Source organism: Anabrus simplex, chromosome 1 (genome assembly GCF_040414725.1).
Source record: "Anabrus simplex isolate iqAnaSimp1 chromosome 1, ASM4041472v1, whole genome shotgun sequence".
Lineage (NCBI taxonomy): Eukaryota > Metazoa > Arthropoda > Insecta > Orthoptera > Tettigoniidae > Anabrus > Anabrus simplex.
Window position 1 is genome coordinate 385,023,645 of NC_090265.1, and position 108,497 is coordinate 385,132,141.

General features: G+C 39.8%; 1 protein-coding gene across 3 annotated transcripts; it reads left to right on the top strand.

Annotated features, from left to right (window-relative positions):
• The first annotated feature begins 16,033 nt into the window (after positions 1 to 16,033).
• Positions 16,034 to 68,553, top strand: LOC136856819 (tyrosine-protein phosphatase non-receptor type 5). 3 transcript variants are annotated; one of them, XM_067134954.2, is made up of 8 exons: positions 16,034 to 16,432; positions 23,821 to 24,072; positions 38,722 to 38,921; positions 41,519 to 41,841; positions 42,632 to 42,887; positions 52,174 to 52,455; positions 56,034 to 56,383; positions 66,976 to 68,553. In XM_067134954.2, the coding sequence occupies exons 2-8, from the start codon at positions 23,976 to 23,978 to the stop codon at positions 67,067 to 67,069; spliced, it is 1,602 nt and encodes a 533-aa protein (XP_066991055.2). In that variant the 5' UTR covers positions 16,034 to 16,432; positions 23,821 to 23,975; the 3' UTR covers positions 67,070 to 68,553. The 3 variants fall into 3 exon arrangements, with proteins under 3 accessions (XP_066991055.2, XP_066991054.2, XP_066991056.2); XM_067134953.2 differs by lacking the exon at positions 16,034 to 16,432 and adding an exon at positions 17,006 to 17,135; XM_067134955.2 differs by lacking the exon at positions 16,034 to 16,432 and adding an exon at positions 17,973 to 18,138.
• Positions 68,554 to 108,497: the final 39,944 nt, after the last annotated feature.

The window sequence follows — 108,497 nt, forward strand, 5'->3', positions numbered from 1 at the left end:
ATATGTGAATTAACAACGCTCAAAGTAAAATAAAGAAAATAAAAGTATCCTTAAAAAATAAGTTGTTGCAACTTAACAATGGTGAAATTAACAGGATTCACTTTGCGAAGTGTGTTTCGTTTAGGATAACTGTTTAAATCGTACCGCTTAGGGTTTATTCACTGTTTGCTTTAATTTGTAAATACGATAAAAGTGTCATTCTTATATAAATTTATGTTTGAGCAATTAATGGTTTTGAATATAATATTTACAATCAACATAAACTAATTCACTGTAAATGTGCTACTTGTATAGAGAACCTTAGAGTACGATACGTGTAAGGTAAGTAAACGAGCTTGGGGCCGAATTCGTACATGTTGGAGAGGGGTTCGGAGAGACTCGGGGCCGACTTCGTTTCTTCCCCAGAAACTGCGTTTGCCTCTGGCGCCGAATTCGTTTTACCCCACTCCCGTACGTGTGGGCGAGATAACGGCTGCCATTCCCTATCAAAACAGACTATATTCCGCGTGTCTTTAGGCTCTGTTTCGTACTCGCAACAAAATTTATAAAAGGAGTTCTGTTCCAGGTAAACCTGAATGCCCGATAACTCGATGTAATAATCCGAGTAATGATGTTACTGCTCCACAGTACCTAAAATGGCAGGGGTAAATAACTTCCTAGACTTTGTTCCGAAACTGTAAAAGAAAAATTAAAAACGGAATTATGCACTTGAGAAACGACGAACATGGAAGATATTTTTCTAGTAATATTTAACCAAGTCTCAACTTGATAACACACATTTCTCAGAGTTGCCGTTATGTGACATGCGGCAAGGATAACCTCTTCCGTGAGAACGCCGCGCTGTTTACCATACACAGTACACACTTCCTGTGATAAAATATCTGGTGTGGTGCAATACGAAGAGTGAAGTCTTGTCGATATTCCAGCTGCTTTTCCCTTCTGTGCGGAAACCGAATGCATTTGTATAGTCCCGCTTACTGCTGTGTATTATAGGACCATGAAGTTTAGGCTACGTACAGATTTTTCCTACGGAGAAATCCGAATGATGTGAAGCCGCTCATAGGAAGTTAGGTACAAAAGTAATGTAACATAAATTCTCGATAGGCAATGTTTCCAATTTAATGTATTGTCAGTGTTATTCCAACAAAACGGAAATAATGAACGTAAGGCGAGTTCCTGTATTTGTTTATATGTACACGCATAGAATTTATTTGTATCTCGTATACACTGAATAATTTCTCATATGTAATACCAAAATATACATAAGAGATGTAAAAATAACATATCCGCGAACCCTAAGCTCACGAACACAGAACAGAGTCTTAGTTTCTCAGTTTGCGTTACTCACATCAAGCACAGCACCTGTCAGTAATACACGTTCCTGCAGTGATGCAGGTTTGTATGCATTTTTATATACCAGCCAGTCAAGCCATTGTTGATCCAAATTATTCAATCCTTCTTCTGCTTAGGTTTCCAAGATTCAAGTAAGTCAGGACTTCGAAAAATAGTTTGATTGGACTGATCCCGCATAATATATTTAATGAGGTATATATCTGGTGAGCAAGGAGAGCATACTATCCAGGTGATCTCGACATAACGAAAAAACAACCCAGATTTCTGGACGTCAGAAGTAAACTATCGTAAATGGCATTTCAGTAACTTTACAGGAGAGCAGATATCAGCTGCTACCTTTAATATTTTTTTTAATGTCCCCGTTTTGAGTTCTTAAACCTTGATATCTCTTTTCCCACCTCTCGTTAGAGACGGTCAAAGATATCCCCTACGAAGAGCTACTGCTAAACTTACACCAGAACAAAGAGGAATGTTAACTAACCTCTCTTTATAGCTATGACGTAACCAGACCAGCCCACCTACGATATCTGTCTGCTCCAGACAGGCTCCCACGACCCACGGGAGTTATGCCACGCTGACGCTGGAATGCACGCCGCAACACGTAACTCCTCTTGCGACGTAGCAGTCAAGAGTTTTGAACAATGCCTGGGCAGGAAGTTGAAGGATAAGTAGTTTAGTTGTTAGACTATTGAACGACTGAATTCAAAATAAGAAATATTCCTGAGAAGTGCCGTTCGTAGAATTTCGTCGGGGTAGAAGTGGCGGTGTAGGGAATTGTTATACTTTCAGCACTCTAAGATACGTGTGTTTGGAATGCTGAAATTATTATTATTAGTATTATTATTATTATTATTATTATTATTATTATTATTATTATTATTATTATTATTATTATTATTATTATTATTATTATTATTTCTGGTTGCAGGTGTTACTTTGAATGTGAAAAACTAACAACAAGATTCTATTAATACGCGTAATATGTGTTATACTGTATGTCGTTTAATGTTTCAATTTAAAAAAGGAAGGTTGAATGTTGAAGGAGGTAATTTAAATCACCACCACCGCCTCCCCCTGTGGGTGGGGGCGGTAGAATAACACCCACGGTATCCCCTGCCTGTTGTAAGAGGCGACTAAAAGGGGCCCCAGGGACTCTGAACTTTGGAGCGTGGGTTGGCGACCACGGGGTCCTCAGCTGAGTCCTGGCATTGCTTCCACTTACTTGTGCCAGGCTCCTCACTTTCATCTATCCTATCCGACCTCCCTTGGTCAACTCTTGTTCTTTTCCGACCCCGACGCTATTAGGTTTGCGAGGGCTAGGGAGTCTTTCATTTTCACGTCCTTCGCGGCCCTTGTCTTCCTTTGGCCGATATCTTCATTTTTCGAAGTGTCGGATCCCTTCCATTTTTCCTTCTGATTAGTGTTATATGGAGGATGGTTGCCTAGTTGTACTTCCTCTTAAAACAATAATCACCACCACCACCACCACCACAACCACCACCACCACTCCACTTGAGTATCCCACTGCTCCTAGAATAAAGATACTATTCTCGCAGTCTAGTAGCAGCAGTGGATAATCTAACCTGGGATATGGTTCATTTCACTTCCTTACCAAAAAAAAAAAATACACCGCGTTCAACCTAAAACAAACCAAATCAAACCAAACCCCATGGCGCACAGCTCCGAAGAGCCATGGCCTACCAAGCGACCGCTGCTCAGTCCGAAGGCCTGCAGATTACAAGGTGTCGTGTGGTCAGCACGACGAATCCTCTCGGCCGTTATTCTTGTTTTTTTAGACGAGGGTCGCTACCTCACCGTCGGATAGCTCCTCGATTGTAATCACGTAGGCTAAGTAGACCTGGAACCAGCCCTCAGATCCAGGTAAACATTCCTGACCTGGCCGAGAATCAAACCCGAGGCCTCCGAGTAAGAGGCAGGCACGCTACTCCCATACCTCAAGGCCGACCAACCATGTTCAACACGACCGTTAAAAAAATCATATGATACAGTAGTAAAATATGTACCCAAAGCTGTACATGGAATTCCAAACCTTGAGATGTGAAATTCACTGTTCAAATTTCTTTATTCACCATATGGTGTATATATAGCCTACATAGAAACAATTACAATGTATTACGTCCGACTCGTTGGCTGAATGGTCAGCGTACTGCCCTTCGGTTCAGAGGGTCCCGGGTTCATTCCAGGCCGGGTCGGGGATTTTAATCGCTTCTGATTAATGCTTCTGGCTTGGGGACTGGGGTTTGTGAACACTCTCCCCTTCATGTTCAGACAAGACACCACACTAACAACCACCACAGAAACACGCAATAGTGATTACATCCCTGCAGATAGGGTTAGCGTCAGGAAGGGCATTCGGCCGTAAAACAGGGCTAAATCCACACGTGCGACGCAGTTCTCACCCGCGACCGCACAGGTGTAGGAGAAGCGGCAGACAAAGAAGTATCTAAATTACATAAATATATAAACGATTCACTGTAGTTCCCCAGACACAGATCTTTCAGTTCATCACCGTAGGATCTCAGAGGGCAGTCTTGAGTGCACTGTTGGCTTCTCAGTGTCGCAGTCACAATATGGTAAATGTCTTCTTTTCCAGTCGTACACGAGATCTCATACCCCGTGATTTTTTCGTATTTGATTCAATAAGATCCATATCTCTCGAGGTCGGTGAAAGCTAGGGATCCCTTCCGCGATGGATGGCATTTGAAAACACTATGGGGCGATCTGCATGAATTAGATTTCTTAGTATTTTAAAGCATTCCTTCAACAGAGTGTTGGTTCTCCGTAGATTTAGTGGAGGAATATGGCTTAAAGTTAGAAGCCACTGAGCTGGAGCTTAGTGAGACACCAGTTGTCTCTCAAGTATCACTATTACGTGTTATGTGGTGGTTGGCAATTTGGTATGGTGTACGTAAAATGAAGAAGTTCGTAATAAGGTGAACAAAATTCTCCAGTCCCCGACTCAGAGTGATTAACAATCCCCAACCTGGCCGGGGATCGATCATGGTAACCTCTAAACACAATGTTGCTACGCTGATCATTCACCCGAGGAGCTGAAATGTCTTGCTAAGTAAAAAATGATCCATGAAGAAAATATTCAGAGTTATGATCCAAGGGAAGAACAGGATGGAATACAGCGAAACACTCTGTACATCCCGCATAATACTTGTTTTTTCAGGTCTCTGCACAACTCGTATATAAAGCCTTCAAAATTACCCTGTATTTTGCGCTCGAATACTGTCTGTTACGCTTAATTTGTGGATTCTTCTTCTCCTTCTTTATTTCTTTACTCTCCAGGGTCGGTCTCTCCCTCGGACTCAGCGAGGGATCCCACCTCTACCGCCTCAAGGCAGTGTCCTGGAGCTTCAGACTCTGGGTCGGGAATGAAACTGGGGAGGATGACCAGTACCTCGCCCAGGCGGCCTCACCTGCTATGCTGAACAGGGGCCTTGCGGGGGGATGGGAAATTGGAAGGACAGACAAGGAAGAGGGAAGGAAGCGGCCGTGGCCTTAAGTTAAGTACCATCCGGCATTTGCCTGGAGGAGAAGTGGGAAAGCACGGAAAAACACTTCCAGGATGGCTGAGGTGGGAATCTTTTTTTTTTTTTTTTGCTAGTTGCTTTACGTCGCACCGACACAGATGGGTCTTATGGCGACGATGGGACAGGGAAGGGCTAGGAGTGGGAAGGAAGCGGCCGTGGCCTTAATTAAGGTACAGCCCCAGCATTTGCCTGGTGTGAAAATGGGAAACCACGGAAAACCATTTTCAGGGCTGCCGACAGTGGGGTTCGAACCTACTATCTCCCGAATACTGGATACTGGCCGCACTTAAGCGACTGCAGCTATCGAGCTCGGTGAGGTGGGAATCGAACCCACCTCTACTCAGTTGACCTCCCGAGGCTGAGTGGACCCCGTTCCAGCCCTCGTACCACTTTTCAAATTTCGTGGCAGAGCCGAGAATCGAACCCGGGCCTCCGGGGAGTGACAGCTACACCACTACACCACAGAGGCGGACTTTCTTCAATTCATTTTCAACAATTCTTGCAAGAAAGGTTAAAATACTTGTTACTTGTTCTCGTTAGCGACATTAAACTGTAAAGTATTTACAAAATAATCTACAGGTCCCGTTACATCTATAATTTTGTAAAGAACAATTCCGCAACCGATGTTTCGTCACCACTTCTCTCTCACACTTATATTTCTCAGTTCTGGAAATTGTTGCTTCTCAATTTCATGTTGACTTCTGTTTTTTGAAGTCTCTGTGATTGAGAGGAGTGTTAAACGAAAAGCGTTTTATTTTGTCGATGTCAAGAAAGCATGATGAAAATACCGTTCTTAACCAGAAACAACATCTAAAGTATGTACTACACGAGGTACACCGGGGTCTTCAGAATCCACTTTGGTTTTTGTTTTGCTTCGTATAAAAGGACACCACAGGGCATTTAATAATAATAATAATAATAATAATAATAATAATAATAATAATAATAATAATAATAATAATAATAATAATAGCACTTGTATGTCAATGCGTGCCCGACTCGTTGGCTAAATGGTCATCGTACTGCCCTTCGGTTCAGAGGGTCCTGGGTTCGATTTCCGGCCGAATCGGAGATTTTAATCTCTTCTGACTAATTCTTCTGGCTCTGGGACTGGGTGTTTGTGTCTGTTCCAACACTTTCCTCTTCATATTCAGACAACACACCACACTATCAACCATCAGAGATTACATCCCTCAGGGTTGGCATCCGGCCGTAAAACAGGGCCGAATCTAATTGTGCGACGCAGTTCGCACCCGCGACCCCTCTGGTGTGGGAAAAGTGGCAGAGAAGAAGTAGAAGAAGAAGAAGTATGTCAATGCGTAGATACGCGAAAACTCTTTTTGTTTAAAATTCTAATAAAATGAAAGGCATCTTTCAAAACTGTATTAAATTGAAGCCGTATCTTTTTCATTGAAATTTGACTGGAGCCTGCTCAAAATTTACAGAAAAGTTCGTCATAAACATTTTTAACTGAGGCGACATTTCTTCAATATTTCTAAACCAATGTTGAACTGTTTAAGGGTACCTAAGTGTTTAAAGATGGGTATTCTTCACACTATTCTTCCTGTAATTGCTTTTCGAACAAAAGTAAAAGAACGAATACTGTCTTATATAGCAATAACCAACACAGTTGTGCCTTGCAAATAAGCTTTTAAATCACTCACATGGTTGGTAATGTCGGCTAAAAAACGCAAGGTCGGCAATCACAGCCGTAGCGACAGAGAGTAGTGAGGGGTCAGCCCTGGGGAGACACGGGGCAACGTCAACTTTGAGTTCGAACTACGCTACACAATCACTTTTTTCTAAAGAAAGACGTGCGTGATCCCGCCCATTGATAAAACTGTAGAGACGTGGCCTGCGCTTGACTTCCCTCTCCGGTATTATTGTAAACCATCAGTTCCTCAGACCACGGAGGGAGAAAACATGAACCCACTCCAGTAATAAATACAATAAACATCCGGCTCGCAGACCACACCTGCACGGTGGACCGGAACAGCCTGCTGCTTGATCGACCTCGCTACTCAAGTACAAAGATTCCTTTCTTAACGCAGATCTTCACAATTCAGGTGGCCTTCCGATAATGCGCAAACAATAAATCCTCGGTACACAAGGCTTATTTCCATTTACAGCTAAAATCAAATTCTACTATACTGTACATATTCCTACACAGATACGGTCAGTAAGCCGTCCATCAGTCTCTGATGTCACAAGGAGATAACTTGGTGATAGAAGGACTTCCTTGAAGTTTTTTTACCTGTTGTTTCACGTCGCACCGACACAGATAGGTCTTATGGCGACAATGGAATAGGAAAGGGATATCAGTGGGAAGGAAGCGGCCGTGGCCTTAATTAAAGTACATTTGCCTGGTGTGAAAATGGGAAACCACGGAAAACCATCTTCAGGCCTACCGAGAGTGGGGTTCGAACCCACTGTCTCCCTAATGCAAGCTCACAGCTACGCGCCCCTTTTCGTCGGTACCCTGTCATATGCTTTATCATAATCTACGAAACATAAACACAACTGTCTTCATCTCGTAACATTTTTTCAATTACCTGGCGCATACTGAAAATCTGATCCTGACGGCCCCTCTGTGGTCTGAAACCACACTGGTTTTCATCCAATTTCCTCTCAAGCACTGATCGCACCCTCCCTTTCAAGATGCCAGTGAATACTTTGCCTGGTATACTAATACTAATACCGAGCTCGATAGCTGCAGTGGGTTCGAGCCCCACTGTCGGCAGCCCTGAAGATGGTTTTCCGTGGTTTCCCATTTTCACGCCAGGCAAATGCCGAGGCTGTACCTTAATTAAGGCCACGGCCGCTTCCTTCCAATTCCTAGGCCTTTCCTATCCCATCGTCGCCATAAGACCTATCTGTGTCGGGGCGACGTAAAGAAAAAAAAAAACTAATACTAATCAGTTGAAAGCTGTTGCAATCCTTCTTGTTCCCTTGCTTATTGATAAGTGCAATTACTGCTTTTGTCCAATCTGAAGGTACCTTACTCCACGTTAATCTTACTACTCTATGAAGCCATTTCATCCCTACCTTCCCACTACACTTCACCATTTCAGGTTTAATTTCATCTATTCCTGCTGCTTTATGACAATGGAGTTTATTTGCATCCTTTCCCCTTCCTCCAGCGTAATTTCACCAACATCATTTTTCTCCTCCACATGTGCATGGTTGTTCGCGACACCACCAGGAAGATTTCTCTTTACGTTGAGAAGATTTTCAAAATATTCCCTCCACATGTCCGGTGATTCTCTGGGATCACCTGAGTTCACCTGAATTACCCAAAACACTGAATATTTCCCTTTTGCCTCTCTTCCTAAGATTCTTTATTACTGTCCAGAAAGGTTTCCCTGCTACTTGACCTAGACTTTCCAGGATATTACCAAAATCTTCCCACGACTTCTTTGTGGATTCAACAACTATTTGTTTCGTTCTGTTTCTTTCATCTACGTACAATTCCCTGCCTGCAACGGCCCTTGTTTGGAGCCAATTCTGGAAGATGTTCAATAAATTTCCTAATTTAATGAAATTGTTTATGACTTAGGCCTACTTACTTATCGTGTCCTATTAGTGCCGGGAGTGTCCGAGGACATGTTCGGCTCGCCTGGTGCAGGTATTTCTACCTGACGCCTATGGGTGGCCTGTGCTTCTGGATGTGAAATTATAATGAGATAGGGAGAGTGTGAAACCCGGTATCGGCACGTAGCCTACTCCTCTCGAATAACACCAAGGGGTCTGTTCAAAGCTTTACGTCGCCATCCGACGGACGAATCACCATCAACAGCGTCATATTCCCTCACTCCATTTGAACAATGCGAAGAGGTTTGGATTTGAATCCAGGCTTTTGGCACGCAATCTAGTGATTACAAATTGTATACCACCGACTTTTCTACCCTGCCAGCCTACATTCTTATGGTGAGGGTTGTTTTTTTTTTTTTTTTTTTTTTTTTTAGGCTAAGTGGTTCAGACGGTTGAGGTGCTGGTCTTCCAACTCCAACTTGGCAGGTTCGATCCTGGCTCAGTCCGGTTGATGTTTGAAGGTGCTCAAATACGTCAGCTTCGTATCGCTGGATTCATTGGCACGTAAAATAACTCCTGCGGGACTAAATTCCCGGCATATCGGCGTCGCCTTAAACCAGGAACATAGTTACTGGGACGTAAAGCTAGCAACATTATTATAATTACTTTTTCGTCCAACGGCACTCGAACCGGCTAACCACTAGTGATGGGACATTCGATTCATTTTACTGAATCGATTCATTTGATTCCGTTCACGTTACTGAATCGATACAGTGATCCGATTCACGGCTCATTGGTCACCGCTCCTACTGCATCAGTGTAGTATGTGCTGGTAAAACAGCAGCAACAGCATTCAGTGCTCGCAGTTGCCATCTGGTCTTCATACTATGAACTCCTTTCTTAGAAAAAATGCTAGTTACTCTAATACATCGAAGGTTTCCGGCAACGTAGGGTGGGAAAGGTTAGGATTAGGAAGGTAGCAGCCATGGCCTGAATTAAGGTACAGAGCCAGCATTTCCTGGTGTGAAAATGGGGAAACTACGGAAAAACCATCTTAACGGCTGCCGACGGTGGGATTCGAACCCACCATCCCCCGAATGCAAACGCATAGCCACGCGATATTAACCGCACGACAACTCGCTCAGTCTTTTTTTAAAAAGTATTTTTCTGTCAGCTGAGGATTTTTTTAAATCGTCATATTTTGTATAGGCTACTCGAGATGTACAGTAGCCCGCTGGTTTTCTGATTCAACATACTGTTATTGCGTCTGTCCACATATGATTGAAGTCTTGTGCAACGATGTGACATATGAACTGAGAGAATACTGAGCCGTTCTTCCCAATATAAAACAGGTACTTTTGAGTGGTCATGACTCATGAGCATGACTCATAGTCATAGGGTAGGCTAGAGTCGAGTTTAACTGTCAAATGTCAACTAAGTTATAATACTAAGATTCATTAAACTAATAAATAGTATAACCTAATAGCCTACCTACTTACTAGCTACTTCAGAATTATGTTGTGACTACCTTTTTAACACTGCAAATAAATCCATCTATTATTTAAACCTCCCTGTAAGAAGAGGACAGTGAATGCAAATGGGTATTATTTTCAAATGAGCTGAGCTCGAGAGTCCATTATAGCATACGATTCTTTCAGTCTAGCATGTCTCACTGTATGTTTCGCTGCAGCGGAAGCTCGGCTCTCCGCGTGTCCAGTGAGCCGATAAGGAGCCGTGTGTATCATGTGTCTCACTGAGCCGCGCTCGTTCACGATTCTTTCGATGTGCCGTAAAAATGAAATGGCGTATGGCTTTTAGTGCCGGGAGTGTCCGAGGACAAGTTCGGCTCGCCAGGTGCAAGTCTTTCGATTTGACTCCCGTAGGCGACCTGCGCGTCATGATGAGGATGAAATGATGATGAAGACGACACATACACCCAGCCCCCGTGCCAGAGAAATTAACCAATGGTGGTTAAAATTCCCGACCCTGCCGGGAATCGAACCCGGGACCCCTGGGACCAAAGGCCAGCACGCTAACCATTTAGCCATGGAGCCGGACTCGATGTGCCGTGATTCACTGTATGCCTCGCTGCAGCGGAAGCTCGGCTCTCCGCGTGTCCAGTGAGCCGAAGGAGCCGTGTGTATCATGTGTCTCACTGAGCCGCGCTCGTTCACGATTCTTTCGATGTGCCATGATACACTGTCTCGCTGCAGCGGAAGCTCGGCTCCCCGTCAACGTCCAGTGAGTGCGCCACTCAGCACTGTCCGCTGGGAGTAAGCTGAATCGTGTACCGTGAGCTCGCTTTTCCTGTGAATCGATTCACTCGGACACATGAATGAATCGATACACTGCTTCGAATCATGCATTCAGTAGCCAACACTACTAACCACGGCGTCAGACCTTTATTTTAGAAAAGACAGTAACTGATAAACAATCTGCCATTTGGTGACAGCCCTAAATGCAGATCAGTTGTGATTGATAGGTCGCATACGGCACGATGCTAATCCACTCGGTCGCTATTGGTACGATAATGGCCGGGTCGCATCTGGCACGGTCGCTTCTGGCACGTAACCTACCCGATCTTGTGAGACCGAGTAGCTGTCTAATACCGTACCAAACGGCTGAGGAGGCCATCTTGTAGACCGATTGGGAATTAGAAGTGAAGGGGGCGGGGGGGGGGGGGAGGGCGGCAAAAATGTATAGTCAACAAAAAGTACCCGGGGTTGTGGGATATAGGGGACGGGGAGGTTATATACATCACAACTGAAAAAAAGCCACAAAATGCTAAGTTCTTTTCTAAGCTCTCTCAGCGAATTTCAACAGGGAGGTAAAGGTTGACAGCTTATGGCTCAGACGGCAGCGCACCGGCCTCTCGCCGCTGGATTCCGTGGTTCAAATCCCGGTCACTCCATGTGTTATTTGTGCTGGACAAAGCGGAGGCGGGACAGGTTTTTCTCCGGGTATTCTCCGGTTTTGCCTGTCATCTTTCATTCCAGCAACACTGCCCAATATCATTTCATTTCATCTGTCAGTCATTAATAATTGCCCCAGAGGAGTGCGACATACTTCAGCAGCCGGCACAATTCCTATCCTCGCCGCTAGATGGGAGCTTCATTCATTCCATTCCTGACCCGGTCGAATGACTGGAAACAGGCTGTGGATTTTCATTTTCACTATACAATAAAACTTTCACCAAAGGTACAATAATTACACATGTATTACAATTAAATAAAAGTACGGCGTGATTATACAATGAAAATCATTTAGTATTTGACGACACACTAAGAAACTAACAGACACTAAAGAGACTGCCAGACTGACGAATGCGCGCGGTAAGCGGGTGAATCATACCTGTGTCCAAGACCTTGACAGAAAAATGTACTCCTGCTACCCTTCTTCATAGCCTATCTGTAAAGAGTTCTGGAAACTTCCCCTCGAAATGCTATAAAAGCTGGGCGCTTTAAGGCCGTATTGTCATCGTCATCGCTCCAGTTAGGTGAGTGCGGCGTGTTATTCGGAGGCAGGGGCCATAGGTCAGCGTTCGGAAAGCCCAGCTAAAGAACGTAATGGCAGAATTTACGTAAGCAAGTGATCTCTCCGGCAGATAACTCGAGGGGAAGGTTTCAAACTTCTTCTGTTCAAATCCCGGCTGGGAAACATGTAAATTAATGGAACAAATTGTGATTACCGTCTGTTGGTTCCAATTCAACTTGGTATGGCGTGACTAAAATGTTCTAAACCTCTAAATTCTTAACACATTTTGGCATTTAATATTTCTCGTTCAGTCACCTCTCTGTAGAATAGGATTAGCCTCTGCAACTTCGGGCCATAAGCCCACTTAGGGTTTTAAGATTTTTTCTAAAAGGAGTGCAAGTGTTTCGCCTCTTAGCCTTTTGTTCAGGGCCGATCAAATTAAACCCTTTCTTTTTTTTATTAAGGTCCTTTAGAATGGGCACTCATTGCCCCTGTTTAAATTGTAATTATTTATAGACCAATGTGTTAAGCAGAAGTGACTGTAAAGTTTATCAGGCAAAACTTTGTAAGAAACTTGTGCCTTTGAGAGGCTAGACTGTAGTAACGTTTATAGGTCAGACTCCTAGGCTATGTAAATTAGTGGAGCAAACATGCTCTTATAAATAGTGTACCTGTTCAGGACTATAATGCCCATTCCCTATATATTATTGTGTGGTTAATTCTCTCTAGTCTTGTACCTGATTTTTGAACTTCTAGTGCGCTGTTGTTATCAGAGCTGACAGGCTCATTGTTATCCTGTTATACAGTTAATTGTTCCAAATCTTCTATCTATCAAATTTTAAAATTAAAACACAAAAGAAGGAAAGAAATACAATTTTAAAATGTATTGCTTTAACTTATGATCTGGTCATTTCCTTGTTCGCCCATTCACCGCGGCACCTTCTTACACCTCTGCGTCCCACAATATTATTATTATTATTACTATTATTATTATTATTATTATTATTATTATTATTATTATTATTCCACAATCACCTAATTGCAACTATGTGGCCTCATTTAGCTCTACACATCTAATCTTTCACTGACTGCAAACAGTTCAACCATCGTTGTCTTGTTCTTCCTCTAAATTGCTTTTACCCTTTTACCCTCAATGGCCGAGTCCATTATTCTCCAAATAGATATCCTATCCTCCTCCGAAATGCGTACAGCTTCATCCATGATTAGCTTCATGACTAGAGCCCTTGAAGGGCCTTGGCCTACCAAGCGACCGCTCCTCAGTCCGAAGGCCTGCAGATTACGAGGTGTCGTGTGGTCAGCACTAGATGTACCGTCTCAACATTCTCTATTGCGAAATGTAGTTCTCTGAAGGAATTTCTAATCTCTTTCTAATCTTATTTCTTGATATAAAACCGTCCACCATCTTCTCCAGATTTAACGCCTTTGGCCCTTAGCCGTTATTCTTGGCTTTCTAGACCGGGTCCGCTATCTCACCGTCAGATAGCTCCTCAATTCTAATCAAGTAGGCTGAGTGGACCTCGAACCAGTCCTCAGTTCCAGGTAAAAATCCCTGACCTGCCCGGGAATCGAACGCGGGGCCTCCGGGTAAGAGGCAGTGGTTAAGTGTAAGAGAGGACCTCGAGCCCTAACTTCGCCCCCAATAAAGGCATTATCTATCTATCTATCTATCTATCTATCTATCTATCTACACCACGGGACCGGCATATAAATATACTTACTGTATCATCATCATCACCTGTTTACCCTCCAGGTTCGGCTTTTCCCTCGGACTCAGCGAGGGATCCCACCTCTACCGCCTCAAGGGCAGTGTCCTGGAGCTTCAGACTCTTGGTCGGGGGATACAACTGGGGAGAATGACCAGTATCTCGCCCAGGCGGCCTCACCTGCTATGCTGAACAGGGGCCTTGTGGAGGGATGGGAAGATTGGAAGGGATAGGCAAGGAAGAGGGAAGGAAGCGGCCGTGGCCTTAAGTTAGGTACCATCCCGGCATTCGCCTGGAGAAGTAGGAAATCACGGAAAACCACTTCCAGGATGGCTGAGGTGGGAATCGAACCCACCTCTACTCAGTTGACCTCCCGAGGCTGAGTGGACCCCGTTCCAGCCCTCGTACCACTTTTCAAATTTCGTGGCAGGGCCGGGAATCGAACCCGGGCCTCCGGGGGTGGCAGCTAATCACGCTAACCACGACACCACAGAGGCGGACTACTTACTGTATAATAAATAGATTTAACTTGATATTTACTTCACGTTAGATCAGCCTAAAGACTCCGCTTAACGCCGAAGTATAGGAATGGCTCAACTAACGAAACTATACTTCAGGGGGGAATGACTTACGGTACACATGGAGGGCGAAACATGTCTCCATTTTAACGATGTTTAACTAAAAATGTTAACATCCTGTAATGTATTGAATAGGTTGGAGTCCAATAAATTCTCTTATATTATTATTGGCTGTTATCCTGCTAAGGCGTTAAATCTGGAGAAGATGGTGGATGGTTTTATATCAAGAAATGAGATTAGAAAGCAGGCATTCCTTCAGAGAACTACATTTCGCAATAGAGACTGTTGAGACGGTACATCTAGTGGTAGAGGTTTTCATATTCTTCGTATCATGAAGTGAACAATATACAGTAATAGTACATTTATTCAGAAAATGCATTTATGAAGAAAGTTCTACTCTTTTTACGTATGATTATTTTTTATAGCTTCGTACATAAAACATTCCTCCAAAACATGTATTTATGAATCAAGTTCTATATTTCTGTTTACTTGTGAATATTATTGACAATTGCGTAGGCCTACATGAGACTCGTTCAAAAATGTATTTGAGAAACAAACTCTATTATTGGTCTGCTTTTTTTTCTGTTTGTTTGTGAATATTGTTATTATATAGGAATGTTTCCATTAATAGTTGTTCCTCATTCTCTATTCGTAACCTTGGCATTAGATTGGTTAGTTCTATACCTGACCGCCTTTGCCACCGGATGGCGACGATGGGACAGGAAGAATCTAGAAGTAGGAAGGAAGGGTTCGTGGCGTTAATTAAGGTACAGCTCCAGCATTTGCCTGGTGTGAAAATGGGAAACCACGGAAAACCATCTTCAGGGCTGCCGACAGTGGGGTTCGAACCCACTATATCCCGAATACTGGATACTGGCCGCAATTAAGCGACTGCAGGTATCGAGCTCGGTACCGGAAATTTACCTAATACTCAGGCTGAGTGACCTCTTCTCCAGAAGGCGAAGTTCTCTTTCAAAATGTTTCGACTTCCTTTCGACTGACAGGGCATCGATCCCACTTCATTCCGGGTGAACTGAGTACACCTTTATCGCCTCGGCTAGGCAACCCCCATAGATTAGAGCAACCAATCATACCAGAGAAATGTTGTCCCGTCCCAGCTTTGACCAGCACTTATTCAATATGTAGTCACTGATATTTAAAAACTGGATGAAGTGGTAAAAGTATAACATCGAATCGACTGAGCCACGAAGGGACGAAATAAATAAATAAATAAATAAATAAATAAATAAATAAATAAATAAATAATCTGAAATAATGGCAATTCAGAAAACACGAAGGATAAAAATATCTGAAATGATGACTAAAATCATTTCAATAGATCGAACTACTGAATATGTGATCACTGATCACCAAGGAAAGACACTGTTTTGTCATAATTGTCTCTAATACGTAACGTAGCCGTCAAATAAGATCAATTGTCCTCTCAAAAAATCGCACCCTCGTAGTATGAGGAACATTCCATGTTGAGAACAGCCTCCATACCCCGGGTGAGTCGACGTGGTAATGGCCGGATCCGTCGATTGTCAGAATTATTAGATTGTTAGAATTAGTTGCAAAACCCTCACTGTATGTATACTACGGAAGACTCTTTTAGGACTGTCTGGTATCGATTGTTGCCACCGGAAGTTAGGAGCTTGTTCATAATCTATCCCCTCCTGTAGTGTTCAACAACCCCTCCTATTTTCTCCCCTCTGTGAGTGTGCATTCATTCCTCGTTTGATAAATGTCGACCTATATAGGACGATCATTGATTTTTTACTCCAGCTGACTCTTCATTGGGCTTGGTGTGGCGCAAGATGTCAGAGCAAGCGGAACGTTTTCGTGTACAGAGCGAATTCACTGACGTTTCCAAGCGTGATGTAGGTTTCCGTGTCGTTGCTTCTCACAGCCTACATTTTCAGCATGGGGAGTAAGGAGTTCTTTCCGTTGCAATGTTCGTTGCGTATTTTCCCATTCACAAATCGTGTGAGTTCAAGAGGACGTTTCTCCTGGACGTGCTCCATTTTCAGATGTTGCCGTGCTAATTTGTACTGAGGTGTGTGTATTGTGTTGCGTGCGTTTTCTGTGCTTTGTGCGTAATAGGGATGCGTAGAACTCAGTCTCCGCCAGACGTGTGCTAGTTTACGCAACCCCTTTCATTCATACGCTTGGTGTTCACCATTCATCGATACGGTTTGCTGTAGTCGCAGAGGTAAGGCATCATCCATTTTGTTTTATCTGTGTGTTTTGTATTTGTAGGTTATAATTCAAAGGTGAAACTGAAAATGACAAAATGAGTTAACATTTTTCTTTGAGAGAATATATTATTATTATGGAATCTTGGATATTTTTCTGTAAGCATTGCAATTACCGTACCAAACAAAAACTGGCGTATAAGCTGAATACTATGCCTGTATGTTATCATTATTCAATACACAGTGTTTTAATACCTATTTGGATCAGGGATTTCATTTCTTTGAAAATCAGTACAATATACACGAAACTTATGTCCAGATGGGTACCCCGTATTGACGTTTCGTTCGAAAGTTTCAGGTGCAAGAGTGGAAGCAAAACGCACGCGTAACGTAGCAGTTTACTTATAAAATACAAAATGCCCTCATTGGTGTGTTATGTACTTCCTCCATAAATATCTGTCATTGCATTTATTTATATTTAATACGAAACTGGACTGGACTATAGACTATCAGACGGAAGTCTTTCGTCCCGCCTTTTTGAATGGAGCTCATTCTTATTGGTCGGCTCTACGCTCCAGCTGGTGTGCCACCGTTCATCCCAGGGTAGTCTGCTTCTGGATTGCAATATGGCTGCCAGTCGGGTGCGAGCCATGGGATCGAGCGTGTTGTGCTGGTGTTTAGTGAGGTTCGCGCTGCTTTTGGAAGTGTGTGCTCTGCCAGGTAAAGCAGTAAACTATAATTATATAGTGCAAACCGTTCTTAACGGGCAGTTCATCACTTTTATTACGAAAACACTGTTGTTTTTCGTCTCTGTGTTTGTTTACAACTCTGTTTACAAGACCCTGCGCTAAGTGGAACTTGAGAAGCCCGGGGGTTTTAGGCCTATATATTTTACCGGCTTTGTAAATGTTGACGTTTCCGTTTTATCTGCAGATTACCTTTTGATAAGTATTCTACAATTTACAGGTACAAGGAATCTCTCATTATTTAAAACGTTACCGTAAGGTGAACAAATATTTGCATTATGACCCAAATAATGAGTTACCGGTTCGTGAAATTAGAAATGACTATTATACTCCTTCAGCTGTAAAATCACATTTCATGTTCCGTCCCAAATTATCTCCATCCTTAGATCCAATAATGGAAGCGGTGGGGACTGCACGTTACTTCAAGACTGTTGTCTGTGGTTGATTATTTATTTGTTCGTAACATTTGAAAAGTTTGTAGGCCTACTGTGTATTTTTGTCATTCATATACTTAGGTTGCGACTGAAATTTGTTTAGCCATATCTTTTCGGTGTAAATACAGTGGCGAGATTGTATGTTTATTTTTAATATTGTATCTGATATACTCCTGCTCTCTTAAGTTGTAGAAGTAGGCCTGCTGATCAATTTAGATTATTGCTGCCAAATGCTCATGTTTATGAACTCAACTGTGGCGAGGATTTAATGTTCCATATCACCTTATTGATGTGGGAGTGATAAGATAAGACTACTGATTAAGGAAGGCTGAATTGTACTTTTAGTTCATTTGAAATTCCTATAACGAAAAGAAATTCTTGCGAGTTTATATAATTATACTTGTCTGTAGATCGGTATTTGAATTTCTTTCATTTCCACAGACTCTGAATTGAGTGACACCTTACAGTGCTCAACATTTATTTTCCGATTTCTTTAGTACTGCTTAATTTTTATCAATGTGATAGCTCTCTTGCCATTTGAAGGTAGGCTACTGTATGTTTGATAGATGTGTTAGCGTACGTGACAGATTATCAAAACTCCTGAATTATAAGTTAAAATTTGATTTTCATAATTTTCTCTATTTTTCTTTTAGTGGAATAGTGATTTCTTCGAATATACCATTAATAGCTAGGAAGTTCTTCTAAAATCATTATGGACGTACGTGTTTATGAGCACTTATCAGACGAGAATTTTTATGCGGATGCTTGTGTTTTGTATACTGTATTAAAATACATGCTCGAGCATCATTATCTCTATATACATTCGTTTTACGAACAGCGGCTCTTAAGTAGAAGTTTAAGGCTGTGCATAAGGCCTACCTCATTTTCTAATCTTGTGACCTCTGTGCCTTTAGTCTAAAATTCTAACGTTCCTACTGCATGAATTTGCATGCACATTCCAGAGAAATTTCAAGTAAATATGTTTATAATTAATTTTTTAAACCCTCTGCAAATTTAAGTATACATTAGATTATTATTATTATTCTTATTATTATTATTATTATTATTATTATTATTATTATGTACCATTTGTCAACAACAGGCTGTTTCTGAACTCCAAGAGCAATCTTTCATTAATGTGTAACTTGCTCGTATTCTGATGCCTGTGTATTTGTCATCCTCTAAAATCTTTTGTTTGGCGAAAGCCTACTTTGTACATCAAATAAGTAAGACTTTTGACTTAGTGGGGAGAAAAGTACAATAGGCCTATGTTCTTCCTTTTTTTTTCTGTTCCACACTTGATATAAATTACTTTTAATGGTGATCACTCCAAAAGAGTGGTTAATTATATTAATAATTGAAGAGGAACTAATATTCCTAGTATGGCATTATCTGATAGTTGAAAAAATAAAAATTCCTCATTTAGCTTGAAGACATTGTTACAGTGCATAAGCAAATTGTACATGTCTAGAGCATATTTTGGTTACAGTCAATCCATTTTTAGGAACAATCTCATACTGACATGTTCAAAACTGCTCTTTAATATTGTAATTTCAGTTCTATGTCTTCTTTTCCATTTCTTATATTTAAAAGCTCTTGGTATGGCCTTGTGGATGATATTGTGCTCTATATCCTCAACGGAGTAGGTTTCTCTCATAAGCTCGTATACTGTTCATGAGGGTGCTACAGCACGTCTGCTGTGCTAGAGAGGACCTGGACCAGACAGTACCAAGAACAAGGACATGTGACAACCTGACTGGCCCATACACGGTTTTCTTCATAAAATCTGTGTAAGCGCAAGATATCACAAACTCAATAAATACTGTATTTGTATATGCTGTGCAGGAAGGGCTGTGATGTGTAGGCCCCTATCACATAACAAAGTGCGAAAATAGATTAAACTTAAGAACTGAATATAGCAAGTAATAACTTCTGCACAAATGCTCACTCGAATGCACCTTTCCCAATTTTTATTATTAATAATAATCATAATAATAATACTGTAATTTGAAAAATAGTGCGTACAAGGAATTTCCTTACTGGTTCTGAGAGGTGAATGTCGATGATCATGCAGATTTCTAATAATTTAATTTAAGTTTGTGATAATTGAATGACCTGTCATTATCTTTTTACCAAGGCAGCCATAGTTCAAATCCCAGCCAATGCATTTGAATTTAAAAAAAGGAAAAGTAATGCCTGTGTGGTTCAGATTTCATGTAAAACTAGAATTCCCATGGCTTTGATTAAATGTCAACAGATAATGTAGACTGAATTTTTCCTCATCCCTCTTTCATGATTCCTTGTGAAATGATTTATCATTTATAATTTAGAAAATGTACAGGTGTTGTTAACTCACTTCTTTATTGCCACATAGTCATTTGCATAGTCAGTATGCCTAGTAAACGGGTGATATGTCAAATAAAAAATTAGATAGGCTACCCTTAAGATAGGCTATAAAAACGCTTAAGGTATGGCCTTGTGGACAGTAGATGGTGTTGCACTCTCATAAGCTCGTATACTATTCGTGAGGGTGCTACAGCACATCTGCTATGCACACTTGAGTGTACTTTTTCTCATATCATTATTATTATTATTAACAATAATTTACAAAATAGTGCCTATACAAAATTTATTTATTGGTTCTGAGAGGTGGATGATTATGTAGATTTTTAATCATTTAAGTGGATGTGATGATTGAATGAACTGTTATTACCCTGTCACCAAGGCAACCATGGTCTTCTACTGAGCAAGTGTCTGCATGGTTTGGGTCATGTTGCTATCAGCTTGCGTTCGGAAGATAGTGAGTTCGAACACCACTGTTGGCAACCCTGAAGATGGTTTTCCGTGTTTTCCCATTTTCACACCAGGCAAATGTTGGGGCTGTACCTTAAGATCGTAGACACTTTCTTCCCATTCCTAGCCCTTTCATATGTTAGTGTGCATGTTTCCAAGGAATATGTAAGAATGGGAATAGGAACAAGATATTACTGGTATAGGGTGATTTTTGTTCTTTTGAGGAACCATCTGTTCCATAGCAAGTTTTGCACAGTGTAGAAATTGGATCCTTTAGTTACTCTGTTCAGTACTTCTGGCTCCACCCTGACATTACTGGCCTTCATGCTACCTAGATATCTGAATTAGTTTACTACTTCAATCTGTCTGTCGTGCAGTTGTAGGTTGCATTGAGAATTCTCCCTGCTAATTTTCATTACCACAGTTTTTGTTGTCCTCGCTTTTATTCCATACTCTTTGAATTTCGTTTTCCACAAATTAAGTTTGCTTTGTACTCCCTCCTCTGGGTCGTCCCATATTGCTACATCATCTGCAAATACCAAATCCTCTAGTTCTCAATTTCCTACTCGCTTTAGGTCTTTCAGAATGGTATCCGTAATGGTTATGAATAGAAGAGGTGAGAAGGCACTTCCCTTGTTGTACCCCTTGATTGTGTTAGACCATTCAGAGTATCAATCTCCAATACAGATGGCGACGATGGGACAAGAAAGACCTATTGCAAGTTATGAATCTCATTCCGTATTGACGGTTATCACTTTACAAAAGAAAATATTTATAAAATCCTCCTATCAATACAAGTCAAGTCATCTGTTAGATGAAGCAAAGTCTATACATGTTTCAGCCTAATCTCAAGCCCATCTTCAGTCGTAAAACAATGATTACATAATATACAAACAAATTAAAAATCGTAATGATGTGAAGTGACAGTGATCATGATTAGCGAGTTAAAAACACATTGAGGTACAAAGTCCTCTCGTCTAATAGATCTTGCTGACTGTTAAATAAAAACACTATGCTGAGGAGTGTAGTGAGACCGTCAATACTATGAATAAAACGTGTATAACATTTGTAACTAAAAGTTGTCGTCTCGAATGGAGATGACCTTGTCGGTCTCAAGTCACATTGACTTATTCGTCTGTCATTCCACGCTATCTCTCCACTGACGGCTCAGAACTTACCACTTAAGATATAGCTGTTGATTCCCATAGGGAATTTCCAATTACCACTTAGGTGAGCAGCTTGTCTCCGTTCTCCCAAGTCTTCCCAGCCCAAACTTTGCAACGTTTTTGTAACGCTACTCTTTTGTCGGAAATCACCCAGAGCAAATCGTGCTGCTTTTCTTTGGATTTTATCCAGTTCTTGAACCCAGTAATCCTGGTGAGGGTCCCATACACTGGGATCATACTCTAGTTGGGGTCTTGCCAGAGACTTATATGCCCTCTCCTTTACATCCTTACTGAAACCCTTAAATACCCTCATAACCATGCGCAGAGATCTGTACCCTTTATTTACAAGCCCATTTATGTGATTACCCCAATGAAGATCTTTCCTTATATTAACACCTAGGGATGATCCCCAAAAGGAACTTTCACCCCATCAACACAGTAATTAAAACTGGGAAGGAAGTGAATGTGGCCTTAATTAAGGTGCAGTCACAGCATTTTCCTGATGTGAAAATGGGAAACGATGAAAAACCATCTTTACGGCTGCTGACAGGAGGGTTTGAACCCACTATCTCCCTGGACACCTTCTCTACTGTTGCCACCATTGAGTTCTTTTACTGCATTAATTCTGATTAGTGGGCTGTGGTTTAACTGTCAGTATTCAGGAGGCTGATTGCAGTGGTATGCTATTATCTTCCAGATGAGCGTGGAATAGGTGACAATGCTTTGAAACATTTATTGCAGATATCTTGTGAAGAGAACCTCAACGTTAAAGTTGTGGAAATAAGTTAATGTTGCATCATATACAGTAAATAGTAATAACAAAAAGGTTAATATTCTAAGTTCTTCTTAGTCTATAGCAATATAAAAGAGAGAAATTTTATAGAATTTCACAATTTTAATATTTAGGAGTGCTGTATTGGCTGTAACCACAGGTAAAACTGCTCATTTTTATTGAATATCTATCTATCTATTATCCCCAGATTGGTAGAGTATGTAAAAATGGTGTGTCTAGAATAAGCACGACACCACTAACCCCGCCGTCATTAGCGCTTGTCCAGCCGAAAGTGTGTTCACTAATAAGTTGTGAAGTAGATGTGACCTCAAATCAGACGTTCCCATCTGCCTGTCTTCACTGTTCATCCATTGGAACTCAACACTTGAATATGACGGTACTCTGCCAATGCATGTAAATTTCTGCACGTCTGCTTGATGTATGTCTACAAATAATGGACCTTCTCTTCACGTACATTTGATGTATATCTACTTCTGACCAGCATACTGTAGCTGCTATGTAGCTAGATGTAATAGTGAGAGATAATGACAGGTCAGTGTGGGAAGAGGAGACAAGGATATACATGAAAACAAAAGGATGGCATATTTGAGAACCACCAGACTGAGGCAGGCTCTAACCCGCTGACTTCGGCTCGGAGGGCCAGCCCCACAGGTTCTTAGCCCAATTAGAATTCTGAAGTCTTAGTTTCTACTCAAACAGGTTGCCAAGAGGGAGGTTTGATGATACAAGACATTTTACTGCAAGTTACTTTATCACTTGTCATCTGTTGTTCATTGCTCTATAGATAATTTTTTTAATTAAAATACCGTACTGGATTCATTTTGTTGTCTGTTTTAATTGGTTTAGGGTAAGGTGCCCTAAATATGATACAAAATCACAAGGGTTTATGTTATTCAGACGCCAAAAAGGAATATCTTTATTTAAAAATAGTTTTGATTTGTTAAGATAAGCTACTTAACAATTGGTTTGTATTTAATTAATCTCGGTAATAAATTTAGTCCAGAAAAAAATAAAAATGATGCATAATATTTTGGATTGAACATCCTGAAAATGGTTTATTCCTAAAAATCATATATATATAGGATTTCCATGTAAAGAATATAGATGGCAACTTGGAATTTTTAAAAGGAGACCAAGGATGCAAACAAAATATACATTTGTATAATAGGGCCTATACAGATTTTTTAACCTTTATGGTCAGGGCATTTGTGACAGTTAACATATATATTACAATCCTTATTTTCACCTCTTGTTTTTAAACATAAAATAATTTTATAAACCTTATTTTCTTGTGAAAAACTAGGCTGTATAATTTTTTGGTAAGGTTTGATTGTCTCATTTTTACGACCCATTACCCTACAAGAACTGTGAATAGCCTCCTAATGTTGTTTTTGTATTATCATTACTTAATATTTTGTATGTTTTAGAATCTAGTTCAATATAGGCCTATATGGTGTTTGCCTTTCTTTACAGGGTGTTTGGGGTCATCGTTTGTATTGTTTCACGAGTTAGCTGATGAGCCAGTCAAGAATGTAGTCAACGAACAAGATCAACCCACGTGGCAGGATGGGTCTAACCCATTATTGCTGCTAGGTGGCAGTACAAACAGCTTGCTGTACCAGCAGCTGATGTCTGCCGCGGGTATGAGACCACCTCCTCCCCCGCCACAAAATCAGCGCTACCAGTATCAGGTGGTGGAGGATGTTTCGAAGGGCAGTGTGGAAGGTGAGTGTTGTACAATTGATAGATATTTATATATTTGTGATGTTCTTCAGGAAACCACACCTTAAGTCAAAAAAAAATTGTTTATTTGATGGTATATAAATTTACAGTCATTTTCATGTAAACCAGAAGTCTCTAACTTAAAAGCTGATCATTTTATGTAACTTTGAAGTTCTAAGACAGAATTTATTGAATTGGAAAATGAGGGTATAGTAATCCGATAATATACTGTATTAAGGATTTAAGAAAATTTGACTGTTTCACTGGATAAAGGAATATCAGCTTTGCATATTAAAATACATTTCATAAATATTTACATATTTTATTCTCTGAAATTAAAATATGTATACATGTACAGAAGGGGAAAAAGAAATTTGTCTTGCGACTTCCACATACGCAGAAGTGTTGTCTTAAGACATACAAAGAAGATAAGAATACAATAATTATAATAATAGTAGTAATTTTAGTAATAATAATATCGGATATTTTAAAAGATCATTTCTAAACTACACACAGTCTGTATCCAATTTACATGACTAACCTATCTTGCCGTGAGTACAACAAATCCCTTGTTTCTGCTGTGCAGTACTCGTCAATGTCGTCAAACAGGTATTTCGTCCTTTCTGCAGTCATGCCTCTTACTTCCAAATTCTTAAGTAGGTTCTGAGGAAGGTTATCTGCCTCATAAATCTTCACAATTGCAGATAGACCATCCAATTTTTGTTGACCCGTAAAGAACCAGCCATATTCTTTTTCGCTGTAAAATTACTGAAAGATGTGTCGAGGATCTTTTTCCCAAGCATGTTGCCAGTTATACTTACTTTAGACAGTTAACCAGTCAGTTTCTTTTCCAATTTTTGACTCACGGGTGCTATCTTGAATGACAGGGACGATATCTGTCAGAGAAGACGTACGTGTCACGCGCTACTTCCTTTACTGAGACCAAAAGTTCCGTCACAAAAGAAATTGCATGACCCAGTGGCAGAAAAGAAATAGTTACTTATTCATTAAACCTGACAGAACTCTCAACATGATGTTATTTTTATTGTGTGTGATGCACTTGTCAGCATGAAATAAATCGCAACACTTTGACCAGGCTCCTGTGCAGGCCTTACCAGTTGTAAAATGTGCAGCCCAGTCTCTATAATTGTAACCCTAGAATATCTTGATACTGAGCGAGTTGGCCATGCTGTTCGGGGCGCGCAGCTTTGAACTTGTATCCGGGAGATAGTGGGTTCTAAACCTACTGTCGGCAGCCCTAAAGATTATTTTCTGTGGTTTCCCATTTTCACACCAGGCAAATGCTGGGGCTGTACCTTAATTAAGACCATGGCCGCTTCCTTCGCACGCCTAGCCCGTTTCTGCCCCATCGTCGCCATAAGACCTATCTGTGTCGGTGTGACGTAAAGCCAATTGTAAAATAAAAAGAATAAAAAAACAATATTTTAATGCACAAGCTGGTTATTTCATATTTTAGTACAAGAATACAGCGCAGGAACTTTGTTTAAGAAACCATAGCTTAAGTCACCAATGTTAAATTTCTATTGCGACTTAAGGTATGATTTTGTTGGACTGTACAGCCTGTTTTGAATGTTATTTTCAACACTTTTCTGTATGGTGACGTCACTGTCACTCATTTTGTCACATACTTCAAGGACCAGGCTAACAGATGGCGTTCAAGGCTAAAAATAAATATTTCTCGCCCTTCCTGCCTTTTTTCTTCATAGTGTAAAATTTTGTCATGCAAATTAAAATATGGTTTCCTGGAGAGCATCACATTTATAGATTTTTTAGTGGCATCGTACTACTGGCTAATGACGCTGAGGAACTCTCAGTAATCTCACATCAACATGGAGAAAAGTGAGGGAGACCATAAACCATTCAAAAACAAAAAAATAGAGTAATGAATGAGTCACAGCAACAACTGTACTTGTTGAAAACATTCTATTAGAACATGTCATCTTGTCAGCATGAAGGGGGATCTAAGACCAGAAACAAATTGCCTCATCAAGGTAGGATGGAAAGCATATGGGAAGTACTCAGACATGTTAAAATCAGATTCCCGTGGTTTTGAAAGGAATAGTTTTGATCAGCGTATCTTCCCTGTACCAAATTATGGGTGTGAGACCTGGACACTGAATGTACAGTATGTGTCAAATAAAAACTTAGAATAGCTCAAAGAGGCATTGAAAGATCTATGCTGGTTTTCTCAAGAAGATATAGAATGAGAGCAGGTGATATATGCTCAGTTATTTAGGTTACTGACATCATTCAAAGGGTGGCAAAACTGAAATGGCAGTAGGCTGGACATGTGGCTCATACAGGGCGTTTCTAAATTCCCATTATAGACTTGGAGGGCTTGCAGTGGGGACCAAGACAGTTAAGTTTCGCATACGAACTTGTGTCCGGAATCGTACTGTCTTCCCGCTATCCACAAAAGACCACCACAGCACACCCACAGCTCCCACATTTTCGGCGCTCTGTCAGACTCCTGCTGCTTGTCATCTGGGTCCAATTTTAGGTGGGGCTCGATGTGACAACCACCGAGGTCAACACAGACACGGTAGTACCTACGTATCATGTTCTCATACACACGGCCACCAATCCCTGGTCCTCCAACATCCGCTGCAGCCATAACCCGCGTCAGTAGGTCTTCCTCGGATTTCACAGTGGTCTCGCAAATCAAGTTTTCGTGTGACCCCACAGTTAGTAGTCTAGCGGTGTCAAGTCGGGTGAATGTATGGGCTAATTAATCGGGCCACCACAACCTATCCACAATTGCGCAAATCTTTGGTGCAGTACTCTATGTACAGCTTACTGCTGTGTACGTAATAAAAAATTACTGCTGTAAGATCACAAGCACAACAGCAGGTACAACACGTCTCCGTGCGGATCACACACTCATCTGAATGACATGGAATGTCAACAAACCTGTAGGGGTTTGAGACATCATGTGATCGTTCACCGGCATATGTACTCCAATCAGTGGCGCCGACAATATGGGAGATTTGAACATATGCTGTGGTGGCTTTTTTACGAGTAACAGGAAGACTGTACGTTTCCGGACACAAGTTCCTATGCTAAACTTAACCGTATTGGTCCCCACTGCAAGCCCTTAATGTCTGTAATGGTAATATAGAAACACCCTGTATAAAGGACTGTTGATGGGCAAAACCTATTATTGAGTATAGCCCTAGAGCAGGGATGGCGAACCTATGCCACGTGTCACTAGGTGACACGCAAAAATGATTTCGATGGCACACCTCATGCAATATTACATTTTTATGTACGTTTTGTACTATAGACTATACACCAGCGATAGTCCTAGTGTTTCAGGTTTAAGAAATAAATACCAAAAATCTAAATTCTAGTTCCATTCGGACGTGCGTTATGGCAACACTGCAACACTGATAGGTCCGAAAGTCAAATGAGATAAATGTCAGATGCAGCCGACAAGCCATTCGCTCACCCACATCAGTGAATTAGTGCAGTTTGGTTTGTGTGTGGTTACCAGCATCGCGTAATTATTCTTGGTGAGTAACTTTATTGTTTACAATTTTGTAAGACAAATAGTTGCCAAGAGATTATCCCAATTTCGAGAGTTGGAGAAACTATCACACTTTATTTCAAAACCTCATATTGCACAAATGAGTGATGTTATGGTCATTTTTGTGTGGTTAGATATTGACAGTTTAGAAATGGAGTTGACTGAATTTCAAGAAAGCTGTACATGGGTGAACATATTCGTACAACTTGGTGTAGCATTGGTGAAAATTGAGTGTGCTGTTGATGGTGAATATTCTCTCCAGAAGCCTGAGAACTTAATACTTGAACATTGGAACAGTCTGCCACAAATGTCTTCGGCCATGAAGAAACGTGGTATAGCGCTAGTTACTTTGTATTTATCATATGCCTGCGAGCAGCTGTTTTCTACAATGAACATTGTGAAGTCAAGTTAGATACCATCTTGGTTCAGATCTAAGTGCTCTCTCGTGTGTTATTGAAGACAAGTTATGAACCTAACATAAATGACATGGCTACTAAGTATTTTTGTGGTATTGGCAAAATACAACCACGAAACCTGCAGTCAGATGTATTATTTTACAGTGTATATATATGTATAAGTAATAACATATTCTTCTTCTTAATCTGTTTACCCTCCCTCGGACTCAGCGAGGGATCCCACCTCTACCGCCTCAAGGGCAGTGTCCTGGAGCGCGAGACATTGGGTCAGGGAATACAACTGGGGAAAAAGACCAGTACGTTGCCCAGCCGACCTCACCTGCTATACTGAATGGGGGCCTTGTGGGGGGATGGGAAGATTGGAAGGGATAGACAAGGAAGAGGGAAAGAAGCAGCCGTGGCCTTAAGTTAGATACCATCCCGGCATTTGCCTGGAGGAGAAGTGGGAAACCACGGAAAACCACTTCCAGGATGGCTGAGGAGGGAATCGAACCCACTTCTACACGTTTGACCTACCGAGGCTGAGTGGACCCAGTTCCAGCCCTCGTACCACTTTTCAAATTTCGTGGCAGAGCCGGGAATCGAACCCGGGCCTCCGGGTATGGCAGCTAATCACACTAACCACTACACCACAGAGGCGGACATAATAACATACTATGAAACATAATTTGGAATTGGGGATGGAAGTCGGTGGTGGGATTGTACCCATTACAGAGGAAAATTACAAGTGGCACAGTAGAGAGTTGAGAATAATAAACCAGTCTTAAAATGGCACACTAGTTGGAAAAGGATCACCATCCCTGCCCTAGAAAATAGGCTAAGAGGAAGACCACTGGATCGATGGGACAAGGACTTTCAGAGAACTGCTGGAATTTATTGGGAGAGAATTTCCCAAGACCATAACTTACTGTCTGATTATTGCGTGAATGTTATAACTTACTGCCTGGAAATAACTATTACCTGATTATTTTCCTCACAGACTTTAAAGAGGCCATATTATTATAATGGAATGAAATGGCGTATGGCTTTTAGTGCCGGGAGTGTCCGATGACATGTTCAGCTCTTCAGGTGCAGGTCTTTATTTGACACCCGTAGGCGACCTGCGCGTCATGATGAGGATGAAATGATGATGAAGGCAACACATACACCCAGCCTCCGTGCCAGAGAAATTAACCAATGATGGTTAAAATTCCCGACCTTGCCGGGAATCTAACCTGGGACCACTGTGACCAAAGGCCAGCACGCTAACCCTTTAGCCATGGAGCCGGACATTATAATGATTGAATTGGTTGATAATGAATGGTATGCATGCCCTTCATTGCCAAACTGAAATAACCTCCTCCTGAAATAATTCATTGTGGTGAACTGTCTTAGAAGGCCCATGTAATGTACTCAGTACATCTGTTACATTTTATCAGCACCAATTTCACTATTTCTTAGGCCTATTGATTGGATGTCATCTTCTTCATCTTTGTATCCTTCCAGCAGGCTGAGTAGGATGTTATGAAACAATTTGCTTTTTCTTGATATAGGTTACTTTTTGTCTTATAGTTTCCCAATTTTCGCCTCTAGTTTCCAGATCTTTGATCTGATTTAGTCACCATTCCTGGGTCCAGTTGGTACATTTATATCCAAGTATTGTCTTGGTGTTCAACTCTTCTTCATCCTCTTCACATGTCCAAACCATTTGAGTTGCACAGCACTCAGTCTCTGTCATTGACAGGCCCACCTGCATCTCTTCTCTGACAGGTAATGGAATGTACATTATTTATTTGTTTCATTGGGGAAGAATAATGGAATACTACCTCAGTTCTCACCTTACCTGATAAGGCAGGTGTAGTTCTGACTACAGATATTATTTTATCCACATACGGCAGTGGTCTTAAGAGGATCCATCCAGCCTCTGGGTTGATGATTTTATAAACAACAAATATGATAACATAACAATGGTCTATTCAAAAAGTTTGTTGTGACATGCTATTATCTATAATCTGCAATTAACCTCATATAGGTCCCTATTAATGTCAGAAGGTTTCAATTGTAAATGGGGAGATTAATAACCTAACTAAAACCGTGTTGTGGTGGCAGTTTTAAAGGACAGTAATGAGTCCCATTTAATGGTATACAGTAAAACCTGTCTTAACGGACGCCTCTCATTGGCGGACTATTTTCTAGGTCCATAATTAAATACCATGTTGTGTATGAGTAATTTACCCCTCATATACGGACACCCTTTTGTTACGGACCCAGACACACGATAGCCACGAGAAACTCCAATTAAACCTCTACTAGCGGACACTTTCTGTTTCAAAAAATACTGTACTTGTGTCCTGTACAGTATGTATTCACTTAAGTTTTGCACAGGTGGTACTTCCAATAATCGCAGACATCGTAACTTTTGGTCCAGGCTGTACACATTCTTGGAAGGCAACACTAAGCTATGCTATCACTTTCGGAAGTTGTGTGATCTGACATGCTCGACAGCGCTGGAATTCGTACCTTCACTGTCAGGTTACTTTTCATTGACTCATGGGCTTTTGATGTGTTCAGTTTTACGTAAGTTGGTGTAAACATGGCTCCGAGGAAGTTTTTAACTCTAAAAGAAAAGGTAGGCATAATAGACTATCCCAAACGTGAGAAGTGTGGTACGCGTAAACTGTCCGAAGTGTTCAAGATTGGAAAGACACAGGCAGGTGAAATTGTGAAAAAGCAAGAGGAACTAATGTAAGAATGGCATTTAAATGGCAACGAACAGCTCATTAAACTGCTTCAAAGTGATAGTGAAGCTCTCATTGACAAGGCAATGCTAGAGTTGTTTGCTAAAATAAGAAGTCAGAATGTCCCTGTGTCAGGACCAATGATACAAGCAAAAGCGTTAGAATTCGCGGCAGAATTAGGTATTGGAGATTTCAAAGCCTCGAATGGCTGGCTAGAAAGATTCAGAAAGTGACATGGTATTAACTTCAGAGTGATTTGCGGAGCATCATCCAGTGTTAATATGGAGATTGTTGAAAACTGGCAAGAAAAAATACCTTTAATCATAGATGGGTATGCTCTGGAAAATATTTTGAATGCCGATGAAACTGGATTATTTTTCCGTGCTTTACCCGACAAAACTTTGTGCTTCAAAGGAAATCGTTGTACTGGTGGAAAAGTTGCTAAAGAACGTCTTACCGTCTTGTTATGTGTAAGTATGAGTGGAGAACGAAAGAAGCCCCTTGTGATAGGAAAAGCTGCAAAACCAAGGTGTTTTATTAATATGGACGTTATGAAGTTTGGCATTGAATGGAAAGCGAATAGGAAAGCATGGATGACCTGAGAAATAATGACAGAGTGGCTAGGACAATTGGACAGAAAAAATGATATGGCAGGAGCGATAAGTGTTATTATTCCTTGATAATGCAGCATCGCATCCGGATACAATTAAGTTGCAAAATGTGAAGATCGTCTTTTTCCCACCAAGTGTAACATCAGTTTCTCAGCCTCTTGACCAAAGAGTGATCCAGAACTTCAAGGTTATGTACAGACAGTTAGTGATGAAGCACGTAGTATCAGAACTTAACGGGAATGAAGTAACCCTTCAATACTGACAAAGGGACTGAATGTTCTCCAAGCAATTTCCTGGATAACCAATGCATGGAAAAATGTTACAGCCTCAACAATTCGTAACTGCTTTCTGAAAGCTGGGTTCCCCGCTAGTGGTGGACATCTTAAAATAGAATCGGATACCCTTCCTGACAGCATGGAAACAACACAACAGCTGATTAATGCAGCAGGTTACAGTGTAAAAGTGAACACCTATATCGAAATTGATTCAGATATTCCAACAGAATGTGAGAGTGGAGCCACGAAAGCGAGAATGAAGGTGATGCTAATGACGACTTTGAAGAAAATATGGAAATTAATGTGCTGCCAATAACCTCGTACAGTGAGGCTCTCGGCTTTGTTAAGCGGCAGAAAGAATTCTATTATAAACAAAATGGTGAAAAAGGTGTAAATTTGACCCAGGGTTTAATTGCACATAGTGAAAATATCATTGCTAAACTGAAATGGACAAAACAAACGAACATTAAGGATTTTTTCAAGTGCTAATGTTTTACTGTACTGTGCTAGAGATTGCTACATCTACGTTTGATTACAAGTTTTTAAAAACTCGTATGTTCTTAATTTTAACATGGTGAACAGTAATAGTGTACAGTGTGCGCAATAGAGGTTTCCATAGAAGTGTTTTTGTCTCTAATACAGTACATTGCAGCTGCAGCAGCCCATCTACACTTTTCTCATGTGAGTACAGTGCCTTATATTGTACAGTACTGTATGCAGTATACAATTAAAGGTACATTGGCAACAATTGTTAACACATACTATACATGGGTTATTGTGTACCATCTTCTATTTAATGGTACTTCTCCCTTCATAACGGACATTTTTTTTCGGTCCTGAAGGTGTCCGTTATAGAGAGGTTTTACTGTACTTTAAAGTCAGCCTGTATTCCAAAATTATCCATTAGATTTGTTTTAATTAGAAGCCCATGGGCATAGAAAAAAGTAATTGAAGTACCCAAAATTTGATTCAGCTGTTATGAATATTTTGTTTAGGATTTTATTTTCTAGAATATGTAACTATTCTGAATATTCTATAATCGCCTGTGCTATCACTAGTCTTTTCCTTTCCCTTTTCTATACCTTTTATCACTTCAGACATTTATTGCTATGTCTAAGTACCTGTATATTCCATGCTGAACATTATAGTATCATCACAGTTTATGCTTACTGAATGACGTAGATGAGGTGGAAAGTAGAAAGAAGTCTGCCCACCAAATGCTGCATGACATTCCTAAACATAACTTCTTTCTTCAAAAAGCAATTTATAAACTGGAGAATTTGTTTGTAAGGGTAAGAACCTGGCTGGCATCTGCAGTTAATGTCCTTTCCTCAGTGATTTCACTGGCAGAAGGCAAAGATTCTCTTTCTTATCGGCTTATGTCGGCTTCAGATAAAGTACATAATGTGAGTTCTGTAGGAAAATATTGTTTCGCACTACAGTCCTAAATGTTTCCTGCTTGCTAGTCACTAGCTGAACTACCTTCTGGCAGAGACATGTTTTCAACCTGCAGTCCATAGATATGCAATAGGGATGTCATTGTGACCTTCTATTTTGCATTATGTCAATGAGTATACTTGACAGGCGTAGTACATGGGGAAATTTCATAAACATTGTTTAGTTCATTTTGGTATGAGCACAAACTTGTAACATTGTCAATATGTAAATTTTCAATTACCATTGTTCTATTACTTCCTTCTAGAATTCAAATGACCGAGCTCTATAGCTGCAGTCGCTTAAGTGTGGCCAGTATCCAGTATTCGGGAGATAGTGGGTTCGAACCCCACTGTCGGCAGCCCTGAAGATGGTTTTCCGTGGTTTCCCATTTTCATACCAGGCAAATGCTGGGGCTGTACCTGAATTAAGGCCACGGCCGCTTCCTTACCAGTCCTAGTCCTTTCCTGTCCCATCATCGCCGTAAGACCTGTATGTGTCGGTGCGACGTAAAGCCAATAGCAAAGAATTCAAATGAAATATTATTTGTGACCATCGATACAAATTTAAAATTTTCCTGGTAATCATGCTGATTTTAAATAAACCAAATTCTGCTGTAATTTAAGTTGTAATTACGACATCAGGCATTACTTTCCGCTCTTTGCTTGTGAGAAGTTTTGAATCTACCACGATGATCTTTATAAGACATGGTTGTATAAAGTCTCAAAATGGTTGTGACCGAGCTCGATGGCTGCAGTCGCTTAAGTGCGGCCAGTATCCAGTAATTGGGAGATAGTGGGTTCGAGCCCCACTGTCGGCAGCCCTGAAGATGGTTTTCCGTGTTTTCCCGTTTTCACACCAGGCAAATGCCGGGGCTGTACCATAATTAAGGCCACGGCCGCTTCCTTCCACTTTCTAGGCCTCTTCTATCCCATCGTCGCCATAAGACATATCTGTGTCGGTGCGACGTGAAGCAACATAACAAAAAAAATTATTGTTCTGATGCATTATAATGTTATTCAGATGTGTTGTTCTATTCATTGTCCTTCTGTCGGTTTTAGTACTTATTTACTCATTGTTGATTGGTTTAACCCCTTGGCACCAACCTTCCTACGTTGTATAGACCAACTTTTCTTCACACCCTGCTTCCATGCGTGGTATATACTCCTGCAGGCCTAACTTCAGTTTGTTCTAGCTTGTAAAGTTTTAAAGTTGTTGAGATGGAAATGGTATATCTTCGAAGATGAAAATGTCTGCCTTCCTTGTATGTATGAATCAGTCCAAATCGGTGTTTTTTCTTTCTAAAGTATTTGAAATAGTCTGATTTCTTTCCATTTGAGAGCATGTATGTTAAAATTTCTGCTGCATTCCAGCAGATATGTTTCAATACAGAACATTTCCCTATGTAGATTGATAATATAAATTGCCATCTCTTCACTTTGAGATGCAATATTGCGTGGCGCAGAAGGATGGCACGGTGCAGTTTGAATGAAAGAGAAGTAATTAAATTTAATAAATCAGCGACTGTAACAGCCAGACTAAACTGAGCAAAGCCAGAATGAATGCATAACATAAGGAATAGGAGGGGAGGGTTCATGCAGCCAAGTAATGGATGACAAACACACTAAAGTATATGCCCTCTTTCTCATGAACTAATCATCCCATTAACCTGGGGTTTATGCTAAATGAATCTTTGAACTATTGTTCCTGGTTCTTCTGCTCAAAGTTCCCAATACAGCAATTACCCTAGTTTTCATTGCCAACTTGGCAGGTTCGATCCTGGCTCAGTCTGGTGGTATTTGAAGGTGCTCAAATACGACAGCCCCGTGTCGGTAGATTTACTGGCACGTTAAAGAACTCCTGCGGGACTAAATTCCGGCACCTCGGCGTCTCCGAAGACCTTAAAAGTAGTCAGTGGGACGTAAAACAAATAACATTATTATTATTATTAGTTTTCATTGCGTTCTGAATCAACCCAGGCAAATACAAGGTCACTTTCATTCCGTATAAAATGGGGAAGGTTTTTCCTCCAATACTACATTATAAGGTCAATACAAAGTTAATGAATGTAACTACATTCTTTTGAGTCTCCTCTGTAAACATTTGAAAATAATCTGGGATAAACTGTTGTTACCATGAATTTTAAAGAGTTCGCTGCATTCTCTTTAGTTCTCACATCTGAATCACCTCCGTCTGCTGGGTAAATCGGCACTCGACTGTTCCTCGTCGCTGAGGGTTTAATACCAATTTACATATAAACATATAGGAAAGACTAAGCTCTTATCACATACACCTAAATTGAGATTCCACTACTTTTAGAAGTTCCTGCCTCATCCTCCAAGAGTTCAGGCTCAACTCATTAAAGCAGTCTCAGAAGCTTTGGAAGAAAACTGCTGTTCTCTCCCAGAGTTCAGTCCTGGTGTGCACTCAAGATCACTCTCCAAATCTCGGACAGCACTGCCTGAATCTGTCCGCTCTAGGCTTAGCCTTGCACTCAGTAAAAGTCTCTGTAACCATGGATGTTGACTGCCATTTTCTCACAAGAGCTAAGTCTCATCTCGCTCTCAGTAGTGGACTCAAGCCCTGCATGTAGACTGTTGACTGTGAGAGCTGAGCCTAGTGTTGAACTTGGAAAGAGATTTTGAGATGGTGATGGTGGTGATTTTGTTTTAAGAAGTACAACTAGGTAACCATCCTCCCAGATTCTAATCTCCTTGCTTGTCTCATGCTCTTTTATGGGCCAGGATGGTACAAAGTCAGTTCATTTTAGGAGGTATTATAATATTTGTAAGCAAATTGATAACAACCTATCAAACAAATTTCCAGAAAGTACTTAAAAAAATCACCTATTATGTCAGTTAGCTACAAAGTAACTGGGAAAGAACTAACCTCTGTTTTGGGAGTCTGTACTGAAGAAATTCAGTGTCATTTATGAAAGGAACTGAAGGACTGTCACACATCTTGGTCAACTACAAGCTGAGGTAATGTTAGCTGCCTTTTTCTAGACATCCCCCTTCACCGACACCACCTTAGAGGCGGCCTAAAGTCGGAGGTTTATAGTTTTAAGTCTAACTGCCCTTATTGACATGGAAGTCAGCTTAATCCCTCATCTCCTAACTGTTACGGAGGTCAGCTCATTCCCTCCTCCCACAGTTATGGAGGTCAGCTTAATCCCTCCTCCTTCTACTTCTCCTTTTACTCCTCCACACAGTCCCACAGATCTGCTCAATCCCTCCTCCTCCAACGGACATAGCCGCGTTCCTTCTCAGACAGGGCTTAGTAACGTTCCTCCTCACCGTTTTACGGACAGGTGCCCTTCTGCGTTGGATGTTCCTTCCCCCTCTACTACACCATCGCTAAGGCTTTACACCTCTTTCCGACGTTCAACCTGAACAAGACAGAACATGTTGACAATCTGTACAGGTTCAATCCTGTTAGTGGACATATAGACTGTTGTTATCCTACAGTAAAGATTTGAATAGTCAGCATACATATCCCATCGTGTTGTGAACAGGCCTTGATTATATCATAGAAGGTGGGTGCTTGGTAACTTGACACAAGAGAAATTTACACGCAGGCAGATGATGAATGCATGGAATAAAACTACCTCTCTCTAGGAAGGGAGAGCGCAGTAACACATACCCCTTTTTTTTAACGAATAGCATTGTGAGGTTAGCATATGGCTTTACGTCCCCATCTGTTATTCTCCTTCCTTAAAAACACTTAGATTCTAAAGTGGAAGAATGAAGGATCACGATAGTATATAAGATAGAAATATGTTAGAGAAATACCCTTATTCTCCTCCTGGGGCAGTATATAAAGGCTAAGAAAGGCAAAAGGTAAGAGATTAGAGAAACTTGCAAATAAAAACAGTAGCCTTACTTGCCACCTCACCCCCTGTGGGTGGGGGACACAAAGAATACACCTACGGTATCCCCTGCCTGTCGTAAGGGGCGACCACGGATGATCCAATTAGAACCATGAGACTACTTGTAATTAGTACCATCACGCAGGGAACACCATGGGTCGCATTTACTTCGGTATAGTACCTCTATGTTAGGTATGCACTAGGTTTGTGATTAGTAGCGACAGTATGTGAAGCAGGATGAGGGTCTTAACAGTACCTGTGATTCATACCCCTATATGAGCGACACCATGATTCTGCCTTGCCTATGCTTAATTCGCACTATGTGAGGAATACCACGAGATAGTTCGGGTCTCTGTGGTTAGTCCACTTATGTGAGGAATGCCATAACTTTGCGTTGCCTGTAAATAGTGCCACAGTGTGTGATACACCGTAGGTCTGTGTTATATGTGCGCATTACACTACCTGTGCATAGTACCATAATATGTGGAATACCGTGAGTCTACACTACTTTTGATTAGTACCGCAACATGACAAATAGTATGGTTCTACTTTCCTAGCAATAAGTACCATTATGAGGGGCCGATGACCTGGATTTTTGACCCATTTTGACTACAAGCATAATCGATTCAGCATCGTGCTATAGAAGCAATCCCTTGGTCAGTAATACTATTGTTTTTTTGCCAGCTGTTGTGCATGTGAGGCACTGTGGGTCGGTTCCACTGATCGTTTTAAATTCATATCCATCCATTCCTTCTTCGTCCTCACGCTTTGAATTCTGGTCAGTGGAGGATTTTGTACTGTCAATTTGTCATTTCATTCCATCACATTTCGTACCATTAGGGGCTGATGACCTCAATGTTAGGCCCCTTTAAACAAGAAGCATCATTATCATCAACTTTCCACCTTAACATATCCCTGGTATCAGAGGAGAAGAAATTAGGGGCAAAGAGACTCAAAAGATAAGAGGAAGATTTGAGAAACTGACTCGATTTTCAAAAACCAAGAACTAAAAATAAAATGCCAAAAAAAGAGACCAATAGAGAAGAAAAATGTTGAGTAAATAACTGCTAACACAAGATAATATTGCAATAAAAACAATTTCATCTGGAGTGTTAAAAGACGATCTAACATGACTAAACCTGAGAGTATGAATGTAGAACAACTCGTTACCTCGTCCGGCTTGGCAGAAAGACCAGAACATTGTTCCACGTAACGTCTTCCAACCTCCTATATCTGATTTGAGGAAATGGCTCTCTTCCAGTTTTATTGATTTTAAATACGAATATTGAAATATGTTCTGCCATATAGGATTTAAACAACCTGTAAGTTACAGTTCATGCTCTTTAAGTTTAACTCAAGAAACTTTTTTTCCTTGTTATTTCAGTCCGCAGTGAGTAAGAATGCATAGGAAGAAAGTGGGTAATGATATTCCAGAGATTGCTTTGGAGACCCCAAAGTTTGATCATTATATAAACTCTTTCAAGATTTTAAAATTCCATTTGTTATAATATTTAGTCTTGGCCCAGGTGCAAATTTTTATTGAAGTATGTTCATCCATTTAGAAAAACACGAGGGACAAACCGAAGTTTTTTGATGAGTGGGGATCATTTCACAAAAGAAAATGAGTTTTCACAACGAATAAAGATTATGTAGAGTATTGTATAGATGAAACAGGATAAGGAAAACCGTAATTTTCTTTCATGTAAGAGAGGCCATTCTGTGTTCTGATTGGGTTCGATTCATTTGAAATTTCTCGAGTGGACATATAGACATTTATATTTCAGAGGATGCCTCAGAGATGCCAAAGAACTCTGAAGAAGGTCCAGTGGCTATGCCTACTCGGAGATCCATAGATGAAGGTACATCATCACGGCCTGATGGTGTCGTGGTGACCTGGAGTGGTGGAGCATGGTGGACAGATTGGCAGCTACCTGTGTTTGTGGTCCTGTTTGCTGTGGTAGGAGTACTGGCTATTACATTTGTGGTAAGTGTGTTGGTGATCTTCTTATGTGCCGGTATTTTCAGATTCAAGTGAGAGAAGCTTAACTTCATGATCCGTATTGACAGTGCTGAATTATTCAAAGTATGAGCCTTTACTTTTTCTTCCTATTCAATACTTTATTCAGCCTCGCTGAGGGGTTTTTAACAAATCTTGCGTTTGGATAACAATCGTCAAATCTTGCCAAACTCTAATTCTAAATCGAGTCTTATAAAAGTAACTTTGCAGGCTCATTAAAAAAGGATTAAGATAGTATGATCATTTTTTGGGCATTATGGCAAAATTTTATATTAAATTACTGTGCGTTCTGAAAGTAGATTCAGTTTATTCAATATGGTAGTTTGAGAAAATGTATTGTCTTATCTTGCGTGTTTATTTGATTGTATTGACAAACATTGTTTTTGAGTGCGTGCAGACAATTCTTGATACTTGTCCTGAAGGTTAAAAGCCTCAGTATAATAGAGGAAGTTTCTTCAAAGTTAATAGAGCACTGTCAGTGTTGGTGATTCCACATGCATCATTGTCTGTCACTAGATCTGCCTGTGCTCAGGCCTCCCGTAGTAGTAGTAGTAGTAGTAGTAGTAGTAGTAGTAGTAGTAGTAGTGACAGACACGATGCACGTGTTTTCATATTTGTTTGGTGTTTTTCACATTTTTAGTGCACTTATTATTTTATAAGCCCCAGCCATGTCATATTTGCTCTGTCGTGTTTTTCACACCTTATAATACTCCTCTCATCTTTAGAAACGGTAGATATAGTTTTCACTGTACCCTTGGATACACAACATAAATGCCTTCACGTCTGAAAAAAAATCATATCTAGCGTTTCCATATCCCTGTTGGATGGTTTTTATTCGTAAATTCAGTACTACGTTTTCTCGCTTAACACGTTCTCTTTTTTTTTTTTTCCTGCAGAAACGTCTTAATAAGGTTTTACTGTAATTTAATTTCCATTTACAACTTTTTATTTGTGCAAAGCTCTGTTTCGGCAAGGGTATGTATAAAGTGAAAATAAATGTTGGGAAGAAAATGAGGATGACTGTGTTCAGTTTGATATCAGGATTTTGATAAAATGAACAGTTATAAACAGACTTCTCCGTCCCACAAATCATGATTATAGTAGAACCTCGATAATTCGAAATCGGTTAATTCAAAATCCCGCCTAATTCGAAGAAGCTCTCGTTCCCGGAAACATAAGATACAGTTTTGCATGTTATTTAAATTGTTTAATTCAAAATACGAATAATTCGTAATTCGAAGTACAATGTCGGCCCCATTACCGAATTTCATACTTTTAATTCGAAACTGCCTTTACAGTTTAAAACAATAGTATGTTACAGAGTAATTTCAACTCGAAATGTATTCGCATCATATAAGAACGCGTGTTCCGGAACGTTGAAGGGTAGCTTTCCGCACTTACACTCACTTCGGTGGGTCTGCAGTGCGCTTCATGATTGCTAAATTGAATGAGATCGGAATTCTTTTGTATTCAACCTTTTAAGGAACGCCGTAATATCAGGCAACAGGCAGTGTGCGGTAAAACAGAATCTGCGATGCCGACAGTTGACAAAAAAAGGTGGCTCATATAATAAATTCGTAGGCACCGAACAATATTGTCATTGCCGACGAAATTTCATTGCCTTATTTTAATGCGAGCCCAAACGGTCTTATGGTTTTAAAGGAGAAAGTGCCAGCCGGAGAATCGTACAAAGGTCGGGGATGGGGGTCATTGTAGTGCGTTGCAATGCGCATGGAAGCAAGAAACTTTATCCCCTCGTCATAGGAAAGTTCGATAAGCCACAATGCTTTAAGGACATCGGACACTTTCCATGCCAGTACAAAGCATCTAAAAATACAAAGAGTACAGAAATCCAAAAAAAATAATGCATTTGCACAGGGGAACCAGCATAATTTATCCTCGTCTTCGAATTGTGTGGGTTTTTTTCTTTCGTTGCGTGAGGTTATGTTTGCCAGTGAGATATCCAAGTGCATTATTTGAATACTGTAAATGCACCTTCTTGGGTACATTTTGGAAATAGTTCTTTTTTCATGGTATTTAGAAGGTATAAACTGTGAATCAAGGTTAACTGCATGCAGTAACGGACCTTAGAACATTTTGTAACGCGGCAAGAGTTGGTACTTCTGAATTGTGAATTGGCGGTTAATTCGAAATCACGTAATTCAAAGTCTGATTTTTGAGTCCCAACGACTTCGAATTAATGAGGTTTTACTGTAGTTGACTTTGTTCTGTGACTCATTTTTTAAATGTATGGTTATCACACTTTTTGTAGCGTTAAGTATTTCAGTTATTTGACCAAACTTATGTAATTGTTTTAGCAAGGTGTAATTATAAGACATGTTTTGATATAGAGTGCCATGAGAATACCCTCATTTACAAGGGTGGTGTGGGCTGACAAAGTATAGAAACAACTGACCTAGACACATTCTCACTCCACTGCCTATATTTACCATGTGAGACAAGTCAGTCCCTGGAGAATCTCTTGTTAATGTGGTACAATATTTTGAATATCCAATTTATTTTTCCTTTATAATGTAATTATAATTTTTTCATTGTGTTCTCAGGTTCTGTTATGGCTGAAAAACCAAATGCTTTCAAGCAGCAAACACAAAGACTTGGCAGCACCTTCTAGTGGTGCTGAAGGCCAGCAGTGGATCTATCACCCTGTGATGAAACCTGCTCCTGAACCATGCGACTCTGCTGGTGTGCAGCCACCAGTACAGTCAGCTTTGCCAGAGGGAATGATTCGAGAAGAACGTCGACCAGAGCCAGTTCGCATCAAAGCGAAGGGATTGCTGGAACGAAGAGGTTCTAGTGCTAGTCTTACCATTGATCTTCATCCCAGTCAAGAAAATTTGGCTACTGTGGTTACTCCTACGCGAGAATGGTGAGCTTCGATATTAATGACTTCTTTTCATTTGAACTATAATTATTTTACCCCTATCCTGTATTTCACTCGAGAATAGGTAATAAAAGTGACTGATCAAATAGAGTTCTTCATATACTGCCGTCTTCAAATACACAGACTTTCCAATTCTTCTACATCCACTTCTTCTCAGCCCCTGACAAGCTCATTTCTTCTTCCCTGCTTCATCAGGAGGGTGAACATTCATGGGTCATCTTGACAGATTTGCAGTCTTGATATGGGAATTATGGGATAAGAAAGAAAGCTGAATAAACACAGGGGAGGGGAAGGAACAAAAGGATATAGATTTTATATATTATATGGCTTTTAGTGCCGGTAGTGTCCGTTAATGATGATGCCGCCGACTATGACAGCTTACTGAATTATGCTTATAGCAATGGTGGTGGCTTTTCTTGTAAAGGTTTTCATACTGTCGGTAGGGATTTGAAAAGCTGTAAAATTTTGTTACTTTATGAATTCTGCAGGACCTACATATTGCACTTGGTGGTTTCTCTTGCAGTGTTGAGAAAAATGCATGTGTGTTCAGCATTAAAGTAATACTCTTCTTTTTTTACCATTTACCACTGATCTTCATTTAAGACTCATAATTTTTAACTAGAGTTGTGCAATCATTGATATCCTTAGTAATTTTTGACACCTAAATCTACGAGTACTTTTAATATTTTTTTTATTATACCAACTGCTGTTAAGTTATTTCTTTTCATTTTACTTATTGATACATTTGTGAAGTAAGCTGATGTGTCTTTCACAGTTCAACAGAGGAATACCTACTATCTGCAGGCAATGTGCTGAGTCGAGGCCAACTGCGCTCATGCTTGCGAGATTCTCGGTCTTTACACCGTGAATTTTGGGACTTGCCTTTGAACCATCCTGAGAAGGCAGAAGTACCAGGCAGTGGCACCAAGAACCGTTATCGCTCTATACTGCCTAATGAAAGATCTCGAGTTAGACTGCCCTCCTGTAAGAACGATCTCTTGGCTGGCTATATAAACGCTAACTATGTTCGGGTGAGTAAATTGAAGGCAATATGTTGAATTCTTTTTTACCTGTTCAAAAGCATTCTGAAATAATATTTGCTGCTAGATCATATTATAATCTCTAAGATATTTGATGATGTATGACAGTTTGTGGCAAGAACCTACTTTGTTTCATTTTGCTGGTATTGAATAACATTAGGATAATTTTCTTCTAAATTACAAACCCCGTTTCTCACAGAGCAGCACAGAACAGTTTTATTTTTATGAAGATATTTTCTGTTGTACAGGATTAGATTCCTCGAACTGTTAAACATCATAAAGTTAACCACATACTCAGTTTTAATTTTACTTTTATCACAAGACAGAGTTTGATAATGTCCGTATTTACTCGCGTATTAGACCCCCCCTCCCTTTTTGTCCCCATTTTTACTGCCATCTTTACACTTCTTATGGCTGTGAAACGTGGACCTTATACCGCCGTGACATCAAAAGGCGGAGCGCTTTCACCAGCAAAAACTACACTCCATCATGAACATCAAGTGGGAAAACTATGAATCTAATGTTGAAGTTCTCGACAAAGCGTGTTCTTAAGAGTGTAGAAGCCTTGGATGTTGGCCATCGCCTCAGATTGGCAGGACACATGCACTGTATGAATGACACCAGACTACCACGCCAGATCCTCTATGGTGATCTTGGCTCCGGTTCAAGACCACGGGGTGTCCCCCTGAGACATTTCAAAGCCCAACTGAAACAAACTTTAAAGATAGCAGAAATAAACCCAAAAACCAGGGAAACACTTGCAAAGACCGTTTACTTTGGCGGCATCGTGTCTGTGCCTCAATTCAACACTCTGAACAAGAACACTGTAGATATGAAGATATTAAGCTACAGGAACTCAAACTTTGCCAAACCCAGCCAAGATCTCCCCCGTCCCTCAGCTGCGTGACGTGTGGACGTATGTATGAATGATTTTATTTATCATGTTATCTGTATATCGTACTACAGTATGATATACAGAGCCTTCGATATACCCCCGTCTCAGGAAGAACTAAAAAAGGAACTAAACCTAATTCACGAAATAGCAAAGCAAAATGGATATAATAGAAACATGATAAATAAAATAATTCACAAAATAAAACAACCAAAACTCAAACTAAGTAGAAACAGCAAACCTAAGAAAGACAACGCAGTTTTTACTTTTAACATCACCCACATCCACCTCATAACTAATATTTTCAAAAAAAAAAAAAAAACAATCTAAGAATAGCTTACAAAACCACACGTAACAATGCTTCCATTTAACGTAATACAGTCGAACCTCCCTTCTGTGGACACCGTCGGTTCCGAGGAAATATGTCCGTTACGAGAGGTGTCCGCTAAAACAAGTTTGTAAAACTAATCTAACATTTTAACGGCAAGGAACATCCACCTTAAATATAAGCATACATATCTTTATTTTTATTATTCTAAGTCATTTCTGTGTTAGTAAGTGATTTTACATCATTTACAAACGTTACAGCTTCGTGAAGCTTCGTCTGTGTAAATTTAGCACAGTTTTATTATCTACGATATTCTCAAACGGAATAAAGTCTGTTAAATGGTTCCATAGTGTTCTCGCCGTACTCACGATCCAGCATGACACACAAATTCTTTATCTAAGCATATTTAGTCCCGGCTTCATTGACAGAACTTCTTGTTCTTTTTCCACCTCACCGTCATCGTCACTTTTCGTTTCTGATTCGGGCTCTGTAAAACGATAACAAGTTTTATTCAAAATGGTCCTTTTGTACGACTAATGAAGGCTGCTATGGATAGCTAGACATATTTACGAAGTGCAGTGAATTAAATTAAAGCTGAAAATTTAGCTTAAAAGAATTAAAAGCTGTCTATCACAAGAAGAAAATGAATGAGGAGTTGAGGTGCAAACAAACATGGACCTTACGATACGTGCAACACACAATTACTGTATAACTTGATAACACAGAAAGCTTACCGTAAAGTGCATCCGGGAATCGGGACTTCCACTCGTCCTCGAGATCGTCACAGCAAGGAATATTCTCTTCATCTGCTTCAATATGCATCAATCCAGCTGTCGTCGCTGAAGTCTGAAGTTCATCATATTCATTTCGAACCTCTACCTCTGCTTGTTCGACTGTAGAATTAGCGATGCCGCATTTTGCAAAGCATTTCCTGATTGTGGTTTTGCTGACTGCATTCCAGGCTGCCTTCGTCCACGAAACTGCATCGCGAACATTGACCTTCATCAAATCAAAAAGCTGAGTCTGCTTCATCCACGTGTGCCACTAACGACCATAAAACCCTCTTACGATAGTCTAATTTGAATGCTTGAATGATTCCTCGATCCAAAGGCTGTAGATGAGAAGTGGTATTGGGTGGAAGGAACAAGAGTTTTAAAAGCCATATTTCTGGATGACACGTAGCATTATCTAGCAATAAGATCACATTACGGTTTCTGGCCTTCATTTTGGAATCCAAAGCTAGGAGCCAATTCTCAAATATTGGTGACGTTGTCCATACCTTTTTATTCGCATGTCATTCGACACGAAGATAATTTAAGTCCATGTTTTTAAAGCACCTGGGTCTCGAGGATTTTCCTTTTCACAGAGTGCGTTACAACAAAACATGATGGTGGTTCTTTCCTTTGACATTTTCCCACCCTTGCAACTTTCATTCGGCAAAGTTAGTGACTTCTTCGGGATCGACCTAACGAACAGACCAGTTTCGTCAACATTCAAAAGGTCTTTCAGTTCGTAACTGTTCAAAATGTCTGGTAACATATCTTTCCAATCCACTACTTCAGTGCAGACACATCACCACCTTCTCCACAGACTGTTTTGAAACTAACGTTATGACGTTTTAGAAGACAATCTAACCAACCATTGCTAGCTACAAGATTCTCAATTTTCAGATTATTTGCGATTTCTCGAGCTTTTTCTTGTAACATTGATCCACTCGCACACAGTTTCTTTACTAGAGCACACTTGAACCACTCATACACCACAACGTTCACTTCTGAAAAAGCTGACTCCCGCTTTATTTTCACTCCTCTATTCCTATTTTCCTCCCACTCCTTTAAAATTTCACTTCTATTCTTCACATTAGTGTTTGAGTTTTCCCGCAGTTGAATTTTTCGGCAAGCTTGCTCACTGAAAGTCCCTTGTCATCACTTTCTATAATCACAATATCTTCTTGCCTCGAGATCTAAACACGATCGTCCCTTGTTACTCACGTTTAACAGACAAATGAAATGCTATTATTTCTGTCTCAATAATTAGCGCCTGTACTGTCTTTTCCTTCTCAAGTTAACTACCTAAGTCGACCTTTTCTGCGACAATCCGAGTTATGAATAGAATGATGCAAGAAAGGAAGAAAATCCCAAGGTAACTTGTGAGTCAGCAGTCTCTGGCAGCATTTCTGGACAATTAGAATTCTCGGAATAAGCCTATACACCACTAGGTAGAACTGCATTCTGATGTATCTTCTCTCCCCTGCACTCGAAATAGTACAAACATTTAAAAGGGATTTCCTTATGTCTGAAGAATGGTTTTAAAAGAAAGAATGACATATGGTCCGGCGTAATAAATTGTCCTGCAACATTTAAAGTGTCCACTTAAGTCAAGTGGACGGGACAAATGGCAATGTCCGCTGTCCGGAGTTCGAGGTGTCCGCTTAAACGAGGCCAATTTAACACTTATGTAAAATAAAATCAGTTCCAAGGAAAATAGGGAGGTGTCCGCTGAATAAAGGTGTCCGTTAGGGTAGGTTCGACTGTACTAAATCTGTCAATGAAAACAATAAATACAGCCACTCAAGGAGTATACCGCATAAAATGCAACTATTGTGAAGCCAGCTACATTGGGTACACCGGTAGAAGTTTTTCTGTTTGCTACAACGAACATATCAATGCCATAAAATATATTAATTTTTCATGCATAGGGCAACATGCCTTGGTACCCGGGGAATGTTGAAGAGGAATGGAAAAGATTTAAGGAAGCAATGGTTGGATGTGCAGAAAAGGTGTGTGGTAGAACATCAGGAAATGTGAAGGACAAAGAAACACACTGGTGGAATGATAGGGTAAAGATTAAAGTGAAGGAAAAGAAAATGGCATGGAAAACATCTAAGACTGAAGAAAGTAGAAGAAAATATGTGGAGGCAAAGAATTTGGCCAAGAAAGTAGTGGAGGAAGAAAAGAGGAAAAGCTGGGCCTTATTCACACAGAAACTGAGAGATGATATGCAGGGCAGCAAGAAATTACAGTATGGTATCTTAAGAAACAAAAAGAGAGATCAAGTAAACACCAGATTTATGAAGGATGAAGGTGGCATAATTTTAACAAAGCCAGAAGAAATAAGAAATAGGTGGAGAGAGTATTTTCAGAAGCTGCTGAACACAAGAACGGATGACAGTCATTCAATGGACGACCAGGAAAGGCAATTAGTTGACGAAGAAATGGATAAAGAAATTACAATGAATGAAATTGAAATGGCAGTAAGAAAGATGAAGAATGGAAAAACTGCTGGAATAGATGAAATTTCAGTGGAGATGATAAAGGCAGCTGGAGCTGTAGGCCTGCAGTGGACATATCGGGTTCTCAGGAATGTCTGGGAGAATAAGGAGGTCCCTGAGGATAGGCAAAAAGGAATAATCATCCCAATTTTCAAGAAAGGTGATAAGAAAGTTTTGAAGAACTACAGGGGAATTACTCTAATATCCCATGTTGCTAAGATAATGGAAAGGATACTGGAAAGTAGAATAAGGTTGAGGGTTGAGAAGCAGATACAGGAAAATCAGTTTGGTTTCAGAAGTGGAAGGTCAACAATAGAGCCCATTTTCATTATGAGACAACTAATGGAAAAGCATTGGGAGTACGGGAATGATATGGTGATGACATTCATTGATACTGAAAAGGCATATGACAGTGTCCCTAGGACGAAAGTTTGGGACAGTCTGTTGCAAAAAGGAATTGGACAGGGATTAATAAAAATGATCATGGCATTGTATAAGGAATGTTGTAGTTGCGTGCAAACACAAGTTGGCAGGACAAGTTGGTTCAAAATAACTAGTGGGCTGAGACAGGGAAGTGTTCTATCACCAATCCTGTTTACAATAGTAATGGATGACATCATGAGAACAGCAAAAGCAGCATATGGAGGAAGAGAAATGAACATGATGTTATTTGCAGATGACATTGTGATTTGGGGAGAAGACGACAGGAAGGTTCAAGAACAGTTGAATGTGGTGAATGGGAAGATTGAAGAATGTGGATTGAAAATAAGTGTAGAAAAGAGTAAAACTCTTGTTATGACTAGAGGGGAGAAAGAAGGGAAAGGTCAGATTAGACTTGCAGACAAGCCCCTGGAAGTAGTGGAAACGTTTAAATACCTGGGGAGTGAATTAATGGAGAATGCTCGACTGGATGCTGAGATTAGTAAAAGGATTCAAGCTGGAAGTTGTTTCTATCATAGTGTAAGAAATATGTTATGGGACAAAGATGTGCCAATGGAAGCAAAGGATACTATGTACAAGATGTATTACGTACCCATAACAACTTACGGAGGAGAAACTTGGACAATGACAAAGAAGGATGAGAGTCGAATACAGGCAGCCGAAATGAAATTCTTGAGGAGTATGATACAGAAGAGTAGACGAGACAAAATAAGGAATGAGAAAATCCGGGAAGAAATTGGAGTGGAAAAAATGAATGATAGAATAGAGAAGAGCCGACTAAGATGGTTTGGGCACATAAAGCGAATGAGCGACGAAAGAATGCCAAAAAGGGTGATGGAAATGCAAATCCAAGGAAGGAGAGGCCGTGGACGACCACGATTGAGATGGAAGGATACCATCCAATGCAGCATTAGAGAAAGAAACCTGGACTGGGACACAGTGTTGGAGGAGGAGTGGTGGAAAGACCGAAGAAAGTGGAGAGGAACCATATTTGCCCCTACCCGGCTACAGCTGGATAAAGGGAAATGATGATGATGAGGGCAACATGTCGAGGATTACAAGCATAAGTTCACTAATATCGAGAACGACATGGAAATTTTAAATATGAACCCCACAGGCCCATTGCTCAATATAATGGAAGATTACTACATCAGTATGGACCAGTACACTAATCCTAACTTCAACCTATACAAAATCATGGATAAAGCAAACATTCTTTTCAACACAGCCATTCCTAAAAGACACATATCTAAAAAGAATCAGCAGGCACAAATCCACACACACCCCAAAAGACACACCCCACTCTACCCCACCCCCTCCACAAGCTGCTTCCCCCTCCCCACTACTCATCCGTCTCAGTGCTACAACAGTCACACAACGTACACGGAACAGTATGCAGCACGCTCCCGACTATGCTCAATGATATATCAAGTTCGTACATGAGTAACACACACACTACTATTCACAACTCATTCAACAGGCACTCGCTATTAGTTAATATAATTTCTACCTTCCTTTCCTTCTTTCATAGGTCATTTGACTTTACCTGAGCGGAACACAAGTATGAAGAGGGGAGCACTCGCACTATTTTTATGATATCAGAACTTCATATACAGCAACTTATATCTCTACAAGAAGTCTTAGTAACAACAAGCATGTTTATCAGCAGAATAATGGACTGATTATGAGCATAAGCACCCATAAAACAAGAACAGAACCTTATATACTACTGAACATAACGTTCTTCCGCATATTTGCGGCCCAGCAATGCACTTTTTAATTTACCTTGTACAACCGTTGGATATAATGTTGACATTACAGCACAAGATCTATAAACTTGACACAAGGATGTCAGGGACTCTTTAGACTTTAAGAACTATACCCTGATTTTTAACATTACAGCATAATATTTTTTAATTGAATGTGTGGCTTTCATGAGACACGAGGATGTCAAACCTCTTTAGAATTCAAGTACTGAACCATGTTGTATATATTTTACCATTATGGCATTACATTTTATTGGAATATGTGGCATTCATGTTTAGTCTAAGTAATGTTTTACATTTTATATTCATTATTGAATAAGCAGGTTCATCAGCAGCTGACGACATAATTAACAGGTCGAAACTGGTACTGTGTTTTAATGTGATTGAAAGATTTTAGACACTTTATTATATAATAAAGTATTGATTAGGTGGAAAACTCTCATCTTTTATACTTGTGTGCTTCCGAATGTAAGACATAGTGACTGGAAGCATTCTTATATCTAAAGCTGGTGAAAGGCAGACCCTTATTTTTAAGTATATTTCATGCTTTTTCTGTACATTTATCACATCTGGATTTATCTAAACAGCTGTAAATGAGATAAGGGAGATTGTTTAGGCTAGGTATGCTATCAAGCACCCGGATAGTGCCAGAGGTTCTGCGATTGAAAGAATACAAATAACAGGAAAGTTTGCCGCATTTATGGATATCTACAGGCGTGGTGGTATTGCGTTTTATTATCATAATGTATAATTTCGCACGTTCGTTGTCTCCAATTTTTTATTAACGCACAGTACGTTTTGTTTGGCATCTCTGAAAATCTTTACAAGTGGGGGTGTGAAATCAGTATTATTATTATTTGTTAGGTACGTTGGCGAGTAAAGCAATTGTTACAATCGGATTGTTTTTATAACGTTTTAAACTTATTTCTCTCCAAAAATACCTATATTTTCCCGAGTTACGAGATAATAAACAATCACTTTGTTAATGAACTTGCCTGCTGTATTAATAACAACTGTGAATATTTCCCAACTAAAGTAAACTCCTTTCCTCATTCCGAGGTGGTGCACCTCTTTTTAGACATGTCCCCAGTGGAAGTGCATACCAACCTTCCTGCCATTTGTAAATCTCTGGCAGTACGATACCATGACTCGAACTCAGGCTCCCGGGAACGTCAGCTAATTGTGCTAACAATTATGTTGGCGGACATTCTTAGGTACAAAACAGACATATATCATGACATGCGTACTTGCAATGCGTGGGTCGAATTGAAACGATATATCTAAAGTGATGATTTGAATCTGAGGACTGAATACTACTTCACCCATGGCTTCATACGCTGTGGACTTAAAATGGCTCCTTGACTTGTATTACCTATTTTATATACGTTGCGTAGCAACAGTGAATCTGTGCAGTACGATACATTGTCATATCCCAACACACGTTTTTTGCTGGTTTTTCATTCATAACTTCCCAACAAAAGTGAAAATTAAAAATCTGACTTTGAGGTGCATTTGCATCTCCTTCCATCTACCTATGTCAAAAATTTCAGATCTCTGCATGCCGTAGATTTGGCTGGATTTAGCGAGTGCGCGTGCATGTGCGCGCACACACAAACACTTTTTCATTATTATAGATACATACAGTATTAATTGAGTTTGTATGCAGATATAACAGTCAATTTAAGATGTACACGTCAGTTGAGCAGCCCACTTTTAATTGCATTGTTTTGTCATTGAAAACGCCAATCACAATTGCTTTTGTATGTTATAGAAACTATTAAAAATAGCTGTGTTGGTGAATTAATGGGCATGTTAGTGTATCCCCCTTCAGAACAAAATTCTGGAGCTAGTATCTTTTAAAACTGAGAGAAGTACACAAATAATCCATGCACCCTAATTTTAGGAGTGAATTTTGAAAAATGGCTTTACTTTGTGTTTTAATTTTTTTTTAATGCATCATAATCTGCTTGATCGGAATTGTCATGCAGTTTGCTTACCTTCACCCGATATTTTAATTGGCTAGTTTCCCATGTGTTGTAATGAGAGTGCGTGTTTGGTATTAGCTGTATAGGAACGTGATGTGCAACCAAACACCCATTTTTTTTTATTTTTTTTTTTTATTTTTTTTTATTTTTTTTTTTGCCAGTCGCGGGTGAAACGTTTTCCTATGCACTTTCTTCCTGCTGTGCAGTTTCCAGTGTTCTCTACATCTTCGAAAATCCTAAGTTTTTATTTAGCCATGAATGAGTAATTATGAGAACTTGTAGCCATACTTAATACTCAAGATCTCAGAAATGATAATTGAACTAAGTTAATAGCAAAAAAGAACTATGATTGTTGTTGTGTTCAAGATTTTATTCAGAATGTTATTGTTTTTTCTTGATATGATGAATAAGAATTCTTTTAACATTAAGTTTTAGATCAAAATCTTACGGCAGTAATGAAGTGAAGTCATCACTGGTCCAGTTTTCATTTATGTGAAGATGGATTTATGTGTTTTTTTTAATAAATGCTCCATTTCATTGATTTACTGTATTGATAGTTTTGTGTTTATTATACATTATTAAATTGTGTTCCAGGGCTATGACGGTGAAGAACGTGCTTACATTGCAACTCAAGGACCCCTCCCACATACTTTGGCAGATTTCTGGCTTATGGTATGGAATGAAACTTGTCCTGTTATTGTGATGATCACAAAGCTGTGGGAAAAAGGTCGGCCTAAATGTGAACAGTACTTTCCTCAAGGAGAAGTAGATGGTGAAAATTCCTCAAATGCCACTGCAGTCTACGGGGATGTGTCTGTTTCTGTCACAAAGATTGTTCATAGGGATGGATATGTCATCAGAGAACTATTAGCTCAGGTGAGACTTCATTACTTGCTCTGCTTAGCGTTACTAGATGCAGTGTATATGGTAGTGTGTGTACTTCCGTAATTTTCTAAGAAATTTTAATATTGGAAAAGAAGAAAACAGGCTAAAGTTCATATAAACTATATTTGTTAAATGGAAGCGAACAAACTAGTACAAATCAAGTACTACATAGAAAGATAAGAACATCCAAAGGAACACATAATCACAGGTTTCATGTTTGTCCTTGTCTTCTCTTTGTATTGCTGCTTCTTCTTCCTACACAGATCTGCACTGTGTTCATCCTGTTGTGTTCCTTTTCATATTCCATCTTTTTATGACTGACAAAGACAGTTTACTGTAGGAAGAGGGAGAAAAGAAGAAATACAAAGAATAAATACAATCTGAGTATCTTCATGGACTGCCAACTGCAAATAGATAGCCTCTCTCCTCATCAATCCCAGCTCTTCAACATCTATTTCTTCTCGCTCACTGATGAGCTTGTTTCTGCTTCCCAGGTTCATCAGGAGGGGGCAGGATTTTGCACTCATTGAGGGGCCATCTTGAGAGATCAGTCTTAATGTGGAGGGTGTAGGATAAGAAAGCCAGATAAACTTAGGGAAAAAGGAAAGAGACGATAAGATTACCTACCAATTACTTGATTATCATGGATTGTCAGTGCAAATCTAGTGCATTTTCTTTGTCACACCGCAATTTTCTCTTAATGTATTGCCGGGCTGCGTGGCTCAGACAGTTTAGGTGCTGGCCTTCTGACCCCAACTTGGCAGTTTCAATCCTGACTCAGTCCGGTGGTATTTGAAGATGCTCGAAATATGTCAGCCTGGTGTCAGTGGATTTACTGGCACGTAAAAGAACTCCTGTGGGACTAAATTCCGGCTTATTATTATTATTATTATTATTATTATTATTATTATTATTATCATCATCATCTCTTACTGTACTGCCATCCAGGAAAAGAAATGCATGCTCTGATTTTGGAATATTCCACTTGGTTTACTTTAGCGTTCGTTTTCTAATGCCAGAATTTGGATTTATTCCATTTATGTTGTGTCGTCCCAAACAGCTTCGAGAGGATGGGAATATCAGATTTGCCAGCCGTGTTCCTCGTTTAGTACCACCGAGGAGGTACATGTGCCTTAAAGAATGCTGCAGATGCTAGCAACACTACCTTCCCAGTTAGTATTTTTCTACCTGATGTTCAGCCCTCTTAGGTCTCTTCACACCAGCATTACTCCAGTGAATATTATTACTAAGATACTGACTTGCCAAACTGTGTACAATGCTAAAAATATTCAAGCTTTCTAGGTCTTTTTCAATCGTGAGCCCACTACTACACTGGGGCGAAATGCTGGTAATTACAAGATCTAAAAGTCCTAAAGGGCTTGAACGCTTTTAATATTTGTAATCGATAAAATTAAATTATGATTTCCTTCTGGAACAGTTTCAAATTTTGATATCAAGTCCACAGTGTAAGTTGTGCTAGAAAATAGTGCTTAACATAAGGAATATGATGATCAGTGTTCTCCCCAGAAAGTTTCGTCAGCCAGGTGGCAGGAATGAGTAGCCGGGCGGGGAATATGTAAAAAATGAATATGATAACATTTCAATATATTCCCCTCAGGGCATTAACAATAATTTCAGACAGGTAAACATTATCTGGAAAACTGTACTATTTCAGTGTTGTTATCACAAACAAGGCATAACAGATTATTCTTGAACTTGTAATATTCTCCTGCTCGTTCATAATCATGTAACACCGCTCCTTACCACTCGGTTGCTGTAGAGTGCCCTACAGGTTGTGATGTCATACTGAGTCAGTCCAGGCATGCAATTTCTCACCAATCCAGGCACTGCTTGTGCCCGACACTTCGCGATTCAAGCTAACTTACCCTTTATCGCCTCTTTCAGAGTACCCTCCTGCCATTGTTCCCACCTGTTTGTACCAGCAATCATTCTTGCTACTTTCATGTCTGTTCCTTCTAACTCATGAATCAGATATCCTGAGTCCACCCAGCTTTCGCTCCCGTAAAGCAAAGTTGGTCTGAAAACAGACCGACGGCTACCGATAATTGTGACTAATTATGTACAGACTGGTTACAATAGGTACCGAGTGACAGTGAATTAGATATTTCCAATGATTAATGCCTAACAATAAACAGGGAGTAACTGTAAAGGGATAGGTAGTCATCTATACAATATAACCAATCCTTGGCTAGGATATATGTGAAATATATAACATGTAAGGGTGTTCGCAATGACATTTAATCAAATGGTGAGGTTATCATACGTGAATTATAAGATCTATAACGACATAATGGTTAATATTATGAGTGATTAAGGGTTAATATCTTGTAAGATAGAGAAATCCTTGTATACGTGAATACAATAAGTACATGAAAGGCACTGACATGGCATTCCAAATGGTATTGCTTTGAAAGGTATCGCACTGTACAGACTACTAACCAACGTCGTGAGTACATGTTCCAAATTTAGAGGTCGATATCTTGAATAATTTTTGAGTACAGTAGTTTGAGTGCAGCAGTGTAATTTTCTTCTTGGAGGCTTGAACTATCTGGTCTACATTGGGTAGCAGCCTCCATTCGGGGCCCACTGCCAATGTGTTAAGTTTAATTTACTACCATCCGTATATGCTTCGAGAGCTCCAAATGTTCTCTTCTTCAGCTGTGCAAATCGAAATACTTTGGACTTGTTACATCTATGCACTACTTAATTCTTAATTTTACCACATTAACATCATTTAGACATTCAGAACACTATTAAAATATTGGCCAACTTAATTTCCCCATATGTATGGGAGTACTAATCCTGAAAGTGGACCTATTTCTTTCGAGCATATTTTTCCTTTGCAGTGTATGTATTCACTGATTGTCGCATAACGCACGGTTAACTGGAACTTAATTAGTGTCAGTGGATAGGTTGTGATGCTTTTAAGAGTTACTGCCTCTTACTGTGGCCACTAAAAAATTAGCTGCCCTTGGAAAATCATTGTTTAAAGCTGAAAAACATCAATCCATGTCTAGGGCGTCAGAGAATGCTTCTGAACGTGAAGCCGGTTTGAATGCAGACAAATTTAGGAAGACATTTCAGAGAATGATGCTGATAGCAGATAAGGTTTAGCTCGCAGAGAGAATGTCGGTGTAAATCTAGGGAGTCTGAGACTGCTTTTAATAATGTTTATTTATATCCCTTTCTTCTAAGACTAAGAGGAACCGGATATTTTGTGCCGCATCAGTTGATTTATGAACAGGTAGATCTACCGACAAAAGTTTTGCATCGAAATAGATGAAGGAATCGTAAAGTCCGTTGCACCTTTGGTATTACATTGGGCATATGAATTGCTCAAAGGCTTTGTTAGTAATTCCGGCCTGGTCTATTTCAGTTCAATACACGTACAGTTTAAGAATAATATATGGAATATTTTAATGCATTTACATCTAGGATGGTCGCCCTGTTGTAGGTCATCTTTTTAAAAAATTAATTACCACCGCCAGTACACTTCCACCATGCAGCTCTTTTATTTTATAACTATTTTCAATTTTTTTTATTTGCAGAGAGGTAGTGAAAGTCGAAAGATTCTCCACTTCTGGTATGATACGTGGCCTGACCACAAGACTCCACCAAGCCCCCACGCCATAGTGGCAATGGCCCGGGAAGTTGAGAATGCCCGTCAAAGGCTATTACCAAACAGTTGTCCAAGCACACCTCGACAGGAGCAGAATGGTGCCATGGAACTAGAGCTGGACTCTGGTCGGTGGGTACCATCGGGTCCGGTAGTGGTGCACTGCAGTGCAGGAATTGGACGGACTGGCTGCTTTATTGCTGTTTCAGTAGGAATGAACCAGCTGATGGAAGAAAATAATGTGGATATACTGGGGATTGTTTGTCAGATGCGGTATGACAGGTAAGTTTTCTTTGTTATATTACTTTTCTACTTCAAATGTTCTTGTTTGTTGGATTTCTACATTTGTATGTCAGTTAATATCCTGGTAATTTCCAATTTTACTAATGAAAGAAAATGTGTTTGTACGGGAACCTGAGTTTTGTTCACATCAAACGGATGTTTGCCTTAAATCGAGGTATCAGTAGAAAGCTTGTTTTCCATAAATCTCTGCCTATATTAACCCTTTGGGATCCAATATTGGGCTCAGTCAGGCATCATTGATTTTACGTTTCAGTCCTATGTCGGGCATAGTCCGACACAGATTTAAGGTACCAGGCTGAGTGGCTCAGATGGTTGAGGCGCTGGCCTTCTGACCTCAACTTGGCCAAGTTCGATCCTGGCTCAATCCGGTGGTATTTGAAGGTGCTCAAATACGTCAGCCTCGTGTCGGTAGATTACTGACACGTAAAAGAACTCCTGCGGGACTAAATTCTGGCACCTTGGCGTCTCCGACAAACCGTAAACGTAGTTAATGGGACGTAAAGCAAATGTCATTAAATTAACAAATTTAAGGTTGTATATTTTGTATGTTGGAGCAAAAATGGCGCCAGGCTTTACGCAGTATTTAGCTTGGACATGTCTCTGTTCCATGCTGCCATGTACTGTTAATTTGTTTTAACTGATTTGCTTTTTCTTTGAAGATAGTTTGTCATCGTTGTGTTCATATTTTTTAGAGACATGGTGTTGAAATACACTCGTATCACAACGGGCAAAAATACTGGAAAGAATACTACAGAGGAGAATGAGAAGAAAGGTAGAAGGAGGGTTGCAAGAGAAACAGTATGGCTTCAGAAGTAGAAGTCTACACTGGACCCAATCTTCAGTATGAGGCAGTTAATGGAAAAGAGTTGGGAATATGGCGAGAGTCTGGTCATGACGTACATAGATGTAACAAAGGCATACGATAGTGTTCCCAGGGTGAAGGTGTAGGAGACTACAGTCTGGGTACACAAACATTAGAAATGGTGCAAAGAATGTACGAAAACTGTCAGCAGTGTACAGACTCCATTTGAAAACACAGAATGGTTCAGAAATGAAACTGGACTAATAAGACGCACGTGTTCTGTCACCTTTATGGGCGAAATTGTAAAGGAGACAAAGGAAGCACATGGGAATAGGGAGATGAAGTTATTACTATCTGCAGACGATGCTATGGTCTGGGGATCAAACAGCAAGTACAAGAACAACCTGATGCACTGAACAAGACAATTGAAAAGTATGGAATGGAAATCAACACGGAGAAAAACAAGACCATGGTGAGATCCAATGGAGAATGACAATTGGTGGTTGAAGCATGGAAATTGTTGACAGTTTCAGATACCAAATTAATGCAGAATACAAGGCTGGACAAGGGGATTAGTAAGAGGGTGCAACAGGCCAATGCATTCTACAGTAGTGTAAGAAACCTGGTCTGGAATAAAGATGAAAGAAGTGTAAAGAGATAACATACAAAATGTATTATGTACCCATATTGACCTATGCGGCTGAGACCTGGACAGTTACAAGTAGGGAGGAGAGTAGAATTCAAGCCAGCGAAATGAAATACCTAAGAAATACGATAGGAACGACAGACTGAGAAACAAAGATTGTTGCTACTCCGACCACTACTCTTATACCTTCATATCTTCCACACAATATAAATAACATTTGTTTGAGCGCCAGTTGCTTTTTTAAGAAAAACAACAAAATTCGGTAGAGCATACCTCTTATATCAATTATCTCAAGGCGTGAGGTGATAAACTCACACATCTGGCAATATACAGGGATATGGATCAGGACAATATTAAATTACTGTTGCATTTCCACAATTGAGGATTGTACATGGAGCTGGAATCACTTATAATTAAAAATAAAACTGAGTTTATGACTAAATTTACGTCACAATGAACAATCATTTACGTCTTTTAATTTAACAAAAGAAATATATCGTGAGATTTGCGGTACAAAGAAAAGGAAAATTTAATCTAAACAAAAAAAGCTATTGGCATGAACTTGAAGTGAGATGTGATATCGCCGCTGATTACTCTCTTCTTCATGTTATGAATGCATAACATGTCTGATGCTTTAATTACCTGTTGTCTGCATACACCGCTGTTGAACTTGAAAATTCTTGGGAAAACCTGTGAGCTGAAGTCGGGAGCCGTCTGTTGTTATCTTCTTATATAACAAGGAGTTGGCCTACATACCATGTACGCGTGTAGGGAGCTCCAATGTAATTACGTCCACTCAAAATATTTTAAATAATTGGAAAATATTATTGAAACATCTTGTGAAGTCCATCCTCACAAGAAGATGATGTTTCTTTATCAGCATAGTACCCGTCTCTGTTCGGATACAAGCACCACTTGTAGACTTCCTCGACGATTACCTCTTCAAACACAACTCTTAGCTCTGACCATCACACTAAGACCACTTCTTCCATTTGATACATCTGACTGTTACTTATGATCTGCACGATATCAACTGCTTATGAACTGAGTACTATCAACTGATTGATATCATCTGCATCTCTCACTACCGTTGCCTCGACTTCTATCACCTCGCGATGACGACTCATCTCCCCACTCACTGTTCATCCCTTCCACTTCCACATACAGTAGCTGGCGAATACTGACACTTGGTCGCAATCACGTGTCCACGCACTGATGTCATCAGTCATGTGTCGTCTAAGCGTACCCAAGCGGTCCGAGAATGACTATACCGAATGCGTCACCGGGAAATCTCCTTGTACACAACATTCCCAGTTAAACATAGCCTCGATTGCAAAATACTATGCCAGCTCATCTAGCCAAAGTTACAAGCCACAGCATGACAATATGAAACCAACAAATCTCACTTACTACAATACAGAATAATTACAAACATATTCACTTAACCTATGATGAAATACAATAATATCCGTGATACCTAATTATTACAGTCTAAATGATGAGAAACAGAATATATAAAATCTAATGAATCGGGTTAATAATAATAATAATAATAATAATAATAATGATAATAATAATAAATACTGAATGGAATCTGTAACCTAGTTGTACGGTTACAAGATGTCAGAAAGGAGGTCAGAATGGAAAACCTAGGATGGTTTGGACATGTAAGAGAATAGAGGAGGAAAGAATGCCTAAATAGATTATGGAGATGTGAAGTTTGAGGAAAGGTGTGCGAGAGGGAGACCTACAACTAGGTGGATCGATTCAATAAAGAGGAGTGCAAGAAAAAGAAACCTGGACTGCAACAAAATAATGGAAAAGGAATGGTGGAAGGCGGAGAAGTGCCATAATTGCCTAAACCTGGCATAAGCTGGATAAGGGAAGAGGGGGGTGATGATGGTGGCGGCGTCCAACAGCCGCGACATGAAACCCGATGATATTTACCGACGGTTGTTTGACATTGGCCATATTGATGTTGATTTGTTGACTGATTTTGGAAGTGAAATTAGCATTCCTGAATCTGAAATCAATTTTCGAGTGAGGAGGAAATTGAGTGGAAGACAGTGGTGAAAGTGATGTAGAGGGTGATGAATGAAGAAGGTGACTCATACTGAAGATTGTGGTTTGTCAAAGTATTCTCACAACAGTGCTATGGAATACACGAAAGAAGCTGGTGGCTTTAGTGAACAGTTTTCAGATACCGGTATATTATATGCAACAAAGGGTTAGAAATCAGCCTGAAGTGAGTCACAGGTCTTTCAAGGATTTAGTTATTATGGGGTATGTTACGGAACAAACTGCCCATAAGTGTGCGAATGGAGCAGCTGTGACGAAGAATTTTGTCTGAATGGGAAGCTACATATCATAGATGCTTGTGAGCCCAAAAAGACTAAGGACTGTGTCGTGTGTTCTGACAGGAAAGTGAAAGGATTCAGAAATGAGACATGATTTTGTGAGACCTGTCCAGGGAACCCAAGGCTGTACCCATACAAATGCCTCTATAGGTACTGCACTTGCTCAAAATATTGCTAATAATTTTAACATGATGGGTAATAAAGGAATGTGCAGTTCATATTTTTAATGTAAAAATTTTACTTACGTAAGCATGCCCTTCTCATACTTGCCGAATGTTAAATTGGACCTTTCCAAGATGTAGAGGCAATTACAGTAATTGTACCCCAAAAGGTTAACATAAATTGCACCATCACACATTATTTACATCATGACAGCAATAAAACAAGGAGATAACCTACCCTAAACACTATTGTGTACTTACAACTTTTAATTTAATTTCCGGGTTGAACCATGTTGTAGTTGTCTACACATCACATACAGTTTGCCGACGTTTCGAATTCATTGCAGTATTCTTTGTCAAGGCGACTGAAATACCCCTACTCGATCCGAGGTAATCAGTCTCCCAGGCAGAAATTTACACTACTAGAGTGGTCCTGACCTTGGCCTTTTATATCCTGGCCTTTCTGGCTGACGTAAGCCCTGGCTGTCTTGTGAGTATTCTGGAAGGTATGTGTCACAGCCAGGTAGTGGGGGCTTGCCCGCGCTATGTAATGGGGTTTCGGCCCGTGTGTTTATGTTGTGGTCTGTATGTCTTAAACTATGAATGATAGGCATCCAAGAATTACTGATTTTATATCCTTCTTCCAAATTTATGTTGTTTGGATGTTTCTTGATTTCGATAGCCTCGCGGATTTTCCTTTCCAGATTCCAAGGGATAGCTGCTAGGATCTTGGTCTTGTCAAATTATATTCCGTGCCTTGTTTCGTAGGAATGCTTGGCTACCGCTGAAATATGTGTTTTGGTTCTTGGTGTGACGGATATGTTCTTTTAGGCGGGTGGAGATCAGACGTTTTGTTTCACCAACATAACAGGCTCCGCAGCTATATTCAATGTGATATACTCCAGGGGCCTGTAATTCTATTGTGTCTTTTACTGGTGGTAGATAACGGGCTAGCTTCCGGTGAGGTTTATAGATAGTTTTTATGTCGTATTTGTCCAGTATCTTGCCGATCCTGTTGGTAGTATTTTTAATGTATGGCAGTATTGCTGTTTTCGGGCGGGTCGGTTCTTCTTTCCCGTTGTTTTCTCCTACGGCGGCCTTTTCTTTGTTCTCTTCTGATTTTTTAAGGACTCGTCGGATGTTATTGAGCGAGTAGCCATTTTCCCTGAGGGTTCTCGTGAGGTGTTCTTTCTCTTCCTCGAGGTGCTCTGCGTCAGATATCGCTATGGCCCTGTTCACGAGTGATGTTAAGACAGCCTGCTTTTGTGATGGGTGGTGATGAGACGAGGTGTGTAGGTACCTGTCTGTGTGAGTGGGTTTCCTGTATACTGCGTGACTCAGAGCGCCATTGGAGTTGTGTTTTACTAGGACATCCAGGAACGGTAGTTTTCCGTCTACTTGTGTTTCCATGGTGAACTGAATATTTACGTGTATAGAGTTAAGATGGTCGAGAAATAGCTGTAGGTTATTGCTCCTGTGAGGCCAGATTATGAATGTGTCGTCCACAAAACGGAGAAAACATTTCGGTTTCAGGGTAGATGTAGCTGAGGCTTTCTGTTCGAAGTGTTCCATATACATGTTTGCTATTATTGGAGAGAGTGGCGACCCCATCGCGGCCCCTTCTGTCTGTTCGTAGAACTCCCTGTTGAAATAGAAATAAGTGGCGTTAAGGCATTCTTTAGCTAGTGTTGACAGGTCTTCTAGAAGTTTCTGGTCTAATAGCGGAAATACTTCTGTTAGCGGCACCTTGGTGAAAAGTGACGCGACGTCAAAACTTACTAGTAAGTCCGTACTTTCAATTGATTGGTCCTTAAGGAGTCCTTCACGTAGGTTTCAGTGTGTCCTGTATGTGGCTGAAGTAGTCCAGCTAGGTAACGGGTGATATCGTGCGTGGGAGATCCTATGGCGCTCACGATAGGTCGCAGAGGTATGCCTTCTTTATGGATTTTAGGAAGGCCATGCAATTTAGGAGGTATCGGGTCCGAGGATATCAGCTTTTTCTGTATTTCGGCTGGGATACTAGAATTTTTTACTAGAATGTGGAGTTTATTCTTAATGCGGTTGGTAGGGTTTCTAATTTTTCTGTATGTAGAATCAGTGAGTAATTGTTCTATTTTCCGGCTTTTAACTTTACTGGCACAGACAATTTTAAAAACTTTAATTTAGTCAGATTATTTACAAATGTCAGTAATTGACGACAACTATGTTCAAGTGGAACACCTTCCAAATTTTAATCCTTGGAATGTGGTAGTTTGTCTACAAAGCTGCTTTGCTGAAAGTGTTCGCTATGAAAGTCAAATAACAGCTGGTGAAAGAGAATTGGGTTTTGAAGTGTACCATCAATATAAACTTTGATTACATTTTCTTATAGCAAAAGTAGACGTACACCAAGACTGAATCATGACCCTTGTTTACAGGCCTTATTGCAGAAAAGGTTCGTGATGTACAGATTGTCATTGAACATGAGGCGACGTTAGTTTTGCCAGATACTAACGATGTTATCGAAAACGATGAATTTGCAATATCCGACACTGACAGTGAAAAAGATGCTACCACAACACCTGAAATAAGTATCGCATACAACAACAAAAAAAGGTCGTTGATTATTGGCTGAACAAAGGAGGGAAAAAAGCCATTTAAAGTCATTCAGCACCAATTTAAAAAGCTACGGCACCAGTCGGATCTTTCTAGATAGAAGCTACAAGTAGAATCGGGCAGCACAAAGGCTGAAAAACTGAAATTTATCACCAAAGAAATATTTGAAGAATTTAAAAGGTCAGGCTGAACAACCAACAAAAACGTCCATGACACACACATTAGAAAATGGGCCCTGAAGAATGCTCAGCATGTTCACGACTATACCTTCCGCGCCTCATCTTTATGGGTATGAAAGTTTAAAAATAAATTCAGTATTGGTTCCCGGACAGTTACGAAACTTATAACCAAAAGTTACACTGTCGATCAGCTTGACCTTGTGTGGAACGCAACCATTTTTGTGGGAGAGGTATCCGAATTAATAAACACTAACTCTCCAAAGTGCGTTTTTACCACAGACCAAACCGGATTTAACAAAGAGTTCCATACTGGACATGCCTACATTTAAAGAGAGAATTTTTTCGCCGAAGCGCAATCGTTGAACTCATTAACACACAGCTATACAATTCAGCCTGTAATTTTTGCTGATGGAAAACTGTCAGCTAAACTGTTAGCTGTGTTAAAAGAAAAGGATGGTGAATGAGGCACTAATGTTAAACAAGTTTGCTTACAGCAGATAATTTGTTTTGCCTTCACTTCAAAAGTGGTTACAAGACATTTATTTTCAAAATGTACCTGGTGACAGTATTTTACTCTTGGTTTCGTGGACACCACAAAGTCGGGTAATTATATTAGCGTCAAAACTATTCCCCAGGGAACTACTGGAATGATTCAGCCATTAGATGTGCTTGGTTTCCGGATATGGAAACAATTTGTTCATTTTTTATGACCTGAATGTATTATGCAATTTTGATATTAACCACTCAATGTGGAGTGCCATACACTGCACACAGACTCCCCAGTGTTCTCTGTCGCGGAGTGACTTGCATTCCACGTGAATAGCAGCTTCTGATTTGTGCTTCTATCTAGCGAATATTTCTTGAACTATTACAAATGTAGTAAGTTATATCTACAGATGAAACATCGATCTTTCATTTGATACGTATATCTATCGAGTTTTTATCGATTACATATGATATATCGCGTCTGAAAAACCAGCAAGTTCTGTTGTTGACATCATGGCAGCTAGACGTTTTCTTGGGACCGCGAATTCGAAAATTAATGATTTTTTACCGACTGATGATACTAGTTTCGTTAAGCAAAGACTAGGATGTAGAATTTGAGAGTGAAAGTAGTAATCGTGACATTGATGTTGCTTTTGATACACATGGGAAAATATCGGCCATAATGTTATTGATGGTGGGTTTGTGTGAGAAGACGTGGATAATTATAGAGGGCAAAGGGAAATATTTACGGCAAATTATGGGTCTCAGAATGCTGCTGTGTGGAAATTTTGAGTTGTTTTCTACTGCCGAGTTTGTAAACATGATAGGCAGATATTTATTTTCAACATCGCATGCGATCACATGGTATGTTATTTCCGGTCCGATCGAGGGTAAATGAATGTATGTAGTTTTTGCATTGTGTATGTTAATGAGCATAGTACAGAAGATTCCTCCACTTCATTGACCTTGGATAATTCCAGTAAGTTATGCTGTGTGCACTAATAACAAACTGAACATTCTGACAAAATCCATTGAACCGCTTGTAATTTACGCCTGACTAACTAAAAGCCTGCACTCATAGCATGCTTGGTGCTATACACCTCCCGCAGTACAGGGTAGCCAGGTAGTGAAAGTCGTCCCACGCTGAGAGGTTAACATTCATTTACACAACAATATTTTAAAAACCCAGTCATTGACCCACAACCAACTATATTCTCCGCGGTTTTGTGGCGTGAATGTACAGTTGGTACAAATCCGGTTATGTTGAAACACAACCCGCTTGCTTTGTGAACCCCATTCAGTTTTTTTCAAGGATAGTGCTATCCAAAATACTTGCGATATGTGTACCAAAAAAATGTTGCAAGGTGGTGCAAGCAGTCTCTTTGCATTGACCACATTTCTGTAAGCATCCACTAATGCAAGGATTAGAAAGAGTAAAATAAGGAAAAAAGAAAGGTCGGTTGTTTATTTATTTACAGTTTGGTCAGGCGTTAAACAGCAAATTATGTTGCATGTTTTACTCTAATCGAGAGGATAGAAGAGTGAGAGGAAAGTTTATGTCGGAGAATGCAACACAAGACTGCAGGTCACTGTCTGTTGGCCACAAGCCGTCGCGTGCTGCTAGGATTAGAGGTCAGCTTTACCTCTCCCAATCTCCTCGCTAATGCTGTCAGGTTACCTGCATTCAGTATTGGCCTTCAAATTTGAAAGTGGCCCGTGCCATTTTCACTACGACATTTTACGGCTTTGTAGGAATATTGTGTGCTAAATTTCAACCAGATTGGAATTTTACACCAAAATCCGTTCCCTTGTTAGTTGGTTAAGAAATTGTTTTCAATGTTATTTAGGAATATATTCACTATTATTCCTGATCATAGTCGGTCCGTGGTTAACCCTTCCTTTAGACAATAGATTTAGTCATTGAATGCAAAACTGTTCCAGTTTAAGGTTGTTCTTATAAGATTATATATGATTTTCCGTATAAAAAATATACCACACTCGCACACAAAAAAATTAAGAGCTGTATGAATCAGTTTGTTCAAAACGTTTCATAGATGTTTTGCATACAGCGGCTCACTCATTAGTATGCATGTTCAATTTCATTCTTGAAAATTGTAATAGGATCACTCCAGAGGCTTCTGTGGCAAACGTTTTCCATTTTCTTACCATAAACATAGTCACCTAACCTAGGCTTGTCACGCATGTATTATGAAAACATATTTCAGTCCCCCTGTAGAATAATCTTTTCACTACAAATTTACTTGGGAACAGCCTTTCTGAAATATAACCGAAACATGAGAGTATGAAGGCAGAGATTCACAGTGCTGTATCTTGAGAAAAGTGTCTTTATTTTATTTCAACCTAGTATTAAAATTAAGCAATCGTTTACTTCAGCCTTTATTTCTAAGGAGTTAAAAACTGCTGTCAACCATGGTATTTGTGCACTTATTGCTTAAACCTCAAAACATGCTCTCCTAGTGTTTGTTTGCACCAGTTGGAATTATGGGGTATTATTAATCGTTGGCAACACCTTTGAATGTCGGTCAGACCTCACTTGTGCATGTACTGAGGAATCAATATGGAAGATGATCGATTGCATTGAATATAAATGTTGAGTCGAATATATGAATATTGATTATGGAAAAACTAACACGTCCAAATTCGCTCGTAATAATGGATGATGAATCCGTGAAACTGAAGGATATTGCTCAGATTAGCAGTTTCCGAAGGACATAACAATATTGTCGTTACAGCGGGGTTATCTTCTACTGTACTATAGGGGCTCTGGTCATGTGTGTATGCAAGCTCATCATCATTTCGCTTTAGTACCAATTGCCCGCACTCTAAATCCCTCTTCTGCTGTGAATCATTGTTAGCAAGCTTATGGCGTCTTTTTCATAGGTTCGTAATGCCTCATAACCATAACAAATATAATTAAATACTTGAGTATTTTAACATTTCCTTGTGCTAAATGTGGCTTCTGCCCTAATGTGAATTATAAATCAAATATAAAATTACATTGCTCTTGTGGAATAATTTTTGGGACTTGAAATTTCTTCCGTTAAATGGGAGTTTGCGCTCAATCAAGTGTACACAAAATTGGGGTTATACTGTATTCATGATATCATAATTGGAATACATCTTACAAATCCAGGAAACATCTTGTTTACCATATTAGGAAATACACTTAAAGGAAGAATTAAGAAATGTTATGGGTGTTAAATTTTACATACTTGTTTTCCTAGCAGATAATGCCTTCCACCAAACTTTTTTTCTTAATCAGAATAGTATATTCAAGAAAATTATTCCTTTGGCTTAAATATTGTTTTCTACTCTCAATTTCAGAGGAGGAATGATACAGACGGCAGAGCAGTATGAATTTGTTCATCGCGCACTCTGCCTTTTCGAGCGGTCTTTGCCAGATCAGTCTGGTGAATGAACATCATCATTGGTAGTCAGAGCATCTGTTGTTACAACTACATATTGAATGGTTTGCAAGCCATTTGCCCTTTACGATTCTGTCGTGTCTTGGGGCTTGAGAATACTGCAGCCTCAGAGGCAGGTTCAGCGGCTAGGTAACTTGTAAGGTTTGCATAGTACAAAGTAACATTTTAGGTTTAGTTACATGCCCTTCCCTCCCTTTCATGCTGATACACTTCAGTCGTATAAATGTTAATATAATCTGTTGTTTAGCTCAGAATACATTTTCAGAGTTAAAGATAATATGTCATGTATCAAGCAAGTCTGGAAACTTATAAGTTAAACCCTTCCTGACGATGTGTGGTGTATAAATGTATAAGTTTTAAAAAACCTGTACATGCTACATGGAGATTTTGTCCCTTCTATTTAACACTTGACCGAATGCATTTAATTTTATTGTGTGATGAGTATTTATTTTGTGTGAATTGGTTGTGTAAGAGATATATATATATATACATATATTGCAGACTGTAATTATCTAGATACTGTACCAAGTAATTAGTTGATGATAATGACAGTTAACAAAAGGGAGAAAAACACACCTTTGCAAGCTCTCTGAGATTCATTAGCACATGAGCAGTAATAGTGTATCGTACCTGATACACAGTTAATCGAGTAATCTATGTTGTAGCTAATGGAATATCATTCCTTTTTAAAATGTACCAGTGTAGTTACTATGTATGTACACTAGCAATGGTTAACAATGACTACAGAATGAGTAATAGACTTCATTGTGACATTTTGGATAGTGGCACAAAGTAACTTAAAAAAATAATTTTATCCCTCCATGTCAGATTACATTTTCGATATAGACCAAAAGATAGTTCCCAGTTTAGGCTACCAGCTGGTCTGGTAGTGCCTATGATTGTCGTATCTTGGTACCAAGTTGAGCTTGGGAAACTAAGCTTGTACAAATCCCAGTTTTTATGATTTTTGTATATAATCTCAATAATACCATGAGTTTTGACTTGCACTGTAAAACAAAACTTGATTGTAAACTTAATAACATTAGACAAGTCATTATATGTAGATAACACATATAGAAGAAATATTGATTTCATTTGTATGGCTAGGAATGTAAACCTTGAATATCCTCTTCCAGCTGACTTTTAGGATGTTCAAGTGGATGACAGTGTGATTCATCTGTTCTAAATCCACGTGATTCGTATTCTGATTTTGAAATCTGTAAATGAAAGTATTACACAGGATATACCTGGTGTGAATCTTTTGATAAAGATGAAGTCAAATCTTTCTTTTCATGGATGAATAAAGTGTATAAATCCATATTTTTGGTTAATAAATTCAAAAAGTCAGGACATGAAAGAATACATTGTGAGCGTTTTTATGTAATTCATTATGATTCCTATTGTAGATACTTATACATTTACTTGTTATTTCATATTAAAGTACCCTCTATTTAAAATAAACTGTCTCCCTTGCTAATTGTTGAATTAATTGAACCTTTCTTGTTTTCCTTTGAGTTTTCTTATTTTTTTCCTTCAAGAAATACATCTACCTTATTTTAGTCGTCTTGTATTTCAGTGACAAATCCTGAACTTCTCATCTGCGGATGTAGTAAAAATCTCACCTTAGTGTCTACCTTAAATATCAAAAGCTTAATAAGGTATTTTTGATAAGGTCTAAAACTGTTCAGTGTGCCTCAGTGTTCTGATACAAATTTGACTACCTCCGTGGTTTGCGTCTTGTTTGTCTTATTCTAACCCCCCTCCCCGTAAGGGTGTAGTGGCGTCATGTAGCTAGATAGCCTCTTAACGACCTGTCTCCATTAGTCTCTGGGCATGGTGAATTGCTTGTTGTGACTTGTCTTATAAGACCTAACAAAAATAATATTATAACATACCTGCCAACCCTTCCCATTTACCCGGAAACTAACTGTTTTTTAACTCGTCTTCTGATTTTCCGATTTATTTTTACTTATTCCTATTTTTGACCAATATAACCGCCAGTACGGTCAATTCTCTTCCTTTAGGATAAATTATTGTGTGCTTGTGTAAGTTATGCAACCTCATTTTCAAGCGTATTTATTTGATGCTTTATTTTGCGAATGTATTGTCCGTTGCCATCGTGTTTTCTGCTCACCATCTGCATCCTGGGAATTCGGAATAGCTATCATCCTACAAACAAGAGAGACTAGCGCGCGCTAGCAGCTCCGTTAATCGGGACGAAAGATTGAATTTCTTATTGTGTGGTTCGCACGCTGTTAACATAGTATCTGTGCATAGTTTCAGTGTGGGTTGTAGGCTTTTTCTTGCGGTTCTATGCTTTTTCCTCTGTTGAAGTCGTGTGTTAATGTATGAGACATTCTTCCTATTTTTGATTCCTAAAAGTTGGCAGGTATGTTATTAGTAGGATTCATACAAAATTCACATTTAAAATTTAAAAAAAGAAAAGAAAAAGAAAAACTGAACTGAAAAGGACTCCTTTTCTATAGAGGATTGCAAAAACCTATATCTCAATGTTCTGCTAAGGTAAGTTTGAATAACTACATTGTTAGTATTGTCAATTTCCATGATGTGAATTGGTTGTCACTGATCTGTAATGAACCATCATAGAAGTAGTATTAACCACAAAATGCCCTGTTAGTGTATGACACATATAATAGACATTTCAATCTTTCTTACAGTCTCTCTTAATTACATATAACCGAGCAAATGGCTGTGTGGTTTGAGTTACGTAGCTATCAGCTTGTATTCGGGAGATAGCGGGTTCGAACTCCACTGTTGGCATCCTTGAATATGGTTTTCATGGTTTCCTATTTTCACACCAGGCAAATTCTGGGGTTGTACCTTAATTAAGGTCACGATCACTTCCTTCCCACTCCTAGTCCTCTCCTATCTCGTCTGCGACGTAAAGCAGATCGTAAAAAGGAGAAAAATTTACATATGCACCACTATGGTCTCCATAACCATGTGGGTTCTAACAGAGTTCATTCAGCTTATGACCATGGTTTAAATTCCAAAATGAAGCAATAATGACAAAATTAAGGTGTGATGCAAATAAACTAGTAGACATGGCTATCAATAGAAAAGTCTGCAAGTCAAAAGTCCAATACTCTTGTGTACTTGGTTACATCTGATTGGTCACAGTGTGGATGTAGCTGCTGCTCAATAAATGTCTTCATATTTACATAAATGCAAATTTCCTGAAGGGAATTGCTCATTTGCAGTGGGTGGATTGCAGATAGGAAAATGAGTTCTCTTCTTGGACTCCAGCTTGAATCGGATTATCAGCAAGTGAATCTCTCCTCACTACCATCCCCAAGTTTTCTTCTTTTTATGATTGGCTGCAGAGATGTCGGTGTGTACTGTGGAAAGAACAGTCATCTCACCACTTCCCCACCAAAATATTCCTGCTACTTCGAGCCACTGCAATGCCTTTCTGAAGTTACAGCCTTGAAATCTTAATAGCTTGTTTTATCCTGACAGTGCTAATTGCGTGTAAACCTCCTTCCAACAGCTAATGAAACAGTTGTGGAATGAATACCAGTTATCCATGTACACTACATGACCTGTATCCAAGATAGTCTACATATTAACTGATAGGAATATCAGCTTAGAAACTTGTCATCCCCTGTATATATTCTAAATGCAAAGCAGTACCCAGTCCCACTGTCACAAAGTTTGATGCCAAACCTAGCCTGCTGAGAAGGGTTCAACTGGAGATAATTAACGGCTCTCATCGACAGCAACATCACGTCCCATATTATAAATTCTCGTGAATTTGGTTTTCAAATGGCTGATCACTGGCCTTGTTTTTTCAGAATTTATTAGTCTATGTCTTATGTTATAAGAGAATTGAACCTTCATAACTCATTGTTGCACTAATAATAGGGCTTTTGGTTATTTTCTTTTTTCTTCAGTATGACCTAATTCTATGTTTCTTTACTTGTCCCATAAGAATAAATAATGTAATGTAAGCTTCCATTACATTAGCAGTACACTGTGTGTCTTGATTTAATTTTGTTTCTGTTTGGATCGCCTAACAAACACTTGGCTTAGTCATCGATTTCTAAAGCGATAATATAAAAAAAGCTCATCACTGAGAAAGTTTGATACAACATGAGTCTTGAAACGTTCACTCCACAAACTGTTGAACATGAATTTGTTTTACCTCATTAATCTGGTCAATCGGCACTGTTATATCACATATCTTTGCTTGCTTCTTCCTTTGATTGTGATGTCATCCCCATCATAGTCAGAACTAGTTAACACTATTCATTTCATTGTTGCTTTCATCGAGAGAATTATAATCTATATCACTTTCAAGTAAAGATTATATTTCATTTACTCTCAAATCATCGATGTGCTGGCGTGTTCATTTACAAATGTCGAAGTACGTCACACTATTATCAATATGTGCATCCAAAGATCATAAAATATTATTAAACTGTGTAGTAATATGAGAACACAGAACAGTTCTGTGAGTCTGCATCAGTGGGTTAATGCGTTGTCTCTGTGCAAGTCTGTTAGGCGGGATCATTATTTTTTTTTGATGCTCATAAATGAAATGCGCCTTCGCAAAAACGTTTTGAATCAAGACAGCAGCAGATTTTTAGAACAATACTGCACACCGGGGGTTATTTGGTCCGTAAATTGCTGCATGTTGTATAAGATTTCAAAGATAAGTTTTCTGGAAGATTTAAATTGACCCTTTCTAATTCCTCAAGATTATACATCCCAGAGATTTCACATACCCAACCATCAAGTTCACTAATATCATCAGGAGCAAATGATTTATTGATAAAAATTATCATTGCTAGTTTTAGTGTTGAATACTGGCCAAATCTGTTACCAAATTTGTATACAAGGATTTCAAGATGCTGAGCAATAAAATGGAAAATCACATTCACTGCAATTTAAGTTGAAGGTTTCCGTAGCAGATTTAACATTTGGAAAGTGTGAAAATAACTTTTTGTTTAAATGCACAATCCATTTGAAAAGCATTTATTATACACTGACTGACAGTGACAATGCAACACCAAGGAGGAGTGGTTCGAAAGGGATGAAAGTTGGGGAAAAAACAGAGACGGCACGGATGACTAATTGATGTTTGTTTCAAACCGATATGCAGGTTACACAATGCGCACGGCATCGACTCGGTAGGATGTAGGACCACCGCGAGCGGCGATGCACGCAGAAACACGTCGAGGTACAGAGTCAATAAGAGTGCGGATGGTGTCCTGAGGGATGGTTCTCCATTCTCTGTCAACCATTTGCCACAGTTGGTCGTCCGTACGAGGCTGGGGCAGAGTTTGCAAACGGCATCCAATGAGATCCCACACGTGTTCGATTGGTGAGAGATCCGGAGAGTACGCTGGCCACGGAAGCATCTGTACACCTCGTAGAGCCTGTTGGGAGATGCGAGCAGTGTGTGGGCGGCCATTATCCTGCTGAAACAGAGCATTGGGCAGCCCCTGAAGGTACGGGAGTGCCACCGGCCGCAGCACATGCTGCACGTAGCGGTGGGCATTTAACGTGCCTTGAATACGCACTAGAGATGACGTGGAATCATACGCAATAGCGCCCCAAACCATGATGCCATGTTGTCTAGCGGTAGGGCGCTCCACATTTACTGCCGGATTTGACCTTTCTCCACGCCGACGCCACACTCGTCTGCGGTGACTATCACTAACAGAACAGAAGCGTGACTCATCGGAGAACACGACGTTCCGCCATTCCATCATCCAAGTCGCTCTAGCCCGGCACCATGCCAGGCGTGCACGTCTGCTGTGGAATCAATGGTAGTCTTCTGAGCGGACGACGGGAGTGCAGGCCTCCTTCAACCAATCGACGGGAAATTGTTCTGGTCGATATTGGAACAGCCAGGGTGTCTTGCACATGCTGAAGAATGGCGGTTGACGTGGCGTGCGGGGCTGCCACCGCTTGGCGACGGATGCGCCGATCCTCGCGTGCTGACGTCACTCGGGCTGCGCCTGGACCCCTCGCACGTGCCACATGTCCCTGCGGCAACCATCTTCGCCACAGGCGCTGCACCATGGACACATCCCTATGGGTATCGGCTGCGATTTGACGAAGCGACCAACCTGCCCTTCTCTGCCCGATCACCATACCCCTCGTAAAGTCGTCTGTCTGCTGGAAATGCCTCCGTTGACGGCGGCCTGGCATTCTTAGCTATACACGTGTCCTGTGGCACACGACAACACGTTCTACAATGACTGTCGGCTGAGAAATCACGGTACGAAGTGGGCCATTCGCCAACGCCGTGTCCCATTTATCGCAGCACAGCGGCGCATTTCACATCATGAGCATACCTCAGTGACGTCAGTCTACCCTGCAATTGGCATAAAGTTCTGACCACTCCTTCTTGGTGTTGCATTTGCTCTGTCAGTCAGTGTACTTATCATGCTTAAAATATTACAATCTTTCTTCCTTGATTCAAGATTCAATTTCAATTTTAGTTGAGATCTGCCAGGAAATCTAAATGTGATAGCTGTGATGCCTCGTCAAGTTCCTGAAAATATTGCCCTGATCTAATCCAGAAGGCAGTATTTTCATTTGAGTCCTTCTCTCCTTACTCAACCTCATTATGTCTGATTGAAGAATTATCACCATGGTCAACATCTGATAGATTTAAAATCAATCGGTGACTATCAGAAGATAATCTGATGTAATTTATCACAGGAGTTACTACTTTGATGACATGTTGAGTCTTCAAAATATTTGCAGATTGTTTCCTTGTGCTGGGCTGAGTGGCTCAGACAGTTAAGGTGCTGGGTTTCTGAGCCAAAGTTGGCAAGTTCGATCCTGGCTCATTCTGGTGGTATTTGAAGGTGCTCTAACACATCAGCCCCGTGTCGGTAGATTTACTGGCAACTAGAAGAATTGCTGTGGGACAAAATTCTGGCACCTCAGCATCTCTGAAAACCGTAAAAGTAGTTGGTGGGTTCTAAAAACAATAACATTAATTAAGTCTCCTGGTGGTTTAAATGAAATGGTGTTTGGCTCTTGGTGCCGGTAGTGTCAGAGGACAAGTTTGGTTCACCAGATACAGGTCCTTTCACTTGATGGCTGTAGGCGACCTGCGTGTCGTTTGAGAATGAAATGATGATGACGACGCATTCACCCAGCCAATTGTTAAAATTTTCGACCCTGTCTGGAATCAAACCCAGGACCCCTGTGACCAAAGGTCAGCACGCTAGCCATTTAGCCATGGAGCCGGACTCCTGGTGGATAATGCATTAATAAGAAATACAGGGTGCAGCAGAAACAATGACCCATTTTAAATAGCGCACCGTTGTTGGACACGGCTTTGTAGAGTGTTGAGGTGGTGATTATTGTTTTAAGAGGAAGTACAACTGGGCAACCATCCTCTATACAACACTAATCAGAGAGAAAAATGGAAGGGGTCCGACACTTCGAAAAATGAAGGTATCGGCCAAAGAAAGACAAGGGCCACGAAGGGCGTGAAAATTAAAGACTCCCTAGGCCTCGCAAACCTAATACCATCAGGGTCGAAAAAGAACAAGAGTTGGCCAAGAGAGGTAGGATAGGATAGATGAAAGTGAGGAGCCTGGCACAAGTAAGTGGAAGCAATGCCAGGACTCAGCTAAGGGCCCCGTGGTCGCCAACCCACGCTCCAAAGTTCAGGGCCCCTGGGGCTTGTAGAGTGTTGATGTTCACCAGTGTGTAGTGCGATTCAAAGCTGTTCCAGTCAGTATGGAGTGTTGGTCAAACGAACATCGTGCATTTGTAATTGAACCATTCTTAAAAAGTGATGATAGTGTTACACAAACTCAGCATTTGTTTTGACAACATTTTGACTTTTGTCGAAATAATAAATTTCCATCCCGGAAGACAATTACAAGATGGGTCTGGCAGTTTAGAGCAACTGTATCTGTAACGAACAAGAAGCGCCCTGGTAGACAACGTACGGTTCGCACCCCAGACAACATTGCAAGGTTAGCAGCTGCTTTTGAGCAAAGTCCATTACGATCTGTTTGTCGGCATTCACAATTCCTAAACATCTCGGACAGAAGTGTACATCGGTTGTTGCATCTGGATATGATGTTCCATCCTTACAAGCTCCAAGTGGCGCAAAAATTATTGGCAAGAGATCTGCAGGCACATGAAACATGTACACAACTTCTGGTGATGATGAACACTTGATCCGATTTAGTCAACAACCTCGTGATGTTTGATGAGGCCCATTTGCATTTATCGGGCTATGTGAATAAGCAAAACTTAGGTACTGGGCGCCTAGCAATCCTAAGCTGATTCACGAACAACCACTTCATAGTGCAAAGGTGACTGTGTGATGTGGCATTTCTGTACGGGGTGTTCTTGGTCCATATTTCTTTGAGAATGATGCAGGTGACATTGTTACTGTAACATCACATTGATATGTTGTTTTATTGCAACAGTTCGTACAGCAGGAAATGCGCTGTAAAAATATCCATATGCATTCGTCGTGGTTTCAACAGAACGGTGCAACAGTCTTGCGCAGAATGTTTCGTGAGCATCTTGTTTCCCGCTTTGATGACGTAATCTGGCCAGCCCGTTCGCCAGATTTATAGGCTTGAGATTACTTTCTGTGGGGATTTCTCAAATCCGAGGTGTATGCTAACAAGCCAGCTACTATTCAGGACTTGAAAAACAACATTCACACCAAATTCTAGGCCATTATAGATTCTTCACAAAGTTATGATGAATCTGTGTGCTTGTGCAGAAGATTGCATTGTGAGAAATGGTGGACACCTGAAGGACATAATTTATAAAAAGTGACATGGGTCAACAATTGTAAGAAGTGTTCTTTTGAACAGTGTACTTTAATAATGTGTAGTTGTATTTCTTCATGCTAAAATAAAATGTATAAAGTGGGTATTGTTTCTGCTGCATCCTGTACATTTTGGAGAAGATTCATCCTTAGCACAAACAGGAAACCCATTATTTTTACCAGTCATTGAAGGCAATCTGGTATTATAGTAACAAGTTTTAAAAGCAAAGTACAGTAATATGTTGTCTGTCTGTCAGGTCATCAGCCCAAAGGCTGGTTGGATTCTCAAATAGCATCACCAAAGGTTATGCAGTTATAAAAAAAACTGCAAAACCAATGGTGGCACCAAAATGAGGCTTTTCTCCCCGGGCCAGTAAGTGCTATTGCAGTACGATTGACCGTATGAGCAACACCTTTCATAACAATCAAGTGCACTATTCATGCTCCGAATGTCATTACTCAGCACTACCCATACCTCAGTAGCTTCCATATTGTCACAGCCATGGATGATATAGGACTTTGGTGGAAGCTACATTTTACTCTAACCTATGTCAAGAGACAGGGGAATAAGTACTGCATTCAGTACTATGTTACTATGACAGATTTAAAGAATGCATCGAATGTCTTTTCCCCTATTATATTCATGGAGTGGCAGTAGTTAAATTCTTCCTTTACCATAACCATGTTGAAACACCAAATTGTGTGATATTTCCACAGTTAAGCAACTTTGGACACAGAAAACTACGGCTTAGAATATCTCATCATTGGTGATTGACCTGCTGGGGGGCACTGATAAGGTCACAAATGTCCAGGTTTAGATAAGGAATCTGGTTCATTCCTTTACCATAAAGTTGTCGAAAACCAAAGCAATTTTCTATAATTACGTGATATATCATTGTTTCTTTCAAATGAGTGAAAAGGTAAGTTCACAGTTGCATATTCTGATGCAGTTGAGATTCCAAATTATTAGAAACCTGTTCAAGCAGTCTAGAAACAGTCTGAGACAACAGGTGTCCTTCAATGGAAGACATAAGTGCAGATTTATCTTTGTGACAGTTGAACATGGATTCATTGGCACTAATCATTGCTTCTTTAAACTACTTCCTGATCACTGAACGGTGTTTGTTTAGTTAACACATGACAGAAGCTATTGTTTTGTTACTAGTTTGTTGAACAGGTTTTGCAAACGCTCTTCTTTAGATAGATTTAGATAGTATGATTTTTGCTTTATGTCCCTACAGTTCAGAATTCACAGAAAACTCACTGTTGAAGTTTCTGTGTTTAGTTGATAAATGTCGGTCTGCATTTCGTGTTTAGGAACACACATGCACTGTACAATAAACAAAGCTAAACTATACTGGTCCTCCCATTCAGTATTAAAACTATAAATACTTTGTCTTTAGCCCTGCTTAATTACCAAATAATTCAAAGGACAATAATTGAAATTGATAACTATAACACATTGAATGTACTATTGTCACAACATAATACACATGTACACAATGATTTAACTAGCTCTAACAACCAACTTCACAAGCTCAGAAATAATACTGAATGTTTGGCTGAAGAAGCAAACTTCAATATAAAAACTATTTCCAATTCATTAATCCATTTTATTGTTGTAGCATAACTGTGTTGGAATTAAAGTAACTTTGACTATAAATGCCGATCACTAGAAGAAATGTGCTAATTGCAGTAAGACATGAGGTTTCATGGCACCCTCACTATATTCAATTTCTATGAAAGTTGACTGAGTGCAGTCCATAGAGAAAATAAAAATACCAGTAGGCCAAATTACCTGACTTTGAGGGGATGGCACTTTCACTAGCAAAAGAAAGGAAGAGTTATGGCAGGTATCTTTAACAAGGCCTGTAGAATAAGTTTAAAGGAATGTGTGAAAAAGTATGTTTCATGGGAATACTGGAAAACATTTTGCTGTTAACCATTCACAGGTGGAAGTGCTATATGTCTGTATGTGGATGAAAATATGGAAAATTAAAACTCATTGATGGGGTGAAAGTTCCCTTTGGGGATCATTGTAAATACCTAGGTATTAATATAAGGAAAGATCTTCATAGGGGTAATCACGTAAATATGATTGTAAATAAAGGGTACATATCTCTGCACATGGCTATGAGGGTATTTAGGGGATGTAAGGATGTAAAGGAGAGAGCATATTTGTCTCTGGTGAGACCCCAACTAGAGTATGGGACCCTCACCAGGATTGCTTGATTCATGAGCTGGAAAAAATCCAAAGAAAAGCAGCTCAATTTGTTTTGGGCGATTTCCGACAAAAGAGTGGCGTTACAAAAATGTTGCAAAGTTAGGGCTGGGAAGACTTGGGAGAAAGGAGACGAGCTGCTCGACTAAGTGGTATGTATATCACAAATATTATAATAATATTTATAGATCCACCTGTTCAATACAATACAATCCACTATTTCATGTGGTTAAAATTTTTACATAATATTTTCACCCTTTTTATGGGCATCATCAGCCTATATCAATCTTTAAATTATTGGATATGGGATCTTTCTAATCTTATAAACTATAGAGTAAAATGTTATAACATCTAAAATGATGACAATGCACAGAAAGTATGTTAAAAATACTGTAAATTAACAGTTTTGAAGATTATAACGTGGTTATTCTCGAATATTTGAGTGTTTAAAACCAAAATGGATCCTCTTCTTATACACCATTAGGACTGACGGCTTTGAGTGTGAAAGTACAATCATCCAAGGGGGATATTTATTCCACACCCATAACATGAATTTGAGATAGTGAAATCAATGTCAAATATTTAAAATAGAAGTGTGAACGTATCAAGTGTGTTCAAAAAATATATACGGTAGATTTATCAGAAAAGAGAGAGGACTTCTTGTAGGAGACGTTGCTAACGATAAAATTTTGAGGTGTCAAAGCTAGCTGATGTCAATGTTTAGTTATGTTAATACGGTAGTCGATTGGATCCGAAAGACAGTCAAGTGGGTTGAAATATTTATTCGAAGAAATGATAGTTTTACTCGTACGGTGTGTGTTAATATCTCTGTTAACATAGCTGGTATGGTAAAACTATATAAGATACAAATCATCAAAAAAATGTATTCACTATAACTTTTGTTATGTAATATTTATTGATAGGACCACTAATAACATGCCTATTTGAGAGCTAAATTTTGGCCTTCCCCTAAATTACCATTTCACCCTGCATGAATAAAATTTATAGCCTGAAGTGTAGAGCCTTATTCTCTGACTTTATGTACCAATTTCCACTTCATTCTGTTCAGCCATTTTCTCAAGATGCACATACATACAGACAGACAGAAATGACAGAAAATTAAAAATTGCATTTCATTACTACTGTGGACGCGACTGGTACAGAAGTATCATTCTTGTTTTTAATTATGAGCAATATACAGACAAAGCTCTTACTCATTCATTCATTCATTCAATAATTTAGCTTTCATAGACTGTACAATTACATATTTTGAAATATGCCAACAGTATAGGAGTTGTCAAGTGATTTCTTAATACTAACAATAATATATGCACATTAATGAACATTTTGAAAAAGAAGAAAAACAGAAACACCAAATACCTCAATGTTAGGACAGCACATCTTTTTTTTTTTAATAATAAATAATATTAATAACCAATATTTACAAAACAAAATAAAAATCTATGAGTGTGGTATTAATAATACGTACATAATTAATGTGACATTAACATATTTTTAAGTCTATATTCTAGATATTAAGAACGTTTACAAGTTAATAAGTAATAGCATCATTACCAGCACCTTATCATGTATTCTTCTGCACTACAGAAGCAGCTATTCAGCAGGAGATTTTTTTAAAGCTGTGGTAAATGAACTGATGGAACTAATACCTTTAATCTTATTTGGAAGCTTATTATACAATCTGATTCCAACAGAGTCTACATGTCTCAAGGCAATGGTTTTACTCTTGTGCTCGATAAAAATATAATTTCTTGTTCGTGTCCGGTAATTGTGATTGTCAAAATTCTTTCTGAAGTGATCAATTTTTTTTTTCACGTGTAGAGGGTGAGTTTTAAGTCCACCAACAAACTTCATGGGGTGATTTCTGACTGAAAATGAGGCACAAAAGTGCCTGGAAATGTATAGTTTCCATGGTAGATGGCACTGTAGAATGCCATCAAACAAAGAGCCTTGGCACATAGCACATGGCCTGAATCCCATCCTTGTCACAACAGATGTTCAAAGTGGCCTCCATGGGATGCAATGCACCACATGTTCACACATCTCATCATGGATTTCCTTACTCATTCCAGTGTTTCGGCCCATGTCCAAATACAGTAGCATCACAGGCTATGTGGATACCAGACACAATACCTTTTAGATGCCTCCACGAGTAAAAAATCCATGGAGTTTAAGTCCGGTGATCAAGCAGGCCATGCAACAGGGCCTCCACGTCTTATCCAACTGGGGAAGATGTTGAGGTGTCAGCGAACAGTAATGCGGAAGTGGAATGGCGGTCCATTGTGCCGCATCCATATTGCCAAAGGCACATTCTCCAGCAATGGAGGCAGAGTGTTTAGCAGGAAGTCCAGATATGTTTCTCCATTCAGGTGTTGTGGAAGAAGAACTGGTCCAAGTAGGCGGTCGCCAATTATCCCTGCCCAAACATTGACGCGGAACTGCTGCTGATGAGATGTTTCAACCATTCCGTGAGGTTTTTCTGTAGCCCACAGATGACGATTATGTATGTTAATTATGCCATCTCTGCCAAAGGCTGCTTCATTGGTGAAGAAGACTCAAATCCCATAATGGTGATGATCTGTTGCAGAAACCAGTGACAGAATTTTTCCCATGGAGGAAAATCCACAGGTAATAATCCCTGCACACATTGGAGGTGATAGGAATAATAGGGGTTGTTACATAAGATACAGATAACCATCCTCTGGCTTACACCATGTTGGCGTACCACTTGCGTGGAGCTTGTAACAGGGTTGTTCTAAAAATCATGGAGAACATGTTTCCTCCACATCTGGTGTATGCACAGTCTGCAGCCGCCCTGCACTTTATTCTTTCACGAAGGACTCATGCTCACACAAAAATGGCTCCCAATGTTGTGTGATGTGGGTGGTGCTGTCTGTCAGGATTCATGGGTCGGTACATCCATGCTGCCTCTTGAACGTTTCCACCTGCTTGGCCATACACGAACACCATCTCAGCTTGTTCCTGGAATGAGTACCGGACCATTGTGCTTCTACGTTGCTTAAATCACACTATCTGCAGCACACAAAACGCACACTGCAAGTTATGACAGAATATTGTTAGTACCATCTACCATGGAAACTATGCATTTCCAGGCGCAAGGTGATATGAAATTATTGAGGTCCATTTTCAGTCAGAAATTGAAGTTTTTCAGTGGACTTAAAACTCACCCAGGATAAAGATGATATTTCATTTTATTTCACATTTCTATGGAAGAAGAGTAAAGAATGGCTGAGGAATGCAGGTGTAGAGACTGTGCATGTGAGTAGCCATTTAATATGCAGGAGGAGATTGAGGGAGATAATTAACTTGTAATGGAGGACAGAAATAAAGGAAGGTCTTCCTTAAACAATGTGGTAGGTATATAGGAGAGAGGCAGGGGGCAGGGTTCAGGAGAGATATCTGTGAGGAATTGGTGTGAGTCACTGTTAGTAAAACAGTATAGGGAAGATAGGGAATATGAAAGTGTTACAGAGAAGGGTGGAAGGAGAAAATAGTAGAGGGGATAGGAAGAGAGAGGTAGAAGGGAGTCATGAGAAGGGTTCATCGCGGTAATAGTCCGACTCGTTGGCTGAACGGTCAGCGTACTGACCTTCGGTCCAGAGGGTCCCGGGTTCGATTCCCGGCCGGGTCGGGGATTTTAACCTTCATTGGTTAATTCCAATGGCCCGGGGGCTGGGTGTTTGTGCTGTCCCCAACATCCCTGCAACTCACACACCACACATTACATTATCCTCCACCACAATAACACGCAGTTACCTACACATGGCAGATGCCGCCCACCCTCATCGGAGGGTCTGCCTTACAAGGGCTGCACTCGGCTAGAAATAGCCACACGAAATTATAATTATTTATCGCGGTAATCACATAAATATGATAGTACATGAGGGTATTTAGGTGTTGTAGTAAGGATATAAAGGGGAGGGCATAATATAAGTCTCTGGTAACACCCCAACTAGATTATGGTTCCAGTGTATGCGACCCTCAGGAGGATTGCTTGATTCAAGAACACAACAAAATCCAAAGAAAAGCAGCTCGATTAGTTTTGGGTGATTTCCGACAAAAGAGTAGCGTTACAAAAATGTTGTAATGTTTGGGCTGGGAAGACCTGGGAGAAAGGAGACGAGCTCCTCGAGTAAGTAGTATGTTCCAAGCTGTCAGTGGAGAGATGGCGTGGAATGACATCAGTAGACGAATAAGTTTGTGTAGTGTCTTTAAAAGTAGGAAAGATCACAATATGAAGATATAGCTGCAAATTAAAAAGGACAAATTGGGGTAAATATTCATTTATAGGAAGGGGAGTATGTATTAATTTATGCTACAATTCTGTAATATGGAAGAATACAAGTATATTCTCTCCATGAATGTAACCCAAGGGGGTTTTGCTATTGAAATTAGGACTCATTACAACTTTATATTCTGGATGTGGTGCTGGTAAAACCAGATGAGCTCTATAGAGAAACTGAAGTAATAGATGGTATTAGTGATCATAAAGCTGCTTTTGTGATAATTAAAAATAAATGTAAAAGAAAGGAAGGTATTAAAATTAGGACTATTAGGCAGAACCATACGGCTGATAAAACAGGCATGAGGGAGTTTTTAATAAGTAACTATGATCGGTGGAAAGCGGTAAATAAAAATGTAAACAGACGCTGGGATGGGTTTAAAGCAATTGTTGAGGACTGTGAAAATAGGCTTGTACCTTTAAAGGTGGTAAGGAATGGTAAAGATCCACTATATTATAACAGAGAAGTAAACAGACTAAGAAGGAGGTGCAGGTTGGAAAGAAATAGAGTTAGAAATGACTATGGAAGTAAGGAGAAATTGAAGCAACTTACTAGGAAATTGAATCTAGCAAAGAAGTCAGCTAAGAGTAACATGATGGCAAGCATAATTGGCGGCCATACAAATTTTAGTGGAAAATGGAACAATATGTATAGGTACTTTAAGACCGAAACAGGTTCCAAGAAGGACATTCCAGTAATCATTAATGAACAAGGGGAGTGTGTATGCGAGGATCTTCAAAAGGCAGAAGTATTCAGTCAGCAGTATGTAAAGATTGTTGGTTACAAGAATAATGTCCAGATAGAGGAGGTGACTAATACTAAAGAATTATTAAAATTTACCTATAACAGCAATGACATTTACAGTAAGATACAAAAGTAGAAAACTAGAAAAGCAGCTGGAATTGATAAGGTTTCGGGGGATATACTAAAGACAATGGGTTGGGATATAGTACCATATCTGAAGTACTTGTTTGATTATTGTTTGCATGGAGGAACTTTACCAAATGAATGAAGAGTTGCTATAGCAGCCCCTGTATATAAAGGAAAGGGTGATAGACATAAAGCTCAAAATTACAGGCCAGTCAGTTTGACATGCATTGCATGTAAGCTTTGGGAAAGCATTCTTTCTGATTATATAAGACATGTTTAGGAAGGGTTATTCCACTGAAGCCCAACTTGTAGGATTCCAGCAAGATATAGCAAATATCCTGGATTCAGGAGGTCAATTGGACTGTATCGCAATTGACCTGTCTAAGGCATTTGATAGGGTAGATCAGCCCTGTCCAACGCGGTGCCCGTGGTGCCCTTTTATGGCGCCCTTCGCAATTAATTTCCAAATTTAATTTTACTTAATATTTGAAAACAAATAAATATTCTTACTTTTCTCTTAAAAATACCGTCCTCAAAGTCAGGAAATTTGTTATATCCGTACCTCCAAATACACAAAGAGCTTTGAGTAAGCCATAAATGTGATCTAGGCCTAACTGACTCGTGTCCGCAATTAGTGAAGAGATAGAAGAAAGGTTCAGAAAGAGAGCTATTCGACATGTAAGTAGTTGCGACAAAGGGAAAACCTCCACAAACCTCTCACTGTGGGGGGACTAGCGCCAGGTATAAGGCCTTCTCTACTCACGGAGCCAAATATAGCCGCATACTTATTCTGCCAAAAAGAACCGCTTCCTTATGATTCACTTGATTGCAATGCCATAAACTACCTACCATGACAGAGTTTCACCAGGACGACAATGGGACACCCGATTTGTCCACAAAGTAATTTTAATCCCAACAAAGCTGTGCCGTAAACAATGAACAAACGATTTATGAAAGTCTTGCATTTGGAATGTTCCCAGTTCCCAGCTTTCAGGCGAACATTCAGTATTACTTGTGAGCTTATGCAGGGCTTATGGAATTCGTTTTGAGTGCCTTGTGTTGTGATAAGTTGTACATTCAACATGTTTTGTGTGCTTTTTTCATTACTATTTAAACTTTAAATTATTCAGTTTATAATCAGTTATATTTCATTAAACATAACTCTTCTTAACATGGCTAAAAGGCAAAGAAATTATAACTTTAACAGTGAATGGGAGGACCAGTATTGCTTTATTGAAAACAAAGGAAAGTCGGTGTGTTTATTGTGTAATGCTAGCATGTCTGTTCCTAAAAAAAGTAATGTACAGCAACATTTTTTGACTAATCATAAAAAATTTGACAGTGAATTTCCTGTCATTCTGTACTAAGAAAACACAAAGTGAAAGACCTAAAATCTAAATTAGCATTGCAACAATGTGCATTTAAGAAGCCAGTTCAGCAAACGCGTAACATGACAATAGCTTCTTACAAAGTTTGTTACGTCCTAGCTAAAAGGAAAAAAGCTTTCAGTGATGGGGAAGTAGTGAAAGAAGCTTTGCTAAATGCTGCTGAATCTCTGTTAGAATCTCACAAAGATAAATCTGAATTGATATCTTCAATCAAAGGACTTCAGTTGTCTCAACAAAATGTTGCTAGGCAGGTTGAACAGATTTCTAATAATATGGAATCTCAATTACATCAGGATTTGAAATCGTGTGAACATTTTTCACTCCAGTTTGATGAACGTGCTGATATGTCTGACACTGCTGAGTTGTGTGTATTTGCTAGAATGGTTTTTAATGATTTTACGGAAAAGGAAGAATTTGTCAAGCTATTGCCACTTCATGGACCAAAGAGAGTAATTTACCACTGTCAAAGTTTGTCGCTATAACAACAGATGGGCCACCGTCTATGACTGGTAGAAATAATGGATTTCTTTCTCTTTGCGCTAAGGATGAATCATTTCCAAAATTTCTTTCTTATCAGTGTATTATTCACCAAGAATCTTTATGCGCAAAGGTTTTAAAGTTCGATCATGTCATGAAAATTGTAACTCATTTCGTGAATTATATACCGTAAGATCGTCATCGATTGTTCAGAAATATTTTAAGTATGTCAGATTCGGAGTATGGTGACGTCATCCTTCATGCAGACGTAAGGCGGCTTAGTAGGGGAAAAACACTTGAACGGTTTGGCTGCCTGTTGGATGAGATACGTGACTTTATGAAATCATCTCCTGGGAAATATTATCAGAAACTTGATGATATATCTTTGCTAATCAAATTAGCATTCTTGGCAGACATCACCTCAAAATTAAATGAGTTAAAACTCGAATTGCAAGGAAAAGATCATAATATTTCAGGTATGATAAGTATTGTCAATGCATTTGAAAAGAAACTTAAGATATGGATTGTCCATTTAAATAGAAATTCCCTTTCACATTTTCCAAATTTGAAATCTATGGCAGATACAGTAAATGGCGGCAAGCGTGATTTTTCATCTCTTGGTAAACATCTTGAAACTCTTGGGTCCGAATTTGGTAGCAGATTTAGCCACTTTTCAATGCTTGAACCAGTGATCATGTTTGTCAATAATCCCTTCGCTTCTGTTGACGTTTGTGAACTTGGAGGGAGGGTGTGTGAAATATTCGAAAATTATAATCCTGAAGAATTAGAATTGGCAATTTTAAGCCTTCAGTCAGACCTTTCTTTGAAATCCTCTTACACAACATGTGGCAATTTCTGGACTCTGGTGGACAGTAAAAAATATCACATTACCCGCAGTGTTGCTCTGAAGATGCAATTTTGTTTTGGTTCAACCTATCTTTGTGAAGTCGCATTTTCGACTATGAACATAATAAAAAACAAATACCAATCCTGCCTGACAGACTCACACCTGAATGACACGTTAAGAGCAGCCTGTTCCAGTTACACACCACACTTTCCACAACTTGCAGCGAGCATGCAATGCCAGATTTCACATTAATTATGTGAGTAAATATATTTTCATATAATTTTTAATTCTAGATTTATTATTATTATTATTATTATTATTATTATTATTATTATTATTATTATTATTATATAGTCGTTTTAGTACCGATAACAGTAGTTGAAATAGTGGAATCGTACCTGGCGCCCGCATACCCTTAGTTATCATTAGGGCTCAGATGTTTAAGACCTAAAAATAGCCCAAATAAGCAAGCAAATATGACCTCAAAAGTGACAAAATATGACGTAAAAGAAATATGACCCAAAAATGATCAATCTAAATATGGTCATTATAAAATAAGTTATAAATCGAAACGGCAATTCCTTTGATACGTTTTTGTTAACTAAATTCTTTATTCTTACTTTCATACGGTATTAATATTCTGAATATACATGTTTAGCAGTTATTCACAGTTGATTGTCCTCGATTCACTTATCAAACATTTGTGAATACATACCTATAAAGTAGGCCCTACAAATTTAGCTAAGATTATCATTTTTTTTTTTTCTTTACATCGCACCGACACAGATAGGTCTTATGGCGACGATGGGACAGGGAAGGGCTAGGAGTGGGAGGGAAGCGGCCATGGCCTTAGATAAGGTACAGCCCCAGCATTTGCCTGGTGTGAAAATGGGAAACCACGGAAAACCATTTTCAGGGCTGCCGACAGTGGGGTTCGAACCTACTATCTCCCGAATATTGGTTACTGGCCAAGCTAAGATTATCAGGTCACACAACATTTTAAAAGTCAAAACATGTTTGCACCCTTCACTGGTGGTTTGAAATACGAGAAAACTAGAAATCAATCTATTTTTTTTAAATATTTTGAAACGTTTAAACCCAGATTACATTAATATTATGCAAATGCCGCACCACGAAACAAATTAAGTAGATGTCTTTCGATAGATTATGTCATAATCTATAAGTTTCACTTCAAGAATACTACTATCAGTGCATACATAGCATTGCAAGTTTCAATTTTTACGCTGATCAAAACAACAAAAACATTTGCAAATGACATGTCCTTTTATACTACGTAACCCTTTTACAATCCAAGAAGAGAGGACTTATTTTACCATTTTAATTGTATCATTTGTTTTAGACGGTCTGTTGAATTGGACAATTGTCACGACTGTACAATATTTTCCATTGTGATGTTTTAAGAACCATATTTGTAATTGTCAGCTGAGGATGACCCTTGAAGGGTCGAAACCGGTACTGTGAATAATAGTATGTAAATAAATGTATTGATAAGGTGGAGGCTTCAGTATAAATCTTATGTTGTTGATAGATTATGTTACAGCGGCAGGGCAAATAAAGCAAACTTACATAACTTTTTCATTCTTCTCCGCGGGTGGTATTGGAGGGTATGACAAGATTCATCTTCAAAGCATCAGGGATGAAAACCTCCAATTATCACTTAACACATTCTTGCAAGAAGAGAAGCTCCTTTCTATGTCACAAGACGTTAATGGTGCATATTTAAATAATATTAAATCACTGCTATCGAGTATGTACTCATATTGAAATGCACTGGTACCGCTACCTACTCCTCTAAGAATAACATTTCTTTAGCACACACAGCGAAAACCGTCACTTTGATTAAGCACGTTTTTAAGTTTCCTTTTTATACTGACCAATTATTCCATGTGATTGTTGTGCTGAAAGTTCAACACTTCTCATAATTTCAATAACTTGCATGAATTTTTAAGCTAGCAGCTTCTAAATGATATAATTCCAAAGTTCGATTTAATAGGCCTATGCCAGACTTTCTGACAAACTGTTGGAAAACAATTCCTGTGCAATCTTGATAGAGGAGGGAGAGTATTCCACTTGTATTAACTACAGATGTGATACGGAAAAGCAGTTCTGTGAATACTAGTTCTCGATCGGAAAGTTGACGATGATTTTGCAAACCGCTGAAATATGACCGAATTATGACGTTTCTACGAAAATAGCTCAAAATATGACCTTATGGCAAAAAATAGCCAAAATATGCATTTATATGACGAGTAAAAATCACTGACTTGTGACGATAATCACCTGATTTGCACCAAAATCCAATCAGGCAAGAAAATTAAGACAAAGACTATGACTTTTCCTAAACATCCGAGCCCTAGTTATCACATGAATGTGCTCACGTAGAAACGGACGTTGGACAGCCCTGGGGTAGATCATGGGAGACTACTGGCAAAAATGAGTGTAATTGGACTTGACAAAAGAGTGACTGAATGGGTGGCTCTGTTTCTAGAAAATAGAACTCAGAGAATTAGAGTAGGTGAAGCTTTATCTGTCCCTGTAATAATTAGCGGGGAGTTCCTCAAGGCAGTATTATTGGACCTTTATGTTTTCATATATATATCAATGATATGTGTAAAGAAGTGGAATCAGAGATAAGGCTTTTTGCAGATGATGTTATTCTGTACAGAGTAATAAATAAGTTACAAGATTGTGAGCAACTGCAAAATCACCTCGATAATGTTGTGAGATGGACAGTAGGCAATAGAATGATGAAATGTGAAATATCGTATGGCTTTTAGTGCCGGGATATCCCAGGATGGGTTCGGCTCGCCAGGTGCAGGTCTTTCAGTTTGATGCCCGTAGGCGAACTGCGTGTCGTGATGAGGATGAAATTATGATGAAGACAACACATACACCCAGCCCCCGTGCCATTGGAATTAACCAATTAAGGTTAAAATCCTCGACCCGGCCGGGAATCGAACCCAGGACCCTCTGAACCGAAGGCCAGTACGCTGACCGTTCAGCCAACGCGTCGGACAATAGTATGATGATAAATGGGGATAAAAATCAGGTTGTGAGTTTCACAAATAGGAAAAGTCCTCTCAACTTTTATTACTGCATTGATGGGGTGAAAGTTCCCTTTGGGGATCATTGTAAATACCTAGGTATTAATATAAGGAAAGATCTTCATTGGGGTAATCACATAAATATGATTGTAAATAAAGGGTACAGATCTCTGCACATGGTTATGAGGGTATTTAGGGGTTGTAGTATGGATGTAAAGGAGAGAGCATATTTGTCTCTGGTGAGACCCCAACTAGAGTATGGTTCCATTGTATGGGACCCTCACCAGGATTACTTGATTCAGGAACTGGAAAAAATACAAAGAAAAGCAGCTCGATTTGTTCTGGGCAATTTCCGACAAAAGAGTAGCGTTACAAAAATGTTGCAAAGTTTGGGCTGGGAAGACTTGGGAGAAAGGAGACGAGCTGCTCGACTAAGTGGTATGTTCCGAGCTGTCAGTGGAGAGATGGCGTGGGGGGACATCAGTAGACGAATAAGTTTGAGTGGTGTCTTTAAAAGTAGGAAAGATCACAGTATGGAATTCAAGAGGACTAATTGGGGCAAATATTTATTTATAGGAAGAGGAGTTAGGGATTGGAATAACTTACCAAGGGAAATTTTCAATAAATTTCCAATTTCTTTGCAATCATTTAAGAAAAGGCTAGGAAAACAACAGATAGGGAATCTGCCACCTGGGCGACTGCCCTAAATGCAGATAAGTAGTGAGTGATTGATTGATTGATTGATTGATTGATTGATTGATTGATTGATTGATTGATTGATTATGTAAGGGGTACTGTAGGAAGTGTTAAAGTCAGGAAACTCATTGTTCAATTAGTGAGCCATGCACGAATCAGAAATAGGACTGGTACCTACAACGAGAGATGACGACGCCAGCACGAGAGGTCCATCAAACATCAGCTGGTACATAGATTGTGTCCAGATAACAGAGTCTACAAATGGTGAGCTAATGGCATACAATACTGCAAGTCTCTGCATAACAGTTCAGTTTATTAAATTTAATTTAATTCAATCTTTCTTTTGCCGTCATGTTTTTCATCCTAATAAATAGTTATTTAATTGCTTATTTCAGAAATTCTTATTAACGATCCTTAATTTCCAAGTTAGAGTGTACTTAATGGTTAGTGTTCCATCAGCCCACCTCTGGGAATATTTAGAGTTTCATTACCTATTATTATTACCGGTATTAATTATCAACTATTGTCTTCAAGCCATAAGTTTGAAGGCTAGCGCCCGTGGTATATTGTTTATGGAGAAGTATATGAGGAAGTATTTATTTATATTAAAATTTAGGTGACCCTGCACGTCACATATTGTCGCACATCCGTGGTGCGAGAGTGGGTACGTCACAGTATGGATAACTCCTTGTGCCAACATATTTCTGAGCTATCCAGCAAAGTGAACCAATTGTTGTCTGGATTTGTTGGTGGAAAGAGTGACTATGTTACCCCATTAACTATGAATACGTAAGAGGACCCGAGTAAGTCTTCTGATAGTGGGATTGGTCAAGCAACAACAAGCTTCCACCCCATCCAAACACATTACTAACTCTGTTGGCAATCCACAACATCTCCCACCATTTTTCAGAAGTAATGCCACTTTCAAACTTCCTCAACCTCCGGCTGCCTCTCCAGTAATATCCCCAGGCTTTATCAGCTTACTGAATCCTTTAGCCACATTCCTTAAAAGGATTTCTAGGTTTTCTATTAACTCCATGAACGATATTATTGCTTTCTTGAGGTTCCTTGTAGAATTCCAGGACCATGTTTTGGTGTTTGCCCTGTTGCCCTCACAAAGTTTACAAATAATCTATTCTTACACAGTTGGTGTTCTATCTGATAAGATTGTTAAAGCTATATTGGAAAGGAGTTCCGCTGAAACCTTCCATGCTCACTTGTTGGCTAACTTTATCCCTGCGAGAGCCCTGTCATCTCTAATTCAAAAGTATTACTTCCGAGTCCAAAGGCTAGATTTTATTCAGGATAAGTTTTACACTAGAGTTTTTGCTTTGCGCTATTCTGAAGATCAAACTGTACAAACTATCATTGAAGGAGTTTCGCCCTCTTATAGATCATATTTGCGCTTTACTTCCCATCCTAAAATGTTTAGGGAACTTGAGGCCATGTACATGTCTGTGGAAGGAGTAAAATATGCCAATACTCTGCGAGTCGCTCGGGACCCACCACCTTCTTCTATTATTTCTCGGCCTCCACCTCACCGAACTTTTACTTCCCACAAATGTTATGTGTGTGGGTCTGTGGACCATTTAAGATATAATGTCCTCTATTGAAAACAAATGGATCTAAAATTGGATCTTCGTCTTCTTCAGGCTATTTCAAATGTGGATCATTTACACACTCGACTAAGAATTGTAAATTACCGAATAGTACTCCTTGTTCTACCTCTAGTAACAACAGCAACTCAATTTGACTAGAGTGTCTGGCTGAGTTGTCTCTCCCATCTGTATCTCCAGGCTCAGCTGAGTTGAAATCTGATGGTACTGTTTCATGTACTGAGGAAGGAAGACCATCTAAAACTTTCTTTGAAGATCCTAAAGAATGCTTGAAAATCGCCTCTAATACTCCTGGATTTTTGCCTTTCATCAAAATTGAAATAAACAATGAACTGGTTTGTGCCCTCTTAGATTCAGATTATTTCTGAAGAATGGTATTCGAATTTGAAGTACTGTTGTAAATTTCCTGAATAGGTTTCTTCTTCTGTAAAATGTGTTTCAGCTAACTCTTCCCCATTAGAAATAATTCGTTGCTGAATATTTGTCATGCCCTGTAATATTAGGGACCGATTTCATGTCTTACTCCGATTTGGTACTTGATCTTCAAAAGAAGTCATGCACATTCAAGTTTGATAATAATGTCTATATGCCCATTTTGACTTGTAATTCTGTTTCATGCTCGCTTACTTCACCTCTTCAATGTGAGTTTGTGTTAAACCTTATGCATCTACCTGAGGATCAGGCTAACCACTTTCGTAAATATGTCAGTCATTTTCCGAAGATTCAATTCCCGTAATATTTCCCCCTTATAGGTTATCTTTGCCTAAAATGAAAGTCCTCAAGGAAATTATAGAAAAGATGTTGAGTGAAGTTATCATTCGACCCTCCAAGTTGACGTATTTTTCACCTATTTTTCTGGTGCCAAAACCATTAGAGTGCATTGAATCGTAAGATTGTTCTACAATCAGTACCCCTTCCCGACTTGCATTCATCTTGTTCTTGATTTTGTAAGGCTAAGTTCTTCACCATCTTGGATCTAAACCGAGTCTATAATCAGATACCTCTGGCGGAAGAATCGAAACATCTGACTGCTTTCGCTACCAACTGGAACCTGTAGGAATACAACCACGTGCCTTCCAGGCTCCCCATGGGTGCAGCGGTTCTTACTAGGCTGCTAGATAGCATCTTCTCTGATATTAAATTTGAATATCTTTACCATTATTTAGACGATGTTGTTAATTTCTCTGAGACATTCGAAGAACATTATTAGCTCATATAGAGGAAGCTGTCAAAAGTATCTTTTGCTAAACCATCTATGTCCTTCTTGGGGCATATTGTGTCACCCGATGGAGATTCAGTCAATCATTCCAGAACGCAAGCCATCCGTTCCCTCTAAGATGTTAAAGGGTTGCTTGTTTGCTTGTTGTTTTAAGGGGCCTAACATCGAAGGTCATCGGCCCTGATGTTAAAGGGGTTGCTAGATTCACTGGCATGGTAAATTTCTTTAGGAAATTCATCTCCAACTTCACTAAACGGGCAGCACCATAAATCTTTACAGGAAAGGTGTCAAATTCGAATGGGGCCCTTCTCAACAGGCCGCTTTTGATGATCTCAAATTAACCCTCTGCAACGACCGTCTTGGCTATGCCGGATTTTTTTCAGCAAATTTATTGTACAGACCGATGCATCTTCATCGGCGATCGCTACGGTTCTTCTTCAGGAATCTGAACTCGGAAGACGGCTCATCGCTTATGCGTCTCAGACCTTGTCACCTGCCAAATACTCTATATACGAGTTCGAGGGACTGGCCGTGCTCTTTGCTTTGGAAATTTCCACCTTTACCTTGCGTATGTTAAATTTGAATTAGAGACCAACAATCAGGATCTGAAAATGTAGTCGCCGAAGGGTTACGCTGGATGTTTTCTAGTGATGTTAATGTTGTTGACTCGGTGGAAAGCCCTCTGCCTTCTCTTTCCCCTCCTTCTGGTATAAGTGCCATTCTGACTGATGCCCCTATGCTATATCATGACATAGCGAAATACCAACGGGAAGATCCGGTGCTGGCTTTCATTATGGAAACCCTTTCTTCTGGGGAATATGTCATCTCTTATGTTTTGAGGAATGGGGTCCTGTGCTGCCCCTCAAGGCACGATAAAAAGATGAAAATTGTTTTTCCAGGAGTTCTAGTACCTATGATTTTCAAATATTACCATGAGACCTCATTAGGGGGACATCTGGGCATATTTAAAACCAGAGAGAAGATAAGAGAATTGTTTATCTGAAAGAGTGTGGACGGTGAAATTAAAGAACTGGTTAAAGCCTGTAAAACTTGTTTGGTTAACAAGCCCAATTTGTTTACCAAAGTAGGGCTATTGTCATCACACCAAGCCCTAAGGAGTTATTTTATATCGATTATGTGGGACTTTTCCCACACTCTAAATGGAATGGGAATAAAATTTCTTGTGTGTGTGGATGTTTTTACATGATTCTCATGGCTGTTTCTGACTAGGCTTGCCACTGCACAGGCTACTATTTCTTGTCCCAATTCTATATTTGCATCTTTTGAACAGTGTCAATATATTGTTGCAGATAATGCTAAGGCATTCACTTTCAGCTTATTTATTAAGTTCTGTTTTGATCTCTCTATTTCACATGTCACTACATCGGCATATTACCCACAGCCATCTCTAGCTGAGTGGGTTAATCGAAATCTTCGATCCGCTCTTATTGCTTTCCACCATGAAGATCATTTTCGTAGGGACACGTCCTTACATTGGTTATCGTTAGCCTTTAACTTGGCTGTTCATGTGGCCCACACGTTTTCTCCAATATCTCTTATGTTGTTGCTTTTTGTTTTGTTTTTTTACGTCGCACCGTCACAGATATGTCTTATCGCGACATCTCTTATGTTTACGTTTGACACAAACACTTCCTTGTCAAACTTGTGGTCGATCAATGAGCTATTACCAGAGACGATAGAACCAGATAATATCCGGGATCTATGGAGAAAGGCTAGAAATAATCTTAAGGCATCTCATAAGAGAGTAAAAATGAGGTATGACCATGGACGAAAACCAACCAATTTAAAAGTTGGAGATCACGTCATGGTTAAACATTTTGTTCCCGCGGGCAAGCTTGCCCCCATATTTCATGGACTTTGTGTCATTCTAGATTTTTTCACTCCTGTCACCCTTTTGGTGAGTAATCCAGAGACTGAAAGGATTTTTCGTGTTCACCTGTCTCAAGTAAAGCCTGCGTAAAGACCTTTAGCTTTTTGATTACAGTATATGCCACCAAGTGATTAAGTTGCTGAAGTTGCTGAATTATATTTCTTTCCTTAAGATATTTATAAGTATTACTAGAAGTAAACGCCCTTTTGGTTGTCAAAAAATATGTATGTTAATGTATTCCTGCTCAAATGATTAAGTGGAAAACTTAAGGTTAACTTTTGTTTTGTTGGTAAAATTCTCTTGTAAAAACCTTCCCTTCTATAAATTCTAAGTCATTCTGCCATTAAAGCCCCTGCTTCCAAAACTGAGTCAGAAACACCATATTCTCCTCCTCCAAAGTTGCCAACCTTATCTACACTATATGTAGCACCGTCTGAGAAACAGTAACTGTTGCCTCAAAATTGAATGTTACAGTGCCCAACTTTCATCTGAGGCCATGTCATATCAACCTGGGAGAAATGCCAGTGCGGGGTATGGGCCCGCCTCGTTCTGACTAAGACTCCAGATTATCTGCCTCCTTTGGGACTATTTCATCATTGGGAGTTGCTGGGAGGCTGGACTCAACCTCCCACTCTATCCTTGGAGCAGATCATGCTACTTGGTCCTTGGCTGTCATCACCTTGGCTTCTGCCCACTATATATCAGGAGGATGGTATATCTCAGGGTACCTAGGGGGACCGAGCGGCCCCATTCAAACATCAGCAGCGCCGGCCGCTCTTGCTGTCAACCCTGGGCACTACAGCCTGGACTTGGACTTCTTCAGCAACACTATCAAGACTACTTTATTTCAGCAAACAAACAAGAATGGACTCTCTATCCAGATATACTCCAACTATATATTTTTCTCAAAATTATGTATCTCAAGATTCAAGATTTCAAAGCTATTCACACCATTGTAAAACCTTAGGGGGGCGGGGGTGGAGGTCTGTATCGAGGTACACCTTCTCCGGCCAGTTCGCGCCTTCTATAAGGCTATCTATGTAATCTAACCTGAACTGAGGTATTACTAGATACTTTGTTTTTCAACTGTTAGATGTCTCTGTTATTGGTCTAAGTGCCCCCTGTGGTGGGATCAATGATAATTAATTCTTATGAGAAAATTTCTTTTTACATTTAGCCAACCTTAGGTTTTGAAGATTGTTTTGTTCATGTATCAAAGTTGTCAACACTTCTTCTGATTCCTTCTTCAATAGCAATCAACCTATCAGAATTTTGTAAACATTTTCTCTAGCCAATTAAAACTGGGGCTGTGTACAGGAATCCAGCCTAAAGTTCTGGAAACTTCCCCTCAAAAATACTAGAAAGCTGGGTGCATTAGGGCCATATTGTCTTCATTGCTTCAGTTAATTGACTGTGGCGTGTCCTAAGGGAAGCAGGGGCTGTGGGCGGCGTTCGAAAGACCCAGCAATGCAAGGTAATGGCAGAATTTTCTTAAACATGTGATGGCTTCTGCGGATAGCTTGAGGGGAAGGTTTCAACCTCTTTTATTTATGTAAAATTCTAAATTTGGTGGTTCAAATGTAGAATTTTTGGCAAGTCCCTTGACTCTATTTTATTCCTTACTGGGAAGCCTGTAATGTAAGGGAACAAAGAGTGATTACCCTCAGTTGCTTCCCATTCAACTTGGCATGGGGTGACTACAGTTTTCTAAACCTCAAAAATTCTTAACACTCAATTGGTATTTAGTATTTCTTACTTAGTTACCCAGCTGCAAAATAGGCTTAACCTCAGTATCATTGAGTCGAAGAACTCGTCAAGCCATGTTCGGAGCGCATTTTCATCCGGAAATAAGTTCCTTGAAGATTGTTTGATAGAGAGCGGAAAAGGTAAAAATCTGAGGGTGCAAGATCATATGAATAATGTGGGTGCGGAATGACTTCCCAAGCCGACTCCTGTATAGTGGTTTTTCTTTTTGTCAGGTTAGCAGAGTGTGGTCGGGCGTTATCATGGAGCAGCATCACTTCACCCAGTCTTGCTGGTCGTTTTTCTTGGATTGTGTCTGCAAGTCATCTCAGTTGTTGGCAATAAATGTCAGCAGTGATGCTTACACCTCAGGGAAGCAATTTGTAGTACAGGACACCGTCGCTGTTCCACCAGATGCATAACATTCTCTTTTGTGGATGCACACAGGTCTTTGTGTGGTGAGTTGCTTTCTTGTTTGGGCTCAACCATTCCTTTCTTTTCCTTAGTTAGCATAAAGACACCATTTCTCGTCACCAGTAATGATACAGGATAGGAATGGTCGGTGTTGTTCCTGAGGCAATTGATGACGAGCAAGCAGAGATGCACATATGGCCTCCCGCTAACTCTTGTGGTTTATGCTTAGAGCATGCGGTACCCATACACCTGATTTTTGAACCTTGCCCAGTGAATGCAAATGTCGCATGATGGTGGAATAATCATAGTTCATCACATTTGCCAGATCTCAAGTACTCTGACGTGGATCATATTGGATTAATGCGTTTATACAATCCTCATCAAACCTCAAAGGTCTTCCTGAATGTGGAGAGTCACTAATGTCAAAACGATTCTCCTTAAAATGAGAAAACAATTTTCTTACCATGTTCTCTCCAATGGCATTATCCCCATACATGGCGCAAATGTTTCTGGCCGCCTCCTCTGCTTTCGTCCATCTATTGAACTCAAAGAGAAGAATATGTCGGGAATGTCCCAATTTCTCCACTTAGCGCTCCATTTTCTAGTGTCCACAGCTCCACTCACTATTTGCAAATGAGAAGACTTCTATATGTAACCTCAAATACAAACACTGAACTACAAATAAAAAATGGCAATCGATAAATAAACCCATAGCAACTGGAGTACCAACTCACAAAACAAAAACACAACGGACTTATGCACCAACCTAATATTTTCTAAGAAGCCTCGAAAGTTATATTTTAGATTGTAATCTGAACATACCATTCGCTGTTTAAATAAAGAATATGACCACAATAATGCACAGAGAGAGAGAGAGAAAGAGAGTGTGTGTGTGTGTAGAGATTTCAAGTGCAAAAATTATTCTAACTGTGTAAATTGATTGTGTGTTTGTTTGTCAGTGGTGGCTCGTGATCAATTCTGCCAGTGAGATCCGATATAAAGTTTTTTGGCCATGAATATGGGATTGAGGCAGGTATTTTTGAAACATGGGATTCTATACTGTGCCACAAAAACTCCAAAAGACACTACATATAGCAAAATATATCTGCCTAAATGTATACACTAAACCGTTAATAATAAAGAAATAGAATTGAACTCACCAAATGGCATATTACTTATACAGCAGTTGGACACACCTATTCTTTTGACTGGCAAACATTTCAATGACTCTGTTCATGAAGTTGGGGATTTCACCAATTTCTTCCTTATGAATTGAACAAGCAGTAAGTTAATTCATTCTTTTTTGACCCATAGTATTCCAAAGGTAATCCTTGACTATTTTTAATGTGCTGATACTTCACTCTGCTTCCGCTGTTGAAAGAGGAGTAGTTAGTGCACTTTTTAGAGTTTCGTGTACCTCAGAGAACAATTCTTTGAAGGAATGCTTCATGAAGAATGTGAAAAAATTACAGACTGAAGGAATATATTTAAATGTATCATTGTGATAATTCACTGAAAGTTCATTTCTAAATTTCTCTTGGGAAATAATGGACTGTAACTCAATAAAAATATCTTGACTAAATTTGTTGGGTAAATATCTCTGAACGTAGCAAACTTTTTCGGATCAATAATTTTAAAACTACTTAATATACAAGTCTATTGGAATTGGTCTCTCATTTTGTTCATCACTATATCACACACTTCTTTGGCATCTACAGTCAGATTTACACCAGAGCTGTATTTAGATCTTTTTGTTGTTAGAGTAGAACATTCATCTTCATCTACCTGATAACTTTCACTGTTTTCTCATAATTCAGAAACAGATAATTCAAAACGTAATGCATTGGATATCGCAACTGCATTGGGACTCTGTGTCTGAATGTGTTGTACAAAATATCAGCATGTTTCATCATCTCATAGAATAATTTCAGAAAAAATAAAAATTCTGAATTGTTAAGTACCGTAACTGTTTAAACCATAACACTCCCTTATTGTTACATCATCCCAACTGTCTTTGTTCTCAATCCTCTGAAAACATTCCAATAAATGTGATTTGGTTTCATAAACACTACTCACAATCTTGTTGAAGAAACTGATCACAATACATCACTTCTCTTAGGCGATGAAGAGAAAAGCTTAGTGAATCCAGTAATGTTTGTGAAGAACAACTTAACAGATTTTATATTCTTGCTACAAGCATTTTGTATTAGCAAATGTAGTTGAGCTTAACAATGAATGTACTTGGCCTTGCATCACTGCAGCTGTATCAAAGGCCTGTGTTATGAACTTTCCCTCAACACTGAAAGGTTCAAGCACTATTTTCAGAACCTCACTGAAACCATAGGCTGTCCTATGAGTAACATTTTTAAAGCAAAGGAATCTTTCAATATGATAAATTGACTTTGGCAAGTAATGTCTGTTGCTTCATCTGCCTGCACAGAAACAAAAGTTGCAGCATCGATAACTTTGACCAGGTCTTCAATGTACATTTGATACATACGATCTAACAGTTCGTTTTGTATAATGTGTGCTTTATATGTAGAAACTCATGTGCGAATTCTGTTCAGATGGTCATCTAACATACTGTCGAGATGACCAAGAAGATAACACATCTAGGAAATGACCACAGTTTGCTGAGTCCTGCATTTCATTATAAGGGCTGCCTGGCCGAGGCGGTAAAGGCGTGCTTGGTTCGCCCAGAAGGACGTGGGTTTGAATCCCCGTCAGGAAGTCGTAAAATTTAAGAAACGAGATTTCCACTTCCGGAGGTACATATGGCGCTGAGGTTCACTCAGCCTACACCAAAAACGAGTACCAGGTTAATTCTTGAGGGCAAAGGCAGCCGGGCATAGAGCTAACCACTCTACCCCATCACGTGCCGAGGTTAATAATGGTGAAAGCCTTTACCTTCCACTCCTCCAAGGACCTTCATGGCCTGTACGGGGGTGACTTTGCTTTGCTTTGCTTTGCTTTGCTTTGCTTGTATTTCATTATGGCCCCTCAGTGCTAACTCGTGAGTTCCACAAAATTCTAAGCACACTACTACTCTATTTAGTATGTGTGTATTTTTCGTGACTAATTCATTATGTTTCTGGATTGAGATTTTATATGCTGAGTCAATTTGTACACCAATGTTAACAGTCCCAAATATTTTGTATTTGCAGGCATTTTCTAAGTGTAGTGCACTTCCCTCGTGTGTTTTAATTCATTCAATTAAATATTTTAGATTCTTACACCCGGTTGTTGACCACAATCCTTTACCATAAAAAACACACAGTAAAAACAAAACAGCTTTGTTATCTTCACTCACTGTTAAGCCTGACATTTTACTGAACCATGTATTACAGAAAGTTCTCTTTTTCTTGCCGTCAAGTTGAGATAATGTGAAATAATTTGGTTAGTAAGTACCTAAACGTTTAATTTGAATCTTTTCTTCTAAACTTAATGAATTGAAGGGAGTTCTTAATAAACAATCCACTCGGTTCATCTTAAAGACACTTGCTTGTCCACCAGACAATTGAGAATTTCTGTACCACAATAATCACATTTCCGTGCAGCACGCCGACTTTGGGGGACAAGGCTTTTTCTGCCTCCCCCCCAACAAAAAAAATCCTTCTAGATGTTAAGTCCTCTTAAAACGTGGAGTTCGGAAGTCTTCAGAAACTGGTAAGGCATTCAATCTGGAGAAGGTGGCAGCTGGTTTTATATCAAGAAATGAGATTAGAAAGTGGGCATTCCTCCAGAGAACTACATTTCCCAATGGAGACTGTTCAGGCAGTACATCTGGTGGTAGAGCTTTTCACATTTTATAGCATGAAATGTATAATATACAGTACGGTAAGAGCATATTTATTAGGAAAATGTATTTATGGAGCAAATTCTAATTTTTTTACTTGTGATTATTTTTGATAGCTTCGTACATAAAAAATTCCTTCAAAATAAGTATTTATGCTTTTTTTCCTATTTGTTTTACGTCGCACCAACACAGATAGGTCTTATAGCGATGGTGGGATAGAAAAGGCCTAGGAATGGGAAGGAAGTGGCCATGGCCTTAATTAAGGTACAGCCCCAGCATGCGCCTGGTGTGAAAATGGGAAACTACGGAAGACCATATTCAGGGCTGCCGACAGTGGGGTTCGAACCCACTATCTCCCGGATGCAAGCTCACAGCTGTACGCCCCTGACTGCACGGCCAACTTGCCCGGTAAGTATTTATGAATCAAGTTCTATTTTTCTGTTTACTTGTGAATATTATTGAAAACTCCGTACATAAGACTCATTCAAAAATTTATTTGAGAAACACGCTCTATTATTGTTGTCTTTTTTCTGTTTGTTTGTGAATACTGTTATTATATAGAAATGTCTGCATTAATACGGTATGCCCCAAAATATACAGTACTAATTTTTACGCAGTGCGCATGCGCACGCCTGAGCATCTGCGTGTTGTTACATCGCCATGATGAATTGTTAGTTGTGTAATAAATGTTGTGCTCTGTGATTGAAAGTGACAATGGGTCTCGCGACGGAGGAAAAAGTGTTTATAGTGGAGTATTATTTTCGCTCGTATGGAAACGGTTATCAAGGTGGGCCGAGTTTAAAGTTAGTGATGGAACAATATCGTGAACACTTCAATAAGCCAGCACCTAACAACACAGTTATGCTATCTATTGTTCAAAAATTTCGTGGTACGGGTAGTCTATTGTGTCAACGCAAGGGAAGGTCTGGTAGGCCAGTAACTGTGTTCATAAATGAAAATCATGGACATGTCCTTAATCAGGTGTTGCAGTCTCCAAAGCGAAGTCTTCAGTGAACAGCCCCTGAAATTAAACATCAGCCCTATGTCACTTTGACGATTGTTTAAAGACATAGGTGGATTTCTGTACCAAATACAGGTTGGGCAACGATTGACGGAGCACGATGGGCATGTCAGCATAGAATATTGTGCACGATTTTTGGCCATGGTGTCCGAGGATCCAGATTTCTTGTTCAACGTGTGGTTCTCCGATGACCGAGCTCGATAGCTGCAGTCACTTAGATGCGGCCAGTATCCAGTAATCGGGAGATAGTGGGTTCGAGCCCCACTGTCGGCAGCCCTGAAGATGGTTTTCCGTGGTTTCCCATTTTCACACCAGGCAAATGCCGGGGCTGTACCTTAATTAAGGCCACGGCCGCTTCCTTCCACTTTCTAGGCCTTTCCTCTCCCATCGTCGCCATAAGACATATCTGTATCGGTGCGACGTAAAACAAAATAGCAAAAAAGGTTCTCCGACGAAAGTCATATTCACTCGGATGGTTTTATCAATCTCCAAACAACTCGCTTTCTTGGTTTCGAGAACCCAGACACTATAGTCCATAAGCCGCTCCATAGTGTGCGTGTGACGATTTGGTGTGCAGTGTCAGGAAATGGTGTGCTAGGTCTGTATTTTATAGAGAATGATGATGGTGCACCTCTTACTGTTAACCAAGAACTCTATAGGAACATGGTGATCAGGCCATTTATTCAGGATCTAAGAAGGTTTTGTCGTGCCAGGAACATGCAGATGAATAGAAAGTGGTTCCAACAAGACGGGGCGACCTGCCACACTGCTCGACAGACTATGGCTATGCTGCAAGAAACCTTTCCAGGACGAGTAATTTCCCACGGGGCTGAGTTCCCCTACTCATCACATTCCTCCGATCTCACACCACCTGATGCTTACGTGTGGGGAATGTTAAACAAGCAAATTTTCAATTGTTCAGGTCCACCCAAAATTGTGCCTACATTATGTCAGTAGATCGTCTCATTATTCAGGACTCTGCAGCAACCTATGTTCCAGAATATGTTGGAAAATCTGTGTGATCATTATGAACACTGCCTACAGCACAATGGAGCACATTTCAAACATTTACACTAACATCTCGATAAGTAAGGTAATGACAATAAGACTAACATAATTTCCAATACTGTATATTTTGGTGCATACTGTAGTTGTTCCTTATTTCACATGCCTGTGTTCATGTTAACCATGCCCCCCCAAATAATTACCCAAAGTCGGCGCTCCTGTTTCCGCGCACAGCCAAATGAAACGTGAAATACAGCCAGCGGAACGGGCCAGCTTCGTCTGGCCCCAAATGACACGATAACTCGCCAGCAACACCCACAAATACTGCCACTCTGCCAGGCAGCCGGGGAGGGAATGTAAGCCAGTCGACTGATGTGCCGCTGTGGACATGTGGGGAAGCGAGCCGGTTGGGGTCAGCAGAAGCTGGCCCGCTCACACGGAACCAAGGCCGTTGACTGACTATTAGCATTGAAAATCATACTCGCTTCATAGTGTTTGCAATAAAAACTACAAATAGTAAATTACAATGGATTATAAAGGTGGGGTCTGGCCCCTATGGCCCTTATGGTAGATCTGCCCCTATGGCCCTTATGGTAGATCTGCCCCTGTTGTTTGTAAATCATTTGTATCCACTGGAGGTAATCAAAGAGTTTCCAACTACATTCCCTGTCATTAGAATTCTATTGTGGGGGAAAATGTGGCACAAAGTACAACATGTGCCCGTTCTCATAACAAAGAATGGCGTGCCTGCCAGAGGGTTAAATACTGTAAATAAAAACTGTACAATAACCACCAAATGGATTGCCTTGGCTAATGCCTTAAATAAAAACCTAGAGTTTCAATAACAGTTAAAAGATTTTTTTGTTTTTGTTAACTCAAGAACTAGGTTATATTTACAAAATTAAAGCTTTTTTTAATTTTGCCAACTCAAAGACTGGACAGAGGCCTTGAGACAGTCAACAGGAATGATTGCCTGATGGTTCATTGGCCATTGGCCACTCAGTTTCCTTGGAGCTTCCAGGATATTCAGATAGAGTTGGCTTGCGTCTCTGTTGCCTGTGATAAGTATGGTACCATTATGCAAGGGAGGCCATCAAAATACAGATGTGGATTTTGTAATGAATCTGAGTTTGGGAATTGTTTTCATAGTAAGAATAAAGGATATACCAACTAATTCAAGGATACCAGTTGCAGTTCCCTTCAAGACTAATTTGTGCCACATACATGTGTTCATTTTATATAATGCACTGTGATTCCATTACAAATTTTTTGTGTTATAGTTTCATTCGTATATACTCCCATCAAACACCAAATTATCTCTCTCATTTCTGTTTTTGTTTACATGTCAGTCCTTTTTGTCATATTTTTTACTAGATATATAAAATTCTACTTATTGTTTGTCTTTCTATGTCTTTTACACTTTGTACAACCCCCTTGCATAATCTCTTGTCATTTCATGATAATTAATAATGGTGTGTAGCCTCCGGATAGATCTGCTGCAGATCTTTCTATAGGTGGAGATAGGGTCCTAAGATGAAATCAAATGCACTTCATGATACATTTCTTTCCCAGTAATGCCCCATCCTGTGTGATTCAGTAATTTCTTCACCCCATCCACCCAGAGGCCCTCATTTTGATGTTTCATGTGGTACAGATATGTTATCCCTGGAAATATACCTCCTACCCCCTTTAGTCTCAACCAAAACAATATCTGCCCATAATATAATTATAATTTCATGTGGCTATTTTTAGCTGAGTGCAGCCCTTGTAAGGCAGACCCTCCGATGAGGGTGGGCGGCATCTGCCATATGTAGGGAAATGCGTGTTATTGTGGTGGAGGATAGTGTTATGTGTGGTGTGTGAGTTGCAGGGATGTTGGGGACAGCACAAACACCCAGCCCCCGGGCCATTGAAATTAACCAATGAAGGTTAAAATCCCCGACCCGGCCAGGAATCGAACCCGGCACCCTCTGAACCGAAGGCCAATATGCTGACCATTCAGCCAACGAGTCAGACATATCTGCCCATATAATCATATCATCATATATATCATTCTCACTCCACTGTTTACAGCAAAACTTAGCAGTCCTATTATTATTTTAGTAAACCTACTTATAACTACATCCAGTGCTATAATTCCAACATCTACTCCCCAAATTTCTAAATAATAATAATGTTATTTGTTTTACGTCCCACTAACTACTTTTTAAGGTCTTCGGAGACGCCGAGGTGCCGGAATTTAGTCCCGCAGGAGTTCTTTTACGTGCCAGTAAATCTACCGACACGGGGCTGTCGTATTTGAGCACCTTCAAATACCACCGGACTGAGCCAGGATCGAACCTGCCAAGTTGGGGTTAGAAGGCCAGCGCCTTAACCGTCTGAGCCACTCAGCCCGGCCCCCAAATTTCTGTTCCATAACTTTTCTTTAAATACTAACATACATTTTTCTGAATTTATTTTGTAAACAACTTCTAGCTCTGTCTTACCTATCCACTCTGTTCATTCTTTGAAAGCTTGTCACCCCTTTTGCACACTATAACTCTGTTTTTTTAAGTTCTTTTTTAGATTAACTTTTTAGATTCAACTCTTTACAATAGTTTTCTATCTCATTAACACTATTTTGCATATGTCAGCATGAGTTATTCCAATCCCTAACTCCCCTTTCTATAAATGAATGAACAATGAACATGAACATCCACAGCCTGTTTCCAGTCATTCAACTGGGTCAGGATTGGAATGAATGAAGCCCCCATCTAGAGGCGAGGATAGGAATTGTGCCGGCTGCCAAAGCCTGTCACACTCCTGTGGGGCAATGATTAATGAATGGCAGATGAAATGAAATAATATTAGAGAGTTTTGCTGGAATGAAATATGACAGGGAAAACTGGAGTACCCGGAGAAAAACCTGTCCTGCCTCCGCTTTGTCCAGCACAAATCTCACATGGAGTGACCGGGATTTGAACCACGGAACACAGCGGTGAGAGGCCGGTTCATTGCTGCCTGAGCCACAGAGGCTCTTATAAACGAATACTTGCCCCAATTTGCCCTCTTGAATTTCAACTGTACCTTCATATTGTGATCTTTCCTACTTTTAAAGAAACCACTCAAACTTATTCATCTACTAATGTCATTCCATGCAGTCTCTCCACTGACAGCTCAGAACATACCACTTAGTCCAGCAGCATTATTCCTGGTGAGGGGTCCATGAACTGGAACCATACTCTAGTTGGGGTCTTACCAGAGACTTATATACCCTCTCCTTTACTGTACATCCGTACTACAATCCCATTTATGTGATTACCCCAATGAAGATCTTTCCTTATATTAACACCAAGGTACTTATAATGATTCCCATAAGGAACTTTCACCCCATCAACGCAATAATTAAAACTGAGAGGACTTTTCCTGTTTGTGAAACTCACAACCTGACTTTTAACCCCGTTTATCATCATACCATTGTCTACTGTCCATCTCACAACATTATCAAGGTAATTTTGCAGCTGCTCACAATCTTATAACATTTTTTACTCTATACAGAATAACATCATCTGCAAGAAGCCTTATCTCTGATTCTACTTCTTTACTCATATCATTTCTTCTTCTTCTTCTTGTCGTTTGGGCCTACTGAGGACCACGGGGCTCGTTTCGACTCCTTGTATGGAAATTCTGTTTTTTCTGTGCCCAGAAAGCTTTCATCTTCTGGCTGTGTGCTTGTTTCCTTTCCTTGGTCCACTTCGGTCGGGTGGTGTCTGTACTCTATTTGCTGGTGAGAGACTCTGGAAAGACACCTTGAAAGGTCAACTGCCGGAATAATACATGATCCTGTATGATTTGTTCTGAAATTCCCAGCTGTTCTATGTTGGACCACTGTGGTGATCCATTTATTTTTGGACACTTTCCCTCTGCCTGTAGTGGTACAGATCTTGCTGGTAAGTCTGTAAGCACTCATACAAGTCAAATGTCCATAGAAAGTCAATCGCCTCTTCCTCACGGATGTAACTATGTCTTCTTGATGGTCATAGATCTCATTGTTGTGCCTTATCCTGTAAGTACCATCCCCTTCTCTTATTGGTCCTCGTAAAATCCTCAGTATTTTTCGTTCCTTAATAATAATAATAATGATGTTATTTGTTTTACGTCCCACTATTTTTCGTTCCTTGAGCTCTAGCTTCCTCAATGGACCTTTTCTATTCATCAGAAGACACTCAGAGGCGTACAGTATGGACGGTCTTACTACTGAATTGTAATGTTGGAGTTTAAGGTTCTTAGAGAGGCACTTGGATGTATAGATGCTCTTACAGGTATGGTAGATCCTTTCCAACTTGGTGCACCTGGTGTCTATTGCTAATGTCTCATTCTCGATTGCTGATCCACTCCCCTAGGTACTTCACTGCAGGAACCTTATGAATGGTGGTGTTTTTCAATAGCATAGTAGGTGGGACTCCCTTTATGTTAGTCACGAACTCAGTTTTCTTTATATTGACCCTCAAGCCGGTTTTAGCTGCTATGGTAGCTCTGTAGCTGGTGAGTAGCTTCTTCTATGTTGTTGGCTAATAAGGTAAGGTCGTCGGCAAAGGCCAGGCAAGGTACACTGAGATTATCTTTCTTGTACCCAATTTTCAGTCTACTTCCTGGAGGTAATGTTGCAGTCCATTCCCTGATAATCTTCTCTAGAATGCAATTGAAGAGAATGCAAGAAATTCCATCACCTTGTCTAACTCCTGTTTGAATAGAGAAACTCTCTAAGAGCTCACCTCTGAACTTTACTTTGGAGGTGGTGTTCTTCAGCATAGCCTGGATCAGTCTGGTGGTCTTCTCATCCGGGCCTAATTCCCATAAGGTGGAGAAGAGGGCCTGCCTATCTATTGAATCATATGCCTTATGGAAGTCCACTAGTATGACTACCCATTGGTGTCCGCCACGATTCTTGTACCTCAGGATTGTCTTGAGGTTCTGTATCTGCTCTGTGCACGATCTATTTGCGCGAAAACCGGCCTGATATTCACCTAATTGGGAATCCAGTTGACTCACCAATCTGGTTTGCAGGGCTTTAGAAAAGATCTTGTACATAACCGATATTAGAGAGATGCCTCTGTAGTTGTTATTACCTTTCTTGTGTAGAGGATGAATCACCGCTGAGGTCCATTCCTCAGGTAAGGTCTCCATTGCCCAAATATCCTCTATGATCTGATGGATGCTTTGTATGGATTGTTCGTCAGCATGTTTCCGCATCTCCGCTACTATACCGTCTTCACCTGAGACCTTGTTGTTCTTTAGGCTCTTGATAATCTCCCTTATTTCTTCAATGGTTAGCGGTGTGGAGTCTCGGTTTCTGGAAAGAGGCTCAGAGAATGCGAGTCTCTCTTTAGGTTCCTCTGCATTGAGGAGCTGTTTGAAATACCCTGCAAGAGTATTGGTACAATCCTTGTTGTTGAACTGAAGCTTCCCATCAGGTCCACAAAGATGAAGGGTGGGAGCTGTGTACTTCGTTGTCTGATTTCTGAGAGTTCCCTGTAGAAATCTCTTGAGTTGTGCCTCTAAAGTCCTCTTCTTCCTGTTGTATTAAAGCCTTGTTATGGCTCCTCTTAGCCTGTCGTACTATATTGGCAGTTATTTTCCTTTGAGAAAGGAAGGCCTGGTAGTTAGCCTCATTTTTGCATTGGTTCCACGTGATCCAGGCTCTGCGTCTATCTTCTATAGCATGGTTACATGTAGTGGTCCCCCATGGATGTTTTCCTTTGTTGGATGAGGCAGGCTTGGTCTTCTGAGCAGCGTCCAGTAGAGCTTTTTGTAGGTTGGGCCACCCTTGCTTCTATGTGTTTTCTTTCAGAGTGACTTTGAAATCACAGTCTTCATCACTCAGTCGGAGGATGTTGAACTTCGGTATTTTAGCCTTTCTGCTGACATTAGGTGGCCTCCTCAATGGTTGTAGCATAGTTTTTACCAGAGATAGGTAATGGTCCGAGTCTAAGTTAGCACCCCTTAGCACCTTGACATTCTGAATCTCATTGTGATGCTTTTTGTCCATGGCCACATGGT

What these genes read in the sequence shown, in the direction of transcription:
- LOC136856819 (XM_067134953.2), top strand. Translation starts at nt 17,042, where the DNA reads ATGGCTGCCAGTCGGGTGCGAGCCATGGGATCGAGCGTGTTGTGCTGG. An exon ending in TCAGAGAACTATTAGCTCAG is followed by an intron (nt 52,456 to 56,033) that starts GTGAGACTTCAT and finishes TTTTATTTGCAG; the next exon opens with AGAGGTAGTGAAAGTCGAAA. An exon ending in TGTCAGATGCGGTATGACAG is followed by an intron (nt 56,384 to 66,975) that starts GTAAGTTTTCTT and finishes TCTCAATTTCAG; the next exon opens with AGGAGGAATGATACAGACGG.